Genomic DNA, 144,179 nt, shown 5'->3' on the forward strand with positions numbered 1-144,179 from the left:
TGTTTTGACACAACACAGATCAAATAGGTAAAATGTGTTTTCCTGCATTCGGTGCAGTCATGAAACAAATCACTCCTGTGTGATAAAAATCAATTTCTTTGATATTTTTTTTCCATGTCTGTGAGCACCATCCCCATTCTTTAGCAACCCTTTTGTTTTGATAGAAAGCAGCAGTTTCCTGTCTGTCACCGTTACAGCTGGACAGCACCAGCGAGGCTCGAGCTCAGGGTTACATGGCCACCTGGCCACAAGTGCGTCAGTCTGTCATGTGCGGCCTGTTTCCTTGCATTGTGCCTGTGCTCACTGGCAGCGATCACTGTATTAATCGCTGAATATGTCATATCTCAGGGGACCACATGTGCAAGTTAGCCACATTTGCCCTGCTAAAACTAGTGATATCATTTCTGCAGCCTTTATACAAATTTAAAACACGCCTAATGGAAACACGTCAGCTTCGAAAAAACTCCCATTTATTGCAAAATAGTTGTGATGCTTACATGAGGTGGTATTTCAGGCAATTTGAAAAAAGACGTATTTCACAAAACTGCAATGGACACACTTTTTAAACCTTTATAAGTCACATGATGCTCGGGCTTTGTCGGTAGGAACTGGCACCCTCGGACATGATGCAGCAGGCGCTACAAGAGGTGTTACTGCATCACATAACTCTTTAAAAGTTGAGTGGATCATCTGGAAGTTTGGAATCCACAATTCCTTTCTGAAATTTTGGACTATCACCTCCCAGAAATGCCTCATACATGGCCGCTCCCAAGTATGAGGGGCTTGCCTTTCCATTATTGCTCGCATAACACGCCTAGGTCCCCTTCGATTGGAAACAATGACGGATAGTGTGGTGGCTACAATATAAATACATCTGCTAATGGTTTGAACATCCATCGCCATGCTTCTTGAAATGTTATCCAGAGAGGAGAAGTTGCTCAATAGAACCACAGTCATCCCGCAATTGTGTTTTATCAACATTTTGAAAATATCGCTTAATTTTTGCACAAAGCAGTAATGGAAACCCATCTAGTGAGGCACCAACTCACGGCAGTTTTTTGATAGTTTGTTTTGCTCTCTCTTCAGTGTTCCTTCAAATTTCAATTTTTCATTAGCCTACACACCTTTCTCATTCCTTCATTTCCATTTTTAGACTTTCATCACCTATTAGTACAATGTAGCCTGGAAGTAGAGAGGCAAAATTGCCTCCAGCAATGCTGTGTCAACTTAATATACTTAATTCTTCAAGTAAAAATCACATTATTCCACTCAGGTCTTAAACTACATCATATTTGCAACAGAGCTGAGGATAAACAGCAGTTTGACTTTACACTTTACACAAATCCCATACATAACAAGACCTTGAACAGTTCAAATTTATACAGTCTACCTCTGTGTCTCTGTTACAGCTTCGCAAAGTCATACTCTACCCTGTTGTACAGTGCGCCTGCTTCTTCACCAAGTAACACAGTGCTCGAGTAAACTGACTGTTCAGTATTGAGCAGTAGTGAGTGTCAACAGATCTTAAAGTGTTTCTCGCTTGCATATCCCCAGAATATTTGTTAGGGCGCAGCTGTCAGGTGAGTTGGCGAGTGTGACATAGCTTTCAGTTTACGACATGATACGAGAGCAGAAATCTTCCTGCTGTGTGACATCTTGATGAGCTGAGCACAAAGAATTTTTTCTTTGCAGAGTGTGTCACAAAGGCGAACATGCAACACTGTGTGGCCACAATATGCCAACTACTGACTGGTGGTAATTACAGTATGTCAGAGGAAGTGATTTGTGATTCAAGACCGAGCTGAGGATCTTAGCAGCAGCCAATTGGGTCGTAGCATGGAGCTAATAATCACACAGCTAGTGGTAGAGGAAGTATTCAGAGCCCTTGCTTTTGTAATACTGCACTATAGAAATATTCTGCTAGTCCTGCATGGAAAATATTACTTTAGGAAAAGTATATTAGTGTTATCAGAAAAATTTAATTAAATTATTAAAAGTATTTTTTTAACTTTGTTATTATTATCTCATTATTATTAATATCTTTATGTCTTAATCTGCTGATCATTTTCTCCATAAAATCTATTGATTATAAAAATTCAGAAATAGTAAGTAATGCTGTCACTGTTACCAGACCTAAGAGTGACACCTTCACAAGGCTTTTTTTAAATATTCAACCAATAGTAAAAACACCCAAACTATTAAAATGTATTAAAATTACAAAAAAAAGAAAAATCAATCAATTGTCACATTTGTGAACCTCTTATCATAAAATGTTTTCATGTGAAAATGACCTGAATTGAATGAATTTCCTGTCAAGTGACTTGTCAATTAATCAACTTATTATTTCAACTGTACTTGTCCATGCTGTTGGGTAGTGCAATCTATAATAATACCAATTTTATAAGCTATTTGTATGTTTTGTTTCAAAAATCTGAATTTTCAAACTAAAACTATGAGATAAATGTAGTGTGATAAAAAAAAGTACATTTCCCCATTATGTAGTTAGTGTAGAATTAGTTGGCATGAGAGGAAAATACTCAAGTACAAGTACCTCAAATCTGTACTTTAAGTACAGCACTTGAGAAAAATGTACTTAGTTAAAACACAGCAATCAACAAGAGTCATCATATTGAGAAATCCAAATGCAATCCATGGCAGTAGCAGGTGAGGAACACAGATTTCAAGGACCAAAATTAAGGTGATATGTCACAAATTTATTTAAAATCACTTTAAAAATATCAGAATTAATTACTATCAAAATACATTGCAAAAAAACCCAAACATGTAGCAGTTAACATAAATAAACTATACATCACCACAGCTGGAAAATGGTGCAAATGCACAATGCAAGCAATGGTGGATTTAAGACGTTCACAGAAATTCAAGTTTTTTTTGTCAGTTGATGGCAGTAAATGTTAACAGCAATGAGCAGTTATCAGTATTTCTTTAAAAGATGCACTATCCTGACAACTTATGTCAAGACGTGTTTTTCTAGAGCAAAACAGGAGCAGCGACTCTGATATGAGATAATGTTTTCTATTTGAAGTAAAGCTGGTACAATTATTTATTCATACGGACGGACATTTTCCACCACAGTCAAAAATCAATATACAGTGAGACTCAGAAGATTATAGATTGGTAGGATTGAGATGAGAACTTCAAAAATGGGCCTTCACTCTTTTTTTTTTTATAAATATCTAAACAATCAATTCAAAGACAAAAAAGTACCTGCTTTTTCTCATATTAAAGTTCTCATATTAAAGTTTTGTAATAATCACAGAAACATGATCAAACATTTAACCTCTATGCCTGTTTATGACAGTTTTCCAAAACCATCAGTCCCCTGTTTACATGTAGTTAAAACCAAGCTGTGCTAAAGTCTTAGCACCTCTGCTCATATTCAGACTTATGCACAGCTATTGACAGTTTATCAGCAACAAGAGACATCTCATCCCTGCTGATGTGAAGAAATGTATTGTTCTTCTGCCAGAAAACCAGACAATATTGTCTTGTGAACTGGCATAACTCGTAACTATATTTCAGTGTAAGAATACCCACATCTTGTTACATAGGAATTTTGTCACGGCTGGAGGATGTTGCACATAGTCAGGTGTACAAACTATCACCTCGAAGAGAGAGTGAGGAAACTCAGGGCCAACTAAGGCTACAAAGTACACAGGATTCGGACGGCTTGGGGATGTGATTATTGTCCATATTATGTTACAGAAGAAGTCTGTGCTGAAGCAGAAGGGAAGGAAGCAAAAAATGTAGAGCCACAATCCTTCGCATTGTTCAAGCCCCTCCTCCTGCTGCCGCTGATCCTCGACCATCTCTGTTGGCCTGACCCTGATCACACTCTGGGGGGATGATGTTACAGGAAGCCCGATGCTCCCGGGGAGATAGCACTACTCCATGGTGACAGCTCCCTCTTCACCTCCGCTTTGACTGGCTGCCTGAAGGAGGAGAGAGAGGAGAGATGGATTTGAGAGAAAGAGAAGGTAGAGGACAGTCAGATTTGAACTTTTCAATAAAAAATAATTCAACTAAAAGCCTTGTCGTGTCCTAAGTTTAGCTGGGACATTTTGGTAATGTGTGCTTATTCAGCTTTATCCAAGACAACATAAAGGTTAAGATTTATTAACATCTTGATATAACTCATAATCCAAGTATCAACTTATGAAAAGGTTAAGATTTTGCTTCTGTTATTTTCTGTTCTACCTACTTATGAAACAAGAAAAAGGAATTTCACATTTCTTCATCACATTTGTCATTCAGGGCCAGAGTGACAGTCCAAAAAGATACAGCTGCACTTTCTTCAACAACTAGCTGCACAGCGACATAACGGGGATCTGTCATTCTTTGACGCCAGCCTTGTTGACATGACTTGGGATGGGATAATGCAGTGGCTCCCCTCCTTGTCTGTGCAGGCTGAGTGGGTGGTCAGCAACAAAATTCCTCCTCTATCTTTCCCTTAGCCAAAGGAGCGTCTCTGTCAGTCACAATGGACGTGTTTACCAAACGCGGGCCTAAAGGAGATCCTGTCTCAGCATGTGTCTCTGCAGCCAGACTCCACGGAGCAGCAAACATTAGGCAAAATAATGCCTGACAGTCAGCAGGAGCTGGATGCAAGTGAAAATAAATTGAAAAGATAGTGTCTCAGGGAAAAAAAATAGTAGGGAACACACCAAAAAAAAGCTTAAGATGCTCATAGTAAAAGTGTACTTATTTTGTTTGCCATGTGTGCCTGCTTATTGCGCTTTAAGCACAGCTATGATTAAGTGACTTTCTTGAGTCAATAGATGTCTGACACTTGCCAGACCTCAAAAAAACAACACACACACACACAGGAGGATGTGGCGGCCCGGACGAACCATTAGGCCCTATTACAGGCTTTATGGTAAGGGCACCCGGCGTAAGAGCCGGAGGTACTCGCTCATCAAATGCAGTTAAGATGCATGAGAGCATGGGGAGATGTTATCACCCGACTAAGAGCACCAGAGCAGCTGATCAGGCCATCTTCCCTGCAGTGACTCAAGTTCTATGTTTAATCTGTGAAATTGACAGCAAATACATATGTGGCTATGGAAGGGATGGGCTGAAAAACTAATGTTCTACTTTTATTTGATCTAACAACCATTTGTGTACTTTTTTGGTTTGTTTAGATGAAACATTAATAGATGCCAGGCATAGTTCGGTAGCCTGGACACCCGCTTGCCCCACAAAAAAATTTCCACTCCTCCTGTGAGAGCTACAGCATGTCCCCAGTCCATCTTTGTGGCTCTGTTGCTGTTAGTGAAAAAAGAAAGACAGACAGGCAGAAAGAAAGAAAAGGCAGGACAATCCTACTCTCCTGACTCACAGTTCCCCAAAACAATAAGACAAAGAGGGACGAGGAAGTCCAGTGACCAAAATCTCAGCTTCAGTGGACTAAAAAACAAATAATAAAAAAAGGTAGTAGCTTGTTAAACATAGGGTCACTGTGGCTGAGACAAATATGATTGAATGAATTAGTGATATGAAGGAACATAAGTCCAAACTATTTTTCTTTTAACTGATAACTGAGTTTTATTGCTGGTAAAACACCGGCAACTGCATAAATGCAGTTATGCAAGCTTTGAAACAAAGTAAAGGCAGATTTTGTTACAGAATTCCAGGTGAAGCAACTGAAATCCTGATGTATAAATCAAGACATCAGTCAAGGGGAAACTGGAGCATGATTTGTCATTTTACAGAAAATCCAAGTTTTGTCTTGTTATTGTAAGTCAGCTTTTGTTTTCAGAACAACTCGGGGGAACAGTTCTGGTAAAACTTGTTTGTAAGGAGCAGGAAAATTACGATATTTGTTGGACATCAAACACGTAAGACAGACAGAGACAGAGCTTCAGGTGATGGCTATGACTGGGTGATATGATGAACACATCTGTGCACTGGTAAAGATTTTACGGTATCATTTGTTCTGAGGTAGCTATATTTTCAGTACCTGTACATGTAAAAATTCAGAGTCTGTTGTGCAACATTTTATCAACCACCCCAATCGATGGTGGACAAATAAAAATGGGACTGCCATGCACAGTTACAGTACATATGTGGTTATCTTCCAAAATGGCTCGTGGTGTACCCAGAGCCAAAATTTGCCAACACTGGCTGCTGGAAATACACTTACTTCCACTTTGTGGCCCCCCTCCTCCCGTGGAGCTGGCAGAGCCTGGCCGGCTGCTCTGCTGGGGCTCTGACTGGGAAAACTGGGGTGCCAGAGCCGGGCCCCGAGCCCGCTGAGCGCTGGCGTTCTGGCTGGATGCTGTGTCAGGTGTACGGGGGATCTTGGGCAGGCTTGCAAATGCAGGGACATAATCACCACTGATGATAGGAAAAAGGAAGAGGAGGAGGAAAAAGAAATGAATTAGTTTTGCTTAATAGCGGTAATAAACTTTAACAAACAAAATCACTCCCACAGATTTCATAATTACAGTGGTGGACAAAGTGCGCAAATCCATAACTTGAGTCAAAGTATAGATATTCCTTGTCAAATATTACTCCAATACATATGAAATTTGCTAAGTCAAAGTACTACTTGTGTTAAAGTACTGGAGTGCTTGCTTTTAAAATACATAAGTATTCAAAGTACTCTTAAAAAAATATCTCAACGCATTGTTGTATATTGTCACAATATATTTACAGAATCTAATGGGGCTGTGTGGGGTTTGTGTGGGGTGAACACAGCAAACATTGAAAACAATATGAATCATTCATCAGCTCAGAAATTTTAAAAATGGACTTGAGTTATTTCTCTCCTCTCAACCTGGCTCTACTAATGAGCAGACAAATCTGTGTAGCACATATGCCAAAAATAACGGCACACAAAGACCACTTGGACAAATAAACCATACACAGAGCTGCATGATCTCAGTTTGCAGACTTAAGCATTTTAGAAAAGGGAAAAAAATCATCCCCTGTCTTTAAAGCAAATACAAAAAGGTGCTATGAACACCGGTGACAAATTCTCAACATTGGTTAATGAAAATGCCAAATGAAACTTGTGAGACAAAATAAGACAAGTTAACAGTCACACTGGGTACAGAGCATCTACATAAATACTGTCAAAGCTACATCCAAGCTTGAGAGACACATCAAAAACTGTCCTTCCTTGATGATTTTTAGTAACTGTCTTTGCCATTTGTTTTCAATTATAAGGATCATTGAGAGAGCTCATCCTTTTATCAGATGAGTTAGTCAGAGGCCGTGAGACACTACAGCCATGAACAGATCTCATTTCACAGAGGGTTTCATAGCACAGAAGTCCTGGCTTTCTCTGGTACAACATCAGCCTTACACAGCACTCCTGCCCTTGACATTTAATAGCATCCAATCCACTTATTTCAGTCGATAGCCTCCATATCTAATGATGGCATGCCAGACTATTTTATTAATACTTCCGAGATACCCAGTCATCCATACCTTACAACTTCATGCATATATGTATGTATTGCAACTCTATATTGTTGCATTTTTTATTTTTTGTGATTTCAATTTAATTTTTAACCTAAAAAGGTTTTTACTATAAAACACATTCAATATCATGAGAAAGGTGTTAAACGATCTAGCTTAATATTTCTGAATGTTAAAAACAGGCATGTTTCTGGGAGTTCCTCACTTGACTTGTGTGCTTTGATGAAGAGCTTAGAACTTAGATTTCACCTGGCTGGGTGTTGCAGAAATCTCCATTATTGACATGCAAAACAAAACATGCATCCTGCCTGCGTATTGTTACTTTGTGTTTATCCCACACAAACTATTATCTAACACTAGAATGTATTTACACTTCATAGTTGCATCCTGTTATGCAAATTAAACAATATTTTGCAGCTACTTCACATCGACCTATTAAGTGGTAAACACAGGAAATGTTGTGTTACTGAAACCACAAAATGAATAAATGACTCTTCTACCTCAGTCACATAGTAAAGGCCAAAAACTCTGCTCATGTCCTTATCAGGCAGGAGCCAAATGACCTACATCCTGTGGAGCAATCCCATACCATAATAGATGGATGGATTTCACTCAGCTCATTCTTTTCTTCGGCTCAGAGTGGTCACTGTGACTCCAACATCCCTGATATCATCTGGAATAACTAAATGTATAAACAGTTATCAATGTGGCGGCGGTAAGGGGAGGCCTCTAACAGGTATTACAAAGCTGCACATTCAGCTCTGTGCAGCAGGAAACTGAAGTGTGCATACATGTTGTAAAAATAGCCACAATCAGATTCAGACAACTTTACTTATCCCAGAATGGCAAATGGTTTTACAATCTACCCAGACCATACACAAACTCACATACAGAAACAAGCAGCCATTGGCAGAAATACTATTTTCAGAGTGATCAATGCATGAACAAAAATGCACAATGGCACCTCATGTGGTCCTTTGTGTATTAATTCACACTAGGACCAGGCAAATTAATAGCAACAGAGTGTCATTATTTGATTTTGAAGTCTAAATGTAAAAAAGCGGCTGGTCCCCAGGTGTTGTCTTGAATGAGTTTGAAACAGCTTTGCTAGAAAACAAGTAGGAAAAAATGGGGAATTCAAAAGAATACACATATATCTTCTTTTTTTGATATTTGCCAAATTGCTGTGTTGCTAAGATTCTATTCACCTAAATATCAATGCCTGTGTCCTGAAACCTCTCAGTATAAAAGTCTTGCCTACAAACTGGGGTGAAATGAGGCTACTAAAGTCTGTATTGTAGAGGTGTTTTACGTTTTTTGGTGGGATGGCAGGAGGGATAACTGAAGCGGTTTCCTGGGACTCATTACTGCTGGCGAGATTCAGGAGTCATGTTGCGCTGAGATTTAAAGGAGAGGAGAAGCAGGGGAGCTTTGATTGAATGGGTCTCTTTGTGGGAACTGCTCGTTTAAACGCATGTCACAGTCTCACAGACCAGCTTGGCAGTGCTGAGTCACCGATCGGTGTGGTGCAACAATCTTGCCAACCCTCTCCACAGACACACAAATACACTGACACACATTGCAGGGTTTCACGGGCACCTCAGCTGACTTACACTGTTTATTCTTATTTGCATAATTCCTGAACAGTCTTACTCTGGCTTTATTTTATGGTAGCTGCTACCAAACACCGAACTAAATTAGGGAAGCACGATTATAGCGGCATGTCATCAGTATCTGCAGATACTGGCTTTAAAAACAAATATCCAAATCGGCCAACATGCTGATTTCTGCAGATATCACATATCTCAACCCTAAGTTGAAGTAATCGTCTCATTTTGGATAATGGATGAATATTACATGCACAGAAAAGCATTGTATTTCATGTCTCCATCTGCTGGTGGGTTATTATGATATGATATGATATGATATGATATGATATGATATGATATGATATGATATGATATGATATGATATGATATGATATGATATGATATGATATGATGTTAATTAAACTCAAGAAAAGACGTGATGATAACTAAAATTATGGTGGGGAAAAAAGTGGATCTAATGATATCGGTTACTGAGTTGTGATATATAGGCATATCAGATATCCTCAAAAAATCCAATATTGTGCATTCCTAGACTAAATGCACCTACAATACCAGCCAAAACCACATCATAGAAATTGTAATTGAAGTCAGATATCCAAGTTTGTTTTATATATATATAGATATAGATATATATATATATTTATACATGTCTGATTTTCACTTGATAATACACTCATAATCCTCTTTTATGTGTCGCACTCTGTATTTATTTTTTAGCCATCTCTTCTGTTTCATAACTCACTGCTCACCCTGACTGAATTCAGTGGTTCTGACTGAGAGAATGACACTGTGTCTATAACCGAGAAGAAATATGGCGCTGCATAGGACTGGCTCAGATTGATTTCACACAGGCCTCACCCTCTAACCATCCATAGGCTCACACACTCGCTTCTGTGGAGCACTGAACTGAAAATGTGCAATTACAACGGGGCCCTTTCATGAGGAGGCTGTATACATGGCCACTGTACCATAACTTATCATCCACCTTCTTTCAGCCACTAAACCAGCCTGCGGTCAAGACAGAACTTTCCTTCTCAGAAGTGACGATGCCCGTCTTGCCACAGTATCCTCATTCCATTTGCAATGCCTGTTGAGGCATGCTGCGGCTGGAGCACTTTCATAAATGTATTTGATATATCATGTTATGTGTCATCAGCCACAGCACAAAGTTTTCATTGAACTGAAATGCATGACTTCTAATGCACAACAAACTTGAAACATGGACGTCTTTTGATGTGTCAGCCATCAAAACGCAGCAACATACATGAAAACACACAGAGATGTTGCTATAGGGCCACTACCACGTCCTTCCTTTATATCCCCTTTGCATTTTTACATAGAACAAAACAACAGCAGCATCATTCCGCTCCAGTGTGTGATTATAGACTGAATGCTATAGACTTTACTTCACACCGCCTCTAGTGTGACAAAACATACATGTCGGCAATGCTTTCTAAACCATAACCATGGCACAACAAGGCAATAATAGTAAGTGATGTTGAGTGATGGATAAAAGGCAAGACAACTCTGCCCCCCATTCTGCAACCATAGCTTAAATGCAGAACAGTGAAGTGGCATAACAACACAATATTCCCGCCTTGAGCAGGCGGTGTAAAAGGAGCTACAAAGTCTGCTTGTATGCCTCTATGTGTGTACTTGCACATGCTACATATTAAGGGACCAAAACCATTTTAGCAACTGAGTGAGGACATTTTGGTTGGTCCTCACTTTGCTTTGTTTGAGGGATTAAAGACTTTCTTTTAGGGTTAAGGTTGCAATTAAGTTTAGGTTAGTGTTAGGGTAAGGATTGGGGTTAGACATTTAGTTATGATGGTTATGGTCAACAGCCCAGGGAATGCATTATGTCAGTCAGGGTCCTCAAAACAATAGAAGAACAACAGTGTGTGTGCTGTTAACAACTGTGTGTCACTTTACCTGCCAGAGTGTCCATTGTGGTCCTCCTGGGGACGTCCTTTTCTGGCTCGCCCTTCATATGGCCCATCCAACTCTGACTCCTGGGACAACCGGCCACACTCTGAGTCTAAGTGTGTGTTTGTGTGTGTGACAGACAGGAGGGAGTTGTTAGAGCCTCATCACACTACCTTTGGAATTATACCAAACCATCTAGCTTTCAAATTTACACTTAAATAAAACAATGTAGCAGTGCTGTTACACATCCATTGTCACTCTGCAACACATGAGCACAGCCTGATGCCACACTGACGTTTGTTCCATGGGAAGTCAAAATAGGTCATTAGCCATTTGGTGCCCATTTTGCTGAGTCTTTATCCCTTATGCTTTCTGAGGAAGTCGCAGGAGTTTCCTTGCCTAGTGGACACTGGGCATCGCATCAAATAAATCCACATAAATCACATAAAGAGCAGCAGGTGGAGGGGAAATTAAATTGTCCTGCAAAGTGCTTTTCAGTACGCAAAATTTATATTAAGTGAGAGTAACGTGTTTACAAACATCTGATAAACAGCCACAACATTTAGTTTGTCACCGTTTAGAAATTCTACTGCTATCAAATGGATGTTTGTATTTGTAAATGGCATGAAAAAAATGGCATAGTAAATGGCATCCACCCACCGATACTGTGACGTAGAGAGTCAGCAGTGCTGGGGCGACTGCCGGAGCGTGTAGGAGGTCTGGAGTTGTATCGGGAAGGAGGCAGGCTTCCTTCCTCGCTTTTCTGTCTGCTTAGAGGGTATTCCCCGTCCTTGCTACCCTCACCCCCCTGACTGCCAGATCGGTAATCCCTACACATGACACAAACAATACTGCTCAGGTTTTGCATTGAATCAGGATGTTCATGTTGGTAGTTAACATAATTTCTTTTCTATCACATCTTAAAACCTTTAACCTAATGTTTTTACTTACCTATATCACTGCTACCTTTATAATGGCATAACACTCAAAGTTGGTATTAACGTGTGCTATGTTAAGATAAGCATTGGCATTGGTTTCTAGATAATACATTATAAAACCAGTATATCAATTACTTGCTGTGAGTTGATGCTTCCTTATCTGTCAGGCCAGGTCATGTGAAGCATGCCGAACCTTCATAGCTGTCATATCCATTACTCTAAAACAACACTGCTGTCTGGTTTACAATTTTTGCAGACAATGATCCGCCTTTCAATCTGAAACAGCTCCAGTTCCAATCTCCTCCTGCTGACTCATTCTTTTACAGTGCACGAACAATTCAGTCGGGATTTGCCATGATTAATGGCAAAATGTTTGGACCTATTCTTGTTTTGACCTAGTGCACTACTTTTAATAGATGCCAGAGCTTCATTATCCATGTGGTTGAACAAAGGGGATGGCATTGTCAAAATGACCTAAAGGTTGAACTGTGAGTTTTGTAAAATGATCCACTTTAAGAAAAAGGAGGTCAGATTTTATCACATTTATCTAAAGATAGTATTCTTTGTTATCTTACAAATCATTTGGAAACGACTGCCTACAATGTACAACTAGAATACCCTAGAGCAAGAAACTAAACCCCATCCTGCACACGTCCTGTCACTCTGAAATTCAAAGACACCGTGAATTAGCGTGTCAGCTTAAGAGTGAACTACAGTTTAGACTGTCTGATAGTGTCTGTGTGTATATAACTTACACTGAGTTGACATTACGGTGAGAACTTGGTGTGACTGGCCGCTGTAGAGGTTCATCAACATTTGGCTGCTGCAGAGGGGTTGACTTCCTCTTCACTTTTGCCATGTTGGTCATAATCTACGCAAACACACACACACACACACACACACACACACACACACACACAACACATACAATATAATATATATAAACTGGGAATTTGCCATCTCTATACAGCAGAAACACAGACTGTAGTGATGATGTCATCTAGAAATGAAGCCAGCAAAAACCTCTATCGAAAGTAAATAACAGAAAAACCTCTGGGGCAATAGAACCCATTTTCACTCTGGGCTCTCTACATGTGTCCAACACGTGCAGTTTGCCAGTGAACAGAGCTTGTTCTGTGTCCAGTGCCCCGCATACATGACCATTCTGGAGAACTTGTGAATAATGTGGCATGTGCTGACTGATTAAAGTGAGCAGCCAACACAAAGAAACTGGGATATTGAGAGCCATTTTGTATTGGTGTACAAGCCCTGTTTACACCTTTTCTGATTCCTATCTAGAGGACTTCAATTCAAATCAAAGTCAAACTGAAGTTTTATGACTTTCATAGGAGTCAATGACCAATTCAGTATAAATGCAGCATGATGCTATCGATCTTAAAACTCTTTCAGATCAGAGGAATTGCCATTTGTGTTTGTAAAATCATTTAAGCAGCTTCCTTCAATGTGAGGAACTGTTTTTGCCCTTCTTTTAGACATCTAGCGTTTTGCAATTCATAAGGAGTGAGTGTGTAATGTATCTTTTGCGTGCACACACAGCAGTACAAATGCTATCAGTTCCCCTTATCGCAGGTATTCTTTTCTTTAGCTGGAACTTTGGAGCGCATACAAAACCGCACTTCAACATTTACTTATGTAGAGCTGGCTCTTCTGCAGGCTACCAGAACTTAATTAGAAATAAGCCGCTTTATTGGAAGCATTCTTTTACAACATGTTTATTCAACTTATGCATAGAAAGGGGTATAGTGAGTTTAAGTGTTTTCCTCTTACTCCCAGGTACTCCGTAGTGAGCAGACTCTCCCCAGATAGCTCCCTGGGCTGTGGTTGAAGAACTTCCTCTATATCAAGCTCTGTCTCCATTAAATCTTCCTGTAACAAGACAATGACCGTAAATCAGACAAAAATGAGGACATAAGAAGCGCTGCCCCTTGAAAGTTGGAGATTGAAATCATCAGTCAGAGACCTCTTAGTAAACTGAGACTGCTTCAAGTCAAGCACTTGATTTTTATTTGTTTGTTTTGTGCTAGTCAGTGTGCTGTGCAGTGCACATGTTGGGGGGTTTTGGTTCCCAGATTTTGCTGTGGATTGAGTGCTCTTGACTTTCAAGCTACCCTTTGGTCAGGGAGCTGCGGACACGATGCAGCAGCACAGAGGAAGAGATACTAAATTGTAAGGCTTTGAGATAGCATCATCTTCTCACTTTGGCTTAAAAGTGGTGAATTAACAGCTCACAACAACTAAATACAATACAGTCTCTGGCTTTTGTTTGATATCCAGTGTCAGCAAAAAATGTTGCTGCACACTGCCGATAAGTCATTATCACTGTTAGTTTGTTTACTCAACATCCCACTGATATGAAAAAAAAAAAAACAACACCACCAAATACAAATTGTCAAATATTCATATTTAATTACCGAATCTGATTCTACACAAATCTGTGTGTACAGCCCTACACATAAAGTGTGTTTAAGAAGATTGTGAAACATAATGGCCACAAAAGCTTACCCAAGTATGCAATGTCAGTAATTCAGTATTTTTAAACAGTCAGTGTGAAATCACATAATGAAATCAACACAGCTGACATAGTGACATATTTCTGCAACCTTCATAAGAAGTCTTCCACTGTTAAAATAAAAACCCCTGAGTTGTGCTGATTGCTGTGACTGAGGTTAGTTTGGTGGTGCCTAATTTACATCATAAAATTAACTTTATAGCAATAACATTGATCTGAGCCTATAAACTGGGTTAAATACTAATACAATGCTTGGCACCAAGTCACACAGTGCCAACAAGAGACCAGTGTAGTCTGCACTTGTTGGACTCACTTACACAAGTGAGGAACATATATCAGTTCACCTGTTTAGCCAATGGGAATGGATAGCAGCTACAAAAACACAACATCTGAGATCAGAGCCAACAGACAAAGAGCACTCGTACTCAAGGAATTCTTATGTGCTCACGAGGGAAATACGGGAGGTACGCATGCTGTAGCCTACACATCCGTTTACAAACTGCCACGCCTACTTTAACTTACTCTCACATACCTTATCTTGATAACCCACTTTCCCACAGAATCCAATCTGCCAACCCCACTCCTACTTCCTCCCACATTCACATATACAAATGAACAAGCACGCAGCAGGAAGACACCCAATATCTGTGTCAAGCTGAGATTGCTATCGTCAAGTTTGGGATTGGTTTTTAAGTATGAGGTGTTTCTTTACCCTAATTTTTCATCTATTTATCATTTTTGTACTTTTGATGTTTTGATGTTTTGTATTGTTTAATGGGCTTGGAGGAGGACTTACATCATTATCGTCCTCTTCTTCTTCATCATCTGACTCTGGGCCCTCTTCATCAGCTGGGTGAAACACAGCCAGAACATAAGGATTAAAAAAGTCAGTAATAGGCCTTAACTGACAGATGGATTTACAATGTCTTCAGCACCTACTGATCAAATGCACATATCTGTGGTGGTTAAATCATTCCTAATAAAATTATTTCCTTTTCAAATGTTTTTGCAATTGCTTCAATATAGGAAGACAAAATAATAGATATTCCAAGTACTGTAATGTATTTTTTCCTCCTCATGTTTTCTGAATCAATGCATATTCAGCGGGCGAGATGGAAAGCTTTGGCAGGCCACATATGGCATGTGGGCCACCAGCTGAATATCCCTGTCCTACACACTAGACCTTAACATGCACATATACAGTCAGAGCATACTGTATGCATACACATTCATAGAGAGGAATATATCCATTATAACAATAAATTTGACTTCACCAACCTGAGTTCAGTTGCTTAATGATGAACTCGATCTGTCTGTTGAGATCTGGGTTCTCCTCTTTGCTGTAGCAGCGGAGAATCTCCTCTACACTCTGCACACATGAGGGAAACACATCACACCAGTGTATGCACATAACTTAACAGCCAAAAGACAACACAAGGGCTAATTTTTTGTTAGCTTTAGAATAAAAATCAGCAATTGAATTCTCACAGTAAGAACAACCTGTATAATATTTGGCTGGGATCAAAACTGCTAATTTGTTGTTGATTAAAATGTATTGGTACTGTGCTGTTAATAATCATTGTTGTGCAAAGCATCTGCTTAAATATGATATTTGTTGGACAGGGTGGAGCCAGCCCCACCCAAACTGTTCTGCTTAAATACAACCCACCAGCTCACCACTATCTGCCTACAGTGACCGTGTCATACAACTGCGAACACCTGCTGTTTCCCTTCAGACACTAGCTGTGTGGTGATGTAAAGAGACAAATGCAGAGCAGAAACATAAACTGCGTCTGCTTCCTCCAAGCAGGTGAAGACATTTCTGTTATCTCACCATCTCTTTGGCTTCCTGTCTCACAGAGGGAATACACAGGATACTGTACAGGGCTCCATTCACATACGGTCGAATCTGAGAGAGCAAAGTGACACACACACACACACACACACACACACACACACATACATACACACACACACACACACACACACACACACACACACACACTCTTTATGATCTCATGCCAAAATTGGTTACAGCTTGTATGAACATTCAGCAGTATGGAAACATAGATACAAAGACAAAAGAATGCTTATGCAGTGAATCCTATGCAAGAATATTTTATAGACATACAGCATGTCATAGAAGATAATAAGAAAATAAAATATAAATCCTAGCAGTATTACAACAGCTTCAGTTAATGACCCTTCAATGTTTCTGACAACCTTTGATTAGACCAAAAGACGCTAAAGGTATATATATTCAACGACTTACCAGGACTGCCAAAATATTGTTGAAGGCATCATAACAGTAATTTAACGGCAAGCCTGGAGTTACTGCTTGGTTTATGGTGGTATTGTAATTTTTTCATTTTTGTATTTAATATTTAATATCATGTATTAAATTATTATTTTTTGGGCTTTTATTGCCTTTAATTGACAGGACAGTGTGAGTGTGAAAGGGGAGAGAGAGAGGGGGAGACATGCAGCAAAGGGCCGAGGCTGAATTTGAACCCACTGCTGCTGTGGCGAGAACACACCTTCTGTACATGGGGTGTTGCTCTATCCACTGAGCCACCAGGTGCCCCGTCATTTGAACAGATCAACAGGTAGTAAAGCTGTTTCTTGCTGTTTTCTTAATGCGTGAGTATGTCCCTATACTGAATGCATGTGGGAATAATTATAATGCATCCTTGTTTTCAACCTCTGTGAATGTATTCTGTGTGCACGTAACATGTGCATGTAACATCTGTGTGCATGTTATGACGGATGTTTGCATCACCTCATGGTTCTCGTGTCCAAGAAGGTCAGTTAGAACCTTTAGCACATGCTTGGCGTTCTCTGCACACTTCCTTTTTCCTGTGCAAAGACACACACACATGCAAACATACAGGCCATACAGACATGCATCAGTTTAAAAACCCCAAACTCTTTCTTCTATGACCTGACATTCTTGTTTGTTCTAAATTAGGATGACCTAATATTGTAATAATCTGATATTCCTTCCTGATAAAATCATGTATTTGGCTCAGCTTTTGAGCAGGCGGTGGAAGTGAAGAGGACGTTCTGCCACTATGTGATGGGGCTGTGTTATCTGTGGTGTTATTAGCAGTTCAAACAGTGTTAACAGCGCTGATCTCAGCCACAGTGCTGACAGAGCTATCAGTGTGCTCATATGGCAGCGATCATACCATCCTGTATGAGCACCACTCATGCACAGCCCGGGTAGTGTGCAGAGCTCAACACCAGCTAGCCAGGGGGCATGATTAAAAAATATCTGCTGCTATATGAATGTTCTTAATGATCAATATATTTCACCTTCAACATTGCGAGATAGGGCATTTGGCCTTGGTGGAGGTCTGCGCTCTCCAAGTGCCCTTCCAGTTGAAATTTGCTTTGTGTTTTTATCTTTCTGTGTGTGAGATGAAAGAAACACTAAAAAAACAAAAGCAGTGCAGTATTTTCCAATGGCATGCTATAAGAAGCAGCCCCTCTGGGCAACTGAGACAAAAATGCATGAAGTGGCGTGACATGAACAAAGATACACTCTAGATTTGATGTAAGAGGAAATAAGTAAGAAGTGCATTGAAAAAGCAGTGTGTTCAGAAGAAGCGGTCAGAGCTAAAATGTTTTTAACACAACCCCCCCCGCTCATAATAAAATCATCTGACAGGAAACAAGTAAGACAGAGAGTTTATGTGGCTTTAAAGGAGATAAAATTGATTTACAATGACATCATGGATAACAGGATTACATTTTCATCCATTTGTTTCATCGTTGCACTTCAATAAAGTATCACAGAGTCAGTTGGATATACAGAGTTTAGTACTATATATATATATAGAGAGAGAGAGAGAAAGAGGGAGGGGGATATTTAATTCACTATAATTTTTATTTTATATGATTTTGGACACGATCTGTTCAAATTTATTAACAAACTGTCTTCTGAGGTGAATATCAAGCTCAGTCTCAAAGGGGCTGGGGTCTTCTACTATTATTCAACTGTGTCTCTGTTGTGTATGTGCCCCGCCTTTACCTTTCGTTCGTAGACACAGGTTCATGAGCAGAGCTGCAGAGTACTCCAGGGTGTAGTCACTTAGGCAGTCTGATTCCTGCAGCTCATCCACCAGCCATCCAATCAGACCATCTGCTATCATGGCAGTCTGTTGGCTCCTCCTACCAAGACATGATGATAAATGATGGATTAGAAGCAATTTGAAGGCAAATTTTTGTGTTCCTCAGTTGTAAAGGTGGATTAATTTTATCCCTATGGCTCAAACACATCTATACAAGAAAGAAAGAAAGAAATCCCCATCTTTAATAATAGATGGTGATTACTGGTTGTTCACTGCACAAACCGGTATGTAATTTTGTTTAGAAGTGTCAATTCAGTTGTTATTGTTAAAGCAGACTTCACCTAAGGCTGAGTTTCTGTAAGGCCACAAGCACATTCTCTCTAGTCAGGGAGTCTTTGTCCTCTGTCCTGAGTGCTTCTGTCAGAAGTTTCAAAAGAACGGGGATATGGGAGAGGTAAACCCGACCTGTAAGCATGAACACAACATGAATTATGATCAAAAGGCAAGAAAAAGGCCTTACTGGCATTTTGAATCCTCACATGGTAACATCATTCTCTACATAATTGCACCCGTTTTTATCTAAGTTACAAGTAGTGTCATCAATAATGGAAAGAAATACATTTCACAATTAATATTTTGGTGCAACTGTGAACCCTGGTGAGGATAACAGTATTATCTCCTAAAAATATGTCTATCTCCACCCCTCTTTATTACTGAGCAAAAAATTAGTTCCAGGAAGTTCACAATTTACTGATATCACATTAGTCACACCCACAAAGTCATTCTGTAAATGCATTTCAATGAAACTTGAACTTTTTCATGTTCTTGAGACAAATTTTGACAAATTATTTTTAACAAATAAAACAAATTAAAATAATCTTACAGCTACTACTTTCTGCATCATAGAAATTCTGAGCACAAAATACACTTGTCTTTGCAACATTGTCTCTTTACAAAACATCCTTGAAAGTTGCTCGCATGTCGCTGCTCAGGTCATTAGCGTTTTTAAACCTGATTGTAAAGTTATGGTAAAAGCAATTGAGGTCATCCGTGAATCTATGTCTCCAAATGCATCCAGTCAGACAATGACTCATGCTACAAAGTAATAATGATGCCTGAGCACTTACCCTCTGCAAGGGAGGCAAATGCATTGATGAGACGAGCCATGTATTGGCGGACAATCTCATTCTTCGATCTCATTAAATGAAGCACCGTTATCTATGAAAACACAAAACATTGCAGATGCCTTTTATATAGCAGATATAGACAAAGTCTTTTCACTGCATTACAATGGGATTTTATGATCATCCAGCAGTACCTTCATTGTGCCTTACCAAGGAGTTGGTAACTTTATACAGGAATAAAAATACATAGAGGAAACTTTGAGTGAAGCAACTTTATGAAACTGGCTCAATCAAACCAGATGGGACATGCTGGAACTGCAGCTGGAGCACATGCTAATCACAGCACTTACTCCTGTTCCTTGTGGTAAGTTATGCTTTTAACTGCTGTCAAACACAAAAACTATACTTGTTATTTGATTAAAAGAGATTGACACCCTTCCTTCTATTATTGTGGCTCTTATAGTAAATGGCTCTAGTGTTATTTAGGGGTGGCTTGGAGCTTTGTGGTAAAGAACATACACAAAGAGCTCAGGTGTAAGGTGAGGATCATTTACCGTCCTGCACAGTGATTCTCTTTAACATGCAACCCTACCACTAAAGGCTAGGTGAAGGGAGTGAGAAAAGAAAAGAAAAAAAAACAAAACAAAAAAACAATAAAGCATGTAAGAAAGGCATGCGGCTTCTCAGCCCTTTCAAAGAGTGAAATTTGGAATATAATCTGAGTTTCCTGCTCTGACCTTTTGTTAACTAAAAAGGGTAAACTGATCAAGAGAATGCTACCTAATCTGAGGCTGGGAACATGGCATTAGACAACTCCAGTCAAATTAAAATAATTAAAATCACAGATATATGTAAATCAGTGGAAAGTGCTTGAAAAACAAATATCTCAGAGGCATATTGTTGACATCGCATATGCTACGTGCAGTTTGTCTACAGTTTATGTTCCTCATTCACTTTGCAGCATTAAGCCAACAGAAGGTGAGAAACAAAACTGTGTGCAAACAGCAAATGTGCTGTCTGCTTGAAATTAGAATTTGGGGATTAATTAGGCAGTGAGGTCAAGAAGTTATATTTACCTTTGGCTCTGATGGTGGCAAAAAATAAAGTTGGGGGGGAAAAATCACTCTCACCTTATAGTAATTGCTTTACAGTGTTAAAACACACTGTAGTCTTATAGTCTTACCTGTTTCGTGCTGTAGCGCTCCAAAAGATCATTACTGATAAAGGCTTGAAGAACTGTGTCTCTTTGTTCTCCAGGGAGGGAGCGAGTCAGTCTCTAAAAAAAACCGTGAGAAACTAACGTGAGAAACTTTGCATGTCTACTCAAAGGAGTAGACATGCAAAGTGAAGAGGAATGGTGCTCAGAAACTGCTGCACTTATGAGCTGCTTCAAAGTTGTCTTTTTTTCTGTCTTCCCATCGATTCAGTGCAGCTGATCTGTATAATACTATGATGTATTGGGCTTCTATAGCTTTATGTGAACAGCATACTAGAACAAAAACAGCAAACTTTTGCAGGGTTAAAAAGGAATAAAAATGTAATAAAACATGGAATTGTTAACATCTAACTTGCAACGCTGTCTGTATAACATCAGAAAAACACTTACAACATATAATTTACATTAAATTACGCTAGCTTTGCTGTAAAATGCTAATGAAGTGTAAATAAGAACATCAACACTCACCCAGCGCAGTGCCTGAAGCAGTAGGGACCTGAGTCTGTCTGAGCCTTCAACCAGGTCTTTCTTCAGCTTCTCGTAGTCCAGCGAGGGCAGCATTGGCACCTCCTTGGATCTCCTAGGGATAAATATAAAAAGACATGTTTATCATGGCACTTATCTTACCGTACAGATTAGCAAAGAAACTCTCAAATGTAATACTTACTGTGGTGCAATGGATGCGCGCAGCATCGAGGAAGCCTATAAGAGAGAGCAACATTGAATAAAGAAGGCAAAGAGGAGTAAGTAAATTTAAGAAGAATCAGACTATCTCAAACTACACTTATCACATTCTTACTTTAAAGTGTGGAAAGTGTAACCCATGCTACTGTTTATCTGTTTTACCATCTGTAGTATGTGGTCCCCCTACTTACCCAGTATTCTCCATCTAAACAAGTTAGATATGTTCTAAATAAGTCATTAGTGGGTTTTTAGACATGCATACATCATGCTTGTGGTACATGCTGAATCCCCGCGCATACACATAGAGTACTGTTTGGTTATATCGCCCATGCAGTCAATGACAAATAGGCTAAGATAGTTCAGCAATTTAAAAGTACCAGGTTAGTATGAAACAGACACCCCTTCATTTGTTACATCTCTGTGTACCGTGGGCCTGTGAATTATTGTTTTAGAGGACAAAGAGTGGAGACTACTGAACAGGGTAATATATCATTGTGGTGGTAGTGTGGGTTTGTGGAGGAAGGGTGAGAGATCTAATTATTAGTGGGTTTTTTTTACTATTGAAAGGGGTTTTTGAGCCCTGAAATTCAATCTGAAGCCTGGGTGGTTAGCCCTATAGCGGGAGCAGTGTGAGGTCAGGGGAGCGATCCGTGGCATCTGAGGTATCAGGTGGTCTGGCTACATTTTTGCTTTGGTGTGAGGCAGGTAATACGGAAGTAGAGGAGAACATCGATACCTGGATTCCTTCCCAAATTCCTCTCTCTCTAAACATTTCAGTTGCCAAGAATAATGCTGAAGGGCATGGGGGACATGTTTTTAGGAGACATTTGACACTGGGGTGTCTGGACCCTGGGGTGCCTGATTAAGACCTTGTCTACGCAGACATTTTTGTAAATGGATATTTTCCTCTACGTTTTGGCCTCTTGTCCACATGCAAACAGAGTTTTAGGTCACTAAGGTAACGATTTTTCAAAACTCTGGTTACTGTGCATCAATGCAGTCATGAAAAAGAGCATTTGGAAAGCGATGGCATCATCTCCTCAATTTGTGCATGCCCTTTGTTTCTTTGTGTAATGAGCATGTGTCAGAAACAAAAACAACAATGATGGACTACGGGTTTATTTACGTTTTGGTAGCATGACTTGGTCTAAAAAATACTTCACATTTTAACTAAGTATTGCTGCCTCACTTCATGGATGAACAGAGCCATCTGCTGCGCCCATTGTTGTTTGGTCCACCTCAGTGTCTGCTATTTTAAATCCTTCAGAAACAACAGTCTGGATCAGGCCTGGTCCAACCAGCAGATGGTGGAACAATTTTGAGAGTGACATTGTTGTCGATGATGAGCGGAAGGAAAACTTTCACATGTTCAGGGCTTCTCTCGAATCTTTGAGGCTATTTTTCCACCAACATGGAACTAGTTCCATTCCAGTTCCCGCACCCAATTTTTAACCTTTCAAAGCATTTCGACCAAAAATAAATTAATTCAGTTCCCAGAAAGTTGGTTCCAAAGTCAAGTGACAAATTGTCAGACAAAGAAGAGCATGCAATGGTCTCTTTAATAGTTGGTTAAAACAAGTACCTGTAAAAGCAGAACAAAAGTTTGCAGGTAATCAATGTAATTTTGCTACTACTGTTTAATTCCATTGTGCACAGAGTAAAGCTCTCCAATGATGAAACAGCCTTGGTTATAAAAGTTCCACAAAAAACGGTGGAAACGCTGGCTGATTTGCTTAATAGCACCAAGGTTCCCAGAATCCTGAAAAGGAACCGGTTCAAGAACCCGGGCTAATTTGGCAGAAATGGGGTGTGAGTGAGCTCCTTTGTCCTTATTCTAAAGATGAGGGGAGATTGCTATAGACAGCCAAAACCTGCAAGCTTTTTGAGTCGGTTTTGCATTCTAGTGTGAACAGAGATATTTTGTAAAACAAAGATATAATTGGACTTTTTTTTTTTTAAAGAGGGGGAAAATATCAGTTTAAAAAAAAGTATAGACGGGGCCTGACAGATGTATAGAAATGTATAACAACTGTTCTATACTGCTGATAGATAGCCAATAGCCAATGTATGAATAGTGAAGTCAAACAAAACGCTTTAAGAAGCAAGGGGAAAAAACCATAAGTCATTTCAACATTTTTAATAAACCTTGGATTTAAAGGCCACATGTACTCTCAGATTTCAGCTAATTGACTAGACAAAGCAAAAGCTTGACCCAAATTCTCTGACAATGCACAGTTTACATAAGAGGTGCCTTTATTCTCTTTGCCTTTTTAGAGCGTCTTCTCAACATTTACTCTTTCTATGACCGTGAGGACAGCTGAAGGCCATCTATTGATGATGCTATTGTCTACGTCGGCAGCTCTTTTCCCTGATCTAATCCAGGTTTTTTTTGCCTGCAGCTGGATACACCACAGAAGAGTTGCGAAGAAAAATCTGAGAGCGATCTCAATATTATTAAGGCTATTAAAATGTGATAATTCAGGTCTATTTTGGTCAGTCATGGTGATATGTTGCAATAAACAAAAACAGTTTGCTTAATCGTGTGAGGGCAAATATGGTCTTTTTGCTCTCAGGACATTAACATTAAGCATCAATCAAATGCTGGTTGAGTTTTTTCATTACCAGCTTCTCGCACAACGGTCAAGGCTTGACCTCACCTTCCACGGACATAATCCAACATTGGTATTAATAATTAATGTTTTATCATGCATTTAACTTGAGTGCGTGTTACTGAGGGTGTTAACAGCTACTACAATTATCTAAAGCCTTGTGGTTGCCTTTTTACAAACAGCTGTAATTTAATCCCTGTTTGACAGCCTGAGCATGAGAGAAGTGCTTTTTACATCAAATGTCTTGTGCTGGCTATTCCTTTCCTGTCACTGTGTCTGTCAAAATTATTTCAAAACTGTACCGTTATAAATAAATGGTACGGGGAGAAAACTGAAACCAACAGCATATACCTTTAAAAGAAGAAGACAGACAGCCAATAAGTAGAGCTAAGGGACGGAACAATGACTTCAGCCTTTGAGAACAAATAAATTTAATAAAGAGGTGCGCCCTGAGAAAGACGCTCGTGTTTGGCTTAACAAGCTGCCTGACAAAAGAGGTCATTCTTACAACAAACGAGGCCAAACATCCCTTTTAAGTAGGACAATCTGGTAGAAATCAAATGAAAATTGCAGAAATATAGACTGAGTACAAAGGCAGGCCAAAAATGTGTATCTGTAGTAAAGGAAGGGGAAGCAGATTTAAGGAGAAGGAGGGGAGAAAGAGGAGACACGGCGAGGCACAAGCAAGATGAAAAGCGGGGACGTGAGCAAAGACAGGAAGTAAAGATGAAAACAAATGAAACTTACATAGCCATCATCATAGGGACTCATAGAGTAATATCCCTTTGTGGATAAAAGCATCACACACGCAGAAACACAAACACACAAGAAGAAGTTGTTCAGTTCAAAACAGAAAGAAACAAGATTTCACAAGTTCAGCACCACAATGAGAGCCACTGACAATAAGCGTGATTGTCGAGGTTTTTAATGTGGACAGTTTTTGTTCTCTCTCTTTTTTTTTTTACATAATCTGTGTCACAGAGTCACACTGTAACAGCTACCAGAATCATCTATTTGCTGTTTAATTTTAATATTTCTACTGTACCAGCTTCTTTGGCATGCAATATGGATCATTTTTATTCTAACCATTACAATCAATCTTGATCCTTGTGAGCCACTTTGACCGATTTTTGAAACTGTTCCTGCATTCAGAGTTGCATGTTTTACACATATTAACCTTTCAACAAGCCTCCCAAGTGTGTGTGAGTAATAATGCAACACCAGGATCCAGTCGACCATTTCCAGGACACAAACTGGGCAGGATAACTAGATGGTTTAAAAACAGCTGCACAATGTACATGCTGCAGAGAATATGATGACACTTTAGGGCAAATAAACCCTCCCTTTAACAACAGCTTTTAAATGTCTCACACAATGTTAACTTCAGTACCTCTGATTATCACTAAGAGCACTCTCTTCTGCTAGTATGTTGGTGTAAGATTGTGCTCCTATAAGCAACATTTTCCATGTTGAGCTGAAATCATCTTGCCTTAAGGCCTTGTGTTTTATTATTCTACCAGTGAGATGTGAAGGAGAAAGGATAAGTAGAAATGTGTGTGTGCTTTCACTCACAGTGCCAGGCCTGGTGAAGTCGGTGCTCTGCACCACGCTCTGCCTCATCTGGCTGCTGAACAGGCGAACACACACACTCTGTAGATACTCAGGGGAGATCTGCAAAAACACAGCAGGCCCCTGGAGCTTTAAGATACTACATGTGGGTAGAGGGTTGCCATTTTTATGTCCCTGTTTACCAGCCTTTTCATCAAGTAGTTAAGTTCATGTGTGTGCATATGAGATACTTAGATCTGTTTTAAAATGTCGCAATGTGTGTAAATGCCTTTTTCTTGTCATAAGTGTTTGCTTATATGACTGTAAGCAGCCTAATTAAACCTTTTTGTGTGCCTGTGCAGTGTTTGTGTGTGCACCACTCATTAGCTCAATTTGTGTTGCTGTGTGTGTGTGTGTGTGTGTGTGTGTGTGTGTGTGTGTGTCTTGCATGTGCCCGTCCATGTATTTTCACTCATTAGCTCATTTTGTGTCTGTGTGTGTGTGTGTAGGTGTGTGTGTGTGTGTGTGTGTGTTGCATGTGCCCGCCATTGTAGTTAGTGCCTGTAGTCCCTGTAATAGAATGTGTGTTTGCCCCACAGTCATGCTGATCTACCATTTTTCCGCTGACGGTGGCCTCCAGTGAGTCGACAAGCTCAGCAGTGATTCCAATCAGGTTATGGTAGTCTGCCTGCATCTTGTTGAACTTCCGTACGTAACTAGTGATGCGCCGGTCTGATTCAACCAGTTGGAGCTGTAACTGCTGCATAGCCTCTGTGCAGTCACACACACAGGCAAAGGGTGCAACAACATTAATATCATGAGTGACATTCTCTGTGTAGCTTCGGGATTAAAGTGCTTTTGAAAACATTACATTGGATGAATGTTTGTAATCTCTTCTCATTAAGTCCGTAAGTCAATACTTCAGATGTAGATAGCATCTTTAGGGGTGTGTTGAGTAACTATTAACCTCTATTTACAAGCAGTCAGAGCACTGTCAGAAATGATCGCACAAATCTTTATCAACACGTCCCATCATCACTTCTGTCCCTTTGAAAAGCTGATACAGGAAAGTGCCAGTTTTGCAACAAAGAAATTCGTTAACAAATAAGACATAAATAATACTGACTATATGGGACAGTGATACTCAATTTACAGCCATTTGGCCCACAGTAGGGTATCGGGTGCCCTAATCATTTTCTCATTCACAATGAAAATCCAAATTCTTACTTTGCCAATAGAAAAAGGGCTTTTTTCAGGCTTTATCTGTTACATTTCTCCACCACTGTAAAGCAATAAGTAGGTGTGGTCTTTCAGTGGGTGGGAAGCTTTTGCTCTTTTCCAAAGACTTAAAAAAAAGTGAAATGAAAGTCAAAAATTACAACATTTAATCATAAAATAACAAAATTAGAGGCACTAACAAGCACAAGCTATATGATAGGCAATCTGCAATTGATATCTGTATTATCATGTGATTATTTGAGAGGGATATTTACCTTTAGTACTCCTTCCTCCCTCCTTCTGGATCATGCCTGTTAAAGACTACACACTAGAATGTGAGCATAAGTCAAACATTTTTACTGTTTTTATTTATACTGTATATCCCATGGATACTGATGCAGTAACAGAACATGTCAAATGTAATTGCCTTGCTTGAGTTGTCAGGACATGAGAAAAACACACAGTATTCTTCACATCCTGTTTGAACCTGGGACATTTGCTGTAAAATATATTTGTTTATGATTAAGATAATCCCTTTTGTTGTGTGAGTAAATAATAAGAGACAATACAGGACCAACACTAATTTGTTTTAAAGGGAGGGATAGATGTTTTTTCAAAGGGGCACAATGAACCAACACATTGTGTGGGCAAACACAGCTGATTTTCTGTTCATTTACATTCACACATGCATGTAAACGTATGTGGGCACCAGGCCAACAGTATGCTGTGTCAGCTGTGAACAGTGCAGCCTGTTGAAGTGTTTGCATACTGGAAGTTTATGCGTGTTAGATAACCTTGCTCCTTTGTATTTTATATATGTCCAAACAAGACAGATTTTCTTTGGTTAACCCTTGACATGAAAGTTGCTATGTTTATCTGTATGCTTTGATCGTCAGCCAGTAGGGATAGGGTTTAGTTTCATGGTTTAGTTTTTTATGTGGAAGTAGGAAAGTCGAACCAATGGGTTTCCAGTAAAAGCAACAATTCTTGTTATCCTTCAATTGCCTTTCCGCTCTAAGTGGTTGGGTGGAGTTAGCATCAGTCTGGGCTCCACCATTCTCAAACAGCCATCTATAAATGCAAATTAGACAGGATTTGTTTGCAGGATATGAAACAATGAAGTTTCAAGAAGGCTTTTTAGTTGTGATTTAAATTTGCAGCTCAGACATAAAAGAGAATGAAAACCAATCTTTAATTGGCCTGTGTTAAAACCTTAAGTTGTTCCTGTCTAGATTGTGTTGTGTTTTTTCTCACTGGCTGATTTATTGTTTAAAGCCTATTTCTAAAGTCTGATTAATTGTTTAAAGCCTATTTCTGGAGACATTTGTCTTCTTTGATGAGATGGTGGTTATCATGATCCTAGTTTGGAGAAGCGGGCAGCTACGGAAGCAAAGCAGTGTGCTGGTCAGGAGCAGCAGCTAAACATATTCTAGCCTAAATGGGGGCTGTTGTTTGCGTCAGCCCCCATTTCCATAGAGGATGTAATCTCATTCTAAGGCAACAAATACACAACAAGTTATATTTTTAGGTTATTGTAAACTAATGAATATAATATATACTTTCTCCCAGATGCCCTTGAGTCCTACACACTGGACAACCTAAAAAAATCAATATCACTTTAAGGGCATGCTGTATTGATAATTTTCACTGCTCTACATTTCCTTAACAAAGCCCGTTCTGACTAGGAAGTTAAGCTGTTGTATCCATCTATGATTTCGTCAAAGCTACCAGACTCGTGTGGCAAAAAAGTAATTTACCTCGCACAACACTGTAGTAGTTGCTGGTCCACCTCTACTTCCATCGGTTAGATTGTTTGCGTTATTGTGTGACTTTAGTGAATCCAAAATAACCGTTTTAAACACCACAGTCAAACAAGAGCACAGGCTATAGTAAAATTGAAGGGGTTTTTCTTGGAAAGGAATCTGGTGGCTTTGAAGAGAGCACAGATAACAGTTTTAGTTTGCTGTTGTGACAGAGTTGTCTCACAGCAGGTTGTGTTATCTGTAATACAGAAAACTTTGACACAGTTCAATTTTCTTCTCATTGCAACACCACTAAGTACAGCAAAGACATTGAAATACGGGTTAAGATTCCCCCATCATGCTTTTCTGAGCAATGACATGTGAGTGAGCCATGATAAAGGATACATATAAATTCAGCAGCCTCGGCGTGTTGGACGGTTTCAGTGTCACTGACAGAAACTGCTCCAGTTTGTCCTTCAGCCGTGGTATCCAGGAATCCTAAATGCCCAAAGAAAATATGGTTATGTTCGTTCTGAAGGTGGCAGAGGGTAATTATGTTGCATATGTAATAACTAGTTGGCAATACCCAAACAGGTAATTTGAAGACAAGAAAAGATAAAGCTTAATTTAGCACTGTAAACAATTGCTGTAAAAATACAGCAGCATTTTTACAGTAATGTACCATTTTTCCAAAATATAGTAAAACATTTAAAATCTTGATGGGGTTTTTTTTTAGCCAAAACATCAGTAGGTTGCTGTATAATTTTACAACATTTTATAGTATTTTTTATTTTACCCTAAGTAGGCCTTACAGAAGACAAAATTACACTGTAAAGCTCAAATTTGACTGTAGAATACTGTTATTGTAAATTTGACGGTAACATACTGTTGAAGTAAATACAGCAGAAACACTGTTAAAAAAAACAGTATTATGCTAGATACTGCAGCTGTCAGTTTACCATAATTTGAGGTTTTTTTTTTTCACAGTGTCAGGGAAACTGCTGTGAATATGGTTGCTTATTATTGGCTGAGCACCTGGAAAAGATCTTTGAAGGAGGGATGGACAGTGGGGTTGGGGACGAATGGCAAGGCATAGTAAGGCAGAAACTCTGTGGTCTGACTCAGTGCTGCTCCTCGAGTCTCCAGGTATTGCTTGAAACGGGAAATCCTCTCCTCAAACTCAGCTTGGTCCTAGAGAAAGATATAGAGAAACAGGTTTTATTTCAAGACTATAACAGACTGTCAGTTAAGCACATTACACAGATAAAAACACTTCCTCTGTTGCATACACACATGCTCCTCAATTTTATTGTGTGAAGTAGCTGCTGCTTTTATGAAATAACTTCACATCTGTATAAATGTATCAACTTAAGCTGCAAAGACCTACAGTGAAAGGCATATCATAGAGATTAGGAATAGTTGCATGTGTCGTGCAACAACAAGCACATCGCTCACTGAGATTAAGACTGTAGCACAGCTTAGTGGACATTTTGATAAATAGCACATAATGACATTCAGCTGTAGGGAAGAGAAGAGTTGCAGGACATAGCTGGTTTATTTGAAAATAACCTAAAAAAAACAGAAAACGTTCTGCATCTACATACATGTCTGCCAGGGTGCCTCCTCAGTGGGTAGATTGTGAAGTGGATGTGAAGGTAGAACTCCAGGCTCTGGGCCTCGGTGTCTGTGTTTTTTATCTCAGAGGGAATATTTTCCGTCCACAGTTCAAAGAACACTTTGTGGTCTCCGTCATCAAAAGAGCTGAGAAGGTCTTTCTAGAAAAGTTAAAGAAGAGTTGTTTTGATGTTTGGGGGGAAAACATCAGTAAGAACACTTTGCTACTTTTTAATGATCATTTTATTTACATATCACACAATGCTAATTGATACATGATAATAACATTTTAAAAGATTTGATATTATTAAGAGATAGGGCTAACGACAAATAATTCTACAAAAAAAGGTTTAAAAAAGTCAGCCTTGGACATCCTGCTTTATCCCTCTTAGCCACCTCCGCAAATAATCAGTCGCAGTTTTAAAGACTTTTATCATTTACCTGAATGCCACGAGTCTTTGAGTCTCTGAGAGTGCTTCCTTGAGGCTTTGAGACGAGCTTGCCCTTATTTTTGCACTCCTTGTCAAAACTGTGTACAGTCTCTTGAAATTCCTCAAACTTAAGGTACTACAAATACAAACAAACAAACAAACACATTAAACAAGCACAAAAAGCATTACCTTTCACTTTAACTTTAACTGTGTTCTAAGGCTCCAAATTACAAAACTGAACAGCAGCTGTCTTGACAAAACTCTATGTATTATCATGCTATAACAAGCTGGAGGAAAGCTGTGCATTTTGTTTAAGTTGAATGGATTTGTACACATGCTCATCTTTATGAGTGCATTCTCTGTTGTTGTCATTTTCACTTGTTACCTCCTTGATCATCCCAAGAAGATCGGCTTCAGTTGCCAAGATGTCCCCCATCTTGGCTCCCTCCCTGGAACTCATGTGAGTGCCCAAAACCTTTAAAACACCTACTGACGGCAAATACTTCTGCTCTCACAAAATAACGTTTGCACTCTCAGCGAGAAGCCTGTGGAGCCTGCAAAGATAGGACAGAATACGGCACTATGAGAGTGTGTGTTTCAGAGTCAAAAATCCATGTAAATCTGTATTACAAAGGTTTTAATGCATTATTACTATTTTTGACCAAATAACACAGACATGTAATCGTTTACTGGCATTTTATTACTGTTAAACCACACAGTGAATACAGCAATCTGATTTCTCTGCTTTTCACATCATCCTCAATAGTCAACTACAGGGACAAATCGACGTTAGCGAGATGTAGTAAGCTAGTACTAGCTGACAAGCTAATCAGTTAACGTTATTTAAGGACATCGAGATCATTCTTACCTCATTCGCACATCATTTAAAGAGTAAATAAATTAGTATTCGCTTTCTGCGTATTCATCCGCAACTGAAACTTATGCAACCCATCTTCGATCATGCTTATTGGCTTCAGTCACTTTGATATTAGTCAGCTAACCATTAGCTAGCAACCGTACACAGAAGGGACGCTGAAACACCTAGCAACCAAACGGCTGGGACATGCAGGCTGGAAAGAAAAGGCAAGTGTCGTAAACAGTAGACTTTTTTTTACGCTTCGAAAAGGCAGCCCGTTTGGTTTTACTTTTTTCTTTGAAAAAAAAAGAGATTATTGTAATATTACATATAAAAATGAGTTCCTGTTCTTTGAACATTAGTTCAACATTCTACCTGTGAAACAAATATTTGACAATGATGGACTTTTGTATTCTTATGATGACCTATAGAGAGGTAGATTATAGTGTTTCTGTCTCCCAACATGAGCATAATGCACTGCCAACTGGCATCCCCAGCAACTATATGACTACTTCACTATAAACAGTTACAGCATTGCTGTGGACAGAATCTCCATTCATGACAAAATACATCTTACAAAACTGATTTAATAATAATAATAATCATCATGATAATAATAATAATAATAACAGGGAGAAGAAGAAGAAGAGTACTTGAAATATAGCACCTGTCAGACATGAATGGACAGACCAGACCCTTGACAGTGAGACATTGAATATTGCTTTATCTCTGGAGTGATTTTTAGTTGGATTTCCAAAGACATTTTGGCAAGAACATTTCATTTAAAGAACCTAATTTGTTAATAATATTCAAAAATCCAAATTTCTCCAAGAATGAACTGTATGTAACCACAGGTACCACAGATAGATTGCGTTTTCTGCCATAATTCATACGTTTATTTTGTTTGGCATAAACAATTACAAATCTATTTTTTTCTATGTAAACGGTAAATTTGCATTTTCAAGACATGTTGTGTCCATGGATTATTATAATTTAATAAAGTGGTTGTGTGGAGGTCCGTGTCCTCGTTGATGCGTGTTTCCCCCTGACCACCAGGGGTCGCTGCAAAGGAACGGAACGCATTTCGAGAAAACCCCGGAAGCAGTTCGCATGTCAGAGGTTGAGCACATTGTTTCTCCGCGGTACAATTTGTTTCACTCAGTAATGAATGAAGCTTTACTAAAACAAGATATCTAGCGCGCACTTCAAACAACAGTTGCCACCGAAAGAAACGGAGTGACGTCGACGTAATTCTGCGTACAATACGATACAAAAACTGATCTTATTTGAGGTAAGCTTGTGAAAATGTGTACAACATGCTAAAGCTAACAGCTAGCCTGAATATTGGAGGCTGTTGAAGTTGCAGTCAGCGTTATGACCCAACTGTGTCAGGCAGCATTTTATTCATTAAAGTCGAGTGAGATTGTTTTTGTGAGCCCCACTTTGTCAAACTGTATATGTTTTGCTACAGTTGATGTTCATGTTCCACATTGATTTAGCTGAATGGGACTCATCTTCGTGAGTGCGTGCCAAAGTTAGTTTCGTGGTAGTTTTATCTCATTTAATTAAACTACAATTTGAGCTGCATTACACATTATTTGGTGATATTTGATTAGATTAAGAGAAAAAGTTAAAAAAAAGTAGATTAAGAGTAAAAGTCGTGAGAAATGTGTGTGGTCTGGACATCTCTTTCTGTCTGCGCTGAGGAGTTTGTATACACCAGTGAGCCTCCTATTATCAATTCTTGCTATGTAACATAAGCCTTTAACCCTTTTTAAACTTGAGCACCTTGATTTACTTCTTTAGAAGTAATGGGAATTTTTCAATGAGCAACTTCACAAGAAATTACCTTGAAAAATAAACAATTAAACAAAGTAAAACAGGAATTGACCTGACAAAAGTGCTGAAATAAAATAATAACATAATAATATGAAATAATAATGAAATGTCTTTTTTTAGATGTATAATTTAACAATGTTAAATATCGTTTTTCTTATATTTTGACTAGTTAAAAAAGTTCTTAGAATTCTCTCACTCTAAGCTAATTATGTGATCATTTTCTTGTCACTTTTATTCATTTCTAATAATTTGCAGGAGATTACATGCCAGGTTTCTTATTGCCTTATTTTTCAAGTTTTTGAAAGAAAACAAACCAACTTGCATAGGTTTTAAAGTTGTGAAATGTTTGTTAAAGGCATCTGAACACATTCCAAGAAAACTGAGGTTGACCCAGATTTCAAAGGTTTAAAGTATAGTATTAACTTTTATATTTTCTTCATGATAGATATTTATATTGATGTGCATAAGACAATTGACACATCATTTTACCAGGCATCAAGGTGGCTTTAAAAAGTTTTGACTTTATTAATCATGCTGACCTGTTATTTGTAAAATCATTCTTTTCCATTTCCAGATGAAAAACAGCATGCCTGTTGTTTTTTATTAAACCTTTTTTTCTTAACAAAAACTAGCTTAATGACATGTTTTGACTCTTTCCTTTTCAAGTTCATAGACCCAAACAGCGATGGCTGGAATTCTGTTTGAGGATATCTTTGATGTAAAGGACATTGATCCAGATGGCAAGAAATTTGACAGAGGTGAGTGAAATCTCTTTAAAACAAGGTTGAAGAAATTGGGATGTTATAACTGCCACCTACAAACAAGTTGGTAGCTCTACTGTGTGTGGTGTCCTTAAGTTTGAAACTTCAAATGAACTAATCCAAACTTTTCTACTATTTTTTTTCTCTATAGTATCTCGTCTGCACTGTGAAAGTGAATCTTTTAAGATGGACCTAATCTTGGACGTGAACAGTCAGATCTATCCTGTCGATCTTGGTAAGGAGCAACTTGTTAAGATAAAGATGGAAGTCATTTGATGGTGTTTTTTGTCAAAAATGCATACAGCTGTGTTTTATATTCATTCATTATGCCTTTTAATAGCATTGCACCCTCACCGTTTGGCTTTTGCTTACAGAATTTACTATACATGTACAAGTGAGCAGTGTAAAGCTGTTTAATGTTCCTCTATGTCCTCTATACGTGAGAGCACCTTTAGAGAACAGTTCAATGCACCATGCATCAAAAAGTCATCGCTAACCTATGGGGTGTAAGAGCACAATATAAACTCATTTTGTTCTTGTGTCCATTTCTCAAAGGCGACAAGTTCAGACTGGTTATTGCCAGCACGCTATATGAAGATGGAACACCAGATGATGGAGAATACAATCCTCAGGATGACCGACCATCCAGGTAAAACATTTGCCCTTCATTCACCGACACATGTAACATTACCAACAAAAGCTTCCTTTTGTTAAGGATCTGGCAACATTTGTGTTTTTACATTTTTGGTGTGACTGTCACCTGTGATATACAGTATTTTTTTTACTGGTTTTAATATGTTCACTCATTTACTTTGTTTACATTTCCAGAGCGGACCAGTTTGATTATGTGATGTATGGGAAGGTTTACAAGATCGAAGGTGATGAGACTTCAACAGAAGCAGCAACACGCCTGTGAGTGATATGACCTGCTTTAAATGAAGCTTTGAAGTTAAGCTTATATATGTTAATTCAATACTTGAATAAACCAGTAGTGTAATAACAAATAAATAAGTAAAAAAACAAGAAAATCGGTCAAATAGAGGAAAGATTCTGCTTCCACCTCCTTTTTCCCAGTACCATATATGAGTAAATATACACAGTATGACATCTGTTGATTGTCATACCACAATATACCTTGACACTGGTATACTGCTGCAATCCTAGTACACACACACACACACACACACACACACACACACACACACACACACACACACACACACACACATATCTAGTAACTCGTGTTACAAAAAGAAAACACTGTAGATGTTTTTTCAGAGGATTGGCATAAGTACACGTTTCTCTGGGAAAAAAAATATTGAAAGTTATTTACTACCCCAACAAAACTCTGTGTGAGTGAGATAATGCCAATGTTTTTATCATTAAAAAAGTTAATCCCTCAGTTTTTAATCTAGTTTTTTGGATGTGCTCCTCCTTTCAGCTCTGCCTATGTGTCTTACGGCGGCCTCCTCATGAGGCTGCAGGGAGACGCCAACAACCTCCACGGCTTTGAGGTGGACTCCAGGGTCTACCTCCTCATGAAGAAACTGGCCTTCTAAAACCCAACTCTGCGCACCCCCTCCCCCTGGTTCATCCCCTGCCAAAGTCAACTTTAAAATCAGAATGGACTGCTCGCTCTAAACATTCAAATTCCAGAGTTTGGAGCACAAGAGCAGCTCACAGACGGAGCACTTGCAGGCTGAAGAAAACATCGTTTTTTTACTCTTGTAGTAACCAAATGTTTCCTCCAAGGAGATGGACTACATATTAAAGACTGTGACACTTAAAAACTGCTGCAACCTCCATCTGCTGGCAAACTGTAAATAAAGATTTCTTTTATACAAAATGATTCATAAACAGTCACCCTGCTTTTACCTTTTTGTCCTTACCTCAACATGTTAATTCTGTTCATTTTATTCCAACATGCCATACAAATTAAATAGCAACTGCTTAGCTGCTCTATCAAATATGTTGAATGAGGTTTATTTTGTACAACTGTTCAATATTTGGATGCAGGTAAACTGTGTACTGTAGTGAAGAAGGCATATTTAAAGAAACTGGTGCTCATTGAGCTGTAGCTCGCAGGCCAATTGTCTTAAAGGCTGCTTTGTCTTTGGAGGACATAACTGACCTTATACATCATCAAACTGATATCAGTGCAGAGCATGAATTTGTACAATATTTAAACATTCATACAGCCAATGAATGAAGTACTAATGTGTCTGATAAATACATAATCCAGAAAGATTTAAATTAACTAAACACAGCTTTGAAAAGTTGCACTTAAATAACAACAGTCAGCAATGTCTCGTTCAAGAAACAAGGCCTCGGTTGTGGTTTTTCAGGTAGTATTTACAGTGCCAAAACTGTTATAACATATATAAACAGTGAAAACTGTTAGAGCTGGTACAGCTTGTAGAGATTAAATTGAATGTGATTACATTATAGCGACTATTAGTTGATTAGTGGGTTGACAGAAAATAATTGCTATCTATTTTGATAATGGATTAATCAAAGTATTTTCATGTACAAATACCAGGAAAGGAAACCCCCTCAAATATGTAGATTCCTGTCATTTCTCTGTTTTCTATCATATTAATCTGAATATCTTGGTTTGGTCTGACTTTTAAAGATTGTATCGACATTTTTACTTTTTTTTTTTGTACATATAGCATTTTCTGACATTTTATAGCTGTTTAACAATTAAATAGAAATATTCTGCAGGTAAATCCATAATGATAATAGCTGAAAATCAAAAGCCAGAACCAGATCCTCTAGCAAATATTTTAGGAAGTTTGAATATTTTTCTCCCAGCTCACAGATGGGATTTTATTACCCAGCATGTCATGGGCATTACTTCTGTATTTGCTTAGACAGCAGGAAACTGAAATGTCTACACTGAGGCAACAGAAGATTGAATTAAGAGTGAAGAAGCAGCTTTTGTGTGCAGAACAGGCTTGACAGTGTCACTGGTAATGAATGTCACAGGACGGGGAGGAATACTTTCAATGATTCACGCACACTCCTAATTTTGATGTAGTGATGCTGTAAAAATGGCTTGACGCTTTAAGAAAAAATGAGCAGCAGTAATGCTGCATGATGGTTAAGAAAGAATATGTATGAGTATGACACAAAGTTATTATAGGAAAATACAGTACACTATGGGGTGTCCTTTTGAGTGTTGCATTTGAATGGCATACTATAGCCTATAGCAATACTTCTAAGTCAGTAGCAATGCTTAAGTACTGCAGCTGCTTCTATGTTTTGGATTATGTGCTGATGACCATTTACTTAAATTATAACACATTTCCTGGCTTAACGTACCAAAAAAATGTTTTGTATCAAAATACTGCCTCTGAAACAGCCTTTTCAGCATTGTGTGAGCCAGACTAATGACTGTTTGTGCCTCTGAAATGCCATAAACAGCAGGTTTTATAGGTTATTTGTTTTGTCAAATGACTATGATTTAACAACATGTTTTAAAGTTCAGGTTTTATGGGTTATTAGCTTACGTGCCATCCAGGTCAATGTTCGGGGGAAGTTATGTACTTGCATGCAAAATAGTTTTTCCTTTCTTGGTGGCAGCAGGTTTAATAACACTCCGAATGTAATTCAAGTTTGGATAGTGACAATGTTTAGTAGAGTCTACAGAGGTGTGCAACTGTCACCTGCAATAAAAGTGAGGACAAAGATTAACAGGGTCTGCATATTAGTTGTGCCATACTGGAGCACGCTTGGTCTGTTGTATAGGTCTACCATGCTACTGCAAGATTAGTTTTTCTGGAAATGTTTTGCTCTTCAGATAGCATTTTAAGGCTTTTCCACTGTAACATCTCATGCATTTTATTATAGGATAGATGTTGGTCTATTTATGATTTACGGATTATTATTTATTTTTCTTTTTGTCAAATGACTATGATTTAACAACACGTTTTAAAGTTCAGGCTATCACAGTTTTCTTTATATATTATATAAGTGTCTTGCATTTGATGATTTCCAATCATTTTAGTGTGAAAATCAAATTTAACTTGCTTAAAATGATTCATCACAGTGCCTTTTTGTCGGAATGATTTTTATCATTTAGTAGTCACGGAGGTGAGCGCACAAATGAATGTGACACTGGCGCATCACGTCTGTAGAGGGAGTGGCAGATTGAGGATTTAGGGTTTGAGAACTCCTCCAAGGTGTGTGTCAATCCGCCGGAAATGATGTAGGCTGGATTAGTCTGCGCAGGAGCATCCCGGGGACCTTTGCATGTGCAATGTTTGCACGTCGGATCTTGTGCATCACGTTATACCTGCTCAAGGAGTTTACTGCGCTTCATGTTGCTGAACTGGTACCGTGCATTCTCACTGTAGAAATATGCAGGACAGTACACAGTGCGTAGTCTATTACGCACTCCCATTTTAAGATTTTTTTTAAAAACCGACTGCAGAGAAGCTCAGCGATATGTCCCTGCATTTGGGACTAATTGGAAGCACTGCAGTCGGGATTATGGCAGTTGTCGTGTTCTGTCGAGAGACAAAATGAAAATATATTTTGGAGAATAAAGGAGATTATAGAAGCCAAACGTGATGGATACTCGACGGAAAAAGAAGCTGACATTCTTCACCATTGGGCTCATATTTCTCATGAGTGGTGTGGAATATGGTAAAAATCTGTTTTGTGTTATCTTTTATTTTTGTGTTGCAACTCGGACACACAGTCTGTTTTAGAACAGGACACACAAATCATCAGTAGCCTACAGGATAAATTCATGATTTACCCTAATAATTTAATTACTGAAATGTTTTCATGCCACATATAGTGATATTTAACATTCATTTTCACACCTATGGTTTTTGGTGGAATATACTGAACTGGAACTCGTTGGTTAGACAGCTGTTAAGTTTTTTAGTATTTGCATTTTTTTCTTTTGAGGGGAGGTTTTACATAAACCATCATATGAACCTATTAGTGAAAGAATACTTTGGCCAGGACTATAGCCAGGGTTAGTATTGTTAAGATAGGCCTATACAATGGACAGGAGTGAATTAGTTACTTCACTTAACTGTTCCACTGTTGTGTTAGTTCATTTTATTTGCCTACATTGCGATCTGATTCAAAGTTGTCTCAACACTGGCTGTGTTTTTTTTTTTTTTAAGTTGTTTATTGACTAACACGTTTAATAAATACCAGATTCTGTTATAGAGACACCCTGGAGAATTTGTGCATAATTGTAGTGTAGAAAACCATTCTCCAGCTGTTGAAACTCCAAAATGACCCCAAACAATACCCAAAGATATGATATGTTCTCACCTGAATTAAGCTGCATACCTGTCCATATGTAACTGAAGCCTGGATGGAGTTAGCATTTTGTTTTGGTCCTAATAGTTTAAGCCATAGACGCCCCTCTGAATAAGATCTAGAAGGGTATTCTTTATTACTCGGCTGCTGTATAGATTACATTACAGTGTATGTAGTTTAATTTCATGGTTGCTCACTTTACTTATATTATAAAAGCTACAACAAAGAAGCAAAATTTAATTATATAAAAATCATATCACCCCCATATACAGATGTCTTTCTCAGGGTGATGACCAGCCCACCCCTTCAGATGTCATGAAAATTTGAGCACTCATTTACTCTCTGGAATTTCATGAGAGCACGCTTTATGGTGTGTCTTCTGACCCAAGAATTGAATTTGGATTATATTTGGTCAGCACTATCCTTTGTCTATAATGAAAATAAGGCTGGAGGCACTGGCAGAGAGAAAGAGGTGCCATTCATGCTCTCTTGGCATTGCCAGCACTGTCATGGAAAAGATTTAAAGGTCCAGCATGTAGAATTTAGGGGCATCTTTTGGCATATATGGCATATAACATTCCTAGTTATGTTTCTATCAGTATATAATTAACAGAATCAGAAAGTCATGTTTTATTGCCTTAGAATGAGCTGTTTACATATAAATATGAGGCAGGCCCTCTTTCACAGAGTCCACTGTTTACAATAGCCCAGAACGGACAAATCAAACGTTGACTCTAGATGGGGTGTTCGCATTTTCACATTTTTGCGTTGGCCTTGTAGTTCTACACACTAGGCACAGGGTAGAAGTTTGAGTTTTGCAACCTCACCGCTAGATGCCACTAAATCTGACAAACTGGACCTTTAAAATTTCACAAAAACTTAAAACGGAGACAGAGACATCCTCTAATCTCTTGTTTCGCCCTCACCTTACTCTCTTTTCCAATCTTTAATCAGCATGCAACCCAAAGCTAATGCACTAACACCTGAACATATTTAAGACAGATTTGTAGTTGTTTTTAAACCCTGATGTTCAGCAACAAAAGCTGATATAGTTAATTTTATCATAAACATATGGCAATGAAGGTAGAAATGTTGAAACAGTTTATTACTGATATTGCACCGCCTTAATGAAGCCTCTGATAAACATGACTTAAGTGCTTAGGTGCCGCACCCAATTGGAATAAACATTAATGAGTTGCCGCTCGTGAATGCAGTCAGACAGAGCTGTAGCATGGTTGACTGGCTCTGTAAAGGGGTTGTGACACACCTGACTCAGCATCACTGATGTGGACAACTTCAGCAGATTTGGAAGACAATTTTCACTAATTCATATGTGTTATGCAAACATTTAGCTATTGTCAAATCAGACTCTGATGAAGGCAGAAAACACTCAATCCACTCCCTTTTGTCTCCCCAGCTGTAATTTTGCCCACAATATGGAGGTACTTGCAGACTTTGGATGCAGCTCCATACTTTCTGGGTTTGGCCCTGTCGGCTTTCAGCTTTAGTGGCCTCCTTTCAGGACCGCTGTTTGGCCACTGGTCCGACAAAACAAGGACCACAAAGAAGATCATCTTGTTTGCTAACTTGTTTGAGATAATTGGTAAGTCCACTCATATGTTGTATTTCTACCACTACTGCCTTGAAACGGCATTATCATATCTAAAAACACAAACTACATTTGTTTTTTTTATTTGTGTTACTGATGCTCATGGCTCAATTTATTTTTCTACTCTGATTTTTTTTGCTCTCCAGGTAATTTCATGTACTTTATGGGCTTCTCCAAGTGGCTGCTACTGTCAAGTAGATTGATAGCAGGTGAGAAAGTGACATTTTATCTATTTGGTAGGTTGCAATCAGGTAGAATACACCTGTCATAGCAGTAAAGTGTGGCAGGATTATCTAAAGGTGTAAACTGGAGCTTGAACATAGAATGTTTGAGATCCATTGCGGAGGATTTAAGGGGATGTATTGAAAGAACTGGCATATAATATAATACGTTGCATTACGTTAGATACATAGGGAGCAGATCTTTTTCTACAGAGTCTGGTATGTTGCACCACCATATTTTCTACAGTAGCCCAGAATGGACAAACTGGTTCTAAATAGAGCCAGCCACGTTTTTGTGCTGGCCACTGTAGTTAGCAAGCCCTCTGTGATGTGTCAAACAGCATCAGAGTAACAGAGATTTTTGATGTGAAACTCCTTTATTCAGGGTTTTTGCAGTTTAAATAACTCAGTGTGTTTGTTTTGGAGCAGAAGAGACCGTTGCGGGTAATTCGGCCTTCTGTAAAAACCTGAACATTTAACACTGAAGGAATCCAAACCCAGAGTTAACACTTGGTACGTGGGAGAAGTTTCAGCTGGTTGCAATCTGCAGTCCTCACGACTAGATAGCACTAAATCCTACACACTGCTTCTTTATCTACAAATGGTTTTTGCTGCAGTTCAGTGTATTTTAAATATGATGCATATTTAACTCAAAAATAAACAATTGTAATAAAATATGCAGTTGACCAGCAAAATTATGTGTGTAAATTTGTGTATGTCATCGTCTATATGGCAGCATTTTTATGGTTAACATAGCATGTATTAACATACTCTCTAGTCCTTATTTGTAGTAACTTCATTTTGTTTTCTTTTTTGTGTGTTTTATATTGCTTGTGTTGAAGTTTCACGTTTTGATTTTATATTTTTTGTACTGCGTTATCTGTAAGTTACGTTGCAACCTGTCTTTTCAAGGACACTAGTAAAAAAGAGATTTTTAATCTAAGTAGTTTTTTCTTGTTAAATAACATCTGAATAAAAAAAATCATTAGCTGGGATGCACTGGGATACAGATTTCTATTTGAATTTGTAAGAGCACTCAATAGCTGCCACAAGTCCTGTTTTGAAGCTTTTACCTGTAGCGATAAATCATATCACTGAACTGTGGTCTTGGGTATTTTAAGAATATAACACTAAATTTTTTGACATAATCCAACAATGATGCATGTCGTCTCCAGTTTTTAACCTCAATAATATATCATGAAATATGTATTTTCCTCAGGCATTGGCACAGGTGCTGGATCATGTATCTTTGGCTTCCTGACCAGAGTAACTTCCACGGAGGACCGTGCCACAGCCTTTGCTGCTGTCATGGCATGTCGACAAGCTGGCCTTCTGATTGGTCAGTGCTCTGCTGCTCTCTGGTGGCAAATTTTAAAGGCTACCTGTTAATCTTTTGTATTCTTTACACAGAAAACAATAAAATTCTAGTAGGTTCAGATGACTTGCCATATAGTTTCCTGATACATTTGAATCCTTAGAGCTCACATATAAATGTTAAATATGTGTGTGTATGGGCAGTTATACACAATTAAATGAGCATATAGCCTGTATTTGCTTTTGAGGTTTGGAGGTGACACGTGATTAAAACACATTTACACTTTTTGTTTGACACAGGTCCAGCATTTAACATCTTCCTGAGGCTATGTGATTTCAACCTGGGTCCATTTGTGGTCAATAAGTACACTGCGCCAGGAGTAAGGGTCCAAAATAAGTGTGTCAACTTTGCAACATTTTTTGCCACTCAATGAAAAGTTGTGACATTCCTCTTCCACCTCCTGCAGTTGTTTATGTGCCTGCTGTGGGCGCTCCTTCAACTGGCGGTGATCTTCATGTACTGGGATCTACCGCCTCTAGAGAAGGAGAGGGCCAATGAGAGTTCGAGAAGCCCCAGTAGTGAGGAGGACAAGGAGCTAGGTGCTGTTGAAGAGAACAATGATGAAGAAAAGCCGCTAATGGGGTCACAGGAGCTGGGGGGGTCCTACGGCTCCATGGTAACATACAACCCACCCAGATTCGACGCTGCTACCACCTCGAATGCAACCCTGAATGACACCTCTCCGCCTCCCTCTCCTGTGTTACCAGAGCCTATTGAGTCTTCCAGTCCCTTTAAGAATTTCAGCATATCCCGAGGTGGGTGGTTGACATACAGAGGTGTATATATAATACTGGGCTCCATAAAAAGTCTAAATTTAAGGTCTTAAAAATAATGTATCTGGCTGTCTTTGCCTCTGTAGAGTTCCTGAGGGAAGAGGTAGTCGTGCTGCTGGCTGCTCAGTTTATCACCCTCTTCAATCAGACAGCGTTGGAGGTGCAGTAAAGACACACTGACAGACATATGCATATACACACAGATTTTTTTTATATACAACCAAAGACATCTTGACTCAGAAGTCACTCTGTATTCTGTATTGTGCTCTCATATTTCCATACATAATTTACTGTGAAAGGTTGGAGGAAACGTACAAAACCAACACATATCTAATTCATATGCTACAGAAAAGATCTATTAAAATTGTTATTTAATAAAATTATTTTGAACCAACTAGTGCTCTATTTATCAACTTATATGCTTCAACATTTTGTGATATAGTTGATTTTAAATCTGTATAAACAATGTACAAAGTAAAAAAAAAAAATGCTTCATATCTGTATGTAAAGGCTGTTTGAATTCAAAGAGCAAGTATAAATTTAGGGGAAAAGGTGTATTTACAAAAAAAGCAGGGTAGGACAAACATAAAGAGCAGTTGTATATCTATCATAATAATAATAATAATAAAAATAATAATAATAATCCGTTTGACTTATTGGTGCTTCTCTGAATACACAAAGAAGCTTTACAAAGAAAACAACAACAAAACCAATAAAACAATACAAAGATGAAATATTCCATAAGAAGGGGAACAATGCAGAGAGGGAGAAGAGCACAGTTTGTTCATGGTTGTAGGCAGTTTTGAAGAGGTGTGTTTTAAGGGATTATTTTAAGGGATTTATACACTGTGCTAATGTCTCCACACATTGCCTCCACAGACCATGGTGACCCCGATGACCCAGAAGTACTTTGGCTACGGGGAGCTAGAGAACAGCGTGATGTACTGTCTCTGCGGTGTGGAGGTGATCGCTGGCTTTCTCTTTGTACGCTGGCTGAGCCTGCACGTTGTGGAGCGGGTTGTCCTGGCCATCGGTCTGGCCATCTGCAACATCTCTGGTATCTGGTGCCTCATCTTTCTGGCACGCCCACTAGGTGAGACTGCACTGAAGAAACTTCTCACTTTTGTTATCTTTGTCAACAGTCACTGATGTGGCCACAAAAAGCCTTATCTCCCACTAAGTGTCAGTTTAATGGTTTATTATTTTCTGATGAGGCCTGTTTAATTAAGAAGCTTTACGTATTTATATGAATAACTTTGATTCTTGTTGAACATTGTCAGGTTTAAATCAATGACAGTCATCCTCATGATCAACCATTTTAACCCATTCAGATCCCCCATCCATTCCAATGGACATAACTTTTTAAAAGGAAGTCTAGATCTAAGATTGTCATTTAATCTGAATGGATGGTGGATCTGAGCGTCACTGGAAAATGAACAGGGAAAATACTTTCCAAACAGGGAAATATTGTTCTCATTTGATGTTCTAATGATACGATCAGCTTTTAATGTATCTTATTGATAACACAGAATATTGATCTCTAGGGGTTTTCAACATCCGATTTTCTGCAGGCATTTCAGTAACTGAGAATTTTTACCATTTACCTAGATGACAAATATAATACAAAGTATATATGGAATCTGTTTTAAAGTATCACTTTATTCATTGACATGGGTTAACTATTCAGGAACAAGAAATTTCACTTTTTTGTGAAGACCATTTATCATCATTTTAACTGTTAGGTGATTTCTGTGAAAAGATTCTTTGTTCTTTGGAATGGAACCAAAAAACACACGATAAAGTATCTAAATCCACTTTTTTTCAAATTAATTATGTGTGCATTTAGAGTAGAAATCCACCATTACAATATGTTTTTGTGTGTTTGGAGCATAATTGGGTTCTGAATTGGTTAAATGTCTCATTAGAACTTGACTGTATCATTCCTACTCACTCTGTATTTTCTGTTGCACTTTGTGTTTTTCTGTAGGTGCTTTCCCCTGGCTGCTGATTGAGTTCATCATTGGGGTGTTTCTGCAGGTTCTGGGTTTGCCATTTGTAGCTGTGGCTCAGGTTTCCCTCTTTTCCAAAGTGACTTCTGAGAAAACACAAGGTGAGAAACAGCACCATCTAGTAGAGAAAGGTATAAAATTGTATGTTTGAAGTTCTTTGATTTTGTTGCTTTTCCCCCATAACCCATTCAGGCTGCTGTATAAACCAAAGGCAAGGCAAGGCAGCTTTATTTGTATAGCACATTTCATATAACAGGGCAAGTCAAAGTGCCTTACAGAGCAAAAAAAAAAAAAATAAATAAAATAAAAAATAATTACAATAAAAGAGAAAAGAGATAAGATAAGATATAAAAGATAAAATCAATTACTAAATGATTAAAAAGAAGAAGAAAGAAGAAAAAAAATAACTTTATTAAAAATAGCAAGAGTGCAGACGAGGTGCAATGATAAAAAGATAATTTAAAATGATTTAAAATCAATTATAGGCAGTGGGTCCAGTGTCAATGACATTGACTTTTTGTAAGTCCTATAGTCTGTGGTGTCGGGTGTGTTTTATGTCTTTGTGTCTTGCTCGTATTGCAGGTTTCAGTCAGGGTGTGCGTCGCTCGGTGGGGGGTCTAGCCACCATCCTGGGTCCTCTGTGGGCTGGCGGCCTCACTGACAACTTGTACATTATGATGGGGGTGATGATGGCACTGCTGGCACTGCTCACGGTGTGTAAAAGGAAACAGAAAGACAGAGAATGTGTCAATGTCCAAGTCATCATGTCTGTGGTTAAGTAAAGGATATTGTGATGAAAATCTGATATGATGCCAATAGAGATGCTGACAAGTGAATTATAGATGATGATAAGTGTTTCAAGGAATTTTCACACGCAACCATGTGAGGGCTAAAACAGACATTTTCACCTAAAGGCTTGGCAGTTGTTGTGCTGTTGTTGTGAACGCATTAACCATCCAGATATATTTGAATAACCACTATAGTGCTGGGTATCTAATCTCAATGCTAATACTTTTACTAACTACATATGTCCATTTTAACAAGAATCAGGGTCAAGTATCAGGACTTGTCATCAAGTGCTTGGCCAATGGCTTTTCACTTATTCTCCAATAGAGATAACATATTCTCTAACTTTAGAGTGTAATTTATACAGGCAATGTTTTTTTTAAATTTAACACTGATGCATCGAGACATTTATGGCATTTAAAAAAACAAACAAAAAACCCCATTCAAACATGTTTTTATTCCCCAAACTAAGATAAAAATATATATATATATTGTGTTGTCACAAATACAGTACAATTTTAAACATTCCCAAATACATACATTTTCAGAGCGCCCCAGGAATGAGTCCTAAAGTGAGCTAGCATCGCGGCACCCCCAGTTCCTACCCAAAATCCAATGGAAAAATCCCAAAGGCTATTTGACAAGGGAACCAGGGTGATGTTAACTTCTGTGTAGGCCTAAAAAATGTCATTCTTGCAGCACTATAGACCCTAGTTAAAATGCCTGACTTTACAGCGGAAATAAACATGTTAACAGCTTGGTATAAAACATGGGCCAACAAGGGCCAGATTTTTCTATAACTCACTTATTTACATATTACTAAGGCTTTAAGTTATACTTATTTAAGGATGAGGCTGCTTGAGTGACAGACTTTCTGCGAGATGCTGCCTGTGAATGCAGACCCACCCCTCGCTTCTCCACAAATCCACCCTCTCGTCCAAGTATGGTCACCTCACTTCTCCAAAAACCAAGACAGCAAAATGTCTTGAACTTGAGGCTTCAAAACATGAGTCGAGGAGCCAATTGATGATGTCACATGGCTACATGAATTATTTTATACAGTCTATTGTTACTGGATCTTTGGTGATCTTTGGTCAGAATCTCCATTAAAGTAAATTTGGTGTAAAAAAGAACATTATTTCAATTTGGCTCTGTATATGTGCTTTGTATGTCGCCTTGTGTGTAACAGTGATATTCCTTTCCCTATTCTCTCTTTAATAGGCTAGAAGTTGGTTTATTAGGTATGAGATATGTGACTTCACCCAACCCAATGTGCCTTTATGTATAAATAGCAATTACTTTGATTAAACCCATGTTGTCCATGTGCACAAGAAACAACCCCTGCAATGGTTAAAACTAGGCTTCATAATCTGTGTAAATGTGGTTCTCGTTTCTGTTTCAAGCAAGATTATAATGACATTTTTTTCTTTTTTGGCAATAAGAATCTAATTAGAATAAATAAGAAACAAACAAACCACAGAAAAGGCTTTACAGTTAAGAACGGGAGATGCAAGCTGACATCTTATAGCCAGCAGCTCCTCTTACATTTGGGAACAAACAAGCATAACAAAATGCTTGTAATGCCTGTAATGAAGCGTGGGCAGAACCACAGCCCAGCAACCAAATGTTTCCACTATCATTAAGAAAGAGGAAAACAAAACCTTAGTGTGTGCCTGCGTGAGAAGGGCTCAGCATGTGCACTTCCAAACAGGTGGAAAGGAGTCCATCCTGCTCTTCTTTCTTTCAAATTAGGTCCACGAGGAAGCTCCCCTCACAGCCCTGTCTTTTTTGTCTTACATTATTTTCATCGAAAGGACATGCTGTTACATGACTGACAGCTCTGAGGCTGGGTGTCAGGGTTCAGGGTTTCTCAAAATCTGTGTACAGGATTCACTTTGCCTCTGAGGGAGAGAAATCTCAGAAATTGAAAGCAATAGAAGAGAATCCAGTGTTTACTTTGCCTCTCGTAGCTTTCTTACTAAACTCCAGTTTCCTCTTTTTGTCTATCTTGTATTAAAACCAATCTAATCTTGTCTAACACAGATGATGCTGGGTTTCTCATATGACCGGCTTGTTGCACCTGCTACAGAGGAGCAAGTGGACGACTCGGACAGCTAATCCAGCGGATGGTGGATGCAATATAACTGGACATGAAAGGTAGCTTTTCGTAAATATAATATATTCATAAAAGTGAGATATTCAGTTTCATTTATTTATCCAAAGTGGCTCACAGTAAGACCTACATTTTATTTATTAAAAAACATTTTTGCTCTGTATGCATAAATAACATGAGCCACTGTCAATCAAAATTCAATCTTTCCTTTTGTTCGTAATGATAAATTCATATATTCTATGTTAATGGTTCACATGGTTAAAAGATCCATGAATAGCAGCCTTGTCTACCACCTTACTGCCTTTCATCCTGTATTTTTCTTCCTTCTGTCTGTGCACAGTGGGATATTTCCTGTCCTGCACCTTACACTCCACAGTTTCCTTTTCTGCACTGGGACCAGCACGCAGGGTGACAACACACACACCGACAGCACCCACCTTTCCATCTCCTGAGGGTTTAACTAGAACTTGGACTTGCCAGCTTTGCTCTCCAAGGCTGATCAAAGTACTGATATTGTGTATATGTACATTTCCCATGGAAATATGGAATCCTGCTGACACTTCATGTGTAGGCTTTGGATGAAAATCGTTTCCGTCCTTTTGTGTTCTGCCCTGAGTACCAGCTACTCTTGGTGCAACGCACATTCTGCTGTTAATGAACATGCCAAATGTTTGTGGATTTAGCTGACCTACGTCCTTGAGCTGCAGGAGAACAAATTAGTGGTTCAGCCTTGATACTTGATACTCCAGGTAGAAAATGTGGCATTATTGTCTTCCAAAGTCAAATGCTCAGGGTTCAAAACAGAGATTTTATTTTGCTGATATGTCAAAAGGATTTTAACCTTGACGAAATATAATTTCAATGTGCTTCTTCACTCACGTCTGATATGAAGATTTCCCTGTGTATACAGCAAAATATTTGCAAAAGTGTATTTTTTATTTTCTTTGCAAGATATGTTTATTAATTCAAATGTCCAATTATGTGCTTTGTAAATTAATCTTAGAAGCGACATGTGGACTCACTGTCTAGAACAAGGCCGTAGCCATGGTGAAGGAACCATACCAAAGTTTTGCATAACATTGCGAGAACATTACAATTCATAAAATGAACATTTTCATAACATTTACAAATCTATCACAACCAACAGTGATTTAGACTATGTTATACAGTCATTAAATTCTAAATTTCCTTTTTTTTAAAATACATTTGAAAGTAATGAAATACAGACAGTACAGTGTTTGACACCAATTGTACCCACAGCAGTCAAGCAATGGCATCAGCTGGGGTATTATTTATGATTGTAATTTATATTATAATATATATTATAATTTTTAAAAACTGCTAACGCTAAATAATTGAATTAATACAGTTTTTAACTGATTGTCATCTCGAGTGTTTGTCAAACAATGGTGATGAAAATGCAGTTTTAAAGGCATTCGAAACCTCATAGTCATAAAATTCTCAGGGAAATACTAAATACACTGAATATCTGTCAGAAAATGTAAAATTAAAGTTTCACATGTTCCTGACATAAAGGCTGATGAAGGATAAAACACGTTTCCTGCTTTGAAAGGACACAATTCTAGTTGTTTGATGCTGATGTAGTACATATTTTTAACACTAGTGGGCGCTCTTAGTCTGTCTATTGAATAATACTCCCATGGCTCTCCTGAACCTGATGTTTGTGATCTCGGTCAGTCAAGTATCATAAGGACACGAACACTCTAACAAATGCACATTTAGCGGGGAAAAACAGCTTTATTTGGGAACTTAATTGTACAAAATCACTCGTACAGAAAACACACAGCAAAGTCAAAGAACATTATCTTCCAAAGGCTTTACACTATGTTAAGTCCCTCTTGATCATTCCTTCAGATTTCAAAATTATAAACACTTTATGAACAATGAGACTATTTATTTAATATTTATTATGCATTATTTGTTAGATAAGTTGTTGGCATCTAACATGTTCATTAACATTTTTTTGTAATTATTGTCTCTAAACTAAAAACAAAAACAAAAAAAGAAAAATCTTCCACTATACCTAATTGGCTTGTGTTTTGGAATTCTTTCGGAAAAGAAAAGAGTGTGTGTCCAGTGAAATGCATTTTAAAAATATTGTTATTACATAATTCACAAGAAAAATATGCAGGCGATATATTAGAAATTAATATGTTCATATATTTATGTTCAATGTATATTTTTTTACTTGCATGCTCTTTTAGTAGGTTGCATGGTGTAAGTTCAGAGGCCTACAAACTGAAACAAAGAGACATATTTCAAACATCACACATCAAATTTTACTTAACCCCTGCTGCCAGTGTAAATTTTAAGAAATGTAAAAAGAAAAATACCCCCTTTCCATAAGAGCATTAAAGAGTCCTAAAGAATAAATATGCTTTAATCATTTTATGAATATGAAATAATGATTTTTTCATTCTTTCTTTTTTTTAATGAAATACATATGAAATGTTATCTTGTAAAATTACTGCAATTTGAATAATTTCTGTAACTGTTTATAGAGCAATATAAAAGAAAAGAACAATTTTAGAAATAAATATAGGATGTAAACCATTTTAAAATTGTGGTTTCAAATATTTAAAAATAATACAGTGTAACAAAGTTGCCCTTTTCAGAGTAATTTTGAGGAGATATTTTATTTTGGTAGCAAAATTTACAGTAATAATAATTACAGTAATATTTTTGAAGTTCTTCTAATGTATGTTTGCTTTTTATTTTCATTTCATTATTAAATATGTTCAGTGTTTTATTTATTCCAATTGTATATTAAACAGGAATGTTAGTTATATGTAATGTTAAACAACACAAATTATCACAGTCCACACTTAAATTCATTTGCAGCCACAATATATCATCTTTTTTTGTTAAATTCTAATTATCCTTAATGTGGAAATTATTCATGATGATGGATGTTATATTAAAACATTTCATTTTAAATTCAGTAAAACAGAAAAAAAATAGTTGGGGTGATTTGGTCATATCTTAAGAAGTAATTAAAGTTTGTTTCCTCAAACATGGCGTTGTATGTACCACAGCATTTAATTTAAAATAGAGCAGTATAATTTTATGAGTGTAGATACATTTTTTAGTAATTTAAATATTATTAAATATATATTGTTTAAATGAAAATCTTTAAACATGTAATATTTAATGTAGCAAAATCAAAACATACAAAATAGGTGAACATTTAATGGTCAATGCAGAAACTCAAATGGTCAATTTAGAAACTCAAAATTCCTACAGACATTTATTCTATTAAAAATTTTAAGAATAAATGAAAAACACGAACATTCAAGTGTGAAAAATACATATTGATGATATTTTCATTTTTTTACTTTTTTCCTCATCATGATACAGTTACATAGTCTAAAATAAATTACATGTTTGTCACATTCAGAATTATATATTTACAATGTATTTGCATTAATATTTCAAAATAGCATATAGCCTTACTTGTGAAAAATAAAAATGTGTTTTATTAATTTCATATAGAATTTGAATAATCACAAATTAACAGAATTGACAAGATTTATACATAGAAAAAAATACTTACAAAAAATGTATTATATAAATAGACCAAAGGCCTTAGTTAGTTAGTTTTCAGATAATTTGTGAATACTTTTAATTTTTTTACAAAGGTAGTAAAAATAATAATAATAATAATAATTTCTTAACTTCATTTATATAGCACCTTTAAAAACAGTGTTTACAAAGTGCTTTGACAAACAAAGCAAAGCAGAAATGGGATACATGGACAGTAATACAACAACAGAAAGTCAAACAGTCTTATTTAACATCAGTGAGAAGAAACTAGGGTTAGGATAAAATTAAAACCAGTGGACAAATAAATCAAGATACAGAATGCATAATGTCAGTATAAAATAATACAAAGAAATACACCAAAAACAATAAAAGCAGTCAAACCAGAAATAAAATAAAATAAAATACATAAAACCTAAATTGAAAATGTAAAAGAAATTAAAATAAATAAAAAGAGAGATAAAAAGACGTAAGGTGACATGAAAACCATTACATTTTATTAACTTTGTGTTTTTTACATGAAGTGTTAATGGTTAATGGGTAAGTGGACAAGGCCCCACAGGGGGACGCTGTGACCCCGCCGACAGAACCAGAAATTAGGACATACTTTGGGTCTTTCCAACCCGTGACGACATGCCGTCTGCCTGCTGACGTAGTGGCGAGGGGGTGTGGCTTCAGACGTGAACTCTAGTTGAACCCATTTTCGTGTTGGGCGGGGCAGAGTCAGAAATGTTACGACACAGGGCCAGTAACAGGGATATTTTGGGGTTTTGCTTTTTTTCTTTTCCTAACTTAAACCCCCACCACCACCCATACACCACACACACATACACACACACACAGCCTACAGCAACAGTCTGACCGAACAGCGACCCTGTGTATCAGGGTCAGAAGTGTAGAACACGTCGTGTGTCATATCAGCGTTGGTTGTCGGGGGAAGTTTGGTAAGCTCGCTTGTCCTCCTTCCCCGCCAATCACAGGAATCTGTTATGAGGCATATACAGCCAAATTCAACGATGATAATGGACGTGAACTTTTGATGAACTGTGTTTTTCTTCGACTCGAGAGGGCAGCGAGGGCAGGTGGAGTTCAGCAGGACTTAAACGTTTTTTTTTTTTAATCTCATTTCCCAGGCTTGATCACTGATTGACCCTCACAAACTGGGTTGGGGTAGTGTAGAGATGAATTTGGATGCTGCACTGTGACAAACAGGGCTTGTGGGACATCGCAGCTCAGCCAAACATACATATTTTACTTGCGGAAGTGTGGACAACACCACACTGCAGCTTCGGCAACCACTTTTCCCCAACATAACTCCTTTTTCTTGCCCTTTCACATGCACTTTACAAGACCTTTTCCCTGTTGTTGGGACAACTTAGCAGTTCAAGAATAACACCTTCAACTTGGTCATTAAAAGACTTTCACAGAGTTAGTTGAGATGGGTAATAAATAGATACAAGTGCTCTCAAGCCTGGACTGTGAAGCTTTTCAAGCGTATGAAATATTTAGTGTGTGCACTAGTGTCACGTATTCTTAATGTTTTTGCAAAAAATGCTTGAGCCACCGTCAAATCAAAATGGTGGCACCGACGGAAACTTGTGAAAGTCTGTAAGTGTCCCTTTATGGGTAGCACTTGAATCTTGTGTTAATAATACATGTATCACTCCGAAGAGGTGCGACATGTGGAAAGCAAGGCGGTTGTGGGGAAAAAGGGAGAAGCAGAGTGCTTGTGGATTAACGTGGAATAAGAGACGCGTTGCGACAGGAAGTCTGCTATAACAAAGGGTAAAGTACAGGATCTCATGTGCAAAGTTAGACTTTAACCCAGTTTCTTAAGTTTAAAAGGTCATATGGAGAGTCTTGGTTTGGTTGCTGCAAAAAATAGAAGTCCAACAGAAAACTGAGCTTCATTTCTGTCACCCAAGGCTGTGTGACAAGCAGAGAGGATTCTTTCTCCATCAGTCCGATGAGGAAAGCATGGTTGTGTAACGCTTCTTCTGTCTGAATGAATAATTAAGTCTGCGCAGCCTATAGCCGGGGCACCCTGGGCTGTGTTGTGCAAGCTGGCCAGCTGCTATTGCACTGAGAGTCCTGTTTAGCCAAATGGGTCACGCTCCAGTCATCTTCAGCGCTGGAAATGTTCTTCTAACAATGTTCTTCTCCCTCTCTTTGATCTGAAAACATCATAGACTAACTCTGGATTTGAAATTCTGATGGTCTTTTTGACCCTTGACATTGCACTAGTTGTGTTTCAAGTCTTGACCCGCGTGGTTGATGAGGGCAGAGTGGCACATGAGGGATTAAAGATACTTATGATACTTATGCCACATTTGACACCTTTTGAAACTCTTTATGTTGGCTGGTTTTCAAATGAAAAGAATACTAATTTGTGCTTGTCATTATAGCGATGTTTTCTTTTCTTTCATTTCTCAGATGCATCACAGTGAATCCTCAATGTGGAACATTAAAAATTTAGATATGTTTTGAAGATAGTTCTGCTTTGGATGCAGAAAAATAAACTTTTTTTGGTGAGGTAAACATTGGTGAATGGAGCGAAGAAGTTTCTCTGGCAAAGCACTGACCTAAAAGTGAGAGCATGAGATATATTATGTCTAGCGGTCTTATCATTCATGTTTAGAAAGCTAGTATGCAGTATTTCCTAAAATAAGAGGATTAGCCTCTTTTAAAGTTAAATTCCAGTACTGTAGTTCTGTAGCCTAGCTTTCAGTAAATATCAGAATATCTCCCACTTCCCTTTTTTATGACAAACTTTGTCCTTTGTTTTGTGTTCTGACCACCACCACCCAGCACCCGCCCGAACAGCCGCGATGCACCTCCACCCTCACTCGTCCCCTCTGCTCCCTGAACAGAGATTACGAGCCCATCTGTATCACCAGAGCCAGGCCACGCTAAGCCGGTGGGAGCCCTGCTCAGCAAGGCACCGCCGCAATTGTTAACCCTGATTAACTTGATGTGGCGTTCAGTAGAGGGAACAGTGTGAAAATCAAGCCAGTGCCGTGACCCAGTGCCCTGCCGCTGAACCGAGGGGGAATCGGGCAAACTTGGGGAGGGCGGGTGAGAACAGGAGCCAGGGAGAGAGAAAAAAGAGAGAGGAGTAAAGAGAGACAGAGCGATGGCAGAGAGATTAAGACAGCTTGAAGCTTCTACCATAGATTGCACATTAGGAACGGATACATGCACATAAATATCTTTCTGTGTTTTAGTGCAGGAAAAACTGGGTGTCGGTTACGATATGGACTCTAGAGGTAAAACATAAATTGGTATGACTTTCAGTGCCCCTGCGGTGGGATTCTGTAGAGCTGCTGGATGCAACAGAGGACATCAAAGATTCAGTTATAACTACTATAGTGAGATTACCATTACACAGAGAAGAGAGTGTAGATGTGTGCTGCATAGCATGAACTGGAGCATAGTTTAAAGATGGGAACATATGGAAATGCGTACATGGTTCACTTTACTCCAATAAATTAATTCATTCATGTCCTGTCCCCAAGGCACAACATAACATAATATGTAATTCACATGCAGCCTTTTCTTTAAAAATAGTTTTACGGTCATACCTCAGTTATTCTGCAATATTTTTACATAAAGCGTTAAATAATTAAACACAATTGTCAGCTAACATTTGAACTTTTTATATGAGCATGGACTCAATTTAACACTTCTTATTAAATCATCGCTGTGCCATGGATAATGCTCTTTTATATGCTTTTCAGTTGAATGACCTTTGTATGATTCCTCTCAAATGAGCTTGAAATTATTAATGTTCATGCATAAAGATACATTTGCAAAATCTTGTGTTGTCACCACCAATGGCTCATTTCGAAAGGTCAAGTTAGACCATATGTCTACTGTAATGCCAGCTTTGATATTTTGGTTGTGACATATTGCTGGACCAAGTTGGCAGGAAATCATCATGCATGTTGCCTGGCAGGGTTTCATCATGTGTGTTTGAATTCCAACTCAATATAAAAATACTGAAAATGAAATATTGGCCAATGTGTAATGGTGTTTAACCTACAAGCTCTGTTGCACTGAAATGAGGAGATGTTTCAGTGCAGATTTCGAGCACATATGGTTGAGAGGCCAAAAAAAAAAGTTTTAATTCCTAAACCAAATATAGGTGTAGAGTAGACATTTATTTTCAGTTAATGTTTGGCAGAGCAGTCAACTGTTTTTATTCAAATAAATGAATAATAAGTGAATGTTCAAAATGGGTACAAATGTGCCGAACACAGCTGTGCGGTTAAGTACGCCATGTCCAGAGCCATATGAGGTTAGACGACTGAATGACCTCATGACATTTTTCTCCCTGATTAACCCACAAGCTCCCCTGTGCAGCTGTGTTCGACAAAAGTGTAAACAAACGTGACATGTGAAAGAATGTGTCCTCAGACTGCAGCACATCTTTGTCCATCTGTATCTGTCACTATATTGTCTCTTTATTTTAACCATTCAAAGAAGGGTAAGATTGAAAAAGAAAAAGAACATTTGAAAAGACCAATTATCTATGGAATTTTTTTTGGGGGGGGGATATATCTGCACTGTACTTACACATTTCAGCAATTCATATAATTTATCCATTCCTTTTCAGTTGTTTTTTTTTTTTCATTTAAAAAATATGGGGCCCTAGAAATACAGTTTTTGTGTTAAACCCAAATAAGACTTTAACGTTAAATCATGTTGCATTTGCACTTCTAAAATAGTCAAAACTGTGTAAAAATATTGTTCATTTGTGCCAGCGAGAGTATTTATATAAAATCTATAAATAATATTTGTGCCACAGGGGGGAAAGAGGTTTAAAATCAGCTTATTTACATATAGCTGTTTATGTGTTGGGGAGAGGATGTGTGTTAGGATGCTCTAAGAAAATAATACCTTAAGTGTATTTGCCATGACACCCCCAAACAAAAGCAGAGATAATAACATGTTGAACCCTGCAACACCCCCAACAGGCCCCTCCCTCTCTCCTAGCTATTTCTCCTTTGACCTAATAATTAAGCTGCTTTCGGCATTATAAGTTGAGAAGCAGCTTTACCAAACTGCAGTGACAAATCTCTCTCAACTGAACCACTGCTTTGCGGAGGCTGCCACTGTCTTACTTGCAATGCATGGATGCTTCCTCCTGCTCCCTTGTTAAAACTCCACAAATCTTTTATCATCCCATTGAGAACGTAAGCCTATATTTGGAATCTGTGAGAGTGAGTGCAAAAAGATCATAAATAGCAAAGTGCAGAGCGTGTTTCATAAGGTGACACTTTCGATTTAGTTTCATTAATGTGAGAAATTTTAATTAGACAAATTTGCAGTTTTGACCACAAGTGTATGGATAATGGCTTTGCCGTACCAGGAGTCTGCATCTACTGAAAGGCATTATTATTAAAGTGAAACAGGTAGAAGGCCCAGTGTTTAGATGGCATGTACAATATCAAAATATTCACAAGTTTGAGCTTCACAACATTGTGTGATGAGCTATGAGCTTAAAAAACAATAGGATTTAGTGATTTTGCATGTTTTGCAGATCAAATATCCCTTTTATTGCCATGGAACTCTTTTTTGCAAATTATGGTGCTGTGTTTCTGATTTTATGTTTTGCCTTCTAGGCAGCATTTGGTTTCCATTCACTTCCATATGACATAACAATCAGTTGCAGACTCTTCAATCTTAAGCTTTCAAGCTTAAGTCATATAATCTATCACAGTCACTAATTCCAAAAAAGTTCCTTTATTGTTCATTGTTTCTTTATTGAAACTCTGCAGCGCAGTTTGCATTGTTTTTCTTGAATGCCTCCTTATAAAATGGCAAACATATTGATTTACTGATTGACTGGGGACCACGTTTAACAACAGCAACGACAGCTATATCCTCAATACTTCCCTCTCATGTGCATTTTTCCTAAAACTAAACAAAAAAACCCCTCATTTTTCTGTCATGGCATGATAGAAAAAGTAAAGTTTTCTTCATGATTTCAAGGTAACACTGCACAGCTAACTGATTTAGGAAAGGTAATTTTGAGGATGAAGTATTCCTTCAAGAGGCTTAATCATGCAGAAATACTTCCTGTACTTTAAGCAAAAAGTTTAACTACAGTTATGATAAGTTAAATTATAGAATTGTTCAGAAAATGTTTTTTTTTGTGGCAACCTTATTTAGGTGAAGCATATCTATTGCATCAATTAGAACGATTTCTCTACATTTGGGGGTGTGGAAAATAAAAAATAAAAAAAGAGGCTTGGAGATGCAAGTCTTAGTTCCCTTTAAAACTGAAGTGTAGTTCTTTGAATGTGACAAATTAACCTGAACTAACTATAAGAAAACCGTAACCCATGTATATCAAGGCAGTAGCTGACATATTTTAGGCTTCAGTTCATCCCCCTTGGGTGGACAAGAATAGCACAGTTTATCCAACTCAGGGTTTTTTTTTGTTTGCACTAAAATCTTTTTGAGGAGCATCTCCAACTTGCTTAGCTTCAGTTGCAAGACCAGAGGTCAGATTCCTTTTGACCTATAGGTGTGATCTCACCCTGAGCTCTACAACAAATGGAGACCCTTCTCCAAATGCATCTAATCTTGTGAGAACTTTGTCAGTGCAGATTTTGTGTTTCTCAGCCTGTTCTGTGTTAGACAGGCCGGAAATTTAGAGCAACACATAGGAGGGTGAGAGAGAAGGAAGAGAATGAGTGAGCCAGTGAGGAGTCTGCAAGAATCTTGCAGAATAGGAGGGTCCTGGGACATGCTAGCATTACAAGGCAGTGACCCAGGATTAAGCGCGGTGGACAGTAGCAGTTTGATTTGATCGGGCGGAGCTGTGTTGTTAAATCGCTCATTAAATCCAATTAGTGGGAGGTAGAGAGAGACAGGATGGAGGGTGTATGGGAGGCAGTAGAGTTTTACTCTTGCTGCTCTCGAGGAAGATTGCGTGCCAAGCTGAGCAGGGACAAACTCAAATTCTGAACTCCTGACCTAGCCATGGGACTCCCCACTTCTTCACTGTTTTTCACTCCTCTCCTCCCCTTGTTCTTTCTCAGCTGCCCACTCACCACTCTCACCTGCGACCTCTCTTGCCTTTGAGCCGCTGTGAGGTGTGAGGGTGCTGGACATCCTGTGACAAAGCTGACACATCGAAGCGCAATCAGCCTGACCAGCCTTACATTCAGAATACACTGTCAGGCCAATTAATGTCTCATCAAATTAAAGAAAACCACAGTCTGAGTGTTGTGCTCATGCGGTGCTGGGACACTGCAGTCACATCAGAGCAGTGCCAAGACAAATACCACACAATTACACAGTGTAACACCACCCTGCTGTGGCCTCTCAATAACCTCGTTCCAAACTTTCACACATAAAGTTAACCATGGACAAATGCCCTAACCCCTCTGGATTCAATAATCCATTCACAATTTAGCCAATTCTCCTTTTTACTTTCTTCCCAACTTAATCTTTTTTCTACAGTTTTCATGGTTTATAATGTTTTTGTCTCCAAATTGGAGTGCCATGGTTTGAGGCACAAACAAACAAGGACGGATTACGAGAGACTTTGACAACTTAGTCATTCTTCTCATGAAGTCTCATTTGGTTCGGTGATCTGTGAGTTCAGTCTTGTTTACTTTCCAGACTGTCACAACACTGCTGCTCTAATGCACATTGTTTTTCCAACTCTTGTTCCATTGTTTGTCCCTTATCTGTGATTCATGCTGCACGTCTCTGTGTTGCCTGTCCTCTCTAATCCAAATCCTCTGCTCTTTTGTCAAAGGTAGTTTTTCCCTATCCTTGAGACCTGAGCTTGAAAATACTGTCAGAGTGGGCCTGCTTGTCTAACTGAATTAGCATTTTTTAAAACCCTTTATTATTATTATTATTATTATTATTATTATTATTATTATTATTATTATTATTATTATTATTATTATTATTATTATTATTATTATTATTATTATTATTATTATTATTATTATTATCATCATAAAAAATAATGATTCTGTGAACTGATTTTTAGTATTTCATTATGATGATTGTAAGTAGAGTTTCTTTTGGTTGATATTTTTTTTTTGATTTCTTACTTTTTAAAAAATAATTTTGCAAATCTACTAATTTCTTGGAGTTTGCAGAACAGTTCCTGCCAAGTTGCTCATTGCCTTTTCCTCCATATATGTTTTAAAGAAACCAAACCAATTTCTCAGATTTTGAATGATTAAATACTTGTGAAGGTATCTGATCACAGCACAAAAAAAGTGACGTTGATTCAGGTCTCAAAGAGTTAAGCTTGTAAAATATATAAATAGTCTTGGAAAAAAATACCAGCCTATGACAGCAGAAAAGTTTTTTCCAATGCAGTGGATGCAGAATACTCAGATATAGCTGGAACATCTGGCATTATTGGTAATAAACAATGCACAGCATTTCGTTCAAGCCTGTTTTACTTTAAGTTTACTTTATGTGGTTTGTTTGCAAAAGGTTGTTGGCCAAAGGGATTTTTAGGAAAACTGAGGCCATGTGAGTCCAACAGATTTTTAGGCCTGAAGGTTAGTAGTAATCTATCTTTCTATCTATATTTTTTTTCTAAATTTCTTCAGAAAATATTGATATCCAGTTTTTTAAAACCCAATTTATTCTATTAACTAATTTATTGTAAAATGTAACCTGCATTTTAGGTCCCCAACAGAAAGATTTAATGCTCAAGTACTGTGTTTCTAAAAACCCACAGCTATGTACAGTAGATACATAAATATGTGTGTATTTGTATTTGATTTAATTTGTATTCATTCAATATCCATGTATCCAAGAGAATAGGTTAGGACAGAAAGAGTTTGGAGGTTATCCAAATTTTTGAGCGTTGAAACTTTAATTTCATGCATTCTGGTGCATTTTTATGCACCAAGTCGAGCATTTTGTGCATCCATTTATGGTGTACATCTGTGGTTTTGTCTAAACAAAAGGTCTTTGCTACTTTTATGTTTCTGATTGGGAGAGGACATATGTACATGGACCAAAATTGACTATTATGCTTGTAATTGTATCCCTAGGGGGTTTGAGAATTTTTCCAGCATGCATTATAGTTGGTTAACAAGGACAAATGATCTATGTGGAGACATTTCTCCCTTTCTCCCTATAAAATGTAACCTTTGCGGATATATTTCTTCAGCTATATTATTGCACATATATATAGGCTACTTAATTATGGCCTGTATATATAACGTGTTCATAAAAAAAAAAATCTGATCAATTCATTTTACAAAATACTTTTTCATAAGTGTAAAGGGCCAGGAGTGGAGCCTTGTGGAATACCTGTGACTCTACTGTGTTGTACTGTGTGGTAAGGTATTCTCAGGAGAGGACTGCACTTATAATATCCCAGAGAAAATCCATTTCTGTCCAAGACCATACACATGTAACACTTTCTCCTTGAGCACTTCTGTAAATATTTAATGGCAAATTTGTCTGATGTTTGTGTCAGCTAAATGGAGTGAAAACCAAGCTAAAGCACAAACTAAGGTGAGACGAGTTACAGTGAGGTGAGGCTTCACTGTCAAGAAGTTTCTGGATTCACAACTTCAGAATTGAAGTTATTTTTGTAAGAAAAGTAAGATCTTGCAATAAATCTCCACATCATTTTTCTGCAGCAAACATGCAGTTATTACAGCAAAATATTCCTCACAAAGCTTAACATTATGTTTTTTTTAAATTCTGTACAGGCTGTAGCTTGGTTAGTTAACATACAATAATATTCTCTTTTAGAACTGATGTCTATTTCCATATATCATGCAACCAGTATTTTTATGTATATATATATTTGCTTTAAACTTCATATTATATTTACTGTATTTATTAATATGACTTTTTTTTCAAATTGCAATACTCACATAATAAGTTTTAAATGTACATTCAGTATAAATTGAATTCTCCCTATGTTGACGCCATATGGTCTTCATTTAACAGATTTGCCTTTGCTGTTTAATTCAACACTATCTGCGTTCTGATCTTGGTGTTCCTTTCTTACTTTTTCTTGTGCATGTTTATCACAGATTGTAAAACATCCACTCCTGGATTTGCCTTGTACTCTCATGTATCTTTTTGACCTGTGTAGACATTTACTGGTTCCTTCTGGGTCTGTATGCAGATTATATTGGGCTTTTATAACTTTAAAATCATTGGTTTAAATTACTTTTTATGGCCTAAGGAGCAGCTTTGGTTATCTGTCCCTTTGGCCATGCAGGCTGAATTACTGCGGGCAGAAATGTTCTCTTTCCTTTTATAGGAGCTACAGAAAAATGATTTAAAACTCAAAGTTCTGGCTTCTCTTGGTAGATTTAAACTGTCGGTAAAAGATTTGATGGCAAACTTGATATTTTTAATGATTTTTTAAATCAAGGATTAACTACCTCTGACCTGTGAGCCTGCTGAGTTAAGAGGAATATTATTTCTGACCGAGGCATCTACAAGAGTTTAATTAGTTCTTTTGACCTTTTTATCTTCAAATGAATTTTTTATTTTAAGATATTTGTATTTCATGCCCTATGTTTGTCATATTGAATGATTTTATATTACACATTTTCTGGCAGTAAGTTTGAGTGTACATAAAAAAATAAAATAAAAAGGAACTGACATCCTCTCTCACATACTACTAAATAATACTGTATATCAAAAACACACAATTTATTACAATAAACTTCAAAATTATTTACACATTTCTATTTCATTCATGAGTACAGTTGACGTTTACTAAAGTCATGTATTGGACAAGGACAGAAAAAATGGAAAGCATTTCATATTCAGTGATACAAAATACTTTGCATATTTTAAAATGCAATTAATTAACTTTTCTAATAAATCTGGGAGAGAAATTTTAAGCTTAAATAAAAATTACATTATAAAATACTCATCCTCAAAAAACCCCAAAATAAAGCAAATAATTTGCAGTTGAATGCGATTTGTCAGTTTAAAATGTAATGAAACAATGTGACGAAATGCAGTCATTTCTTTAAATTCATCTAGTGAAAGTGTTCTGTACTGTATTACACTGTATTTTATTAAGTAGTCATATTGATTTATTTTGAGCTTTTCTACAGACAAATATTTAACATTTAATAATAAACAATGATTTGGAGTAAAAACTGAAATTAACAGTTTTTGGCTCAAAGTATTAGGTATTTTTATTGTTTTAATATTATTAAAATTACAATTACTATTTTTCAAATATTACTTTGATTGCTTAATATATTATTAGTTATTAGTATTGACTGAAAACGGAATAGTTTTCAAATTCTATCATTAAAATGTATTGACTAGAGGTGGCAAAATAGTTAAATATATCAATTTACATTGACAGTGATCAAATGTTACTAAGTACATTTATTCAGGGACATTTATGAATAGATTATTGAATCCGGACCTTTTTATTATTATAGGCCTGTTTTATTTTTTGAAACATCTAAATAGCTGATATATTTAGATCCAGGGCAATTCAGGGCTGAAGCCTTAGATGCCAAGGCCTAACAACACCACTGCATTTACTATCATTCGTCCAATATCATTAATGTAACAGCACTTTTCACTCAAATAGAATCTTAAACATTTTACAAAGAAACTCAGTGTCCTCAGAACAATTCAGACTGTAGTGCTGTGCTGTGCCTGAGAGATTAGCATCTGACCATTTAAACATGGAATTTTGAAAAGTTTCCCCACCCTTAGTCCAACAGCCCAGTCTGTCTCCACCATAATCTAACTGGGTGGCTGAGTAGTGCTTGAGAGGAAGATTTGTTACAGACAATGATACAATAAGAAAAGGTGTTCTTTAGGGTTGTGCCTCTTTTGCAACAATATGCCTTGCAGCTAACATTTCACTTCACGGCACCACTGCCGGCTGCCTTCACTAAGTGTTAACATGAAAGACAGGGAGCAAAGACCTCAAGTGCCACAATGAACTATTCACCCTGTGTTTTTGCAAACACGTTCACAGCGGTCAGGCCATCATCTGTAAATGGCCGCTAGCAGCTAGCAGTACAGAAACAAAGATGGTTTGCTGAGGTCTTGGATCTGTGGGCAGCAGGGTCAAGGTGAAAGTGGTGACCTGTGCTCAAGCAACAGAGACTGAGCTCACTGTGCCGTTAATGGATGACTTGCTGCCCTAGTTGCATTGGAATATGCATCTTTCTGCGGCCACTGAGGAAGTCCTCCAGGCCTTCAGAGTCACAATAAAAGTCAGCAGAGCTGCCATAACCTTTTCTTGACCTCTGCCATTTTGTGCTCTGTTCACTCGGCTTGTGATCCTCAGAAAAACAGACACACCACTTGACAAACTCCCCTTTATGTGTAACATCACAAACGACCCAGAGAGTTGGCTCGGTGGAAATTGTCAGCATATTCAGTGTACTGTCTCGCCTTCTTTTCCTGAATATGTATCAGGATGGCTGAGGGGGACAGTTATGCCAACATGTCTTTGTCAGTCTTTCAGGAAAAGCATAGAGATCTTTCCTAACAGGCTCTTTGTCCCAGAATAGATGACAACTTTGACACTGATGTATCATGTCTCAGTGGTTCAGACATGGGACGCGGCCTGGCTAGGCTTGATACAGCGCAGGCAGCGAGCCAACAGAGGTACCCGAGGAAAGCAGCGGGGGGAGACCTATTTAAAAACAATCCTATCTGTGGATCCACTGTGGGCTAAACAAAGGATTGGGCCTCATTAAGATAAGAGTGTCCACGAAAGCGGACCAGTTGTTATGAAAAAATGCTGTCAGGGAGGCCGCCGAGAGGCAATGGCCCATTTTCTTTGCTCTCTCTAAATAGCTGTGTGTCTTTCCAGTGCATCATACGTCTCTGCTAGTACTGAGCATGCTCATCAGCAAATCCCCTCCATTCCCCTTCATCACGTCCACATTGCTGCCGGTCATGTGTATATGTCAGGACAGGAGTGGGAAAACAATGATAAACACTGACAAATAGGCCCGGCTGTTTTCCTGATGTGCCACAGAGCAGAAGTAATAACAAGAAGCTGGGTTTAACAAACTACTCCAAAAAACACTTGTTCTTGCATATTTAAAAATAAAAGTATAATCTTTGTTTCCTGGGTCAGCGCACTCATAACAACAATATTAAACAAAATGATCCACATCATAAATTGGCTTATTCGGCTTAACATGCATGTTATTTTAATATTTTCTGTGTAATAATTTTCAGTAGTATATTTAAGTAAAAATTTCCTCCAGATATTTTTCCTGTTACAAATTAAAAGCATAAGCACTTTCATTTATAAACCTTATAAACCCTCCCACAACAACAAAATTGTTATCATCAGACACAAAAATAAAGACAGGTAATATTCTATAAATCAAGCTGGTACACTAATTTCCCCAATTATGAATTAACATCATATACAAGTACAATTTTAATAAACCCATCATGCATGACAGAGTGCAAACATTTATATAACAGCATTTCAGCAGAAACATCCAATGTGCTTTACATTAAAGTGCATACACCAAAAAACATTATTAGAATTTAATAAAAAATAATTATAGAAACATTGACATCCACCAGTCAAGACATTTACAAACCACCAAATAAAAAATTCAAATTAAATAAATTAAAGTGTTTTTTTTTTTCCTTTTATTTAATCCAGGATTTCAAATAATAATAAATATTCCTTACCACCTGCTCCTTCAAAATGCAGTTTAAATCTTATGGTTTAAAAGAGCACCAAGCTAATGGGCATTTCATTTATTTGTTTTTTAAAGAAAAAAAACTATACACATGAATTAAATTCCACAACAGGCACATCTCCAAAACCAGGTGTTAGAAATTAGGCTGCTAAACATTTTACCAGTGACCTCGATGAATTTTAAATGTTGTCGACTGAGGGCCATAGCACAAAATCAGATGTCCAAGCTTATTAAAACTAAATAAACTGGTTTAGAAGGATAATGCAGTCTGTGAGACATGATAAAAATAATGCATGACTATCAGTAGAAATGTGTGAAATTTATAATATATGTTTATAAGTACATTTCTTGAGAGTATATTCACTCCTCTTTTTGGTACGTTATGAAAGGTGACAGCTACACTTTGACACAATACGCATTTGAGGAGATTTAAAGAAGTGGTTACAAATTTGCGACAAAAATCTGTCTAAATAGAATTACTTTTAATTTTTGCTTTTCTACTGTAAAAGCCAGTTTGGATTAACTGGTGTGAATTGACTATATTCATTCTTTCTATATCTTTTCTCTTTTGTGTTTGCTTCTAATATCATTTCTAAAGCAACGTCATAACTCTGTGCACCTAAAATAATTAAAATAAACAATAACTTAAATACATTTTTAGAAGAAACGAACACATAGAGAGAATATTAATTTCAATATTGTGCCAAAAATCTTATTATTATTATTAAAATACTAATACTAATACTAATACTAATACTAATACTAATACTAATACTAATAAAAATAAATGTTTGCGTACATACATATATGTGTTAAAATTTAAAATTAAAACCATAGATGACTAGAAGTAAAATTAAATCAAAATGTAAAATTGTATAGGCATGTCTTCTTGAATATGTAACACTATAATTTCTTTAAAAAGAGAATTGAGCTCATTTTGTTTTAATTTTTAGTTAGTTTTTTTTTTTTAATTTTAATTTAACATAGGCATGCCATATTTTGACTCACAACAAAACTAATAATAATAATAACTCAGAAAATTCTGAAATAAATCAGAAAATTCAGATGTGCTGTTGATAAAATTATAAGTTATATAAAAAATTCTCTGGAAATTATTCCTTTACAGATATTCAAAGTATTGCATATGTAATGGTCTCTTTTCTCTCTAAGCTCTGCACATACTTCATGCGTGGTCCAACCCTACGGCAGCTGAGCCTGGGAGCATGAGACACGGTCCATTGACATCATCACAAACAGATTGGATGCTTCAAACCAACAAACAAAAGCTCTCAACTCATACAGTGCACAGGCACGTGTCTCAGCTCTATTATTAGAGAACAAAAAGAAGCTTAACTGTAAACTCAGACACCGTGAACTCTGATTGACATGGGATTCACGCAGAGGTTATTGGTTCAAATTAGCTGAAAGATCTGCAGGGCCGACTGGGGCTATTCGTTATGTTACAAAAATGCTCCACTAGGGGGCAGTATATTACCTTGTTTGGAGCCGTGCTGGAGAGTAATAAATGAATAGAGGAGGAGAGTAATAAATGAATAGAGGAAGAGAGTGAGCGAGATATGACCCTGTGATGAACTGCAAATCTGCTGGGAGCTCAGCAGGGCATTGCTGACTGGTTAAATGCCAACCCTCCACCTGCGAGAGGAGAACAGTGACAATGATGCATCTGTATGCGTGTGACCGGCTGTGATTCTCTGTCCATGTGTTTGTATTTGCATTCTTCTGTAAGTGAGCATTTGGCGAGTTTTTAGGCGTGGTTAATCATACTAACATGTGGCCAGCAGTGCAGCAAATACAAGGTTTTGTGCATCGCTCATTTCAGCTTTGTCCAGTGTGTCATATCCCTACAGATGAAGCCCAGTGAACATTTTCCTCACAGATTAAATAGAGACTATTTAAGCCTTTTGCTGCCAGATCACTTCTCTAAACAATCCCTTGGCCCCACTTTTCTTGCTCCACTTTCTTGACTTTTTTTACCCCCTTTTTTGGCTCTCTCCCCTCTCTTTTCTCCATCTCTTTATTTCGTTTCCTAACAAAAGCCAGGACTGGGAGGCACATGATTAGGCTGCCACTAATTGGTATCAGATTCACAGGTTTGGATCGGCACGGTGCTGGATGGAGCCAAAGTATTGCTCACATCTGCATGGAGAGTGGGTCGCTGAGAACCCGAGTGTGTCGAGCCGTTTGGCCCACCATCAGTTTCTCCTCGCAGAGTCGTAGAACTGCCATCACGCACAGTGCTCCAGGGCCAGACGAGCTCTGAGCACACACATGTATGACAGCTTTCATGTGCGAGCCAAACTCTGATCAGAGGACCTCCATATTGACACCTTTCATGGTTTGTTAGCACCTTGACAGTGAAGGAGCAGGACAGCTGAGACGTCTGCAGTGTGACGGAAACAACCGACTGGCGTGGAGAGAAGGCTGAGGTTAAAAGAGGCAGGGCAGACATGGGGATTAGGGAATGGGGTCTGCCTGCCATATTTTCTGCCTTTGTGGCCCCCAGACGCAGAAACTCAAATGCACAGACTCACGCAAAAAATATAAACATATAATGCAGACACACACTTGCACATGTCACTGCTAATACACTCTGTCAGTGAGCAGTGTGTTTTCTGTGGGTTTTCGTTAAATGAAGGAGGAATTTTATGATTGGCTATGCCACTGAATTTGTTTTGGCAAGGCACCCCAGCTTGTTTCGACTTTATCGCAATGACATGAGTTGGCAGGCTGTGGGGGGGGTACAGCGGGTAGAGGTTGGGTGGACTGCGATGCTGTACAGAGATGATGGTGGTAACGAGAGAAACAAAATGTAGAGAGAAAAAAAGAAAACAGAACAGAAAAAGTATGGGGACACCTGCATGCTCACATAGCATGTCCTCCTTCCCCAAGGGCCATCCCTGACCCAGAAAACAAGTACCTAGCAGGTTGTCAGTGGCTAAAGGATGGTTTGTGGCCATTAAGCTAGTGGAGTGATAGCATGCCCACCACAGTACACAGACTTTGCAGGCAAAAAACACTTGGGATGCTGCCATTGGATTTGAGACAGACGCCACAAGGGGTTTCCTGCCAATAGTCCCACAGTTCTCATTCACGTCAAACACTTGGCAGCTTCAGCACCACCCCTCTTTGGTTAACCCCTTATTTAGCCTGACAAGTCCGGCAAGAACATGCTTGTTTAGCTTGGGCCTTCAGGGGGTGATTGCAGAGAGAGGGCAGGATACACAACAGCCCTGTCATACCTGTGAGACTGAAATCTTGTTACCAAGCAAGAGCCAGAGATGTAGCACTTTTGCTCAAGATTCCTCCATGACCATAATACGTTTGCTGTAAAGGATTTGGAGCTGAAAGCCCCTTTCACACATGTACTGCAAACCAGAAATTATCTAGACATTAACGGGAGGAGCTGTGTGTGAGAGCGCAATTCGAATCAGCTGGATAGGACAGTAAACAGACTCTACCCTTCCAGCTCCCTGGTACAAAGTCCGTGCCATGTCTGATTGAGCCCATGTGTGAATAGAGCAGGTAATTGTCCAGAGAATTCATCGCAAGTAAGTGGGCATGTAGACAATGTTTTTATCATGCAGCTTGCTTAAAACAGGAAGAAAACAAACATTCACGGATGGAGAAGGGTCATTTGCACGAAGATGGCGATGTAACTGAAGAGACAACAAGATTCAGGGAACTTCTGTCCGTACAGGCTGAAATGGTCAGATGAATTCAAAGAATGACAAGAGACTCTCAAATTACAAACCTGCTACATAATTGCAGTGCTATCCATGTCATGTCCTGCCTCCTGTGCGTGCCACCCCTAAAACCAAAAAACGTATTTCCAGTAGGTGAAAATGCTTCTGACAATTGTGGAGTGCTGCATGTGTGAAAGGGAAACTCTGGACAATGTATTGTCAAACATTTTTGTTCGGTATTGTTAATCTGTAAGTCTGTTGTGTTGTTACTGTGAAGTTATACTATAAAACGATCATTTCAAGGGAGGTAAAGTTGTATCAGAGGTCATAAAAGGTGCAGCCACTTTTGTAGTACATACTGGTTGATAACAGCCATAAATAAAGTAATAGCCCTTCATCAGAGCCAGTTGCATTACTTCTACATTCTACATATCTTTTGAGTTTTTTTTGGATGAGTAAAACTGACAGATCTCCACTTACAAACCCTCTATCTCTAACTAATCTCAAATTACTCTCCTTACACCTCCTGCTGGTGCTCTCCTGGTGGCTTCCCACCATCTCAAGACCTCCTCACTGCTGTTTCCCACTGGTACTGTCAGTGTCACCCTCCCATTGCTTCTCTCCCAATCTTCTGACATGTTTTTCAGCCAGCTTACAGTTGTTCCTCCACTACTTACTTATCGTTCCTCAATCGCTGTCACACAGGCAACCATCTTGGGGATCAGAAGTTGGAGAATATGAAGTTCCATGTAGTAGGAGACTTGGAGGTGACTTTCAGGTGAGCCGGGGACATTGACGGGCTGAGGTGGACTGATGTATGCTTAGGATGTCAAATCTAGTGAGTAGAAAACCTTCTGGACTACCAGAGTTGAAAGCCCACACATCCAAAAACTTTGGATCAAAGATTTAAATCTAAAGGCAAAGGTCACACTGTACTCAATATGTCTAGGTAAATCAAGTCAGAGGAGAGCCACACAACAATCTGTTTACCCAAAATGTTTCTCTATTGATATATTGGGGCCCATCAATTCCATTTTGAAATCTGACTTTTTTGTTCTGCCTCCAGAAATACTCTTTTGCCATGGCAGAAAAGAAAGAAACAAATATTAAATTGTTTGTTTACATGCTTAACTGGGCCTTTTGGTGATGCAATATTAAACTAATCAAGAGAGCAAATGTCTGTCTCGTATTCACACTACCTATAAGAGCTTGCAAAGAGGAACAGTCTAGCTGAAGAAATGCAACCTTATTTGTTTTCATTTTTCATTTCCATTCTTACATTTGGCAAGCTAATGGCCTAAAATAGCACCAGCAAGAGCAGATATGAGGCATATGGTTACTTCCAACTGTGACTTGCCCCAGACCGGTATTGGCCGGCTATTTGCGGACAGCCTTTCATTCCGACCCTCCATCAGATAACGGAACAATACAAATCAGGAACTTATATTGGAAGGGACAATTTCCCTGCTGCACTTTCGTGTGACATTACAAGGCAGGCGAGCAGGGGGAAAAAAATGACTTTCAAAACGTATCGTTTCCATTTGTTTTGATTGACATTCATCTTGCTTGCTCTTTAATTAAACCATAGTGAGGTCAGGAAGATTGTTATGCCACTTTTTTAAAAAGCTTTTTGTGGAAATACAATCCTGTGACCATTTTACTAAGTTGGAGTCACCTTATCCTCGCTCTGTGCCCCATGGCAGCCCTCACGCACTCTGAACCTCTTCCAAGCACAACAACCAGAGACTTTACACAGCATGAGAAAAAACTGATATATGTGATCTCCCTTTTTTTTCTTGTCACTCCTTCACTCTCATTGTAAGTCTCTCTCTCTCCCCTGCTGGCACATCCAATCAAATTAAAACTGTATGGAGAGGAAGGGAATTGCCATTATGGGGCCATGTGTCCCTAAGTTCATTGAAGATAGAGACCGGAGACGGGAGTTTATAGCTACTCCTTTACCCCCTTTACTTCTCGTAATCCCGGCTAGAAACCGAAGAGTGGAAGAAAGGGAAGCGTCTGTCACCCAAACACGTTACAATAACATAAAGAAAACCAACGGGCTTGACAGACCAAAACCCCTCCATAATCTCGACTATGGAGGGAGGCCTTTGAAACAAGTGACAAGACTGGTGTGTGTATGCATTTGTGTGCACAGACAGCCCACCAGTTCCACTCATGGGTAACAGATGGTGCCTTATCATTGGCCGGGATCGCCCGTGCAGCACACATTCCTAGACATGCCGGTAATGCCTTTTGTGATGTTCGGCTAATGCTAACTTCACATAGAATTACACACCAAATTACCGTTATAGCGTGCTCATTACTCTGCGCATTATCAGTGTTGAACTCAACAGACAGTGCACACTGGGGGGCATTTGTTGAGATAATTGTTGGCTAATGATTGAACAAGCTATTACACCTTCCTGTGTGTTTTCTTTTTAATTACACATCCATGCCAGCATACGTTACCAACGGCATTTGTGCCTGTGAACGAGTGCCCATTGTACAAACACGCTTTCTCACCTGGTTGCTCTAATAGCTGGCCTTTTAGTAGCCTCCCTGTCCCTCCCCGTCACCCATTTAATAATGCCCTTTTATTCTTGAACACATTATTAAACACTGTCACTCAGGCTAAATACCAGGAATAGTTGGATAAGAGCCTAAACAGGGATGGGGGGGTAGATGGTACATCGAGTACTCTGAGTGATGGATCTGTTTGAGTCCATAAATGCTGGTGTTGTGAATAGAGAGAGAAAGGTAAAAGCTGGAAGGCTGAAGGAAGGTTGGAGGGAGGCCAAGTGCATTATGGTTGGGGTGAGGAGTTCACGCAGGAGTGCAGTGGGGGGGGGGGTGTTCACTCTGGCAGCACGGCATGATGGCTGGTCAGTGAGGACGATGATTGACACTTGGTATAACTGACTGGATGATTGACAAATGCAGTGGGCATGTTAAAGTCTGTGTGGGTGAATTGATGGAGGTGGCAGTGGTGATGATGTCCTGCATGTTTTTTTGTGAGTGTAAGAGATGTCTATGTGGTCTTTCTGGGGTATGAACATATGTTTGAGTGCACATACTCGTCTGAGTGCATGCATGAATGTGTGCCTCCATGAGGTTCGGCATCTCTCATAAACATCTGGAATTATTTTAGCAAGAAATGACTTTCAGGTAATGTAACACATCCTCTTGCAGCCATACTGAAGTTCAGCTTGATGAAATGGTGATACTGAATGCTTGCTGTTCAGCTTAACAGAATGGTGCATGGTTTTCTGTGGTTTTATTAGAGAAATAGTGCAACATTTTAATACATTTGCTTTCTTGCTGGGAGCTAGATGAAAAGATCTTAAGCACTCTTTTGCCTGTATGCTAAAAATAAAGCAAGAGCCAGGAGATGCTTTGCTGCCTTAGCATAATGACTGAAGGCAGCACGAAATGGGCAGCAAGCATCTCTCCAAATGTTAAAAAATTCTGCCTGGCACCACCTTTTAAAGCTTGCTAATTAGCATGTTATATCTCATTTGTTTATTTCATCTGATCATTGTGTGCTCAGATGTTGGCAGCCTGGCCTGAGTAGCTAATTATTAGCCCGCTGTCTAAAAGAGCATTCAGAGCAAGAATAGCAATCACAAAAATCACAAGGGGCTTTGTCTGTGTGGGTGTGTTGCTATGAGGTAATCCGGAAAGTCCTGTTTGAGTCATTTATCCATGAGTCTGAACACTTATCAGAGGCCAAAATGCTGTTGTTTGTTTGTTTGTTTTTTGCCAGATGCTTTTGACTCTATATATCAGTGATGTTTAAACCACTCAGTTGAGGTTTAATTCAACTTGAGCAAAGAGATTTTGCTGAAAGAAGTATTTCACTGCTGGAAAGATGGCCCTTTTTTTAAATAAATCTAGGCTGTATATGCAGCAGAAGGATGCAAATACTTTCATGACTAGAGAAAACAGGAAAAGTGCTGTGACATTTGCTTTTGCTCAAGAAGTAGAAAACCTAAAAACAGAATGCACTGCACCGCACCAGACCTATAAACACTCCAGCTGGTGGGTGATGTCATGCGAGTTTGGCCGTTTTTCCATAGGAAACAGTTTGGTTGCTGATTGGTAACAAACAGTCTAAAATTGCAGTTAAACAGTAAGCTAAAATTTGTTTCTGAAATAGGTAATAACATAACAGAATCTTGGTTTGTATTTTATTAGCAGTGCCTAGTTTTAGGGTTTGATCGGACTTTGGTCTGAGTTTGATAGAAAGAGAGAAAGAGAGGAGCAGGTCTCTCTCTCGATCCACTGTTATACTATTTGTGTCTGTGGTGGCGGACAAAGGAAAATTCAAGCTAAGAGATCAGCAGGGAGGTCTGGATACTGGTAAGATAGAGGAAAGTTTACCACAGGTCATTTATACATAATATCAACATTGTTTTAATACAAAGCTGGTTGAAAATTAGCAACGTATCCCTTTAAATTTAAAAAAAATGTGAATTTTTTGTGCCTAACAGTGATAACTAGGCAGTTACATATGCTAAGAGATTTGCAATGGCACTGAAAAGCCTCTATGGAGCAATGCTACACTGGTAATACACAAGTAGCTGACAAAATGACTAATGGCACTACCAAAGTGGCCTTGTTTTGATATTTAATAGCCCGAGTACCCCCCAGTGAGAGACAAAGCACATGATAAGGCTTAACCGGGGCTGTGACAGGCTTACCCTACTGGTTACTGTGAGGAGTGACAGACTGATGGGGAAAAATGAGTTTCCAAAGCACTGTGAGAGTAGCAACAGTTTGCTGATGTGACCAGAGCAGTGCTTGGCACAAAGACATACACATGCACACACGCACACAAAAACACACAAGGATCACCTGCCTGGAGACAGGGTGGATTATGGGGAATTAGGGGGCACTGTGTGACTTGGCACTGAAACTGGGGGTCCTGTTGTTGTCGGTGCGGGATCTGAAATTCTGCCAAAACACACCGACACACTCTTACAATACAGAGCACAAAGATCACTGAGGAGACACTGATACGAACACATGCACAAGGTAAAGACAGACACATTGTGTACACGTGCTTGTGCTGACACATACACACTGTGTGCACTGTTCGATGAGCTTACTCAAGTACATGCACACCCAAATACACAAACTGTTCAACCTGTAACACATGAGGAGACACCCCACATTGCACATACACAGTCTCTCATACAGACAAGCACGAACACACACACACACACACACACACACACACACACACACACACACACACACACACACACACACACACACACACACACACACCAGCTCCCAGCAGTGTAAGTGTGTCCCTTATCCCACAGTAGCAACTGTAACAATGACAAGGCTTAGCAGTGCAACAGTAGCCCCCCTGTAGATTGACATATGAGACCGCTGTTCATACAGTGCAACCATTCACAGCCTAGGGGCCTGATAACTCACTTTTAGCCAACACCAACCTGCAGCTGTGCACTGTTATAATTAACAGTGAGGCCTTTACATGAAATGTCAATCTGTATTTGGGCTTTTAGCGACAGGCATATCCAGCTAATGTAAACTGTGATTTGGCACAGTGGATGAAGGGTATAATTTCATATGAAGAACCTGTTAGATTATGGCACATGGTAGCCAGATCAGTCTTACACTTCATCTTGCCATATGTGCATATGTATTTTTGTGAAAGAATAAACAAGGTTTTGATCTAAAACAGCAAATTAGGTTAATGCAAGTTAGAGCAAAATAAGTCAAGGTCTACTTACTGGCTTCTTCTAGGGCCTTAAAAGCCTCAACAGAAGGAATTTGCTGAGATGTCACGGAGATAACTCAGTTGTCATCACAGAAAGTATAGAGCTGTGGTAGTGATCTATATAACGTGACATTACACTACGTTAACAACAAATATAGTTATTTTGAGCAAACCGTGAGTTTTTTTTCTAAATCTAATTACATTCTTTTGTTGCCTAAACCTAAAAAAGTAGGCCTACACCTAAATACTATTTTTTCTAACCCAGGTTCTGAGTTTATTTATAAAAAGACTGCATACATACAACAGAAATAAACTGTACGCTTAAAATTTACTTTTAAAAGAGGTAATGCTTGTAACACTTGTTAATTGACATGGCATCCCTGAATGTCCAAAAGTGACACAGGTTCCTGCTGAGTAACATTTTAACACAATAAATCACTGAACAAGTAACAGAATTTGACAGTTTGGGAGTTTGTGTTGTGTTTTGCATCAAAGTGCTGGTAAAAGCTCCAGGAAAGGACAGTAAGGGGACCTTGAAAAACAATTGTATTCTTTCTGGCCAAACCAGTGTCTTCAGACTCAAAAGTAAACTTTTATGCTCAGCATACACCAGCTTTGAATAAATAAATCATCACAGGAATTTATAATATGAATAATGCATTAAAAAAAATCAACTCTTCCAACACAATACTAGTCTTCTGCAGTGGTTGGTTGTTTTTATATTAGAGATATTAAATTATTAACTTTTGTTTATCATGCTAAATGGAACATTAACAGTAAGTCTGTATAAAAGACTGTACTTCCATCCTAAATTTCCAGACACTACACACACACACACACACACACACACACACACACACACACAACACACACACAAGATTCATGGTTGTAAAACACACATGGCATTCACAAGGGAGGACTAGCACTCAAGAGTAATAGCATGGCTATGCAGGCATACTGAGAAGAAGTGAAGAGAAAATGTACTGCTACTGGATGTCAAACACACACACACACACACACACACGCACACACCATCCATGTGCACATGTAATCCACATGCTCATACATACAGCACAAACACATAAACACAATGGCACAATGACAAACACAATAAGTCAGGTAAAATAAAAACCATGCAGAAACGCACATAGTCGTGGAATAGGTATAGCAAGGCAGCAACACACACACACACACACACACACACACACACACACACACTCTTACAGTACACCATATCGTGCATATCTCTCACACTCCCTGCCAGTTGTCAGTCACTGCCTTTGAGCACAAGGCCTGTGGGACTAGATTAAATCCTTCTGGAGACAGGATGACGGGTACAGAGGCCTGCGCTGAACACACACACTGAGACACACACAACCAATGACGGCATGTCCTATGCTAACTATCTCTACATGAAACTCAGTGTTCTTGGCTAAGATCTTATGACAGATTTGCAAGAGGACATCGCTTTTTCTCCTGAAATTAATTACCTGTCATTCCAATATCTCAACTCATAATATACAGTATGACATAGTGTTTTTGTGAAGAGAAATATTTGAACAGCTCGAAAGCATGATTAATAACAAGAAAGAAGAATCAAACAAACCGGAATGTTCAAACTTTTAGTCGACTGTTACTGAAACCAGGCAGGAAATTAAAAGCCCACCAGTAAATATTTTCTTGTGATTGCCTGCAAATAATGAGAGACAAAGTAATGTGTGCTCATAAACATTTCATTGCCTCGGCCTCCAGGGGTAATATAACCAAATGGCTGATTTAGTCTTTATCTGTGTAATATACCAAATCACAAATTAGTGGCTCAGCGGCTTGTGTGTTGCCATGCTTGACAGACCCCTTTCATTCCCCTCTTAATGATACATTGACTTTACCTAATGCAGTTTCTGTATGTTTTTTCTAGCCTTTTGAATTCCATTACACCTCTAAAACTACAAGCTGGTGTGGCAGCAGTAATGTCAGGTGATTTGGGTAGCTGAGTATACTTGAAATTGCCAAGTTGCTTTGTTGTGATTTGTGCAGTGTTCCTCCGCTGGCTGTTGACAAAGAGTTGGCAGCTGCAGATAAGTTAAGGGCATATTTTAGAGGATACTTTGTTTTTGCTTGCCACATCACAAAGTGGCAGCAGCTAGGCAACCTCAAGTGAAAGCCAGAGTCTCAAGGCTTGAGAATGAAAGTTATGCAGGGGCATAACAGATGGTGATGAGATGGGTGAGCTTTTTGGCACGGTGCATCACAGTTTTTGATGCACTCTTTTGTTGTTGTTGAACGCCACAGTCAACTGTCTTCTTGGCTCGGCTGCGAGTGGCCATAGCAGCTGTAATAACACAGCAGTGACTGAATTATGAAGGGTTTATGACCTAGTTCCTGCAGTGAAACGGGACGGGTTACTGGAGGCTATGTATGTCAAATCTGACAATGCGAATGTGTCTAAAATTTGCTCATGCTATGGCAAAAATTGCAACGTTTGTGTGTGATATCCTTTGTTTCCCTTAAAACAGCTGATAAGGCATATTCATCACCACGTACTCAGCGCATTATGGGAAAGACGATACACATTTCAATCTGCTCTAAACAGGATGGCGCTGCATGGTTGCTGTGGGAGTAAGAAAGTATTTTATTGACAGATGACATAACGTTATGGCTGCCCCCGTCTCTTCTCTCAGATGAAAACTATGCTGTGGATTGATGGCAGCAACATCTGAAAAATCCTCAGTTTTCTCACCCAACAAGCATTAACTGAACTGCTCCCTGAAGAGGGAACTTGCTGTCAAAGATACTTATGTGCCAATAAATTTATGGCACTTATGGCGGTATATTTCTCCTGGGGAAAGAAATAGTTTGAACATTCAAACCTGCATTTTTCTTTAGTGCCGAGTGTATAATAGTCATCCGGTTTCTGTGGAGACCTCTCGCACTCCTGTGTCCTTGGGTCTGGAAGCCGTATGTGTGACTCGGCACCATCCACCTACAGTGTTATTATGTTTTTGATGAACAGGCCACGCAGGCGCAGTCCAACCTCAAGGGCACAGCCCATCTATCTGCCATCTGTCAGTGACTTGTCATCTGACTTTAGTGATACACAAGTGTAAATATGGCCAGGAGACAGTAGTTTAACGGCTGAATGAGATCCATGAGATCCATGTGTGTGTACTCCTCTGTGTCTCTGGTCACTTAAATACAAACAAACAAACAAACAAACAAACAAACAAACAAACAAACAAACAAACAAACAAAAAGCCCACTCAGGTCTTAATGCTTTCCCCTCAGGATGTGACCGTAGCTTTTAAAGGTCAGCTTGGAAGTCGCTCAGGCCTCCAACCTTGAATTTCTCAACATGGCTTGTTGATTGGGCAGTGACCTCCCCTGCAGGCTGGGCTTAGGGACTTAGATGGATGGAGGCTATATAAAGATTGTGTAAGTGTGTATATGTGTGTATGAGTGTGTGTGGCTCAGTGGAGATAACACAGAAAGGCAGAAAGAGGACATTTCTGCTTTGACCATTTTTTTTATGTTACTGTAAAAAAAATTAAAATAAATTCATTTTCTGTTTGTTTTGAACAATATGGTGAATTTATTCCAGGTTGCCTGACATCACTGGCAAACTCTTTGCAAGATAAACCAAAGAGGCAACCACTGAGGCTAAAAATGAAGCCAATGCAAAGTGCCAAAAACTGCAGTTTGTCAAATAGCATCTTGATTCTGGCCTCAAAGGCAAGTCAATCGCCATAGACCCCATCTTCAAATGTCCAACTTTACAGTAGAAATGGGCATGTTTATAACCAAATAGAAAGAAACAGCTTTAGTCTCTGTAGCTAATTTTCCCATTTATGACAACTTCATGACAATTGCCAGAAAAAGTGTTGGCACTGTGTGTTTCTGCAAACTATGCATATGTTATACTGTTTTGCCTATTATTGTATAGCAGATAGATTGAAACTTTACGTTTCAAGAATGCTGCTGTTAGGTTTAGATGCATAATCCACTCGGTCATGGTAAGGACAGATTATGTTTTGGCTAAAATACTGCTTTAAGGGCAAAAAACACAGCTGCTTTATGTGACACTATTTCAGACAGAAAAACACTAACTGGTCACAACAAAACACCCACGTTTAGTGCCTAAAAACCCACTGGAAAAACACAGATGGGTTGCTTCAAAAGACCCAAGCCTAATAAGCCACTGGAAAAACAATTAATGACTCGTTGAAACACAACCAGCTTTGCTCTTTATTGGTTTCCAGCACTGGTCTGCAGCTTCACACCAAGGTGACAAGCCTTCCCCCACTGCCTGCCCATTGTCAACTCCCGATGACAAAATCAGCCAATATACCAATATACTTTGTTCGTTTATAATACATATGAAACATGTAAATGTAACATGATCGTGGTTTGCGGAAATGTACAGTGCAAACAGTCTCTAGCCACTGAGCTGAAGGGCGTGGCTACTTTGTGTGGCATGCTATCTGCTAGGGATCACCTCAGCCAATCGGCCAGATCCACCCCTCTCTCCTCTCCAGCTCTTGTCCAAATATGGTCACTTCAGGTCTCTTCTTGCTCCAAAAATCCATGATGGCAACAGTCGAAATGCCAAATTTGAGGCCTCAAAACAGCAGTCTACAAACCAAAGGGTTACACCACAGCAACTATGTCCATTATTACAGTCTATGGAAAACAACTGTGTATAGGGTTTGAGTGCTGTGAAGCTGCGTTGGTCGTTCTTTATCTTCTTTTGGATTCCTCTTTTATATTTTAATTTTCTTTGGGATGCAATCCAACAACTTTTTTAATGAAAAGCTTCAGTCTTCAAAGTATAAACTGCTGCTGCTTCCTCACACATTAACTGGTGGCATCTTCTTAAAAAAAAACTTTGTTTAAGAAGCATTTTGCAGCCTTTGCAAGGCAACCAAATAATGAAACAGCCAATGAATAAAAATGAAGACAGGTTGGTTTTATGCATGAACATCTTTGACCAGATCACCTATGGGAAACAATTTGGGGAAGCAATAAAAAAAGGGCCCATAAACCTGTTAGGGGAGATCAAGGAAACAGACATTTGACTCTGAGGCTTGCCAGGGATGGTAAAACACCTTAAATCTTCCTTCCTGCACTCTCCATTTTAGACTTTAGATTCTTTATCTTTGCTTGTCTGCAGTAGTAAAAGATGAAAGTTGTCTGCAGGCAGTGCGGGTCAATTCTAGGTGGTCTGACTTCAAAGACCTCACAGACGTTGAGGAACACACACGCTCTTCTCCCTTGTATAAAAAAAAGTTGTCACAGTAGGAGCTTTGTTCGTATTATTGATTGATCCACAGCATCGTGGGCCATTGACAGTACAAAATGCATTGACACAGAGTCCACAAAGGTTCATCTTTCAGTCAAAAACGACAGAATCTAAACTATAGTCTATTGATTCTAGTGATTTTTACCAGAATAAACACAAAGTTATATCTCAGGCTGATTGAACTACTCAGTGGTTTTCTACTGTGATTTATCTGGCCAAGCATATCACCTCAGCGCTAGTGTATCAGTCAGTTTTTTCAAGGTGTGATATCTGCTACTACAGTTACTTCTGATGTTAACTGGCAGCTGAACACCTGCCTGTCCTAAGGCTCTGGTCTTTATGGTGCAAACAGAGGTCGGGCCGGTGGAAACAGGCTGGTGTTTCCACTGTCAATACAGTGACAGAGGTAAGCATTTAACTTTGGTTAGAAATGTAGTTGCAGTAGTAACCTTTAGACTGGTTTTTCGGCTAAGAGCAAGAGTGTTAAGCTCTATAATATTAGCACTTCCTTTAGTGCTTTTCACTGGATTTAGTTTGGGATTTCAAAACCTACTTGGAAAAACTTTAATCCTTTACCCGACTTCAGCTGAGGACAGTATAACTAAAGTATAGCTAAAACTCAGCTCTGCATCTGGTAAAGTAAAACCAAATCTTTTTTTTTTTGCCTTGCATTTTTTTGCAAGAATTCTCCCACTTGAGTCTTTTTTTGCAGACTTTTTTTCAGTGTGTCTGGCATCTTATATCTGCACTGACCTCAAATTTACGAGGACCTCTGGTTCTTTGTGTTTTCCACCTTCAAAGCCCCCTTAACTTTCCCTCTTGTCTACTTTAATAAAGTTCGCTTTTTTCTGGGTAAGTGCATACTTTGTTTTTTTTTTTTTTAAATTGTTGTGCAGCAGAAAGTTTTGGCTACATTGGTAACTCACTTTACATGTGTACTCTATTTGCCTGGCCTGAGGCGGAAGAATTTAACTTCTCTCTAGCCAAGGGCATACGCTAAGTTTCAACAGTGGGAGCAGCTTGGTGGGAGACGTATGGAATGTTTTGAGCATCAAACACTTCCTGCCTTCTGGTGAATTTTTTAGCATATTTTTTTGCCTTCTCTGCATACATTTTTGGCAGAAATGTCTTAATTTTGACCAAATAAAATAAAAGTCCTATGCTACTTTCATGATTTTATTGGGGGCGCATTCTTCTCTTGATGTGGATGTTCTTCTTTTAAAGATAAAAATGTTGGGTGGCAAAGATCTCAAACTGGTAAAATGAATGAACATATCAAACTAATCTCTAAGCTCTATGCTCACCTAGAATCTCCCAGGTAGGCTATACTGCAATAGTGGCTTAATATGAACTGTTCTCTATTAACTCTGACCCTCCATTGTCTGCCTAAACTTGCCCTACTCTGCCAAATTAAAAGACTTATTGTAACACGATACAATTTTCAAGTTCATTTACTTGTGCCTCTTACATCTTTCTCAAATACAGCTGCACCTTCTTTAAAAGTACTGACACGCCACATGCTTTTACACCCACGTCTGCAGAGCTCTCAAACTCCTCCATTAAACAAACACTTACTCATTAGTCACTCAGCTCACTTTTGCTCCTGCAGATCCCAATATTTTCCTTCCACCTCTTCTCTCTCCTCAAGTTCAAGTCTCTATCTCCTTTCCCACAGCATTTCCCACCTCTGTCTTGCCCTTCTCCTCCCCACTCACTCCTGCATTCTCAAATTTTACCTTTGCTTGCCTCTTCTCTCCTCTCACCATCAGCACTCTGTCTCTTCCCCTCTCCTCCTCCTGCGTTTGTTTACCGACGAGTGCCGATTGCTGACCCAGCAGCCTGACTGTCTCCCCACCACCTGCGTTTGAGCTGTGAGAGGCCAAGGACGGCAGGCAGGCGAAAACTCTGACGTCTTAACCTTAATCTGATGGAGGTTTTCCTTAGACAGCTTTTTACTGCTATTGTGTATTTGTTGCATTGCTTATCTGGCCAATTGTTTGAGCTCTTGTGGCGTGATAGAAGGCTGACGGGTCAAACTCATAAGCCCTGTCTGAATTGCAAATAGAGACCTGTGATCAGCAGTGTGTAATGAATTTAAAATAGCTTATTTGGGATTTTTCCCTCTGGGGTAAGCTGGCCTTTTGTAATGTGGCAGTGTTTTTCTGTATTTATCCTTTTGATGTAGCACACAAAGGTTAAACAATAAATTTAAATTAATGGAGTAAAAATTTTAAAAAGATAATGTTTTTTTTCGCCTTGTTTGCGACATGTCCAAAATTGTACCAGACAGAAATATTTCATGAACTACTGGATTGACTGCCACAGAATTTAATATAAATTTCAATTGTGCCCAAAATTATCCTAATGGTCCTGGTTTCACCAGGAGCTTGACATTTGTGGTTTGAGTAAAATTACTTGAAAACAATTAGATGGATTAGCATGACCCATATTAATGTTCACCTCAGGATCCATTGCAATCACTTTGGTGATCCCTTAAATATTCATTGCCATCGTTTGAATTTTGAAAATGTTTTTAGACATCACTGTGAACCTCAGCTGTACTTAGATATTGAACATGGTACATTGTACTTATTAACTACTAAAGCCAATAGAATAAATTTGATATTTCCTAATGAAAATCAATGTGTTTAAGGTTCAGTGTGTAGGATTAGGGGCATCTATTGGCAGAAGTGGTATACAATATTTGTAACTATGTTTTCACCACTTTATTGTCACCTGACCATAAAAATTATTGTGTTTTAGAGTACCAAACCATTCATATCTGCATTCAGAGTGACTCCTCTTCCATGGAGTCCCCCATGTTGCACCGCCACCATCACATGTTTCTACAGTTGTCCAGAAGAGACAAATTAAACACTAGCTCTAGAAAGGACCATCAGCTTTTGCAGTGTTTTTGCATTAGCTACAATAGTTCTTCTTTATGATTACATGGGAGAAGTTTCAGTTCTGCAATCTCTCTTGCCAGTAAATCCCACACACCAACTTTGCCATTGTTTTCATGTTGATGTTAGAATTTCGTACAGCCTCACAAAGCTGCCTGTATGGCTTTGAACTCTTATGTTCAGGACATACTGCCTGCATGAGAAGTGCATGTGCATTACGGATTGCAGATTGTTTTTTTGGGGGGTGCAGCTGTGTTAACAGGTTAGAGCTGCCACAGCGCCGGCGTGAGCAGTGCTGCTCAGGCATGGCATAGCTAGAGATTTTGAGTCTTGCCATTTTTTTCTGCCTAATAGTAGCAGTTTTCAGCAAAAATAGACTGTGAAAATGGTCTTTTAATAATCCTATTGATGTTACATTACCTTTTACTACAGTTTCAATAACTTCATCTGTCACAGACAAGTTTATCTGTTTTTCTCAACCTTTTCCTGTTTCTGTTTAAAATTAAAAGCCTTCTGACAAAGTTTTTGTCAACAAAATCCCTTCAGTTGTAGAAAAAGGCTTTTTATTGTGACATTTTTTATGATCATGTTGTTGAGAATGCTGAAGCTTGAAGTTTCCAGCATCACACACCTCAGGAAACCTTTCTGTATGTTTGAAACTAGCTAAACTTTAAGGGTTGATGCTCTTATTTCTGTGCAGTCTTCACTGGTCTCTACACACACACACACACGCACACGCACACGCACACACACACACACACACACACACACACACACACACACACATAATGAACACAAACTCATCACGCGCAAACAAAAGGGCCTACAGTGATTTCCTCTGAACAAAACAAGCCAGCTAAGAAGTGGACCGCTGTAAGAAGAGAGGGTACAGCTTAGGGCCAAGAACAGTGCCATAACAGCAAACAAAAGAGTAACAATAACAACAACCACAGCCCCTGAGAGCTTTCTTCTATCCTACCTGAATTATTCATGAGCCCAATACAGTAAAAATAAATATTTATATAGGCTATATTGAAAGATTTAACAATAAAATGACGTGCTGGTGGTTAAAAAAAATAGCCTCCTGTGAATATCAGATATTCACAGAACTTTTAAGAGTTCAGTGTTTGGTGGAGAGGGCCTTGAGTGCATCAACATGGAGATTTGGAGATGTCCTGTGGTGTATGTTATACGTAGTGTTTTGATTGCAAGAACAAACACACAGATGGCCTGTTGTGATGTATGAATTTAAAGTATGAATAAATATGCTTTATTATGTTTTGTATTTTGTATTTAAAGGTGCCAAAAGAAAAAAAACATACAAAAATTAACATACTTTTTTTTTTTTTTTTAAAGAAAACAATAATATTTCAATAATATTTTCCTATAACAAAAACATTAAGGGAGTATGAGCATTTCATAGCAGTGTAGATGTTGATGTGTTCTTTCCTATCTCTGACCGCTGCTATCTCTGGTCTGTGCTCGTTCAAATCCAAACTGCAAATCAAGGCCGTCAGCAGTGTGCGGGAGAAAATTAATCTTTCTAATTGAATGAACATGTTGACTTGACTATAGTCATTAAAAAACCCTCCAACACTATATCTCTGTTTAGGCTTTTATAGACTTTTATAGGCTTCAACATCGTGCTGCTGTGTGCGCAGAAAGCGTTTTGGCTGGGCGGCCAGCTTGGGGTAATGAATTCTATTAAATCATTCCCTCTCTCTTATTAAGACCACATTAAAAGAGGCCAAAATCTGGAGCAAAGTACACAGAGAGGAGGAAAAACAAACCACTCAACACAGAAAGGATCAGTCCCTTTTTTATGTTTTGGGGACAGGCTGGTCTTTTATTGGCTGTCAGCTCCCACCCCACTGCAGTAGGCAAACAGGGACATGAAAAGAAGTAAAGCAAGAGGGGGACATTTCTGTATTGAGAAGTTAGAGAGGTTCATCCGGACGTCCTGGGTGAAGCATGAGAAAGAGAGAGAGAGGGTGGAGAAGAGGGATGGAGAGAGTGTGTTTTAAGTGCGGGTTGCTTCAAATGTGTATGCATTTCAATGGGAAGGTTTTTGTTGCTGAAGTATGCACATGTATGGCTTTTTTAAGTATGAGTAGGTGTGTGTGAGACAATTTTTGGTGTGTGTGTTTACAGATGAGTCCCAGGAGGCAGCAGTTGAAACACTGTGCAGACTTGCTATTGTCAGTTTTTTCCCAAATGCTGCCAGGAAAGTTTAAGTGATAGCCTGTCTCTGTAGAACATTTCCCAGATTAGATATGAAACGCATGAAAATGCGTCACTTTTAATGTTTCTGGACGGGTGTATGTGCTGCGCAAGACTGTCTTGGCCGTGATCACCGGTTGTGTGCGTGCGTGGATTGTGATTTAGACTTTCTCATACTTTTTCTCTGTGTTCATTGGAGTTCACACATTTTCAGGAGGCGAGTAGGTGGGTGGCCAGTGCCAGAAACTTGTCATGCTTTAGCAAGTTGAAGATTTTTTTTATTGTTTGACAAGAAAAATGCTGTGCTTCCCTATTTTTTTTTGTTTCACTAGGAGCAGATTCAAAGGCAATTCTCCATCACACTCAGTGAGTTACTTTTTTTCTTGATACAACTGTTTCAGTGTATAATTAACTTGTGCTTTCCTCTTTCTCTCAGCAGTTCTTGTTTTTTCAAGTATTTCTGAGTCAGTCATCGGCCCACACATGACACCTTCCCATATGTTAGTACTAGTACAGATGCTTTAATTTTGTCTGGGCTGGCTTTGTTGACTGCTTGCACAGTAGTTTAACATTTGTGCCTACAAAGGTGGTCTGTCAGCCTTATTCAAAAGGTATGATGAATAAGGTATCAGTTCTGAACAGAGGTAGATTCACCATACACAGGTTATCTTATCTATATAGTCATCTATATCTTTGGATTTACAAAAGCATTAAAAACTGCACACTAGGGGCGCCTAGTCACCTGGTAGAGCGGGTGCCCTACGTACAGAGGCTGTGACCTAAAAACCTCGATTCCAACCTGCAGCCCTTTGCTGCATGTCATCCCCCCTCTCTCTCTCCCCCTTTCACACTTGAGCTGTCCTATTTAAAGTTGCCATTTTAGTTAGCAAAAAACAAACAACTGACAAAACATCAGCTCTGGACTTTAATCTTCCTTAAAATATTACATGAAACAAACAAAAATGCCATATTTCTATTTTGTTTTCCAATTGATTTTTCATATTCTGTTGTTCAACTGGTGCTCTTTCAGTTACATCGTGTCACTGCATCTGGGTGCGTGGCTCTGTGTGTGATGCTGTTGGGAGCAGCACCCTCCCTGAGGGTTATCCCCTCATTACCACAGCTGTCTTTTTCTAACAGTGAGTCCTCCACCTTTCTCTCCTGAAGGTTCAACATGGCCACCAGAGGAGACTGCAGGTGTGACACCTCACTACTAAGTCAAAGTGTAGCTTAAAACCCATGACGCTCGAAGGGGATGAAATCCCTGTCTTGATTTTCTTTGCTCGCTGTTTCTAATAAAAGTTGGATGAGACTGAGCTGCTGTTCAGCCCCAAATCACTTCATTGATCTTTTTTTCCGCGAGACTTAGATTCGATCCTTGTATTAGCTGTAAAATGTTACCTCTATCTCAGTTATATTGTGCCTTGATCTGGGCTTTCTATATTACTTCAAGACATATGGCAGACCTGTGTGTGCTTAGCTCTACAGAAGGCCCAGTAAACTCCTTCCCTTCGGTTGCAGGGATTGAGTAATCAAGCTCACAAAGCAGCCATGAAGAATGAGACAACAAAGGCTGTCCCTGTTCTCTTCTATTATCTTTCACCCCCGTCTTGTCTCAGTGTATCCCCTAAAACGCTTGTGATATCCTCCATCTCGCTTGCTCTCTGCACTAAACCCACTCACGTTCACAGCCTCTCTTTCAAAGTCGCTCTTTTTCGCTCTGACACACAATAGGTCTCCTCAGTCCAGGTCCTGTTTGATGTTGGACCCCGAGCAGTGAAGCCCTCCTCTCCCTTTCTGTTGCTCTCTTTATTCTACTTAAAAATTCATCCAATTTATTTATCTATTTCAGTCAAGCTGAGGTTCACTCATCACCCGCCTGTCTAAGCTTGTCCCCCTGGTGCCCTTTTTGGTGATAACGGGAGCCTGCTCTGGTCCATCACCACCTCCCACTCAGCCACAGCCCAGGCCTGTGTGATTGACACGGACCGCTCGAACTTCCCATACGGTCCCCAACCCCTCCCCCTCTTTGATCCCACCCGCATCCTCTGTGCCTCCTTCTCTTCTCACAATCCACCGTCAAAATCTTTCCCAGCTATGGTCTCCTTCCATCATCTGCACAAGTTTGATAAGATTAATCAATAGTGACTCAATAAAAACATCCCACTAATTAAAAATTCCCCCAAATTGTTGCAGTTATGGTACAGACTCTTTGGTTTTCTTTGAAGTGCCATAATCAAACATTTCTGCTTTCTTATCAGCTCGACATGATAACCTCTTCTTTTTATGGAAAGGGATATTTCAGATGTATTGTACTCAAGCAAGCAATCTCCCACTGAACAACGGCAGTTTAATCTTGCAGCAAGATTTAAAAGAAGCTTAATTGTATGCTGAAGAGTAAAAAGGATCTCAGACATCTTTGTTGTAGTATAATTTAAGAGCTCAGTGCAAGAGTATTACTTTCATTGTGGTGTTAAATGATAATAAGGCTGGTGATATTCTTGTTGTAATCAAATCTTATGAAAAGACATTACTCAACAATACTTTGCACATTCTCCAGTCTTTCAGTAGCTAATTTGTTCTAAAGATCTAAAACTTTGAAGAAAATTCAATACTTAACTTTTTCAAAAAAGGATGTAGAACTTTTAAGAATGGTAAGTCACTGTAATTTTATTAGCAAACACGACTTAACAGTGCATGTTCAGGAGGATTATTTTTAGTCGCGGAGTAATACACATTTGGTATGATTGTAGGTTTTACCAACAGCAGCAGGATATAGGATTGATTAAAAAATTAAAAAATAAAAATAAATGACAGTGTCCATGCTGTATGCGAAGGAACCCGTCACTAACTGCAATATTAACAGAATGCAACGTATCAAAAAAATCACACCCACTGGAGGGGTAAACTGGTACAACATTAGATATCATCATGTCAAAGGATTATGTAGCATTTTATGTCTACCAGAGAGGAAAAGTTACATTACTAACTCAATATTGTTGGTCTGTCTCATTGTCCCTTCTCCTTACCTTGCTCATCTTGGAGAAATGACACTACAGAATAACCAGAAGTGAAATACTTTGATATTTACAACTATTTTATCAAATTGCAGGTAAGGTAATCATTCAACCTAATGAAGATCAAAAGTTGTGTTAGCTTCAATCTCTATAGTTTGTGGGCCAAATTAACAAAATACTTGCTGCATGTTGACATACTGAGTGTCAGAATCCCAGTTTTTCCACATCCTCCTGCTGTTGGCCCACACTTTATTGTTTGAAAGCTCCTTTTGTTTTGCAGCTTATAAAGACTTAATTAAAGATTATTTACCCTGCTGGTAGTGCATCTCACCACAAAGCAGCCTTGTATTTTTTTGTTGTTTGCAAGCAGACGTTGGTGACAAGGAAGCACCTATACGCAATACAAAGTCAATGGACAATTCATTTTTTTACACCTCTGGTAGGCGTTGGACTGAAATATGCTTTATCTCTATGATATGGCCCAATAATGTACTTCAACTGATTTTGATGAGAATAGCATTCTGTAGCAGAGAAAAGAGCTATGTCATGCTTCGGCTACACTGACTTATACTTGTTCTTACTTGGATAAAAATCATTATGAGTTTTTTTCATGGTATTTGTGGATAATACCACCAAACTTTTAGGGTAATGTTCTGTCATCAGTTTCTGTATTTCAGATTATATAGATATTATGTTTAACACTAACTGTTTTCAGAAAATCTGTCACAAACACCAAAGATCGTACACCCTTGTACCTCCAAACTTACTGTCTTACTGTTTTAGTCCTTCTCAGCTGCAACATTCACACAGACTTAAATCATTTCACTCCTTTCTAACCCTTTGGTTGATCCCTTGGCCCGGCTGGCTTCACTGTGAGTGATGTGTTTATGGTAGGGGCTTTGGCCCAATGCACTACAGCACACAGATATTAATTCCACTGATGGCTTTATCTGCTTTGGGACTCTGTGTGCAAACCACGTGTGTGAGCGGATGCACATGGGTGTGTCTTGCATGTGTCTCAGTTTCGGAGTGTGTGCGTGTGTGTACATGTACGAGCCCTTTACTGCAGTTCATGTGGCCATCTGTCTTTCACCATGTAGACTACAATACACACCACTTGTCTCCATCAAATATCAATCTCATGCCGATTGTCCACCTGTGCTCTGCTTTTATAATGTGCATTTGTATGCGGCCTGAGATCATTCCGGTAATGGCTGGCCATTCCACGTAGATCAGCGGTGACAAGCGTAATCTATCTGTATGGCAGCAGCTTCCACAGCGCACTGCACCCCATTTACAGTCCATAGGCTCCTAAACGGCAGAGGCTACAGCCCCAGCACAGCAGAGCCAAGATGTTTCTATTTAGTGTTTCTTCCATGATAGACTTCTAATGACAGCACTCTGCAGTTTCTGAAACATTTTGACCTCTGATAAAAACTAGCGAGGGCAGATGTGGAAATATGTGCTGTAGTATTAAATTTTGCAATGGATTGCTAAAGGTAAATAAAAGCGGAGGATTGGTTGATGTCATTCCATCACAGGGGAAGTGAATGCCTGCAGTCATCATTGAAGGAGAATCCCATTTTCTAAATGTCCCGACAGATTGCTGATTGAGTTGTTTGGCCATAGAAAATGGCACCACTTACAATATAAAATGTTTGAGTTCTTTTTCCCCCTCTCTCCCTCCTCTTCCTTAGCAACATATTATCCGCTGTCTGCTGTTGCTGCCTTAGGAGTCCATGTCCCTTGGCTAAATGTTTCATTTAGTTTCCGATGACAGCGCCCATGCAGCACCTCCTGGTTTTGAACAGTTTGCACTGTGTATCATGTTACCCATAATGCAAAAAATATGTGGTGATGAAAACAGCCTTTCAATTGTTTTGTCTGGGGAAGAAAGGAAACAAGAAAACTCGAAAGGATAAAGAAATAAACACACATGCATACAACGCCAAACTGCCACCGCCCAACCAAACAACACTCCCAACAAAGCTATCTGGTGACACTGGGGAACCGTAATGTTTGTTATCCATGTTGGAGACTCAGATCAGTAGAGACAGCTGTTCTCGTCCTAAACATTTTTGATATGGAAAGGCCAGAAAGGTCATGGATTCCTCTCCGCAGCGGTTGTCATCTCAGAACTGTAATCATTATTCAGCATCTTCGCTTCCTTTCAGATGACTCTGTCTTAACACCCGTGGACACATTCACACACTCACAAACACACTTTGCTCTGAAGCAAAAGGTAATCCCATAGGTTGAGTCAAACCTCAGTGGACAGAACTGCAGAGCCCCAGATTTACTGGCTATCCAAATGCTTTAGCAGATGTCTACATCAAAGCTCTTTTAATGGTTGTATCAACAGTGTGTGAATGCACTGAGTGTGGTGGAATAGTTGTTAAGTTGCTCACTGGATTGTAATGCTCTGTTAAATTAAAGTTGTTACTAATAGGTTCATTGGTTGTTAATAAACTAATTAACTATAATAAACTAATAAACTTTCATCACGGAAGACAACTCCTACAATGAACAGCTTGACTACTTTTAGAACTGTAGAATCTGGGTCAAAATCAATTTATTAAGTACCTATTACCAGTCTCTATGATTTTGTGATGTTACGATTGCAACAATCAACACAAATTCCGACATAAACGTCGATGTTTTGCATCTACCTGTAGTCTTAATGCATATTTTTTCTCACTTTGTAGTCATTTTGTGTATTTTCGAGATAATTTTTTATCTTTTTTTTGGTTGTTTTATGGTTCATTTTGATGGTTTTGGCTTTCTTACTGGTCAATGGTCAGTTAATGTGAGTGACATTTTGCAGGCAAAGTCTAGGGGGCCCCACTTAGGCTCCTGGGTCTTTGCCCAGTAGGCCTGTTTAGTAATCCTTCCATGAGTGACTTTCCTTATCTACTAGCACAACCCTTCACCACATCATGCGCATATACCTAGTATAACTAAGAAGGTTTTAGGGAAATACACAGACACAAACTGATGGATTTCCAATTCTTCTCTTATTGTCACTCTTTTATCACTTATATTCACTTAAACCAAGTTAAGTTTTTTTTAAGGCTTAAAATAAAGTAACAGTAAGTGCCCACAGTTGGAATGTTTCAAACACTCACAAAGGTCTTGTGAGATTCCTATTTTTCCCTTTATTTTCACTTGTCTTTTCCTGTACAATGCATAGTGAACAGAGCAGTTTCCATCTGTAGATGTCTGATGCGCCTTTATGATTTTTTTTTTACTAAAAATATATCAGAGATTAAAGATAGCTGTAGGCTAACAACATAGTAACACATGTAGTAAAGGCAGCAGGGGGTCAGCTGGAGAAAATGTGGATCATTCACTGGCTGCTACACCAACCAGGACAGACATAAGGATGAGATGTAAAATCAGTGTGGGGAGAAGGAAATATAACCCCCACAACAGGAAAAGATGAACCATCTCTCTCTCTCTCTCTCTCTCTCTCCCTTTCCTTCTCTTGCTTCTTCAAATTTATACTCTACATAGATTTATTGAAGCCAGCACAATTTGCATTGCAGTTTATAGATACAGTCACAGCATCCATTTTAATATTTTTCCGGGAACTTCGTTTATACTAATCAATATGTCAAAATGGATACTGTGACTGATAACCTGTTTTGCTTCAATAAAATCACAGTTTAATGCAGTTCTCCTTCCCAAACCTCCTCCCACTTACCCTGCCTGTACATATCATTATTATTCACTGCTGCAAAAATAACTTAAGGGAATGTAAAAGTAAAACTGTCATGAGTGACATGGATACATTAGATATTTGGCCAGATGAGACTGAGTGCATATATTCCGTGCCAATCACCCCAAATCACCAAAAGTAAGATTTAAACTCTACTGTAGACTGGTGGTTATTTATTAACCTACTAAAGAAAAATGCTACTTAACATGTCTTTTTAACTTTTTTTTTTTTTGCAAATGTCTGCATCACGGTAGTGATTTTCTTTCTTTTTCTTTCTTTTCTTTTTTTTTTTAATTTTCAGAGTATTGCATACAATCATGACACTGCCAGGTTTTTTCTGGTGATTACAAAAAAATATAGTAATACACTTTTGAAACAATTGAAAGCACCGATTGGTGCAAGGGCCCTATTGAAAAGCAAAGGATTATTAGGGCCTAAGCACCAAAGGGTTAGTGTTAGAGTTAGGGTCAGGGTTAGGGTTAGCTAACTATTGTCTTGAATCTGTCCTGTCAGTCTTCTGGTTTCCTCTTCTGAATGACAAAGACTGACTACTACAGTCCACTGATATAGAAAGTTATGTCCTCTCATGCAGGTGCAGCATGCGTGGTCATTGGTTGTCGTCTGAAGTGCGCTCAGGGACAACCTTTTGTCTGTGACACAATCGGCCTTCGTCGTCAGTAGCTCTTTGATTTGGGTTTGTTGTGTCATTAGAGAACAACAACAAAGACAAAAAACTTTAGTTAGCTTGTTAACTGAAGTTTGCTGTTCAACCAATGACAAACATTAGCCATTTACAATGCATCATGGCTATCAGCTGACCTCGGTGAGTAAGACAACTGACTGAGTGAAGATTTCTCCTCTATGTAGATGTGTCCACTTTTTGTCAGAATGTGAAACATAGACTGCAGAGTCTCTCTGATCTGTTTCTCATTCATATAGTTAAGTAGAGTTAAGTCTGTCATGGACATTTGATAGACTAAATTGAGGGAGACTGATGATTTACCATATATGAAATTATTGAGGGTGATGTCTCCCTTCTGTCCATAAATTTATGTTTCTTCTCTGCCACTCAGTGTTTGTTTTTTTCTAGTTTAGTTGTGTTATTTCTGGCTCCAAAAGCCACGTTCTTATTTCTGTTGCCAGCTAAAGCCCTGCATCTGAAAATGTTTAACTACAACTCAATCTGCTGGACATATGCGCTCACACATTCCACATAAACATACGCACAAATTGCCACGTACATACTGTACATGCACACACAAACTTGCAGCGCTTGCACATTTGGTCACACACACACACACACACACACACACACACACACACACACACACACACACACACACACACACAGAGAGAGAAAACAACAGCCTGATTCAAATCAGCAGACGGGGCAGATTGCTGAACGGAAACCTGTCACTTGTGAGGAACCTCACAGTCCGTGCTGGCAGACAGACAGACAGAGAGACAGGCGGACAGATGACAGCATGTGTTTGTTTCCCAGTCTTTCGACAAGCTGCATAGCTGTCACTGCCAACTTCGAACAAACGATTTTAAAGCCCAAAAATGAACTGTCAGTAAACAACAGTGATGGATGGAGTTTTAGAGGATGGATGGAATGTGAGTCTGTTTGGAGTTGAGGATGGTACAGAAAATAATAGCCATCGTTTAAAAGTGAAAGAAAAACAAATGAAACACTGTTAATCATAATATCTTCTCATTTAACAGCCACATTAAGCTCTTCAATGGCCATATGACTCTCACGTTTATTTAATTAATGAAGTGTCCTGACACACTGTATCGATCAGAGACATACAGCTCATTTGTTCATGTCAACTGAAGCTGGAGTTCATATGTTATTTATGAACGAGGAAAATATCGCTTAAACAAAGACCTGGAGTGAATCGAGTGCTGCAGGGATGATGTTTTTTGTAGGCTGACTTAGCGGCAATCTGGTTTCCTCAACACAAAGTCAATGGATTTTTTTAAAAATTGGATTTCAGATTATTGCTGAAAATAAACTCTGTTGCAAACAAAAGTTCAGTTGGACATTCTTCACACATTATTTCTAAGGCATATATACAATCCCCAGAAATAAAAACGTTAGCACTGGTAACATTAGGCTGTGTGTGTGAGTGTGTGTATATATATATATATCTATATATATATATAATTTTTAATAATAATTTTCCCTTAAAAGAAAAAAAAAACAATTAATTTTTAGGCATTTTTCTTGTCCCCTTTTACTGATTTCTTGAAATTTGTGGGACACTTCTTGCCGAGTTGGTCATTGCTGTATTTCCCCATGTTTTTGAAAAAAAAAATCTGATTTGTTCAGATTTCTAAGGGTCATATTGCTTGTGTCTGAACGCAGCACAAGAAAACTGATGCCGATCCAGGTTTCAAAGGGTTAAGTGTGTTGGTGGCTCCAAATTGCATCAACATCTAACTTTTACTCACATCAGTCTAAAATCTGTGGAGAAATTTAGCCAGTGTGAAATATTTAATATCAAAGGATACCAATATTACACAATATATTATGTGTGGGTTCAGGAAGCCCTCTTTCTTTTTTTAGAGGACAGCCCTTTTTAGAAACAATTTCACACCTGTAATCTTAACACCAGAATTTAATTTGACAAAGAGTAGCTAATCAAACAGGTTACTATTAGGGGGTCGGAGAAGCTCATCTCTCTTCAGCCCTACTTTGTGATTTGGGCTGATAAGACCAGTGCAGTTTTTCACAGAAGTCTTGGCAGCTCTTATCGACCTCATTGAATCAGAGAAGCTTTTATTTTAGCTTTTGTCAAAAAAGTGATTTTGTTGAACTGCTAAAGCATTCTTTAGCATTCTTTTAGCCAGAGCTTCACCTGGCAGCTGCCCAGTCTTTATTTCAAACTCGTCATATCTATGACTGTTGAAAGCATTAAAATGATGGTACCCCTACAGATGAATTTCGAAGATATTAAATGTGGAAACACTGGCTGTGATTTTTTTGTCTTTTCTCCAGAATAAAATTATTGAGCATTTAAACACAACTTCCTTTTATTAACGGTTGACTGACCTCAGCCATGATGGTTATACATTTTTCCACCTCGCTAAATGCAGACTAAACCTGTTTCATGGCTTGGAAGTGAGGACGTATGATTCACAGTGCTCTGATCTGTTATGGTTATGATACCAACAAAAAAAATCCAGAAAAAAAAAAATACCAAGCCCCTGTGCAGTCCTTTGAAAGCAAAACATTTCATCTGTTGATTTCGTAAAACCTGTTAAGTGAATAGGTGAATTTTCTGTATCTGTTCTGGCTTCTTGTTCCTCTTTTTGCTCTGAATTGCTCTGAAAAAAGTACCTGGATAAATGTGTCCCCGTAGGTGAGGTGTTACAAAGAACTCAATATTTTATTTTTTTAGACAAACACTATTCAGAATTGTATCACCTCAGAAATTGAGTAAATGAAAAATAAGATTTTAAAAAGAAGAGTTTTATTCTGTGTGTGTGTGTGTGTGTGTGTGTGTGTGTGGGTGTGGGTGTGGGTGTGTGGGGGTACTCTTGGTAAATTCAAAGAATGCCTGCTGCTGCTTCCCACCAGACCACATCATTGTCCAGAGCCAAACTGCCTGTTTGAGTTATGTGAGCTCTGCCTCCTGTTTCACTCAATTTGTAGAATATCATGCAGAGTTACGCTACATTAATTTTTGTGACTGTCAGTATGAATTTGATATTAAAATAGGCTCACAAATTACGCTGGAAGACTTCATTGGTGAAACTCTGTGTATTAATGTTTTCCGCCCCCCCTTTTTTGAATTCAGATCCCAGTTAAATTGATTTTCCAACACTCTGTCTCACTCCTTTCATACACCTACACCACATAAAAAAAGCTTAATCTCCCTAAAGTCTTACCATATGCCCCTGTTTACTTTCCAAATCCATCTTCCCTCTTGATATGGTTGGCATAGATTGAATCCAAGGCTTTATTTGCTCAATTTAGCAATCTGTGTGTGACATTTTAGAAATGCACACAGCCACTTTGTTTCAGTATAGTATAGAAGAGGTAGTATAATGTGGAAAAAGACAATAATTTGTGCTTTTAGTTGGACAGTCTATGGCTCTACATACAGTGGTGTGTCTAGGGAGTAGCCTGAAGTGGCACATGCCACCCCTGAAATCTGATCAGCCACCCCAGGTGCCGCCCCATCATGCTTGGCTATCTTCCCAGTAAGATTAAATCAACTGATGAGTAAACTGAAGTTTCATAGGTTCAATTCAGTCTCAAAGTAATCAATAATTTACCACAGCATTGTCTTGCCTGACTAATTTTACACACAAATAATTTGATACAGCTGTTAAAAATTTTGTTCACACAGGGTTATTTATTTTATTTTTTGGCTCTTTAATTTTGCTTGCTCTTTATAATTGCTATTGTGCTATTTACTTTTGGAGGAACAATTTCTTTAATAAAGTAAAAAAAAATAAATAAAAAAAAAGTCTAGGCATGCCACTGTCTATATAGTGAGATCTGACTTTGATAGTGCCATGCTGTATGCATTGAATTACACAGGTACCACAAAAGTGTGTGTGTGTGTGTGTGTGTGTGTGTGTGTGTGTGTGTGTGTGTGTGTGTGTGTGTGTGTGTGTGTGTGTGTGTGTGTGTGTATGCATACTGCAGTCAGAGCAGATAGAACCTGCAGCTAAAATAATTGGAGCCGTTCATTAAGCCAGAACCAAAGCCAAATTGTGTCAGCTCCCTTGATCTGAATTTAATCAGGAGAAAAAACACCCTCCCCTCCCTGCTCGCTCCACCGTCCAGCCGAGATCCAGGGACTTGCAGTGAACCCTGCATCAAGAGCCTCGCCTTAATTAGTCCATTGTTTCTGCACAGCCCAGCATGCAACTCTCCCGGCAGAGAGCTTCATGGGAGTTTGTGCAAACTGTCACCTGGGGCAAACTTTACTTACTGAAAACCCAAACCCCCTCCTCCCCCTCCTCTACTCTACACGGACATATTTCCATTTCTCCTGCTTTCTCCTTGCTGACAGATATACATTCGGACAGACAGATGTATGGCGGTATCAAGGGCTTCAATCTGCTTTTTCAGCATCGAGGAAAAGCAAAGGGAGGGGAAAGAGGAGGGAATCAATTCAGAGTTTTGATTGTTTTAGGCCGTGTTCACACACTGCAGGCTGTCACGCTCAACTCCAAACTGCTGCTTTCTTTTAATTCCTTTTATGATTCCTAATTATCCAAAAATGTGACCCTTATGCAATGCCAATGCTGAAAAGACATGTGCACAGACTAGTAAAGCTATGATCATACCAAAACGTTTTGGTCATGGTATGTGTCTTTAAATTTTGACTAACCTGAGGCGTCTGCCTAGATACAGATCTCATTTTGTATCCCTTATCCAGGCGCTTCATCATCACGTGAATGAGAAATTGGGACAGTTGGGGCTTTGCTGTGAATGTAGCTTGAGATGAAGAGCGCTACTCATCCAAAAGCAAGAGGAAGGCCCCAAAGATAGAGAGCCGCTCACACTCTGTCAATTGCTCTCTGGCTGTCAACCGAGAGGCATCAACCTCTCAATTTTCTTGGGGAAAAAGAAACGGGCTAAACATCTTGAATGTGCGTCACAGCCATGACCGAACAAAGGGAGCTCAAGAAAGTAGCACCCAAGATTCAACTGTTAAGGCAGAAAGGATACTTTTGTCCCAATAAACCAGCAATTACACTCGAGACTGAAGGATTTCCGCTGCTGTTTGATCTTGGTAAATTGATATAATTTTCCTGTATGGAAAAAATCAGCTCATATGTATGGTAGAATGAGGCAGTTATTGATGACATTTGAGATTAGGCATGCTTAATTACACTCATGAATGCCTTAATGACATGTCCGGCACCGCTCTGCTGACTGTGCCACTGAGGCAAACCCCAGCGCACAGATCATGGAGAGAGATTACCACTTTAAACGTGTTAAATGTTGCTCAGGACTGGTTCCCTGGCTACAGTATTACATTACATTACAGAGCTGCGTTTGATAAAGCTTGGAAACTTTGATCTCCAAAAGGCTTCCATCTCATCCATGCCAATAGGGGGAGCTGCAGCATTTCTAATTGCATTACACAGAGAGACAGAGAGATGGAGAAAATGAGATTGGGTTGACCCCTTCAGCAAGTTTCTGTATCTCTGTACTTAAAATGCTGCTTTTATTCTAAATTACTTGTGAGTAAAAAGGCAATATGTGATTACAGCTTTACCCTTTTTTCTTTCAAAATAAAGTCCTCATCAAATTAGAATAAGTATGTCTGACTAAAGGGATAATGGTGCTCAGCCTCTGTGTTTTACAAGGTATTAATTTATTTGAAAACCACTCAGATTAATTCATATTTTGTATGGAGAAGCCATACAGTGTCAAAAACTGAAGTCTGTCGTAAAGATATTTAAAAACTTTCCACATCATTCAGCTTAGAGCATTAAATATCTGTGTGCTGGCAGGATATATGGGCTGAAACCGGACTGCATAAAATTGGGTTTGATTAAATTAAATGAAATGTAGCTCATTCATTTATTACATCTTGATCACATTAATGGCAATGGACAGTTAAATTGTTAATCACCCATCTATTACATTATTAATGGGACGCATGGATCATCAAATCAATTAGTGATGATAACGATAACATTGCAAAATGATAGCTTTTGATCAATTACAGGGTGGACTGTGCAGATTAATGTAATGAATTAATGATCTGAGGAGCTGGATGTGATGGCTGTTTCTAACCTCTTGGATCCTGCAGAAAGGTAACAATACATTATGCTGTAGCATGCTTAAACTGATGCAGTAGTTAGACAGACTTTGCTATTACAGAGCGATCATAAGTTAAATGCTAGAAATAGCGAGCATGTGCCTAAAATCAGCCATGTGACCTGTTGCAGTGTCCTTTAATGAGACACTGTATTTGCTTGTTTACTCACTGTAGTAAATTATATAATAATATTATCTAATTGCAACAATTTGTACAGTGTCTTCATGTGAGCCAGGCAATTAACTCACTCAGCTGTGTAACAAACAGTAGCTGTGAATTTGAGGTCAGTCCTGAAAAGTTATGTGTTCCTGAATACAATAGCTTGAGTTTGGGTTAAGCAAAATTGAAGTGTCCTTGTTTTTGTTACTTTTAAACTTTTAACTTTAAAAAACAGTCTGGTTTATTAAGTTCATTGTTACACTTTTATTATTTCAGTTCTATTTACCTTGTAATATTCTCTCTCTCTTTCTCTCTATCTCTCTCTCTTTCTGGGTCTTTTTGCCTTTGTTGATAGGGAAACTAATAGAAAGGTGGGAGAGAGAAAAAGGATGACATAAGGCACATGAAGGGTCATAGGTATATATATATACATATATATATATATATATATATACTGAGTGTGCATCAGTCTCTGATTTTTTTACATGGCCATCCTCTTCTTATAAGTTTTTTTTGATCCTCTTGTTTGTAATTAAAACTTTTTTTTAACCTTGGTATACTACTGTCATCTGTCTAAAAAACTGAAAAAATGATTATAAAAAAAAGAAAACCTAGGTGATTAATATAACAAGGATGCTGTATAACATGCTATATTCCGTGTTTTCAAAGAAATATTAATAATGGAATGAATCAAACATTTTGTCAATTAGAAAGTTTGGTCAAATTTGAAAAATTTTAAAAAGACACTGATTTGTCTTAAATACGCATTTTATGTCTAGTTCACATGCACTGAATAACCTACAACTGTCGATGTTGTCAGGTAAATGTAGTGCCTAAGCCCTGGGCAAAAGCACCTTTCTCCCTTCCTGGCTGCACAGGAAAGGAGCAGGTGAGGAGTGCCATGAAGAGGGAGATAACAGAGACAACAGAGTAAACCAGAGCTGAGGGGCACAGGGGACAGGGATTTGTTTGAAACCAGAACATTTTGTTATCGGAAGCCAAGTTATTTTAGACCTAAAGGGGGTATCTTGAGAGAACCTCTCCAACAACAAGGAAGCTGTTTGTGGTAAGGGAAGCCTTCTAATGTTCCTGACCAACCAGACAAGCTCAAATGTTGCCTTTGAGATTAGATTTTTTTTTTCACTAAACGATGACACTTTGCAATTTGCTGAACATACAGATGGAAGTGAACTGTAAGATCAGAGTTATTTTGGGAATAACTGTCTAAAAAGTGTTTAAAAGTTGCATTACTTGTTGCTGAAGACCCTGAGTGCTGTAACAGTGGAGATTATTTTAGCAGGCTTCAACACAAATCAACAGCTTTCTGCTTCATTCTGATGGTTTACATCTTAGATTAATCACATCATAGTGATTTCTCCTCTGGATCTCCCTCTTTTTGGATTATTATGTGAACATATTGGGTTATTTATTTTAAAGATCATCTGTCGATCAAACAGTATGGGTGGCAATATGACCTTGAATGTAGCATTTTATTTGTCAATGATAGACATCTTAAAGGTCCAGTGTGTACGATGCAGGATATATTGGCAAAAATGGAAAATTATGTATATGTATATGTATATGTATATGTATATGTGTGTGTGTGTGTGTGTGTGTGTGTGTGTATATATATATATATATATATATATATATATATATATACATAGTGTATAATCACCTATAAATAAGAGTCAGGTTTTCATTATCTTACAATGAGCCATTTATATCTACATTGGGAGTGGGACCAAAGCATGCTGTGTTGCACCGCTTTGTTTCTATAGTAGCCCAGAGTGGACAAACCAAATACTGGCTTTAGACAGGGCCATTTGCCTTTCCGCAGCCCCTGTTCAGTGAACCAAATATCATTGGAGAAATATTAATTTTCAACATAACAATTCTTAAGTCAGTGTTTTTATCAGAATAAATCACCAGTTTGTTTTCGAGAGTAAGAGACCTTTGTGGATAATTTGGCTCTCAGTTAAAACCTTATGAATAGCTGAATTTTAAGTTATCAGAGAATAAAGGGGATCACATTTTAGCAGGCGCTGGGCTAGCAGCCTCTCTGCAATGAGTTGATTTGTAAGGTGAAACTGCTTTCTCCAGTGTTTTTACTGATTTCAATCACAGGGTTTGTTTGTTATGATGAAGAAGACACCTGTCTGAATAATTCAGCTCATGGTAAAAACCTCCCAAACTTTGAACATGGGAGGAAACCTAAACGGGAGTTCACACTTGGCACATGGGGGAAGTTTAGGGGAAGTTTAGGGTGGTTGCAGTCACCAATCCTCAACACTAGATGCCACTAAATCCTACAAGCTGCTACTTTAAAAACAAGGAAGTAAAAAAGGGACAACAATCACAAGGCATGATAGGAAGTCATAACATGCCTACTATTATTTTGAAGCCAGCCACAAGCAGTTTCACACCATCAAGTCAAAGCAAGGAGAAACAGACAAGAAAATCATATTAGAACAAACTAAACCAAATATGAAAGAAACCTATAGGTGGGCCTGTTCCAAGAGAGATCCCCTACTAGTACATCTGAGTGTGCAATATGTCTCGCAACATTAAACTTCAAGACACAAAACCCAAATATAATGACTCTCAGAGATTGACAGTTTTTTTTTTTTCTATTTTCAGTACAAACGCACACATGTTCTTACCTATGTCTCCTGTTGATTGTGGTGTGCCTTATGCTTCCCCATCATCACAAACCGTTTTCCGCCTCAATCTCACTCTCACAGTTCTATTCCCCCAGTGCCACAATCTCTCACCTCGCCACTAGACCTGTATCATAAATCTCTTCCACCCCCCTTTCCCCTCCTTCTCCACCTCTACCACCCATTTTACCTCCCCTCACGCTCACTGCCAGCAAAAGCCCTATTAACCCCTTGCTTGGCTCTATATTGTTGTTGAATAATTGAAGGTGCCTCCTACCACAGTGAAAAGGCATCTAAATAATGAATAAGATAGGGTGTCTTTTAAAGGTGGAAGAGCCCGGTGAATTATTCAGTGGGCAAATCTGTAGTAAAAGACACCTGTTGCAAAGAGAGAGATCTCCTCAACTTGCATTGCTGTTTATTGATGCACCAGGTTTTTGCATTTACACTACAGTGGGGATGTCCCTTTCACTTTTTCTGCTTGGAGAAAAAAAAGCTTTTGATGTTTGAAAACTGAAATGAAAGCATGAAAGCTAGATATGTGCCTGCATCTGAGATGCATCACTATGTTTGATGCAAGCATTGCATAATTTCTTCTACAATTTCAGTTTATTCCCATAGGGAAAACCAATGAAATACTTTTTTATTGCATTTTCACATTTATTCTGATCCTGTTTGGATGTCCAATCTTGTAAACCTTGTACAATAAATACCTCCAAATTTTGCTCTTGGATCAGGTAGTGGTTTGGACTGGAGTGAAGTTCAGTTTAAGAAGTGGTTTGATACAGTTGTCATCTTTACAGCCAATTGAATTTTGTACTTGTAAAATTACAGAGCTGTCTGGGGTTTTATATCAACCACTATAACTGACTCTCTTCCACAGCTCCTCAGCTCGGCTGCTCAGAAAGTCACTACAAGTTGGCAATGTTCACCATACAGTATAGTTGCAGTATATATGCTCTAGACTCCCTTTCAAACCTTAGAAGCACCACCATCAAGCTTTTTTAGCATTGCCAAGTGTAGTTAAATAGAGTTAAAAATAATTTTGACTGTCAATTGTCAGAAGCCTTTTTTTCTGCCATTTTGCTTTAAGCAATAAAAATCACCAGGGGGTTTGACAGCTATGGTCAGTTTTCTTCTTTAATCCACAAGCCATAAGCAAAATGCCTAACCATTTCAGCCTGTGCAACACATAATAAGAAAACATCAAACCTTCACTGAACATTCATTAATCTACTGTTTTTACAAGACAAGGTATAAAATGTTGTTATTATGAAACTATATAAACCTGTAACAGAATATTATTTGGTCAAATGGAGCAGCAGAAACAAGCTGTGAATGAAACACTTACATATTACCTTCTGGGCTGATATGGCAAACTTTTTAGGGAATACTTGCTTATACATCTAGCAACATCATGATAATTTTGGAGTTGTGTTTCTGGTCAAATATTCTCTCTCTCTCTTTGAGCACTGTGTATAGTCTCTACCAAACCCTGACGGAAATATCTGGCTCTTTATCCACTAAATGCTGCATTATTTTCACCAGCTAGTTGCAAACTGTGTCTGATGCTGAGCAGGTATTGTACGGTGGGTTTTTAAAGCTTTTATTTGTTGTTGCTGAAAACAGCTGCTTGCTCTGGCTGAAAATGATACCATAAGTGCAGAGAGTGAAACAAAAAGTAAAGTCACAGACAGTTAAACAATGAGCTGAAATTTGCCATGAAGTTCCATACAGCTGAGGGGAGCTGCAGATTGAGGTGATGATTCTCTGTAGGTTCATCATAACCCAGCCAACATGTGGGGCCCATGTGGCTAGTAAATGGGCTGAGAAATGGTCCCTATATGGGACTGTCCACTGGTTCCATAATGCCCCTATGGCAAGGGCCTACATAGATATGTTAACCCTCGTGGACCCCACATAGGATGTCCATTTTGTGCCCACCATACCCAACTGGTACCCAGGTAGCCCTTGTATAACCCATGTGGGGCCCACTTGGGTAAACCCTGCACACATGGGCAATTGGAATGGGGCCATTACAGAACCCCTGGACAATCTCATATAGAGCCCATTTTTAGCCCATTTACTTCCCACATGGGCCCCACATATAAATGTTGGCTGGGAATGAGTGACCCCTTTCATGCTGTCACATTGTTATTATAGATATATCAATCTTAGCCACTGTAAGTAACTTTCCATATGATTATAAGTTTGCAAGCAAGCAAGAAACCCTGCAAACTTAAGTAACTCTGTGAAACTAAAGTGCTAAAACAGGATCTGCCTGTCAACACTACAGTGTTCAGATCCATGAAAGTTGACAAAGGTGATAACAGTTGCAGTGGAGAGGACAGATGAGAAAATAAATGTTTGGAGCAGCTTTGTCGTTGTATCCCCTGTGGCGCAGCAGAGAGCAGATCTCTGTCTGGGGGTCACAGCCACCGCTGAGAGCACACCTGGCAGCACAGATACAGTCATTTCTCTTCTAGAGAATAGATGTGTGTGTGAGCTCGAGGGAGAGATAGTGACAGAGAAGCAGAGAAAGTTATGTGTGTCTATTGGGAGAAGGTGAGAGAAAAGGCTAAAGATTGGAGGAGATTGTGCATGTGCATGCATGTGTGCACGTTTGTTGAATATTCAAATGTAACGCAAGCTGAGGCACAGAAATAGCTTGTAATAAAAATAAAAAGTGAGGACGACAATAAAGGAGAAACAGTGGAGACAATGACATGTCACTTTGCTTTAACTATATCGTTGCTGATGTGTGCTTTCTGAGAAACTCTTGTGCCTTTAATTGGATATGTGCTGTTGAAGGAGGATGTTGTGACAGCGCATGACAGAGTGAAAGCTCAGCTCCCACATTTTGTTGAGGCTATAATAACCTTTTCATGGTTGTTGATGTTTGTTGGAGAAGATTGATACCTCTATCAGGCCTGTGCTCAAAGTATGAAGCTAGAGCCTGCAGGCCATGAGGATATCTTAAAATTGACATTGGGAAAACAGCTAGCCTTTAAAAAAAGATGTTTGTTAATCAATGGGCGTTAGAAGTGGTGGTAGGTGGATTGCTATTTCTTACTTTTGAGAGAATCAGTTTTTTGTAACCCCCCTACTTTAGGTCTTTATGCTAAGCTAAGCTAAGCTAAGCTAGTTACTTCCCATCTCTAGCGCTATATTATGAGGTTGGTTTTTCTTCTGCTTACAGCAAAAAAGATGAAGATGCTTATTTTCCAAAATCACAATTTTTTTTAATATGATATTCCTCCTTTTACAGTAAAAAAGTATGCTACAGCAGTTTGAAAACAATTATCATACACTCTCTGGCTGAAAGTGTTTTTTTTTTCCTTTTTCTCCCCCACCCTTTTCGAGTGGATCTAAAACAGGAAGCACTTAAACCAAAGTTGTTGGACTCGCAGTTGACATCAACGTGGGGCAAGTGTGAGAGAACCCGGTTCAGCACCTTGTGGCACTCCACTGCCACCAGCTCCAGTGCCAGGTCAGGCGTCACAGATGTCACAGGACATTTTAATGGAAAAAGGTAAATAATTTATAAAGAGACATTCCAGGACTTCTGATAGGTCCCCCTGTTCTGCTCTCAAATGTGAATGCCCATTGTGACAGCAGCAGAGTTAAACACAGCGTAGATAGAAACAGACACCTTAACATTTAATCCCATTTAGCAAACTCTTAATTGAGCGACTAATGTTTCTCATTTAACACAGAAGCAGAAAAATCTATCATACTTTGTACTGTCCATACCTACATAATGTCTCAAGCATCACTATTCTTTTAGTAACACTTTTCATAAATCACATAAAAATGTGATAACAGTCTCACTGATTCTATCTGCTGTGCTAACAGGTATTTTACTCACACTTTATGGGGAATGGAGAAATCTGTCAAGGTTTTTCTGAGCAGTGCCAAGTGTGAGTCTGTCAGTTAAGCGGAGGTTGGCGGGGCATGCTGATTATCTGTGTGACCTGCATTGTTACAGCCACAGCCTTGCACTGTTTTGCAGCCCGTTCTGAGTCTTCACACTTGTTCTCATTCATAATGAATACCGACGGAGCTGCAATATTAATAAGCCTTAGAGCCTTGGGCACTGGGTTTATTTAAGGATTCAGATTATGAGGACAATGGAGGTGACAGGATCTGTGTGTGTGCGTATATGGATGTAGTCATGTTTTCATTCATATTTATTTTTCAGAAAGTAAGCAATATATCACATGTTTGATCCCCTGACGACAATGGCATTGCTGATTGTCCTCGGGCAAGATACCAAACACCTACCTCATTCATTCACAGCTACCCAATTCACAAACCTTTAGACACATTTAAGACCTGCATAGAAAGACATTTTCTTGGACATGAGAAATTCCCTGATTAAAGACAACAGATACAACCAGTAAAAACTTGCTGACACTACACAGCTTTTCTTGTTTCCGTGGTAACATTTAGAGGGCTCTCCATCAATACTTTCAGACCAAAGATAGGGCATCTCATGACATGTTGGGGCATAATTTATATATTTCCCCCTCCCAGTTGCTACTTCCTGCTTCTGTCTGAGCAAAATAGTGATGGCAAAGTTGCAGTGGCACACAAGACCATTGGTTGTCCTCAAGAATGTCAGTCAACTTTCAACTGAAAGGACTGATCAGAAATGTTTCCTAGCTTCCTAGCTTGTAATTTCTCATCCACATGTGGTGCATTGCTGATAAATCATATTAGATAAGGGGCTCTGAGAGCACAAGGACAGTTTAGAGTGTGAAAAAGTGAAATAAATTGAAGCTGATATAACTGATGTGTGGAGGTGAGGCAGCACTATGACCCAGTTTTATTTTAATTATAGTGCAACTTCAGAGAGCTTTTGAGAAAAAAAAATAATGCAGGCTTGTGTAATTCCATAATTTCAGCATGGACAGCAACATCAAATAGCAACAGTGGGCACAGCAGGTTGGCCAGATTTATGACCAATTTAGCATTCAGAGGCTATCTTTACAGGTAGGTATCTGTATTTATTTAAAATGTGCATTATCTTGTGGAGTGGAGGATTAAAGCAGAATCTTGCACAGGTTTGATTTTCCAGAGCTGCTCCTGAAATGGAAACACACCATGCAACACAACATCTGCTGGCCACCCGCACATTTGACTAATTAATTTTCCAACCAACGAATCAGCACAAGATCTGCAGATGAAACCCGAAACCATAAATCTTATGATAACCAAATAATTTGGTTAGGCAGCACTTTTAAAGTGATCATTTTGGGATATTTCATACATTTGGAACTAAGGTATTTTAACCAAAGGCTATTCAGGAAATACAATTTAAATTAATACTTTTTGCTTATTCTCATAATATTGAGCAGCACATCTTCACAGTTAACGTGCCGGTTAGTAACGCACCTGATTGAAGGGGCTCTCATATTCCAGCTGGCGCAGAAGACCGGGCTGACACAGAAAGTCATCAGTCACTGGGCTGGTATGTTAAAACATTAAATTGAATTCTTCTTCTCATTTTATTTTTGATCTGACCAGCATGTTCATTTTTTCCACACAGAACCAAACATGGAAATAAAATTAAGACAAAATACCAACCGTGAGTCACCCGTGTATGCAACCCAATGTAGGACTCTGGATTAGGGGCCATGGATTTCTGTGATAAGCATTGTGCAGTCACCTCAAACTACCAAACATTGAACAGAAGAGCAGATTAATTTGTTGTGCTTGGACATTTATTAACACAAATCTGGTGTTGTGTAAATGCATGTTATTTAAATCTTTAAAAATGTATTTATTTGAAATATGGAACCTTATGTTCACTATAAAAGGAGTCAGCCATATATCTGGTGTAGTGTAACTGATTGGACAGATGCTGCTGTGATAAACCAGGGGGAGACTAGTAAGCTAGTGTAACCTGTCTAACATTTACCGTCATGTACTTAGTCAAAAATGTCCTTGCCAATGATATACAACTCAAAATATCACACCCTCATAAAGCTACAACTGAGTTGGATTACCTGACACTGTATTCTCCTCTGACAAGGTTGTAGAATTTGCCAGGGTCGACATCTACAGTACTGTATTTGTGCATTATCCATGTGCTTGATCTGTCTTTTGACTAGGGAGGATATTCTAGAGAAACTGCTGGTGGGTTGCTGCTTCACTACATAGGTCAAAGGCTCTTGAAGATTATTTATGAGCATGGCACTTACAACCCCTTAATTGCAAGGACTTTTTCTCTATCTATTCGAATCAGTTACATCATATGTCAAAGCCCCACATAATATTCATGTCAGCATTTTTCTACAATACTGATGCATGTATTGATTTCCACATATACTTCCTCTTGACCAGCCAAAACTTTCTTGAAGACTTAACCTTAGGCTGTATAGGCTCTGTATATTTCTGTGTACAATCACAACATAGGACAAACTGCCTTTGATGGTAACCTCTACACTGGAATTAAATAATTCAGTCTGTTTGAATCCAAGAGGGAAGGCAGACCCTGCACTTCAAAAAAATCCTCTGCAAGATTTTTTGACTTACTTTGATGGAGCAGCACTTCAGATGTTCAGACCAATGCAGGCCGTTCACCAAGGATGAACTTTCTTTCAGAGTCCTATTGGCACAATGCATTTGGCCAATTGTGAGCATTAGTTGGGAGCAGTCAGCATTACTAATCCAAAGGTCATGTCTGGCATTATCAAGCTCTGTTATCAGGATTCAGAATTTGCTATGTAACTTACCTAAAAATGCACATTAGCATTTTTCTCCACTTTTTAAATGACTCACAGCTGGGAAATCTCAAGATGGTGTGTCAAATTCAATAAATGCAACAAACCTATCAGATCCATTACTCAGGGAAATCAGAGAGAGCGTGTATTCAACGGAGTTACGATTCATTTCCACTCTGAGCATTTTTTTCCTTTTCCTATACCTCAAATCTTGATTTAATTCAAACTAGCCAAAGTTAGCAGCCATGCCAGAGAGAAGTATTGGTTCCAGAGATTAGCCTGCACACAAGGGTGACGTCATAGCCTTTTCATTTAGAGAGCTCCATTTGTTGGGAAGAGGCTTACAAGGGACTTTACCGAAACGTTACAAACATTTCACCATGGGCATTAAAGAAATGCACTCCATGTGTTGCTCATTTATAAAGAAACACTGGGCTGGAATTTGTTCCTCTATTATATGCTAGATTTTATGTTTATGAGCCATTGCATATGGCAGATATACAAAGATACTCAAACTCAACAAAGTAGCAGCATTTTATTATCTGATGGCAGTTTCTAAGGATGCATTTTACCATATTTTTACTCTGACCTGATGACAGCCGTCACAATTGTTTAATGAAATTGCTATCGTGGATAGAAAGCACTTAAATTCTAATCTAGAGAAATGTTGTAACTAATAGCATAAAGGAACATTCTGTTGTTTTCCAAACTTAGCCCTTTTATCATATTTTCATAAATCTTAATAACAGTTACGCTCCTAATACTGTTCACACAACTACTGCTTCTGCAAACCACGGATATTTAACATTTGTACGTTTCATATGTGTCAGATATGCTCAAAGTTATATTTAAATTTTCAGTTTCATGTTGTGACAAATTGTGTTGATGTTTGTTTAGGCTGAGACACAATATACTTCCTAACGCAAAACATGTTTTGGCTTACAATACTTGGTTTGGTTGTTTCAAACACTGCTGGAAATGTCCTGACCTCTTGTAAAAAAACAAAAACAAAAAAAAAACAAAACAGTGTTTTAAACAGTGGTCTGCTGCTGTCTGCTGCTTGGCAGCTGTCTTACCTTGGTGTTGTGCCATCCACCATCCCCTTCTCCTCCTGATAAGAAACAGAGCTCATGTAATCTAAACTACATCACTTTAAAAATGTTGATACAAATGTAATGTACAGTGTTGCAGAAACATACAGTGCCCGCATTTTATTCTGCCCACTGTGCTGGACACTGCACTGGAGAAAGCTTTATAACAGAATCCAAGGAAAGACATATCCCATATAGGGTTGAAGCAGTTCTGCCTTGAAAAGCAGTAAAGCAAGCGTTACACCCCACTGGACTCCAACTCCACTTTAAGCTGTAGGAGCTTTCATGTTTACAGTGTCTACAGTGGTGGTGGCAAGTACAGTGTTGTGTAGTATACAGCACAAAACTTAGACAGATTCTGACATTGTAAAACACTGAAATGCTTGCTAACCCATGATGACATTAAATACGTCTAAGTTTGCCAAACTGAAATTGCTATATACATGTATTTTGTGCTCTGAAGCATAAAACTCCTTTCATTGTACTCCCTTTGGCATGCCAGGGAAAGTAAAGATTTGTAGTGCTAATGCATAATGGTAACGTGCACTGTTTTGGTTACTTGAAGGTCACACCATTCATCAAACAGCGGAGATGAATACCCTTAAGAACATTAATGATCTTGACTCCAGCGGTTGTTCATTTAAGCATCTGAGGTGTCAAGAAATTGCATGTAATAGAGTTGCTTGGATTATCTTGAAAAGAACAATTTCCCAGTGTTAAAAGGAAACCAATTTAATGTTTACAAATTCATCCAGAGATCTAAAGCAAATTATTGGATTCCCCTGAGCTCCTTCAAAGTGGATCCTTGATCCACCGTCTCCTTCCTAGCAGATCGATGGCGGTTGAAGAGTTCATTATCCAAGACAAATCCATATGCTTCCCTGCCACATCTTCAGCTGTTCTTCTCATCCCCTCGTTGCTCTGCCTTTTAATTGGCCTTCAGTCATCAGTCATCTCAGCCGCACTTGTTCTTTTACCCACTCCGTCGTTCCAGTCTAATGACACAAAGGCTAATTTTACACCCACCAGTCGTTCCGTTTAATTACTGACTGTCCAGACTCCTCTGGCTCAATCAATAACAACCGTACCAAGATGGAGAGAAGCTTTGGAAGAAAAAATGTACATGGGGCACTTGATTTGGAAAAGGAAAGAAGATTCCTCATGCCATTTGACAAGGAGAGTTAGCAGAGGCAGAATAGCAGGTAGCTAATTGGTCCTCGGGGATAATTTATGTAACGTCATTGACGTGCTGTATCATCCACATCACACATTATCAAACTGTGCTACAAGGTTTCACTCTGACACTGATAAACTTTAACATTGTTAAATTACTTTAAATTATTAAAAGTCTGCCAGTGGAGCGAGATAATTTCACTTATCTCACATGCAAATGTGCTTTTATCTAGAATTTTCATAAATAAGGAGCTTGATACTAATGGGTGACTTAGTATTTTCATGAGTTCACCTTCTCAAACACTTTCATCACACCTCAAAGTCTGTTGGAAATACATCCTTTATTTTTGGCACTTTCTCACTTGAGTTCTATCAGTATTATTTTATTCTATTATACTAATATACACTGATGCTTTTTCAGTCCTTGTAAATTTCATGTTCATGTTATCAGAAATCAACTGAGAAGAGTAAACGTGACATTATCCAGACTGACAGGTAACTCATTCATTAGACAATTTTGGTGATTGTCATCCTGCATTATCATCATGGATCCACGAGGGGAAAAAAATCTAATTCCTCTGACATTAAGTCATGCAGGAAGCCAGTGCTCCTTATTTATGTGCTTAAGTTCCCTGGTGGTCACAAAGAACTCACTGAGAAATAATTAATAATAAATAAATAGTCTGAGACTGGAACTGGACCTCATATCTCATTAATAATGACAGATAAGTAACAGGACAGAAAAGAAGTGTCCTTAATATTTTCTGCTAAAATTGCATCACAAAGTCCTGTAGTTAGCTTGCTTTGCTTTCAACTTGCAAAGAAGCCAAAGCAGCGTTGGCCTGGACGCAATGGTGATTATTCAAAATAAGACCAAGTGGAAGTGCGAGGTGGCAGGGATGATTAAAAACTATACTGTAACAGGGAGATGGATGGAAGTGTGGCGCTAACTGCGCGGTACAGTGAGCTGTAACCACCAGTGTGGGAAGTCTCAGTTTATTATACGCTGAGTGAAAGTTTGATTGATTTGACTGGTATTTTAATGCAGACCCCCTCCTCCTCCAGTTAATCTCAGCTGTAAACAGAAAAGATGAATGACATTTGACACTGACTTCATGAATCAGCGCTTAAGTGGCCATCGTGATTCATTAGATTCAAAACAAGGTTATGTAGCAAGCAAGGAGAAAGTGTTATGTGCGTAATATGCAATGAAAATGATCCAAATAGACCCAGAACATATAATTTTTTACTGTTTCTGTCACCCATAAGGATCTGACAGAAGATGACCTGCACTCTCATGAATGTGCATCCCTCTGTGTGTGCATGTTTACACACACAGCAAGCCTGAACGTCTACAAGCGCCAACTGGTCAGAGACAACCATCTGAGACGGGTAAAGATGCTCTGTTACTGGGGACCAATGGGAGACGGTGTGCCGGGCGGGGCTAGGAACTGATGGTGGAACTGAGTGGCTGTGGCAGCGCTAATGGTAAGTGAGAGGTAATTAGAGAGAAAAGACTCGTGTGCGGCTCTCCATCCGGCGAACAGAGCGGGGAGCCGGCCTCCCCACCGCCTCATTTATCATCATCTGCTTAGCAGGCGGCTTAGAGTCAGGACAAACAGAACAAACCCCCTCCATCTCTCTCTCTCTCTTAGCCTCTCGTTTCTTCCTTCTTGTCTTCATCCTTTGCTACTTATCCATGTATGATACTTCCATCTCTCTCTCATTCTCGGTGTCTAATCTACTTTTTTTGTCCAGTCCTTATTCTCTTTGTCTCTTCTTCCTGTGCTCTGTTTTTGTTTATCTTTGCCACCTGTCAGACGTATGTCCTCCACCTTTTCCTTGCTGCCTATAAGCCATCTTTAACTTTTGTTTTCCATCCTTTTGTTCTCGCTCTATTTACTACTTTTACCTTAACTTTCACATCAACTTGCTGTGCTCCATCCTGCTCTGCTCTTCTTGTCACTTCTATCTATCTTTTCAATATGCTTCGCATTCATTGGTTTGGTGCTTTCCGCTCTCCATTTCTGCATTGCAATTTTCCTCTTCTGTTTTCCATCTTTCCCACCACCACCTCTCTGTGACCCTGGATGTTTTTCATTTTTCCTCTTTCTACTCCGATTTGTCTCTTCATTCTCCTCGCTGGTGTTATTTTTCATCGGCAAGATTTTGATCTCTAGAACTCTTGTCTTCCCAACTTGTGGTGTTAAATTCCATTCTTCTCCTTTTTTGTGGTCTCATTACTTCAAAAAATGTATAAAATCACAAGTAGTTCAGTCAGTGTCATCTCGATCATCACCTCTAGCAGGATCACCTTGACAACCGTTATCTCTTAAAACTGAAAAAAAACCCTGAGAAATGAGATGCAGAATTTAAACAGACCAGAACAAATGAGAAACAATAAACTTGGACTTAACAACTTGACGTCTGTAACCAAGTAGATAAATGGATCGTTTTAGGCTGTTGGCAGCTTTGCTGCTGTGAGGTGCATGAATATGCAGCTGCTATGATTTCACAGCAAAAATTCAACTTACATTTTACACCCAAAGATGAGGTCATCTCTTCCCACCCAGATGTATGATGGATGAGAAATTTAATCTCAATCTTTCTTAGGATGTGTCAGCGAGAAGTAGCCAGGACTTACAGGCCAGCTCAAATTCATCAGCGTTCTCACCTCTTTCCTGTTGTCATTAATTAATTACTTGCTGTACAACTGGAACAACGTGTCAAGACCCTGGCAACGATACAGACAACAACACAGCCAATATCGATAATTGGCTGCAACAGGTGACAGAGAAAAATGGAGTGAAACAAGAAGGGGAAAAAAATACAGAAGTACAAGACATGGACATAACTCCAGGGTGTGACGTGCAAACAGAACTAATTTGTAGCAGAAAGTAATTTGTATCACTCATGACTGGCGGCAGTTGTTGGAGGAACAGGGAACAGACACACTCAGGTAGCCCAATTTATCACTTCACCACTCTCTTCCTCACCGTGTCACTGCGATATCTCAGTGCCCTTGTTTATATTCTGAGAGTGCAAAGTGAGGCTGAAAAATTTTGGATTGTGCGAACCAAAACTACTTGGGAAATAAAAAAATGTTCCTATTTCTTAAAAGTATATCATCCTGTCTATCATTTTACAGCTGCCTGCAGAGGTGTAGACTCGAGAAGTCACAAATCTGATGACTCAAGACTCGTCTCAACAAAATTAAAAGTGACTTGCAACACGACTTGGACTTCAACACCAGTGACTTTGTGACTTCACTTGGACTTGAGTCTTTTGACGTAAAAGTACTTGACACCTTCCCCCCCGAGACTTACAAGTAAGTCATGTGCCACAAATCAGCTCCTGAATCAGTTAACAACAATGCTATTCATTTCCATCAAGTCGATACTTGATACTTAAGAAGAACCACTTTGTTTGAATGAATCTGACATAATTCAAATAATCTGAGTGTAAAACTAATGTTTAGAACCACAGATATTTTCACTTATGTACAAAAACAACACGGTAGTCTACAAAAACCAAATTCCATTATGCAAAAGGTGCAGGCTGAAAATTAAAGACGGAGACACAAAAACTTCCAACAAACTTGTTTCAACAAATGAGTACACATTTTAAGAAGCATTCACGATTTTTTAAAATTTAACAAATATTACTCTGTGGATAAAATGGCATTGTTGAAGAGCACATTATGACTTAGGACTCAAAACTCAAATTTTAAGGACTTGAGACTTGTCTTTGGACTTGTCAGTCTTGCCTCTGCTACCTGTGCTGGTTTTACTTGGAACCAGACTTGGGACTTGAGTGCAAAGACTTGAGACTAACTTGTGACATGCAAAGTACTGACTTGGTCCTACCTCTTTCCTATGATAGTTTTACAGACATCTGCTTTTTCCCCTTCATCATTCTGTTTTCATCTAGCATATTGACAAAATAGTTTCTGCCAATACATACAGGTACACCCCTCCCTCTTTTCCCTGGTGTGATAAGATAATATTGACTAATACTTCAATATTTATTTTTCATGCACATCCAGTTTGTAGCTTTTTACAAAAAAAAACATTATTTTCAACTTTTAGATTTTTAGCAAAAACTTTTTCTGGGTTTATCAGGTTGGCTTAAACACTGTGTGCTTTGATTCTCCTGCACTTTTGTCTAAGTGTCTGCAAGTCTCTTGTGTGGTCTTGCTCTGCTGATTCTTAATTCCACCCTCATGCAAGGATGTTTTCTGTTCAGTGGCTCTAGTCTGAACGTTAGCCAAATCTGACCCTCAAGAGGTTCTCCCTCATTGCCAAAATGGAGAGCTGCACTCAGCATTGATTAAAGATACAGCTAGGTGAAATCCTATGACAGGCCACCACTATGGCTGTCACCTCCCACATGCAGGAGCAGGATGAGGAGATAAAAATACTTAACCCTCACTGTTGACATTTCACACTGCGACAATGTGTGCCTATCAGATTAAGATACTGTAACAGTGGATGTGTCTGTACACACATTCACAAGTCCACTAAACCCCCAGACCCTGGGGTTTTATGAAAGCAATGATGCAATAAGAAAACCATTACCAGAGGCAACTATACACAATTCTCAATTAACCCTGAAACCATGCATCCACTTGGTATGTTTCTTTTATATGTAGCTATATGCAAAGCAAAACATTAACCCTTTAAAACCTGAAGCAACATCCTTTTTCTTGTGCTGCTTTCAGACGGCTTTCACAAGTATTTAAACCGTTGAATTTCTTTAAAAACATGGCAAAAGAAATGTTCCAATGAATGCAAGAAAGTAGTAGATTCAGATTTTTTTTTAAAGCTAGGGGAAAATGTCTATGGAACGAAACTATTAAAAAAATATGTCTAAAATGATCAAAATTAAAGATTTGAAATTATGTTCTGAAATTATTTTTAATTGATTCATTTTTAAGCATTTTTTTCCATTTTATTTCTTTTCTTGTTTGTTTCTACAATTTTTCAGGTAATTTTCTAGTACTCTTTTGCTAATTTCTTGCAGTTGTTTTGGGGGTTGGTTTCTTGTTGTATTACTAACTGTCATCCTCACTGCCTTCTCTCTGGTTGTAAATAGCATTTTATTATCTGCAGTTTGACAAAACTAAAGGTATAGCTTGTTTTACAGACCGAGCAATATTAATTGCATTATTTATTTTCTCTCTTAAAATCTGTAATTTTATCTTAACTTATATCATTCAAACACAAGTGGGCCTTTTTTTCTTTGCTTCATTTAAACTTACACCGATGTGTCTCTGCATAAAAAACAACTTTGTTAATCACCACCCACCCAGGACACCAAGTGACCCATATCAAACACACCGATGAGAAGAGGTGCATTATGGTCTAGTGAAAACGCCGATTGCAGAAAAAACCTAAAACAAAACAAAACAAAACAAAACAAAAAAAAACATCCAAAGTGTTGTGGCATGCGCCCTTTACGTTGGTTTTTAGCCCGCTAATTAACCTAAAATAAGTATATTTAAGGTGAATCGTCTTGTGGTAAATGTTATTTCCGTGAGGAGCTGCTGAGGACTGAGAGGCCTTTCTGCCGTTTTTGAGGATGTGACTGCAGAGCCTCCTTCAGCTCAACGAAATCTTTGAGGAGCACATGGAGGCAGAGAGTGGATTACAGTATGCTTTCGGAATAAAGGAGCAGGTCGAGGAGCACTTGACATGACTCACAGGATGACGTTAGACAGGTGAGTACAACAAACTCATTTGTTTTGCAAACAAGCGGCTGTGTTTGGCAGCTACGCAGCTTATGAGAAGTGCGCAGCTCTGGTTTTGCTCTGATGTGTGTTTGTGGCTGCAGCTGCTGTGGAGTTAACGTTGTGTTGTTTTTGTGATGCATGTCTGCGTTATCTGTTTTGGTGATGTTTTATTCCGCTGGTGATTTTTATAAGAAATGTGCTGTTTATCTGTGGCCTAATTGTGTTACACCCGCCGTGGTGTCCTCAGACCTTTTTTTTTTAAAAAAAAAATAATTTATTTGATCATTTATTTATTTATTTTATTGCTCTTTTCTGGCTAATTTCCGTGAGGCTACACTGTGGAAAACAGTGGATGCCTACATTTTTAATTGATAATCAGTTGTTTCATGCAAAGGCTGCAAATGTCTGTAGGAACTTCTTATTGGTTTAGATAAAGGCCCTCCTACTTGATGTTATTCCTCTTGGTATAGGTTGACATTTAATGCAATGTTTATTGTGGATTAGAGATGTGTTTTTAACGTTAATGCCTCTCCTATGATGACGTGCAGTAACCCTTACTCAAGAGAAGGCTAATTGTTTCATTTTTACTGACCTACTTTCTACTTATATCCAAGTGCATTTTTACACAAGTGCTTTACCTTGAGTGGAATTTCTTCTAAAGTAATAGTATAATTACTTGTGTACGATATTGTACTCTTTCCATTCCTGCTGATATTATATTAATTTACACACGTTTCACGATCAAACGTGAAAAGTATTTAATACTGTACTTAAGTACAATTTTGGGGTATTTTTAGTAATTTATATTCTTAGTTTTATTTATTTTATTTTACCTCATTGCAATATATTACACAGCACTTAACTACGAGTTAAACATTATATCCTAACAAAGATTTTCTGATAAATATATATCATAACTTTGTAAAACACAATGCATTTTCAGAAAATGCAGACATTTATCTGCAGTATGGCTACTTTTACTTTTGATACTTTGAACATGTGCTTACACTTCTGTACTTTTACTGCTTAAGTAGGATTCTGAGTGCAGGATTTTTGCTTGTAGTGGAGTATTTTTGAATTGTTGTACTATTACTTAAGTATCTGAATACTTTGTTCCAGTGGTGTTGTGGTAGTTGAAGAGGTAGGTGTGCTCTTAAGTACATGTGTAGATTACAGAGGTGGAAGTGGGTAGACTCTCCTATGTGGCTTTTTGGTTGATAGGTGGATATGCTATTAATGGCTGGTAAAAGACGTGGGTGTATTTCGTAATCCTGTGTTTACTCTCCACTATGCTACTGCTTGTTTCACTTAGTACTTTTCTCTACAAAGTTACTAAGTGCTCTACAGAAAACAAATATACCAGAAATACAAGCAACAAAAAATGAAACACATGACAGCCAATTCAAACAAGCGCTAAAAGCAGCAGCACTACTAAATCAGTTTGTTAGCTGGTGGAAGCAACCCTGACTGATATCAGGTTACCACCTATTTGCTATTCTGAGCGCAAAGTTGACAAGGCTTTGACAAGAACCACAAAGAGTAAATTCATCAAATCTCCGCATGTCAAATTCTATTTGTCTGAGAGGACCTCTCTTGCGCACACTTATCAGCAGCCCTATCATAGCCTAATAGCTACTGTAAATTTGCTCATATCAGATGGCAGGCATTCATTTAGAAAATGACTGTCTTAATCTATATTTTATCAACTGGACTGAAGATATTAATAGTAGATATTCTTATTAGGTCTTAAACCTCATCAAGACTCCTGATGTGAAACTCATGCTATGAGACTTAAATGATCCACGGAAAAGTATTCTCTGTGATGTATTTCAGTACATTCTCTTTTGTCTGTACTTTAGCCTGCAAAATAACTATGTTCAGATGGTGTGTGCTGTTTTCATGCCTCCTCTTTCAGCATGCACTGAGACACATAAATAAAGCTATTAGGTTGTGGAAAGCTTATGAAACACACAACTGCCTCATGAGTGGAGTAAGCACAGATGGCTCTCAGATCAAGGCCTTAAGGTACCGTAGTCCTGGATCCAAGAGTGCCAGGCTGTTCCAATCTGGCTGAAACTGATAAAGTCTTCAATGAGGGGAGTGACTTCATAGCTGCATTACAATGCTGCAGGAGTTTTTGCTTAATCTATGTAGTGTGCTTCAGCTGAAGAATGATCCTGCACTTAATTGTCAGTTACATAAGTTTAATGTCCCGGGAGACTTTTTCAGAGAGCATGTGTGGAAAGACTATGACGACCTATACAACACAGACTGAAGAGTTTTGATTAAGTCAGTCAGGGGGCTTGAAGATAAATTTCTGTCAAACACTTAAAAATTTAACGTCTTCAAATCAGACCAAACTGGCAAAGCTGTATCAGACGACAGGCAAAGTTTAAGGCACAGTAACTCTCCTGTGTCCTGTCTATCACTTCACCCCCCCCCACTCGTCTTCTTCCCCATCCTTCTCCCGTTCCCTCAGCCTCTGCCTGGGCTTATCTACAGTCACACCTCTCTCCCATCTTGAGTACTTATCTCCTGCGCCAGTGTGCGTCATGCATCCCTAGCCCTGTCGAAGATAGGACATTACACGGCGAGATTCTCTCGTTTACTCAAGATCTCACACGCGGATGATTCCCACAGGCGGCCATCTTAGCGCAGAGGCGTTTGGTCTCCGTCTTGGACAAGCCGTTCGATCCTATCCCAGCAGTGCGTTTAGCCAGGTTTGTTTGTGCAGCCGTGTGCCGCCTATCACTTCTCTGTAGGGACTTACGCTGATATGGCAGCATGGTATCTTGGTGGCATTGCAAGCAGGGCAGCAGGTGTGTCGACAATAACAACAAAGCCAGAGATTTGAGAGTCAATAATGTTGACAAGAAACTAAAAGAGATTGCCTCGATGTGCCTTTAAACTTCTAAAAAAAACTTTTCAAACAAAAAACTTACTTGAAAACTTGCTTATAAGATGGAGGATATGATGTTATTTGACATCATTCGGCTGCATATCGTGCCAATTACTGGCCATGAATATTAATTGAGTACCTTGTTTAACATTCTCTTGTTAGGAAGAGGCCCACAAGTCGAGCTTTTGCCTTGAATCACTTGACTTGTTAAAGAGTGTTTTTTCATTTTAGGTATGTTTGATTCATAATGTGCCCGAGTACAACTCCCCCTCTCCACTCCCCTGCAACTCAGCTTTCATATAGGTAATATTGTTCTGTACCTGAGTACACATGCATCAACATCTAGGTGACGTTTTTGTTATGCTACAGTGTAGAAAAGTGCAGTATAGATGGACACTGCTGCCTTGAGAACCATCAGTGGGGAACAGTGGAGCAGCGAAGTGAGGCTCTGCTCCTGGCAGTACAGTATTTTTGTACAGTTGCTTTTCTCACCTGATGCATACCTGACCAGAATGCACATGAACCAGTCTGACTACCACCTGATTACTTGACCCAGAAAATAAACAGTACCAACAGACCTCACAGTAAGATACAACTTTAAAGCCAATAATATAAAAACAATACACTTAAATGTGATCTTAGTGACAATGAAAAGCAGCCCTTTGCAGCAGTAGCTATGCTCTATCTGATAGTGGCCCTGCAAGAACAGGAAGGAATATATCAGGGTGGTACATGGTGCGAACGCTCCCCAGCACCCCCCAGCCATTCGGGAAGATAAGGAAGCGATGACACTCTCAGGGTAACAAAGGATAGAGAAAAGGAAATTGGAAAAGGGAGGGGGTGCATGCCGTAGAAGATCAAAATATCTTGGATGGCCTTCCTTGAGATATTACGGTTTGGTTTTCTTGGAATGTGAGCTTGTAATCAAGTGGCATCAGATTTGATTATCATTTTGTTTCTGGTCTTTGTGTCGTTTCAATAGTTACACCTTTTTATCACTATTACTGGATCTTACCCTTAGTTTTTGTAGTTTGTTTTTTCCTGTAGCACATTCAAACAGACATGCATACCTATGATCCTCCTAGGAAAACCACAGTCCTCCATACTGAACATTTCCACTGGAGCAATTGTGGGGTAAATGACTTGCTCAAGGGCACCTCAATTATTTGTGCAGGGAAAAGAAAGCATGACTCACTCAATTTCCCAGTGTACAATTTCCCAGTGTTGCTGGGGTTTCAAATTGAAAAACCCCTCTTCTCCAACTTGGGTAGCAATCATTTTTTGGTGCACCACACATATGAAAGGAGAATCTTAAAAAATAACACAAATGGTACTGTTCTCACATGCCCGTTACATTTGCAAATTATAGTGAACTGCACTAGTAGAGAAGAAAAGCTCAGAAGAAGCTTTAGAGAGCTCTCAGTGTTGAGCAAGGCATTACTTTAATTACATCACAGCAAAAGCAAATAAAGTGAAAAGTTTGGCACAGTCTTCTGAATGAGTTTACCAGAATGGCTCCTTTGCAAAGTTTCTTCTCTTGTTTTCTTAGTCTCTGGAGGTAATAGACCTGTCGCTGCAGTAATAATGATGAATCTCCTCTGTCTGCTCAGCAGAGGATGGGAGATGGCCCCCAAATATGGATGCAAGCGGCTGGGGTGGTGGAACTGGGTTTAAATCGCAGTGGAGGGAACACTAAGATTATGACCATGCTGGGGAGTTATAAATCAAAGGGAAACATGTCACTGGAAACAGAGTGTCACAGTTTAGCATGAGATACCGGACCATTACGTATAAGGAGCTTGTGGCCATCACAATGAATGAAGAGGGAACTTTGTTTCAGAAGAGGATAAACATTAAATTACAAACATCACATTCTGCAGACTCCGGGTCCTGTTAGAAGTCATCATGGCGGCAGTGTTTGGGTGGTGCCGTCACAGCTCCTTCCTTCCCTGTCCCAACAGCACAACACTTAATTACACCTCTGCCATTTTAATAGCTTCTGGGTAATGTATTTGATAGTGCAATTATTCCTTCTTGACAACATCACAATTCATTTAGGCCTTTTATTAGAGCAGAGGAATTCTTCATCCTTGGGGAAGTGTTGGAGAGAAAAAAATAGTTTAATAATCTAATCTTTGATCTATATGTATTTCACAGCTGTGTCCTATCCTCAACCAGCAGTCCAAAGAAAGCTTTTTTCACGTGGCATGGACTGTAAATTCATGCCTCCCGTGCTTCAGTGGAGTGCTGCCGGAGTTGGTGGTTTATGTCTTGAAAAACAAACGATTGATCTTTTGGAGTCGCACTGCGTGTGTGATTTCATCAGTACAGGCATTAGAGAGAGACGGCAGACGGCAAAGGTGAAAGCAAAGTGGTAGAGAACATTAAGACAAGTGTGTTTTGCCCTTCCATTATCTCACAGCTTTTGCTAGCTGTATATAATTGAGGATGTTTATACTAAAATGTCACTGAAACAGAAAAAAAAAAAAATGTGGATTTTTTAAAAATCCACTTATTTTCAATGTTGCACAGTTCCTTCTCTATTTATTACTTTTATTTAAGGTTCATAAGGTTTTGCACTTTATCGGGGCTTGGGTGCTGTACGGGGGTTGGGGGTTTGGGGCTTGGGGGTATTCCCTTGGAAAAAAAGGTTTTGACTTGAAATTATGCAAATTTACATAATGTTTGACCATTATTGTTATAATTATTGTTGGTGATTATTCATATGTCATAATCATTATAGCCTGTAGCCTAGACCGACCTCCATGCACCCCTTCATGTCCATTGTTCAGTTCCAAGTGCATCAAAGTATGTTTAAGACATAAGGTGTCACTAACTGTTGTTGTGTTATTAATTTGTTTTCACCTGCTTGAGGCCGAAATACTGATGATGACAGCTGTGCATATGGTAGATGGGCTACCATAAAAACACTTGCATGTTACTGTCTTTCTATGTGTATGAAATTAAAATTTATAACATAGTCATAGTACTTACATAAGCAACTGTCTTCTTGAACTTATTCAAAAACTATTTGGCACTCAGCGTGATGAACATATTTTTTTATCAGTGGTAGTCATTGGGTGTGTCTTTCAAACCATTTGAAATCACTTTTGACATATAAATATTTTTAATAATATGACAATTATTTGGTTTTGGTTTGGCATGATTTTGGATTTGGAGTGATGATGCTTTGCGTTGTACTTTGTTAAGATTAGGGAAACATCATAGTCTCAATTCATCATCATGGTTACAATAACAAACATGCTGTTAAGGTTACAGAATGATCATGTTTTAGAAAATAACAACACTGACTGTTGGTTGAAAATTAGAAATGGACAGTGGCCTCATGTGATAAAGTCTGGTGTTTTGTTAAGCCCTCCACCTCCTCCATACTAGACTTTTAGCTCAATAATAGCCCTACCAGACTTCCTCCCTTAGTCATGTCATAATCAAAAGGCCTGCTAAAGGGCTTGTCACTTGGCCTCATATCAACCCTTAAATTCTCAGTTTGTTTCCACTTTCATCATTGCCTCATGCCCTTGCGTCCCCTTTTTCCTCCTCTTTCTCTCAACTACTCCTTGTGCCATATAGTTCACCCTCTCAGCCTTTTCACTCCTCTAAACAACAGGTCAAGTATGGAGATGTATTCTGCACCACCCACTGCCGCTGGCTGCACTCTAACTTTGTGCTCCGTTAACCCTACTGTAGTGTGCTGACCCGGAAAGGATGCAGTCGACCTATATACAGTAAGCTGTGAGTGAGCAGCTTCCATCTGCAACACCAATCTGGTATTTTCAGGTCCTTTGAGCTCTGCTATCTTTCCCCGCCTGCTCCTGTTGCTTTCACTACGCTTCTCACTTTGGACACTGAACTGTGGTTCAACTCCCAGAATTGGCTTTCTGGCCGTCTTCTGGGCTGAGGCTGAATAGCCTCGGGGCTTGACCTTTCTGGCAGGCAGTGAACTGTCAAGTCTGGTTACATTTTAGTGGTCCAGCATCAGTGTACAACACACTCCTGAGTGTGTTGATTGTGACATCAACTGGCAGACACCCCAGGCCCTGGTGTCATTAGAGGTCTTCAGCACTGACCTTTACAGCTAAATCATCTCAATGAAGATATCTGGCCTCAGAAAGAATCCTAATGAATCTGGCATGTTTAGGTCCCAGGTTGTAACAAGGGAGGGCAGCTGTTTCGAAAACAAGTGCTCACGGACAATTTAGTCATTTGTGGTCAAGCGCATAGGGCACTTGAGTGATCATTAACCTTACCTTGCACAACTGTCTTATTCAGTTGCTTGCCTCAGGTCAATGAATATGAGAACTTGTGCCCCTTAGGCTACCACAAAGGAAACCATTGAATTAAAGGCGACTGTGTATATGTTTGCAAAGCGCTGTTCTCCACAGTTCATGGATAACACACTCCCATCTGTTCCAGTGGTGAGTGAGATTTAGCTAACAAGCGAAAAGCTGCCAGGCTTCAGTAGAGGAGATATGAGACACGATTAGCAATATGCCCTTCAAGCTAATGGCTCTGAAATCCAAATGGTAGGTAAGGTTGGACTCGACGCCAGATCAAAGGTTGGTTGGCCACTGCTTCGTCAACTCCACGCCTGAGGCAGCAGCAAGTATGTTGGGAATTTTGCAGCCGTGTATAGTGAGCGTGGTGGACACTGGAGCGTGACCTGGCTTTGTGATAGGATCTCTGTGTTCTTGGTGGGTAATTGGGCTCCAGGGCTACAGACACAGGTAAAGAAAGGAGAGAAGGTTGTCAGGAGACATGGAAGGCCGAAAGACAAGAGAGAACCACTGGACAAAGACAAGTCATTTTGTGATAGGCTGATCTTCGCCTTTAAGAGAGCGTCTGGAAGAAGCCGAGGAAGAGCCTCAAAGCATGTCTTGCTTGTGTGCGGTAAAAACTTCCATATACGTGGGAGAAAGAGTGAGGCTATTAACGTGTGTGTATGGTTGAATGAGAAAGGCGGACTCAGAGATTGCTTTAGTTTAAAGTTAGAAGAAGTAGGCACTGGATGTCAATGTTTCCAGTAAGCACGCAGTTGCTATAGAACTTTAAATATATTGCATCAATAATTCAGTCAGGCCTATTCTCAAGGGCAATCGGATCACAATAAAATCTAACGGATAAAATGAGTATCAGAACCACACAAATGCGCCCACACAGACAGGGGTGTAATGATTAACCAGAGCACCGAAGGTCTAACCTTGGTAACCTCAAGGCTGCGGCTACAGAGCCCCACATTAAGCATGCAGACACATAACCTTGCACTTCAGCCATACTCTCCTCTCAACCCACTCACCTGTCTTCCACGAGCACCTGTTCTGCCATTCTGGGCATTCATCGCTATTCTGATCATGTGTTTTTTCCTCCCCCAAGTCCCCTTTCGAACCTTCTGTATGTGCTTGTGAGAATGTGTATGAATATATGTTCTGCAGTGATAGGCAGGGAAACAAAAACGAAAAAAAAGCAATGTTTACAGCTTTCCTCTGGGCTCGTTTAAAAAGGAGTTTTGCCTCCAATCTAATCTCCATCTAATATTGCGAGGGTGGCCGCCCGCCTACATAATCTTGCATAGCTGCAGCGCCCATATGGCCCAAAGGGAACTCTCATTGTTTTATTACAGATCAGGCAATCTGGGCCCTATTTCTCTGGCTTTTGTAATAGCCTGTCCTTGTTTTTTTATGGCAGGTTTCTCCATTCATTCAAACTTGCCACAAAGGCCCCATTGCAACACAAATTGGAGGAGTTGGTGAATGTAAATTTGTCATTAATGTAGTTTATTAAAATGTTTCAAAATGAATTTGGGTGTCTGAAATGCTTATTTGCATCATTTATATCAGACTAGAGGAGAGTGCAGAAAGCTCAACAGTTGACAAAATCAGGTAATGTGTAACAATCCAAGTATTACATCTTGGAGTGGGCAAGCATCCAACTGCAATCTCCAACTGGTTATTTTATCATTGTGAGGCATTAGGTCTGTCATCCCATTGGCCAATATATGCCTTGGCGTGATTCCAAACCTGATATGCTGGCAGTGAGTTGGTCTAAGGGCTCCCATTCACTGCTATTTAGATAGCACTCTGCCTGGCAGGTCTGGCCTTTTTACCCCCCCTGAGGCTCGACTGTCAAGGAGAGCTTACCTCCAGCCAGAGGTGGCTGAAGTGAGAGACACGCAGGAGGAAAGAGGATGAGGAGGAGCAGAGTGAAGGTTGTTTAAGAATGCCGCTCAGGTTTTCAATTGGTGCAAGGAGGGGCCTCTTTGGGATGACAGAGTGTCTGGCCGATCTGGCGGGAAAGCCAACCCAAATGTGGGGATGGGATGGTTGCCGTGGTGCTGAGGGAGGATGCAAGTGATGGATGGCGGTTGTTAGACGCAGTAATTGTGTTCAGGTAATTGACCCCGCTCCCTCCCCCTTTCTCGCTCTCCTTCCAGTGAGCCAAGTACTCCATCTCCCTTTCACTTGTGTTCCACAGATGGGAGAAAACATCAGCAAAGAGGGACTGGTTTCATGTCTTGGCAGCCCACTTGTTTAGGATTTTCAGGCTTTTACTTTTACTTTGGCGAGCTGGCGGCTGTTTCTCATCTCCTTTCTGCTAAAGCAATTATGTTGTGCATTTTTTATATTTTAAACACTTAGCAGACACCCTTATCAAAAATGACTCAGGATGAATGCAGCAGTAGAAAGAGCTCAGAATCAAATATCACATAACTGTTACTTTATTATGAATGAAGTTCCGTAAATAATATCTTTGCCAGTAGGATAAAAATAAATAAATCATGTAGCAGACTGTTAAAGTACCAATAATAACGCACACGGCCTACAAAGTAGAAACAAAGAGAAAAAAACAGTGAAAGAAGTGCTTGAAATGGGAATATGTGCCGAGCTTTAGTAATTAGTCTGTACTTCAAACTCTTGTATTTATAGAAAGAAAACCACACTTGTAACTTGTTTAAAAACAGATATTGGCAAACTACCCGAAATCTATTTTGCTGTTTTGTTGAGTGGTGTTTGATGCAACGATATTTTGCAGTTCTGTAAAACATTGATGATAAACATTACGGGTCACCGATATTAGCCTTTCACGGACATATTAGAGCATATTGGCATCGGCATATATTTTTTAAGGATATGCGCCAATAAGAAAACCTTTTTTACTGACAATGAAATGCAGAAAACAATGCTTGGGTGGTTTAGAAATTGTTTTATTATATAGTTTGTCCAGCAGAGTGTGCTCCGACGCCAATGTTTACACTCCTCTTAGCACTCTGAAGCACATGTAGCACAGAGCGTCACAGCAGAGCGGCGATGGTGCAGGGTGGTTTCACGATAAGCCACAATGAAATACATACTGTTAACTTAATAAACATTGGCCCCATGATTCTGCAAACGAACAAGATGATCTAAGGTCCCAGAGTGACAGGAGGAGAGAACTACTAATGTGCCGATGTTATCGCTGTTTAGTGGCTTTTTTGACCCTGTCAGCGGTGTTATATTTAAAAAGCAACAAAAGACACATTTAGCAACTTATTTAGATCATCAGGGAGCAAGGAGGAAATATGTTGTCATTTATTCCCATGCTTACTGCTCTCGCTTTTATTTATATATATATATGTATGTGTGTATGTATACACACATATGACACTGACACTTCACATCTTGTGCTGAAAAGTTCTAAATATTTTAACTTTTATGCGTGCCCAAAAATGGCCACAAATACACGTCGCGAAGCGCCCGTCAGTTACACTGGACTATAGGGAAACAATGTTTTTGGTGGCGATGCTTTGCTGGCGACACTTTTCTAGCGACGCATTTTGGTGTGATCAACCCTGAACAGCACTCCTAATGATGGTATGGCTCCCAGAATAAAAAATCAGGACATGGCAGCAGATGTTTCACTCGTAGCAGGCTACCACAAATACATGAATGTGTGGAAACTGTGGTACGAACTATTTTAGTTTAACCTCCTTGCCAGCTTATTTCTGCTGGCATGTAGACGGTACAAAACAGTTTTGACCACAAAACATCCTCACCTTTAGCTAAAGCTGACCCTTTCTGAGTGCCAGAGGAGTGACTAAAACGGAGAAGGATTGTCATTGCTTGATATGGAGGAGGTGATGATGTACTTCCCTCTTCATGCATCAGCAGATTATGGCAGCATTCATCACTGGTCCCAGACCCTTTGCTAATAATCAGCTGGGTATATCTCAATCTACAACCTCTGATTTATACCAAGCTCTGTGGTAGGATGACAAGTTTTTAAACGGGGCAGCACAATGTAAATCATAACCTCGCTGAGTGTCGAGTAGATGGGTTTATGCTGAGAGGAAAAGGAGGGGGGAGAGGCATTCACTTCCATCTGCAAAGAAACATTTGTCTGTGAAGTGATATTTTCTGTACATGACCTACAATTGTGTGTTTTACTGTAAAGTTACTTGAGATACTAATATTTCTGAGTTTCTTTTAAAATTGTTTGCTTTGATTATTGATTTTTACATTAGACATGGAACCTCCACATAAAAAAAAAAGTTGCTAATCTTGCGTTGACTGACATGATGAAAAGCATCAGGCTTTCTAATTCTCTATTCACAACTAATCAACTTTTATGTGTCAGGCTAACCATAACTGACCTCAGGTGATGTCATTATCTTGGTGCTAAACATGTCGCTCCTGACGATTTCTTCCTTTTCTTTACAGTCACTTTTACTACATCCTTCAATCTCACCTTTTAGGACTAGGCAATAAAGAAGGCCAATGTCACCCCCCTAACACAGGCTATAAACTACTCTTACCTAACTTTCTAATTCACAAGTCTGCTGGACCTGGAGCGTGATGACATCACCTCGTCTGATCCAATCAGGGAGCAGATTATGCTCTGTCTTGTTTGACCTTGCTCGCACTGATTCACAGTGTTGATGATAAGAAGTAAGCGGGTGTGTAATGTCCATGGCTTCTGGCAGTTCTCGTCATCCTGCTTTCATTTAGGATAGAGCAGTAGATGGAGGACAGGTGAGGTGCCACTTCTTCAGTATAAAGATTCCTCAAATTAAGAAAAGTCTCAAAATGAGATTATTTGCTTTGTAAATGAGTCTTACTACTGCAATTAAAAAAAGAATATAAGATTAATATTTGTAATATTTTGAACTTACCTCATTATGGTAAGCATTTGGTCAGTCCAAGCAGTGTTTTAAAGGTGGTGAGCTGTATGAACGACCTGAAGGGCAATGATGTACAGCACTTAGTTTTCTACTGGTATGCCAGGCCACGTCTCAAGGGTTCTCTTATTGTATGAGGCTTAAACAATTATAGCCCGTTCAGTGGCCTTTTACTCCCCTGCCTTACTCCCAAAATGCTCTTGTATTGGAGTTGTGATATGAAAAATTGCCTATTTGCTGTCTTCACCAATTGAATTGACCTGAGAAGACACTGACCTAATGAGAATATCCCTGAACTAAATTGAAATGTGATTAACATCGAATCAGGAAAAAGTAGGCAATAATCAAAGACAGATAAATCTGGACTCTACTTCCCTCTTTCTTCAAGGTCAGTGACCATCGGAGGCCTCATCAAAGCTCCATCCTGTAATGATCTGACATGCAACTCCACATATCGCCATTCTCCCTTCACCATTTTCCTCAGCAGTTGGACCATTTCAGCACCCCTAAATGAGGTCTCATTAAAGACGCCACTACAGATTCTCTAAGACAAAGTGAAATTCAATGAAACCCAGTGGAAATAGCATTCAGTAGCTCCTTACGTAACAAGCTTTTTATCCCACATTCCCAACCCTGCCTCGAATCCAATCTCTGCCCCTGCAACACATCATTACACTATCCCAGGTGTATTAAATAGAAATCAGGCCTTGGTTACAGGTCCTGTAATGACCATTTGGGCCAGCTAATATCTGACAGTTTATCCAGGCAGGCCGCCACAACGGACTTCCTTCCATCTGACATTGCTGTGACTCCATTAGCCAAAGTGTTGGGAAGTAAATGATGGTAGGCAGCGCTTGGCAGTGTCAGAGCCCGCTCAGATCAGCCGGCTTCTATCGATTCAATCTCAGAATAAAGGATGGAGCGAGGAACAGGCACCCCAGGTGCATTTCGTCCAACCAAGCTACACTCTGTCTTTTAAACATTGGCACATTGTGACTCAGGGAGCCATTTATTCTCAAGACTGCATTAGTCAAGTGTGCGTGGAAGATCACAGAGCTGCACAACGTACGGCTGCAACACAAGGCCGCAGATGAGGCCAAACATGCAATGATTGTGTTCAAAAATATATTAGACCATAAAAGACACACTCACTCTCTCATACACACAAAACAGAGATTGTGAGACTGTAAGATTGATTAGCAAACTCTTCATCCATCAGATAAAACAGCAAATTCACCAGATTAAAAATGTGCTTGACTATCTGTTTTGTTTGTTTTTTTTTTCTTGTTGTGAGTGCCCAAATGCATCTCACCTCTATACCCCACTTAAAGTCAGCTCTATAGTGGGTCAGTAAATTGCCACATGGCCTTTTTCTGGTCTAGGGAATAAGAAAAGGGCAGTGAGTGAGAGAAATAGAAAACACAAAGACTCTTTTAAATGACCATGTTTAAGGTACAGAGCAGTCCCACAGCATTTCTTTGAAAAAGGGTTTAAATAACATGCTGTTGCCTGCCTGCTTTTCCTCGCTAACATTTCAAATGCGAGAATGATGCTTTGAGAATCATCATGACCTGATGATTTAAAAGGCAATTTGATGAAATAACTGCTACGAATTTATTTTTCTTTACAAGTTATGATGATGATGATGATGATGATGATTTGCTACCCTACTTTTCCATGTGCTGAAATCCTCTTTTGCCCAAACTTAAGAGGCTTTGCTGCAAAGTTCTTGGTCCAGCAGATACCTATAGTCACAGAGAAAGCATACTGGAACAAATAAGTCTGTAGCATGCTTGCTGCTTGTCGAATGGGCACTTTAACTGGCCATTAGCCACAGCTAGAGGTCCCATCAACACACAGTTACCTCAATGTCACTCTGCCATTTGTGGCATCTCACAGCCAAAGAGAGCATTGCACTGTTATGTTGTACTAACAGCTTAACACACACAAACGTATACCCTCGCTAACTCTTAAAAAATACGTGGGCACACATTCGTACAGTGTATGAGACAGCAGTAGCATCTTTCATGTGCCTTCCTTGTGTGAGTCATGGAAGAAATTGGCAGGACATGGCTTCTAAGTGTTCCTGTGTATTTTCAGGGTGAAATACTGTAGAGTGCAGGCACTGCACGTTGCAGCATCCCACGCTCTGTTTGTAACACACTGTGTCCTAACATAAAGCTTTAACCCCATCCTCAAGTGCTTTCCTCTTCGACCGCCGCTGAAGGTGTTCACAGTCATGAATAGGATGAGTGTGGAGAAGTCAAAGGTTACAGTAGCTTGTTTACATTTAGGCCCAGACTAAATTCCCCTTTGTCCTGTCAGGGCTATAGGTGCTTTTCTGTTTTTTTTGGTGCAGAGCAACTTTGTACTCTCCTTGGCTTCCTGTTTTCTTGAACTCTGCCTCAACTGTTTCTCTTGAACCTTCTGAAGGACTTCTTATGTCTTTGCTACTCAGCGGGGGATCCTGCTTCAAGGGAGTCGTCTATATGAAAGTATAAATATGGGCTTTGCATACGGCTGGAGAGGGATGGCAAAATACTTAAAGATTCTATCCTGAAAAGAATCATTTCTGAAATTTTAATTGGAATCAACAGACAACCTAACACCACCTAACTCTTCACAGATAGACAAAGTTTGTTTTGTGCTTTGGGGCAGTGCAGGTCTCACTTATTTTCTGTTTAACAGTCCCAAAAAAACAGCCAAATCCCAATGAAGTGTCCCCTGGCAATTTTCTGAACCCCTCTCTGCTCTCCCATCACAAGTTTTACAGGATAAGAACCTCTGCTAAATACATAAAATGTAAATTTCCAGAGTGGTTTTGCTTAGGAACAAGAGCTGGAAATAGTCCCCCACAGACATTATCTAAAGAGGGACATTATCTCCATGGACATTTTAACATTAAAATACAGTACAGTATGTATATACACTGCAAGGATTTCTGTTTCTACATTTAGGCCTAAATAACTGCTTATCATTAGCCATGCAGAATCATATTTATATGGTTCTGCATGTACTCATTTTAGTGTCTTATATAACCCATATGTAAGATGACATTTCTAAATATTCTCCAAATCTTTTACAAGCTGACTGGGTTTTCCTGAACTTTTAGCAGTTGACCAAGACACACATGTTGTGTCCTCTTAACTCCAGGCAAAAACTGTGTAAGAGAAAATTTTCTGTTGTATTTAGAAGAAAACTTGACAGACAGGCTCGTCAAGCCTAATATAACATGTTCAGTCTTGAGACGCTGAAGAAGGAAGGATTTGAGTTGAGATGCAGGTCTTACAGCCCTGAAGCAGAAGGAAGTTGTTTAAAAACAGCAAGTCTGTTTGTGTCCTCACTGTTTGATTTAACTAAGCAGTGAATAGTAGGGCTGTACCCAATTCAGAATTAGGCCAGTTGAATCAGATTTGTTTTTGCTTTTCAATAAGAATATTAAATGATTCGTTTTGTTTTTCATACAAAGTTTTAAAGTCTGTACAGGCTCAGTGGGATGTTTAGTGTGACAGTGGCATTCATGTCATAGTAAAAAGGCTAACAGCACTAATGATGGGCCGCAAATGTGAGCTGTAAATTCACCTTCTTTACATTACGATGCAGTCTCTCTCTCCCTCCGTGCCTCTGCAGCCTGTCGCAGCTGCAAAAAGTAGTGTCAAACTTGAGCACTCACTCCACAGCAAAATCTGGGGACCAAAATGTCCCCAGAGGTACACTGCTCAGAAAAAAATCGACAGCTTAACTTGAAGCAGTCTCAGTCAAATGTGATTCCCCATCTGATGATTCCAGTCTCCGACTTTCAAAGGGTAACCCAAATCCAAAGAGATAATAGTTTTTTGGAATCAGCTGTTGTTTTCAGCATTCCCTTTTGAACTTAAAATGTGTCTTAGTCATTCATTAGATTTCTTAGTGCAGTGGTTCCAAACTGGTCCAGCCACGGGGTCCAGATTTCCCCTTAGTCATTAGTTCAAGGTCCACACATTTTAAGATATTCAATGTCTTACTTTCATATGATGCATCCAAGCTAGTTTCCTGTCTCTGTTAAATAGCTGTCTGTTATTCACTCACTTTACAGCAAGAAACAACACTTCAAAATAAAAGCTCTGTGCTGGAAATTTGTGAAAATTCAAAATAAAATGTGTTTTTACATGTTCATGAATCACTTGTGGTACAATCAGAATTGACTTGTGACCCACTTTTGGACCATGACCCACCAGTTGGGAACCACCGTCTTAGAGTGTGGTTCAGGAGGTTTGGTGCTGTAATAACCTGAGATCCACATTGCACCATGCCCGGCAAATTATCTCAATCCCCTGGTGAACAGCCTAATTGATTAACAGTGATGAGATCTGTGTTCGTTTGTTACCTGTATAAATTTGTAGGATAAAAACAGTTGTAAACATTGCCTCCTGAATAAAGCTGTTGGCATTATGCTGGGAAAATATATAAGTTGATTCCTGTGAATGAATGAATAAATAAATGAATGAACAATCGCAATCCAATTTTTGTCGGTCCGATCTGGTAATGCAGTAGTCAACAGAGAGCAATGCAGCTGATTTAGTACAAATGCATTTCTTTTTAATCAACACAATCTGAGCCCTCCCTTTCTCCTAAGCAGGAAGAAATGTTGAAGGCACAGAGGACACAACAACAAGCTAAAGCAAGCCAGCCAGTTCGGGCACTGGCAGCCTCGTTGAGCATGGCTTAGCACCGCCTGACGCAGCATTATCAGGACCGACACATTGGTTGGGCACTATACCTGCTGTTCACAGCTGTGCCAGCATTGGTCTCACCTCTGCCAGGCGGCTACAGCACCTGCTGAAGCTCCTGTAGCACTTGAGAGGACAGAGCCGCACATTGAGAAATAGGTTTGATAGTGCTGGAAAGGGAAGAGAGACAGATAGCAGGGAGAGAGCAGGAGTTTGCGGGGGTGTTACTTACTGTTCTGCTATGTAGGGTGGTGAATACTTGTTTGTTTATGACTTTTGTGAAAGCGCTGTGCGTGTCATTGGCAAAAGCCTGCCAGACGGATCGATGATGAGGAGTTGCTGCTGCAGCAGCCACGCTAGACGTCTCCGATTTAATTTGCCCGCTCTGCGTGGATGAGGTTAACACTTTGATTCTCGATGCTGTTGCACGTGAAGCAAATCACACATAGTCCCTCTTGAATGAGAACAGTATTATTTAATAATTTCATTATGTAAATCAACATTGGTGAGTGAATGCTTATACCAATGAGTCTCCAGAGTGACACTAAACAATTTAAATGTTAATGTGGATTAGATGGAGAAGCACTTTCAGATCAGTGCTATCGGTCAGGTGATCACATTATTTGCTTACAAAGTACAACTGATTTGAAAGATGCAGTCCGTTTGTTTTTGGTTTAGGTTCTTATCACTTCCTCTCAGTCAGAAAGTATAAAAATTAGAAAAAGGAGTAAAATAAAAAACTGAGCGCTGTACAAAGCAGTTCTTCTTGAGTTCTTGTTTCTTGAAGCAGCTTCGTTTTCAAATATGGTTTCTCGAAAGTGATGAAGGAACCAGCTAATATTCTTGGAAAAGTATAGTTTTGGGGGTAAAAACACAACAGATATGCTTCGGTTACTTCTCCAAGACATGTATTCCTCTTTTTGCTTTGGTTTCACCATTCATTCCCTGAGGGTGAGTTGCACACAAAAATACACCAGAAAAAAAGATACAAGTGGGATACACAGTGAGCTCATATTCCCATTTAAAGCTTCTATTTTTAGACTGTATGAAACAGATCTGCCTCTAGTGACTGTAAAACTGTTTGCAAAAAAACTTGAATAAAATCTGGAATAGATATAAATATAGAGAAAGAGTAGGAGCAAGTGAGCACAACCGTGCAAACACCCACAGCAGTGAGTAATTGGGACTGTATTGAGAGAGTCTGGAAACCAAAGCCAGGCTTTTACACTTCAATAAAGACATTCATGAACCTGACTTTTCCTGTAGGCAGAGGTCTAATAGCCTGGAGTGCTTTCCTTTCAGGTGAATGCGCTTGTTCTAACAGGTGCTTAATAATAGAGGGGGAATGCAGTGGAAATGGGGATACAAGCCTGAGCCACTGTAAGCAGGTACACGAAACACAATAGGATTAGAGAGAGTAGATTGATCCTGGCTTTGTGTGCTGTCGTTTGGCCAGATTACCACAGCCACAGTTTTATTGTGTGGAAATTGGACAGAAATTTGTTTTCAATTTGCCTACCGCTTGAATTGCATTTGGGCATGCTTGTTTCTGTGTGTGTCTGTGTGTGACACAGGAGAGAGGAGAGGTGTGGAGAGGAGAAATATACCGTGCTGTGCATGCTACAATTTCACAGGATTAACCAGTTTCCCTGAGATAATTGTGTTGCTAGTGCCACTACATCAACTGTATTCATTTAAAAAGCCTGACATGAAACACTGAGGCTTCCGCGGCTGGAACAACCTCTGCACGCAAGCCTATGCCAACTGAGGGAAGCAGTGTTGAATATCAGTGTGTACAATTCTAGATGAGTTCCATAAGACCGAGCTGCAACGCTAACATGCTCAGGTACGTAGTGTAGCTTGAATCGAGTGCACAAACTGAGAGCAGGTCTCTGCAGCAGTTCTTAGTTACTACCACTTCCTTTTGTAACCGCCAAAGCATGCTTGCACAAATGAGAGTACAATTACATTCACATGCAATTTCAGCGGCATATGTTGCATTTTTTGGAAAATATTCCCTCATGTGCTTGTGGACACACAGTCTTTTTTCAATACTTTAGAGCATTCTTTCCTTAATTTGATAATTGTGAGTAGAATGCAATAGAAAATATTGGGAGAGAAAAGATGATGGAGTGATAGTATTCCCAGCAGGACTGAAAGCGTGGAGGTTTACCTTACACACAGACTGAAATAGTGGTGAGAAGAAATATCTAAATTTTAACCTCAGAAATTTTGTTTCAGATTAATAACTGCTCACAGCAACATATTTTCCAATGTGGTTGTTTGTTATAGTTCATCAGCCTGGTCTCCTTTGAAATTAAATTTATGATGGACAGTTCAGCAGCCCTTTTAATAGTACATTTAGTACCAATGCAGGGAGTAGAAGCGCAACCTTTCTGTAGCAAGATGAAGTTTGTCGACCTCTGTGGAGGTCAGGGTGGTGAATAGACACATAGCATTGTCTACTTTCAAGCAGGAGAATTGAGTTCATGTCTCAAACCAACACAGTCTCTTATTTTATACCATGGCCACAATCTTCTTCCAACTGTAAACAAGTTCTTGTTGCTTCATCTTGAGATAGCTTTTTATTTATTTATTTATTTTTAAACGGGGTTGCATGAGGAACCTATTCATAATCAGTCTATTACCTACAGTAGATGTCAGCTGGTGTGCTCCCAGTTTGGACAAGTAGACAGGAGTATCACCACAGATGCTAAGCTATGTGCTGCTGTGGATGGGGGTTAGCAGCGAAATTTACTTTAGCCACTTTTAAAAAAAGCCAAGCTGAAAAAAGTCAATATGAGTTTAAGTAGAAGCCATATTTAGAATATATTTACTGCTTTATTTCTCTCTACTCTGGTTCATATCCTCTTGTCTCAACAATCAATGGCATTGCATAGATGCTGTCACAATGATGCATTTATTTCTCTATAATGTATTTATTGTCTCTTCCATAAACCACTGAAAGTCTGAGGGCTGACCTGCAATGAAATACAGTGTGCGGCACAGTTGGGTTCATGTGTAGGAATATAGAAGTTCTGTGTTTGAGGAAATGTAATGCTAAAGGAAAGGGGCTGTCTGGCTGATGAAAATGTTCTCAGTATAGCATATTGTGCAAAGTATTGCACTGACTACTTTAAAGAACTTATAGGACCTGACTTAAAAAAATCCTAACTTTCTTTTTTATAGCCTCAATGTAAAGATTTTATGTAGGAATATAGCACTGTTTCAAAAACAACACCATCACTGTGAAATTCTCAATTTGTTTGCTATATTATCTTTTTTAATGCTACCACAAGGGGGCATCAACATTTTTAAAATTCACATTGTAGCTGTAACAGGGCATTAACCATAACCATAAGACATTTGGTGGAATCTTGTGTTATGAACTCTGTCTGGTGAGCGTGTTGAGCTTCATGATGCACTGAGGGATTTCTGAGAGACAGTTCAGATTTTCAGCTGATATTTCACGGCTGCAGAAGCTTTGCCTATCCATGACACCAGCATTCCATTTTGGCAGATTGGGCGGATCTCCAGCATATCCATTAGGGAAGATAAGAGTCTCTGTTGCAGCCGCTCTTCATGATTTAACTGATAAGACTGCTATATTATTACATGAAAAACATAAGATCTTGCATTGCACAGCTTAACCTGCACTCGATACCCTTTACGTTTCCTGATTTCACCACTTAAATGCGTAGAAGTCGTGCCGCGTGTTAAAAAACTCAGCATGCTGCACATATCCATCCAGGTTTACCCCATTTGCTATTATTATTTGAATTGCATTGGACTGTGGTGACTGGAAATTGGAAATGGGAGTGTGAGGCTGAGACCACCTCAGTCCCAGTATTTTAGGCACAGTTCTGCCTCAGTGAACCAGGCTGATTGGGATGCAGCAGGGTTTGCTCCCTTTCTCTCCCTCCTGCTTTCTCCCCATGTCTCTCGTTCTGCTCGGCCTGAAACAGACATTCTGATGAAAAACAGAGGGGGCCAAAATGTTTATGAAGGCAGGGCACATGCAGGAACACACACACAGGCACGCACACACATATGACTTGTACGTGCAATGCATACACAAACACGCAAATTTGCATTCAGTGGAGTTCCCAACAATCCCAGAATTTCATTACTGCTCCAATGCTGTTGAAAAAAATGAGATTTAATATTTGATTTAGCACATGTTCAGTAGTTGTTTTACCAAATTGAATGTCCATGTTGACATATCAGTCCAGCATCACTGGCATATTGTAAGTTGTAGCCAAGAAGAAGAAGAAGCATAGATAGAATTAGGAGGACATCTTAAAAGACAAGAGCTACAGTCTGGAACTTGACAGTGGATTGCACGAACAGCTCCAAACATGAGAAATGGTGTCAAACTGTCTACTGCATGCTCGACTCACTCCTAACACACAGCACTGCTCTGCAGGAGAATGAAAAGCAGATGAGTAAAGCAGTTGAAGCCTCTGGTTTGCACATCTGATGTGAATTCAGTTAGTTCAGGTGAAAATGGTAACAGCGAGAAAAAAAAAGAAGATTTATCAAGATATATGAATATGATGCCTTTTTAGAATTCTTGGTGTACAGAATACATTTGTGAGGGATGCCATATAATTAATTGTCAAAGAAAATGTATTAGTAAAAAGATAGAAGACTCACAAGAAAATATACCGTATCTCAATTCCATGTCTTTTTGGAGACAGGCTCCTGATTCCTTGATTTTATAACTCACATGAGGCGAAACAATGAAAAGATCTTGACCCCATCCCATTTGTAACACTAAAACATCACACCAGGTAGTATTTTATGCAGTTACAGGCTAAAAGTAAAAAAAATATTAATAAGCAAAGGTTTACGGTATGACAAAAATGGCCACCAACAGGGAAACCTTGAACCCAAATTTGGTTCTAACAAGCAGACTGGTACACAAAGCAGTGTTGGGCAAGTTTCCTTAAAAATATAATAAGCCTCTTGCATTTGTTACAAAATACTGTACAATATAGCTGTCTGTGTAGAATAATGCTTTATTGAGTATATCCTACTTTTGCATTTTGCACTTTCACCAGAATAACCTTGGAAGTACAACTAAAGAAGTATTAAGCATAAAAAAATCGCAGATCACCGGCACCCTCTTATGATGCAACCTTTTCATCGACCACAACCTGGAAATGAGTGAGAAACAGGAGCAACTAAATATCATGAAATGTTTAATCATTGGCTTTAGTCTGGATGAATACAGTGGTGTGTTTTTTAAACTCCTCCCTCAAAAATCAATTTAAAAAAGTCTTGAGTAAAAAGTATTTTTTTTAATGCAAATGCACTCCCTTTCAAGATCAACTCAATAATTGTAGAGTGATCAATCCTTTCCAAGTAGAGCTATTCAAGTCATCCGTTGAAAGAAAAGAAGATGTTGCAATTTCATTTTTTTTCTCCAACATTGTGCAGCCTTAGTTTAATACCAAAGATTCAAACTAACCTCTGAATCAAACCATGAAGCTGTGCCTCACTTGAGAAAAGCCTTAAATATCTCTCATTCATCTCTCATTGTTACTTATTCTGCTTGATTTTTTTTGCCCCCCTCGTTCCTCTGGAACCTTGAAACTCGGGGGCATTGAAATGTTAGATATTAAACTTAACATTGGTTCAGAAGCAAAAATTACGGCTATTGTGACAGCAGGAGTACACCACCAAGAGCAGATATCAAATCAATAACACGCTCCACAATCCATTTGAAGCACCATGGTCACTCGAGAAGCCCTCAAACTGGCCTCATTCCTTGCAGTATCTCTCTATCAGACCATTTTGTCACAGGCTGACTGGCTGTTTTCTAGTCTTGGACTGCACATTTCACTGAAAGGTTTACTAAACACTGGAGTCACCATACTGTGGCCAGAGAATGGAGTGAGATTAAATGGAGCAAAGATTGCCTCCGTGGACATCATATCTGTACACCTTTTCGTCATAGCTTTGGTAACATTTTCCAGAGTTAGAATTGGCAAGAGCGGATGTTCTTGATGATATATAGTAGGGATGTCCCAATTAAGGGTTTTTGCCCCGGATCCCAATCCAAGCCATTTCATCTCGAGTATCTGCCAGTACCAAGTTCTGAACCGATACTTGTATTTACCTGTATAATACAGCTGCACTATGCACACATCAAGTACTTTAAAGTTATTAAAATCAATCCAGTCTTCACAGTTTGACAGCTCTGCAATGTAATACAAGAAAAAAAGTGTCTGCATCTAAATAGTTCCCAAGGATTTCTTTTTAAATTTTTCCAAAAAATAATGTTATTTGGAAATATATTGGAAGCATTTTATGTGGCTCCTATCACAATTTAGTGCAGTGGGTTTGTTTTTTCAACAAAATAACAAAGTAAACAAACTAAAATCACCTTAGTGTAGCATTGTAATAAAAGTATAAGACACTATAAATTACTAATACAATCACAATTCCACTTCAAAGTAGTGTTTTAGTTTAACTTTAACGTTCAATCATTCAATAAATAATTGGTTACAGTTTCACTTATTACAGCCTTTTAGTAAAACTAATTCAATAAAAATGAACAACAAAAACTTCAATTCCACTTGTAGTCGAACATGAAAAAAAACAACAGTTTTCTACTTATCGGAGTAGAAGCATAACAATAAAACCTGAATTTCTACTGCAAATTGTGCTCTCCGTTTACGAAACCTGTGTGACAATGGATTTAAACAAAGGATCGGGTGGGGTGCGTGCCCAAAATAACCGATCCGGATCAATCAAAAAATGAGTTGATTGAGACTTATACCGATCCATCAATTGGGACAACCCTAATGTACAGTGATGGAGACAAAGACATTTTCACTTTCTTCTTTTCTGCTTCCTTCTTTTTTCTGCTGACTTTGTTTCCAAGTCTTGCAGTGTTTTGCACCTCTCTTTGGTTTCTGAGATGAGCACCCCCAATGTCTTGTTGATCTTTAAGCCCCCATGTCTTTACGTTTGTGTGGAGTCAGCCAGGCATACGGTGAAGATTAACCACACATTGTTCTGTTTGTGTTTGTGTATGTCTCTCTGTAGCTTGTACGTTTGGGAGAACAAAACGCCATCTGAGCATGTCCAGGATTACCATCATCTCCATGGCGACTGCCTCCTCCACCTCCTGCTCTTCCTCTCCTCTCTATATTCTCTCTGCTCTGTGTGGGTAATCTGTGGTGTTCGCTTTACAGCGCCCACTCATTCATCTCCCATCCCTGCCACGAAATCTGAATTCTGAAATTGCAAAAGGAGTAATAAACAAGATTGACTGCAGCTCTGCCTATTGATCGCCGCTCCAATGTGCTCGCATGATTTGCAATATCCCTCCACCTCCTCTCTTCCTCCAACAACAGCATCCAGTGGCTGGGCCACATAGAGACAAGGCAAATTATGGTGGGACAGGAATCAATTTCTACTACATTAAGCTTCTTGTTCTCCCGTGGCTGTAGGGGTTTAGATGTGAAAGGAAGCATGTACTTAGAGAAGACGCTTGTGAAAGACAGAAAACTCAAAAGAGAAACTCTCCATTGTGCTTTTCACATCGAGGTGATTGTATCAGACACCAGTGTGCTGCTCGCGGCTGGTGGTCACATTCTTAGTATCATCAACAAAAATCTTCAAAACGCTAACATCGGTTTTTCTTTACTTCTGGTCTTATCTTCCTGGGGTCCTAACATAACAAAAGATTGAGACTTTATGGGAAATGTAGAACAAATTTCAAAAGACGCCAAAAAAAGTGTAGATAAAAGCCTGAGATTCATCAGAAAACATACCTTTACATACCAAACATTACTTAAAACTCTACTAACTAAACCAAGTGTTAAGTTAAATGTTTCTATCTATGTCTTTAATAGAAAACTGCCTCACAGTGTAGCTTTATTTATTGTTCTCTGATTAACAGTTTAGTGAACAAGTTGCTCTATTGCAGCCTCTACCTCTCAGGATTAACACCATTGTCAAATACAGAGAAAAACACACAGATTCTGACGTTATCCTTAATGTTAGTAAGATTACACTGTAGCTTTTGAACAAGTGGTTGCTTGAGTTGCCTTGTCAGATTTTTCAGGATGTGTTCACTGACTCGAGACCAACTCACATTCGATTCGGTGCGTAGTGACAATTTGAGTTGAAGAGTTTGATTTGTTATTCACTGATAACAACGTATGTGTGCATTCAGCATACTCGCTGCTATACATGAACAGAGAGGAGAATGAAGAGGGGAGAGAAAGACTGACAAGTATTTTCTTATTCTGAATTCCACAGCACACCAGCAGATATTCAAGCCCAATAAGATGCGGGATCCCCTTTTTCCCCTCCTTCTCTTTCTCTTGGTTATGCTTCCGCTCCTCTTATTACCATGTTTACAACTTGTTGGCACCCTCAGAGCTACGTTGGCTCTGGTAGCGGCGGCACGGAAAATAAAGGGAAGGAATTTTGAAAACATGTCAGTGAGTGCGCTGATATAAGAGGATCAGACATGCAAGAGTGGAATTGGGCCCTTAAGTGTTCCAAAAGAGAATAAAGGGCGAATTATCATTTAATCCCACCCTGGTCAGTACAAGTCGGAGGATGAGAGGAGAGAAGAAGGATTCATTTGCGCTACAAAAGGATGTGAGATACTGGGAATGGTGTCAGACAAAGGTTTTTGGCGTGGGAGGGTGAGGGAGGATGGTGGTGGAGGGGTCATGCCTTCATCTGTAGGCCAGTAAACAGCAGCAGAGCCACTCGGGCAGAACAGGTAGAAAAGTTCTTCTTTGCTAAGATTTCCCGAAGGAGAATCGGCTCCTTTTCAATATTTTATCATTTCTAGACTCAGTGAACAGCTGAGCCATGACAAGGAAAAGGGAAAGATGAGCTGAACAATTGGACTTTACTCACCTGTGGTTCACAAACCGCACACTTTCAAAAGTATGTTTGAGCCATGCTTTGACAAGATCATACATTTGTTGCCTTTGCCTTTAACACAGTCAGGTCATGGTAGGGTATTTTTTCCCGCAGCGTCTAAGTGAACAGGAAAAAGAAATTGCGCCACTATGTTTTAGTGTGATTCCTTTGCATGTATTTCTGTCCTCTGCTCTTAATGAGCTCAGCTCAGGTAGGTATAACACACTACCTGCATCCTTTATAAATTTCATCGAAAAAATGCAGTGCAGATAATAGTACAGTGTTGTTTAACCTCAAAGTTACTGACATTAATTACATTTTGAACATTTGCTTATTGAATTGTTGAAATGTTATTTATCCACCACATGATTAGACTCCCTTTCTGATGACAAAATGTGCTTAAATTGATACACATAGACATCAGAAAAAAATAAAACATGGAATGCGGGCAAAAAAAAGTGGAATCTGGAAAAATTAAAACAGATATCACAGGGCCCTAGGTTCATGGTAACGCTTTGGGCTTTTTGTTTAGAGTCATGCACTTTAAATCAGATACTGCATGCCTGTCTGTTGTGAAAAACAAAAACAAAATCCCAGTTATCTCATACTGTAAATCATCACTTACTGCATTTTGCAAACAGCTGGCTGGGTTTCATTTGCAAAATAGGCCTGTGCCACAACACTGCTCCAAACAAAAGTTAAACATGATTCACTGAAACGCACTGAGATAAGCACAGAAGTAATGCATCTCACTGAGTGCGGGCCTGTTTGTTTCATTATGAGAGGGCTGAAGAGATAAAAGCACAGGGAGAGATAGTGATAGGGTGTTTGTGTGGAAACCAGTGCTGACTATCTCACAGGTGAGCATAAAGCATTCCATAACAGAAGACTAGGCTGTGATACCCACTGTCAAATAAATAAATGTGGACCGGACTGTTATTTCCTCTATAGGGAAGGCATTGCAAACAATCAGGGAAGGCTTTGTTGATCAGGGAGGTAAAGCTTTCCCATCCAAGGAAACATACAGACAAGTAACAGCTAGTTGCGCTGGGGTTGCTCTTGCGTGACCGGAAATACTGTATGTCCGAGGAGACAAATGAGAAGAGATGCAGGTGCTCTACAGCTACACAGTAAATCTCTGGCTTCCTGTAATGACTTACAGGTCCCTTAACATGCAGCTGCAGGTCCCCGTGAATGTAATATCTCCATCAGAGAAATATTCATGAAGGTGAAGGATGTACTGCTCGTGGATATACAACATCAGTTCATTTCTCAAGGTGGATAACTGCTTTCCTATTTTCTCTATTCTTGATGCATTTTTATATGTGAATAGGTTTCCAGATGTAGCAGAGATACAGTGAGAAACAATCACAACCTCTTCAAATGTTTTGAAATTGTGTTGCGAAACAGACTACATCTCATGCATAAAGACAAGAATAATGTTTGTTTCTCCACAACGGGTCCTGACCTCAGCAAATAGAGAGGTTAGCTAAAGGTTTAATTTAAGGTTAAGATATGATTTTAGTTAGGGATGCACTGGTTGTGAAATTCAGGGCTGATACTAAAGTTAAAATTAACAATTTAGCCCGTAGGCGATACCAATGTTTGTTTTTTTTTGTTATTTTTTATATTTTTTATTAACCTCTTTGTGCCAGGGAAACAGACACATTAAAAACAAAAAGAATAACTCATCATGTTTAAAGTCATTCAGTCCTTCATTAAACTACATTTGAAAGGGCAGATTTTCAATGATACACATTTATGTTTTATTTTTTAAATCCTTTCACATGAAAAACATTTTTTAAAAAATGCTTCAAAAGGCTTTTTACTGTATGTAATGTATCTTAATTCCATCTATAACATCTACTTTATATTGCTGTGAAAAAATAGACATATTTCTCCTTCAAACAGCTATATTTATGCAAGTTACTTACCCAAAACAACATTTTACAAGCTAACATCATTAAAATGTTAT

The 144,179-nt window shown here is 39.0% G+C and overlaps 3 protein-coding genes across 6 annotated transcripts; 2 read left to right on the forward strand and 1 right to left on the reverse strand.

Annotated features, from left to right (window-relative positions):
• Positions 1 to 2,693: 2,693 nt before the first annotated feature.
• armc9 (armadillo repeat containing 9) lies at positions 2,694 to 31,766 on the reverse strand. 2 transcript variants are annotated; one of them, XM_042483984.2, is made up of 26 exons: positions 31,581 to 31,766; positions 31,098 to 31,266; positions 30,723 to 30,848; positions 30,272 to 30,442; positions 29,703 to 29,858; positions 29,073 to 29,165; positions 27,201 to 27,225; positions 26,321 to 26,478; positions 25,732 to 25,830; positions 24,907 to 24,942; positions 21,534 to 21,568; positions 21,335 to 21,446; positions 20,834 to 20,926; positions 19,654 to 19,744; positions 18,868 to 18,991; positions 18,487 to 18,626; positions 17,233 to 17,309; positions 16,288 to 16,362; positions 15,732 to 15,822; positions 15,250 to 15,302; positions 13,712 to 13,810; positions 12,679 to 12,794; positions 11,646 to 11,815; positions 10,992 to 11,097; positions 6,164 to 6,357; positions 2,694 to 3,953 (listed from the first exon to the last, which is right to left on the reverse strand). In XM_042483984.2, the coding sequence occupies exons 2-26, from the start codon at positions 31,170 to 31,172 to the stop codon at positions 3,931 to 3,933; spliced, it is 2,538 nt and encodes an 845-aa protein (XP_042339918.1). In that variant the 5' UTR covers positions 31,173 to 31,266; positions 31,581 to 31,766; the 3' UTR covers positions 2,694 to 3,930. The 2 variants fall into 2 exon arrangements, with proteins under 2 accessions (XP_042339918.1, XP_042339919.1); XM_042483985.2 differs by lacking the exon at positions 24,907 to 24,942.
• Positions 31,767 to 32,644: 878 nt separating this feature from the next.
• polr2h (RNA polymerase II, I and III subunit H) lies at positions 32,645 to 36,017 on the forward strand. The gene is made up of 6 exons (XM_042483753.2): positions 32,645 to 32,859; positions 34,074 to 34,165; positions 34,320 to 34,403; positions 34,724 to 34,817; positions 34,997 to 35,080; positions 35,610 to 36,017. The coding sequence occupies exons 2-6, from the start codon at positions 34,093 to 34,095 to the stop codon at positions 35,725 to 35,727; spliced, it is 453 nt and encodes a 150-aa protein (XP_042339687.1). The 5' UTR covers positions 32,645 to 32,859; positions 34,074 to 34,092; the 3' UTR covers positions 35,728 to 36,017.
• A 2,359-nt stretch (positions 36,018 to 38,376) lies between these two features.
• Positions 38,377 to 106,293, forward strand: mfsd8l1 (major facilitator superfamily domain containing 8-like 1). 3 transcript variants are annotated; one of them, XR_015776596.1, is made up of 13 exons: positions 38,377 to 38,818; positions 40,872 to 41,057; positions 41,210 to 41,272; positions 42,504 to 42,623; positions 42,899 to 42,978; positions 43,066 to 43,414; positions 43,519 to 43,592; positions 44,312 to 44,525; positions 45,420 to 45,542; positions 46,024 to 46,154; positions 48,271 to 48,384; positions 69,990 to 70,062; positions 105,170 to 106,293. XR_015776596.1 is itself a non-coding variant. In XM_088077654.1 (12 exons), exons 1-11 carry the CDS (start codon positions 38,743 to 38,745, stop codon positions 48,343 to 48,345), a joined length of 1,491 nt encoding a protein of 496 aa, XP_087933780.1. In that variant the 5' UTR covers positions 38,377 to 38,742; the 3' UTR covers positions 48,346 to 48,384; positions 69,990 to 70,079. The 3 variants fall into 3 exon arrangements, 2 of the variants coding, with proteins under 2 accessions (XP_087933780.1, XP_042368312.2); XM_088077654.1 differs by lacking the exon at positions 105,170 to 106,293 and having other exon boundaries at positions 69,990 to 70,079; XM_042512378.2 differs by lacking the exons at positions 69,990 to 70,062; positions 105,170 to 106,293 and adding an exon at positions 48,681 to 51,001.
• Positions 106,294 to 144,179: the final 37,886 nt, after the last annotated feature.

This window comes from Plectropomus leopardus, chromosome 5 (assembly GCF_026936395.1).
Source record: "Plectropomus leopardus strain MGB_pleo_1.0 chromosome 5, ASM2693639v1, whole genome shotgun sequence".
Lineage (NCBI taxonomy): Eukaryota > Metazoa > Chordata > Actinopteri > Perciformes > Serranidae > Plectropomus > Plectropomus leopardus.

Excerpts from the sequence above, each read along its gene's own strand:
- polr2h (XM_042483753.2), top strand. The coding sequence starts at position 34,093 with ATGGCTGGAATTCTGTTTGAGGATATCTTTGATGTAAAGGACATTGAT. Across the intron at positions 34,404-34,723 it reads GATCTATCCTGTCGATCTTG|GCGACAAGTTCAGACTGGTT; the intron begins GTAAGGAGCAAC and ends CATTTCTCAAAG. Across the intron at positions 35,081-35,609 it reads ACAGAAGCAGCAACACGCCT|CTCTGCCTATGTGTCTTACG; the intron begins GTGAGTGATATG and ends TCCTCCTTTCAG.
- armc9 (XM_042483984.2), bottom strand. The coding sequence starts at position 31,172 with ATGAGTTCCAGGGAGGGAGCCAAGATGGGGGACATCTTGGCAACTGAA. Across the intron at positions 25,831-26,320 it reads CCACCGTCAGCGGAAAAATG|ATCTCCCCTGAGTATCTACA; the intron begins GTAGATCAGCAT and ends GTGTTTTTGCAG. Across the intron at positions 24,943-25,731 it reads ACTTCACCAGGCCTGGCACT|GGATATTACTCTATGAGTCC; the intron begins GTGAGTGAAAGC and ends TTATCCACAAAG.
- mfsd8l1 (XM_088077654.1), top strand. The coding sequence starts at position 38,743 with ATGGATACTCGACGGAAAAAGAAGCTGACATTCTTCACCATTGGGCTC. Across the intron at positions 42,624-42,898 it reads ACAAGCTGGCCTTCTGATTG|GTCCAGCATTTAACATCTTC; the intron begins GTCAGTGCTCTG and ends TGTTTGACACAG. Across the intron at positions 42,979-43,065 it reads ATAAGTACACTGCGCCAGGA|TTGTTTATGTGCCTGCTGTG; the intron begins GTAAGGGTCCAA and ends CACCTCCTGCAG.